The 144,179-nt window shown below is 43.2% G+C and overlaps 2 protein-coding genes and 1 long non-coding RNA gene across 4 annotated transcripts; 2 read left to right on the top strand and 1 right to left on the bottom strand.

Moving 5' to 3' along the window:
* Positions 1 to 49,154: 49,154 nt before the first annotated feature.
* Positions 49,155 to 88,073, bottom strand: LOC116970768. Its single transcript, XR_004411314.1, has 3 exons — positions 87,951 to 88,073; positions 85,403 to 85,499; positions 49,155 to 49,577 (listed from the first exon to the last, which is right to left on the bottom strand). It is a non-coding gene; the product is annotated as an uncharacterized LOC116970768 (long non-coding RNA).
* A 544-nt stretch (positions 88,074 to 88,617) lies between these two features.
* Positions 88,618 to 91,132, top strand: hmx1 (H6 family homeobox 1). The gene is made up of 2 exons (XM_033018955.1): positions 88,618 to 89,146; positions 90,199 to 91,132. Exons 1-2 carry the CDS (start codon positions 88,852 to 88,854, stop codon positions 90,807 to 90,809), a joined length of 906 nt encoding a protein of 301 aa, XP_032874846.1. The 5' UTR covers positions 88,618 to 88,851; the 3' UTR covers positions 90,810 to 91,132.
* A 13,756-nt stretch (positions 91,133 to 104,888) lies between these two features.
* LOC116971810 (homeobox protein HMX2-like) lies at positions 104,889 to 107,601 on the top strand. Of its 2 annotated transcripts, none has more exons than XM_033018935.1 (2): positions 104,889 to 105,553; positions 105,906 to 107,601. In XM_033018935.1, exons 1-2 carry the CDS (start codon positions 105,343 to 105,345, stop codon positions 106,445 to 106,447), a joined length of 753 nt encoding a protein of 250 aa, XP_032874826.1. In that variant the 5' UTR covers positions 104,889 to 105,342; the 3' UTR covers positions 106,448 to 107,601. The 2 variants fall into 2 exon arrangements, with proteins under 2 accessions (XP_032874826.1, XP_032874834.1); XM_033018943.1 differs by having other exon boundaries at positions 105,376 to 105,553; positions 105,866 to 107,601.
* The last annotated feature ends 36,578 nt before the right edge of the window (positions 107,602 to 144,179 follow it).

The raw sequence follows: 144,179 nt of genomic DNA, 5'->3' as shown, positions 1-144,179 counted from the left end.
TGTACGCATTTACTGTAATAAATTCTAAAGTATTATGCCGAAATACTTGAAAATTGCTGTGATTATACAAAATCTTATAAGGAAACCACTGTTATTTGGTCTTCGGAGTTGCACTAGGCTATGTTTACATTCATTACAAACATTCATTACAAACAGGTGATTCCTAGCCAAACCTACCGCTAGATAAATTTTGAGTCATCTAACGAAACCAAACCAAACCAAACCAAACCTAACCTGCGATTGCACTTTTCATAATATAACATTAATTTAGGCCACATGTCGCGGATCTACTTACCCGGGCGGAAGGATTTGGCGGCGCCGGGCTGAAGGATTTGCCGACGGTAATGCGGTGCGTTCCCCAAAAGTAAAAACTACCCTATATAAGTATCCATGGAACACGAAAAATAATAATTATATTCAGAATCAGCTATTCCACTCACAATCCATTTTTGATGCATTGTTTACATTCATGACAGCTGATCGTAGGCTAGACATATTTCCATTTCCATGGCTAATTTCGTACTGTTCTTATGTAGTCTTTCTCTATGATATCCCAAACACTCTCTAACACTGTCATATCATTATCATGCACTAAATATATATAAATATCCATGGAACACGATAAATAATCGGTATATTCTGAACCAGCTGATCACTCACCAACCATTATTTCGTCTTCGGAGACGCACAATATTCACACTGTCATATGTCATTTATATGGCTAATTAGCCCACTCTTTCTGTTTCATTTTTTTCTATACACTAATGTTTTGTAAAATTATGTTGTTACAGCACAATATATCCTTAAATACGTGACAAAACACGATATATCCAAAGAGCAATGATACTCACTTGAAGAAAACAGTCTTTACACAATATACAAGGAACTTAAAGTACGACACATAAAAAATGAGAGAAAACGTGTTTTTATCGTAGAGTAATCTAAGCACAGATGAACTCTATCTTTTGGTACCCTTTTGGTTGAAAGACATAACCTTTTGGTTGTTGATAGAAGTGACATGGCGACAATTTTCTGTTAATATAGTATGCATAATAAATTAATAATGTGAGGAATAAGAATTTCTCATTCTTCATTTCACGTTTTCAGTAGTGGTTTATTCCTCTTAGAATACAGAAAAGGCTTCAAACGGTAACTCTGTCGCCGCTGGCACGGGGCCCCCTTAAGGTGCGGGGCCCAATTTGATAAAATTGGTCAAATAGGCTTAAAACCGGCCCTGGCTGTGACCCCTTGTCCTGGACTTCCCCAACATCGGGAACAATCTTCCTGCATCTAGCCTGTCCAACTCCTTAAGAATTTTGTAAGTTTCTATAAGATCCCCTCTCAATCTCCTAAATTCTAGAGAGTATAAACCAAGTCTATCCAGTCTTTCTTCATAAGACAGTCCTGACATCCCAGGAATCAGTCTGGTGAACCTTCTCTGCACTCCCTCTATGGCAATAATGTCCTTCCTCAGATTTGGAGACCAAAACTGTACGCAATACTCCATGTGTGGTCTCACCAAGACCCTGTACAACTGCAGTAGAACCTCCCTGCTCCTATACTCAAATCCTTTTGCTATGAAAGCTAACATACCATTCGCTTTCTTCACTGCCTGCTGCACCTGCATGCCTACTTTCAATGACTGGTGTACCATGACACCCAGGTCTCGCTGCATCTCCCCTTTTCCTAATTGGCCACCATTTAGATAAAGTCTGCTTTCCTGTTTTTGCCACCAAAATGGATAACCTCACATTTATCCACATTATACTGTTATCTGCAAACTTACCAATTGAGCCTTGTACATTCTTATGCAAATCTTTATTACAGATGACAAATAGCAATGGGCCCAGCACCATTCCCTGAGAAACCACTCGGCCCTCAGTCTGAAAAAACAACCTTCAACTACCACCCTCTGCTTCCTACCATTAAGTCAATTCTTTATACAATGGACTAGCTATCGCTGGATCCCTTGGAATCCAACATTGAAGAGCATCCTACCACATTTGTGAAACATGACTCCATTGTGTTGCACTTAACACGGCTCCAGATATCTGCTCCAGTTCAGTTTGCCGTTGGTTGTTGAAATCCTCTGATGGATTCAGTCTGATACAAGAAGTCTGTCCATGAAGCAGAGGCAGACTGCACTGTATTTGTTACTGAGTCACAGGGTCATACGATACAATAGAACTTTAGTTATCCCAGGAGAGAAATTGGTCTGCCAACAATCATAAACCAGAACAAGATACATGAAACATCAAATTAAAGTTACGAGTAGAAAATCCTAGATTGGGGGTGTGCAAAGATTGGGGAGGGGTGGGTGGGAAGGGGTTGTGTGTGTGAGGGGGTGTAGTACAGTTTGATAGCCTCAGGGAAAAAGGATTTCCTGTGGCGTTCTGTGCTGCATCTTAGTGGAACCAGTCTGTCGCTGAAGGTGCTCCTCAGGTTGGCCAGTGTGTCATGGAGGGGGTGAGCTGTATTGTCCAAGATACTCCACAGTTTGAGGAGCTTCCGCCCCTTCAAGACCACCTCCAGTGAATCCAAAACCACCCCCAGGACGCAGCCTTCCTGATGAGCTTGTTAATTCTGTTGGCGTCCACGGCCTTCGCTCTCATATCCCAGCACACGACAGTGAAGAAGGCACTGATTACCACCGATTGAATGAACATCTGCAGCATCTTACTGCAGACATTGAAAGAGCGGAGCCTCCTCTGAAAGTACAGTCATGATAGAGGTATACTGCACAGACATAGGCCCTTCAGCCCACCTTGTCCATTTAGTTTAGTTTTATTGTCAGATGGGGCAAGGTATGGTGAAAAACTTTTTGCTGCGTGCTATCCAGTCAGCGTAAAGAATACAGATGATTATAATTGAGCCGTCCACCGTGTACAGACAGAGGTTTAAAAGAGTGGAGCAACCGTAATGAGTGATTGCAGATCCACTTCTGGGACCAGCACGCAGAGAGTCACCTGGCTGGGCGCCATCTTATGTTAAGTATGTTGACTAACATGGCATACTGGGCTAGTCCCATTTACCTTCATTTGGCCCATAGCCTCTAAACCATTCCTATTCATATATCTGCAAATGTTTTTTGAAGGTCAAAATTGTATCCGCTTTTATAGCTTTCTCTGACAGCTAATTCCAGATACAATTGACCCACTGCATGTAAATTTTACCCCTAACGCCCCTCTTAAATATTCCCCTCGCACCCCTGCCCATGCCCTCCAATTTTAGAATTCTCCGCCCTGGGAGAAAGAATGTGAGCCTTCACTTTATCTATGATCCTTATGATCTTGTACACCTCAATAAGGTCACCCCTTCTGCCTCCTACACTCCAAAGAAAAAAGTCCCAGCCTATCCGACCTCTCCATATAGCTCAAGTGCTCAAGCCCAAGTAGGATTCTGGTGAATCTCTTCTGTATCCTTTTCAACGTAATAACATCCTTCCTGTAGCTGGGTGACCAGAGCTGCACAAATTACTCCAAATATGATCTCGCCAATGACTTGTACAGCTGCATCATGATGTCCCAACTACTGCACTCAATACCGTAGTTCCCAATGACGCCAAGTGTTCCAAAGGCTTTCTTCACCACACTGTCCACCTGTCTCGCCACTTTCAAGGAACCATTCCTAAATTACTCTTTTCTGCATTACTCTCCAGGTTATTACCATTAACTGTGGAAGTTCCATCTTGGTTTGACATACCAAAATGCAACACCTCACACTTGTCAAAAGCTAAATTCAATTTGCTCTTCCTAGATCCACGTTCTAAACTGGTTGAGATCCTGTTGTAAACTTAGATATTCTTCCTCACTGTCCACCCAGTGAACGATGCTGTTCTAGGTGGAACAGAACAGAACTGTTCTTCTACACTTTGACTCCTTCCTCCATGCCAATTTTGGATATAATTAGCTCGCTTATCTTGGATTTCATGTGCTCTAACCTTTCGGACAAGTGTATCATGCATGGCTTTGTCAAAGGCCTTGCTAAAGTCGATGTATACAATGTCCACTGTCCAGCCCTCTTCAATCCTCTTGGTGACCTCTTCAAAACACTCAATTAGATTTGTGAGACTTGATTTCCCACACACAAAACCATGCTATCTCTAATCAGTCCATGCCTATCAAATGCTGGTAGATTCTGTCCCTAAGAATCCCCTGCGACAACATTCCCACCACTGAGGTCAGGCTCACCAGCCTGTATTTCCCTGTCTTTCCTGCCTTTCTTAAATGATGGTACAACATTAGCTGTCCTCGAATCCTCTGCAACTTCATCTATGGCTAAAGATTATGCAAATATCTCTGCAAGGGGTTTGCAATTTCCTCCCTCACTTCCCAGAGGGTCAAGGATGCACTTGGTCAGGCCCTGTGGATTTACCACTTACATTAACACTGCCAATACCGCCTCTTTCGTAATTTGAATCTGATCTAAGACATTAGATCAGATTCTTGCCTCAATTCCCATGCCTCAATTCCCTAGCTTGCCTGATCTTCTCAGTAAGAACAAATGAGAAGTATTCACTTACTATCCTCCCCATCTCTTGTGTCTCTAAACAAATATGGCTATACTGATTTTAAAGGTAACCTATTATTACCCTTACCGCCGTAAATCTCTTAATATACATAAAATCTCTTAAGATTTCCTTTTACCTTGTTGCCTGCCTGATTTATTTTCCTCTTTTTGCCTACATACATTTAACACACACTATTAAAACTCAAAGCAGGAAAGAACAGTCAGACTGTTGGTGAGGGTCTCGACCCGGAACGTCAGTCATTCTTTCTCTCCAGAGTTGTTGCTTGTCCCTCTGAGGTGCTCCAGCATTTTGTGTCAGACTTAGTTTCTTTGTTCCGTGGTTAAATTAGCTTAATTGTAAAGTTCCTATTTACCTATAGTTTATTTGGTCACGTTTTAAAAGTGAAGGCTTTTTTCTTATGGCGACATGATGAAATCACTAAGTTGTAATAAAAATCTAGACTTTTTGGGTAGATCTTAGAAACAGGAAGGTTAATGAGGATTTTGATGGGATTGTATTATAGGCCTCCCAATAGTCAGTGTGAATTAGATGAGCAGATTTGCAGTGATTGCAGTGAGGTGTAAAAATAATATGATGATGTTAGTGGGAAATTTAAACTTCCCTTATATTTACTTGGTCTTCCAGAGTGTGAAGAGCCTGGATGTGAGGGACTTTGTCCAAGAAAGCTTCCTTAATCGATACAGAGGACCTTACTAGAAACGGCACGCCACTGGACCTTCTCCTAGGGAGCTAGGTAGGGCAAATAACTAAAGTTTAGTTTAGTTTACTTTATTGTCAGGTGTACCGAAGTACAGTGAAAAGTTTTTGTTGCATGCTAACCAGTCAGCGGAAAGACAATACATGATAACCACAGTGAACAGATACATAATAAAGGGAATAACGTGAATAATGTTTAGTGCAAGATAAAGCTAATAAAGTCTAATCAAAGATAGTCCAAGGTCTTCCAGTGAGGTAGATAGTAGAGCAGAGTGGCTCTCTAGTTGTGATAGGATGGTTCAGTTGCCTGATACAGCTGGGAAGAAAATGTCCCTAAATCTGGAGGTGTGCGTTTTAACACTTCTTTACCTTTTGCTCGAAGGGAAAGGGGAAAAGAGGGCCACGGTGCAACTCATCCTTGATTATGCTGCTGGCCTTGCTGAGGCAGCGTGAGGTATAAATTGAGTAAATGGAAGGGAAGTTGGTTTGTGTGATGGTCTGGGCTGCATCCACAATTCTCTGCAATTTCTTGCGGTCTTGGTTGGATCTGTTCCCAAACCATGCTGTGATGCATTCCAATAAAATTGTTTCTACAGTGCATCTATAGAAGTTGGTGAGAGTTTTAGGGGACATGCCAAACATCTTAAGCCTTCAAAGGAAGTAGAGGCATTGGTGTGCTTTCTTGGTCATTGCTACAATATGGGTGGCCCAGTAGAAGATATTGGTGATATTTACAGCAAGAAATTTGAAGCTTTCAACCATCTCTATTTCAGCAAACTGGGGTATGTGTTCCCTTCCTGAAGTCAATCACTATCACCTTTGTCTTGCTGACATTGAAAGAAATGATGCTTTCATCGACATGCAGTCACAAGGTTCTCAATCTCCTTCCTCTACTCCGTCTCATCAATATTTGATAACCGGCCCACAATGGTGGTGTCTCCTGCAAATTTGTAAGTTGAGTTAGATTTGTACAAGGCTGCACAGTCGTGGGTGCACAAGGAGTAAAGAAAGGGGCTGACCTTGCAGTGAACCAGTGTTAAGGATTATTATAGAGGATAATTTGTCTGCTATCCTCACTGATTGGGGTTTGTTGGTCAGGAAGTAGAGGATCCAGATGAGTGCTGACTCCAAGTCCTGCAAGTTTGTTGATGAGCTCGGATGATATAATGGTGTTAAAGGCTGAACTGTAGTCTGATGTGTCTCTCTTATCCAGGTGTTCTAGCGATGAGTGTAGGGACAGGGAGATGGCAACATAGACCGGTTGTGTTGGTAGGCAAACTGCAGTGGGTCAAGTCTGCTTGATAGACTGGATTTAATGCGTTACATAACTAAAGCATTTTATGATGGTGGATGTCAAGGCCATTTAGTCGTTTAGGCGTGAGCTTTTGCTTTTCATCAGCACCTTCTTGAAGCAGGTGTGTACCTCAGAACGCAGTTGGGAGAGATTAAAAATGTTCGTGACTACTGCCAGTGGGGGGAGTTGTTTGGGATCAATGGCAATAATTCTTAATTTTAAAGCAGTTATGGAGGATAGGAATGGCCCACAAGTTAAGATCCTAAATTGGTGCAAGGCCAATTTTGGGGGAACTAAATAGAACTTGCAGTGGTTGATTGGGAGAGTCCTTTTGCACGTACGAGAATGGCTGGCAGGTGGATACGTAAAAAGGCAATCTGGGGTATGTGGGCAAAAAAGTTTTAATAGTGTGTGTTAAATGTATGTTTTTACTGTTCTTAAGACAATAGGTGCAGGAGTAGGCCATTCGGCCCTTCGAGCCAGCACTGCCAATCATTGTGATCATGGCTGATCATCCACAATCAGTACCCCGTTCCTGCCTTCTCCCCATATCCGCTGACTCCGCTATCTTTAAGAGTCCTATCTAGCTCTCTCTTGAAAGTAACCAGAGAACCGGCCTCCACCAGCCTCTGAGCTTTTTTTATGTGTGTGTGTGTGTGTGTGTGTGTGTGTGTGTGTGTGTGTGTGTGTGTGTGTGTGTGTGTGTGTGTGTGTGTGTGTGTGTGTGTGTGTGTGTGTGTGTGTGTGTGGGGGGGTGGGGGGGGGGGTTGGGGGAAACATTTTTCTAATCTCTTTCCTCGACAGAGATGCGATTTTCTTCTGTATCGTATCTCCGACTGCACTGCAGACTAACATCGAGGAGTTGGCGGCCTTTGCTGGAGACCGATTTCGATAATTCCGCCGCGTGCCTTTAACATCGCGGAGCCCACAATCCCTTTGCCAGGGAGCTTTGATCGCCCCGATGGTTGGTTCGACTGCTCTTAACACAGGAGAATAAAAAGGAAGATTGGACTTTTTTGCCTTCCATCACAGTGAGGAATGTGGGGAATCCACTGTGGTCGATGTTTATGTTAACTTTTATGTAGTTATGTGACTTGTTGCTTTTTTTTCCATATGGCTGTATGGTAATTTGCATATCGCTGTACCTCAATTGGTACACGTGACAATAAAAGACCTTTGCAACCTTTGACCCAAAACGTCACCCATTCCTTCTCTCCAGAGATGCTGCCTGCCCCGTTGATTTACTCCAGCATTTTGTGTCTATCTTCGGTTTAAACCAGCATCTGCAGTTCCTTACTACACAAAGAAACTAAGGCAGTCATTTCATTTTGTGCAAAAATTGCAACAATGGAAAATATATCATTTAAATTATCTGGAAATAGAAAGAAATACATAATTGTGATATTTGAAATATTCTTTATCTTTTATATATTACACAATGTTGTCAATGAATAATTGGTGTCAATCATCTTATATCATCAGAACAAACATTAAAAATAAACCAGATTCCTGTTTGCAATTTTTTGGAACATTAACAAGATTTAAATTTAGAAAATATTTTACAGTCACTGTAGCCTAAAATAGTTCAGAATATTTACACAACATAGATTTAAAATATATTTTTCATTTGTCTTTCTGTCACTCGAGGGTGTCTTCAATGGTATTATTTAGTGATCCAATAAAATATGAAATTATGTTAAAATATCCAAATGGACTCCATTTTCTGAATGAGGCTAAACGCAATTTGGAGGAACAGCATCTCATATTTCGCTTGGGCAGTTTACAACCCAGTGGTATGAATTTTTATTTCACTAACTTCAAGTAATCCTGCACTTATTCTCTCTCTATCCCTCCCCCACCCAAGTCACACCAGCTTCTCTTTCTCGCCTAGCAAACAACTAAGAATAGCCGGTTTCCTTTAACATTGTTATATTTTTGCATATCTTTCAGTAATTTGTTCTATATCTCTCCTACTTCACTGGCTATATCTCTCCTCTCCCTTTCCCCTGACTCTAGTCTGAAGGAGGGTCTCGACCCAAACGTCACCCATTCCTTCTCTCCAGAGATGCTGCCTGTCCCGCTGAGTTACTCCAGCATTTTGTGTCTATCTTATCCAAACAGAAAAGTCTATCACCAAGGCCCTAGATAACTGCAAACATTTAGTGATGCAGTTTGTAATTTATTTATTTCAAATCTACAACTTTTAACTAAAAAAGTGATTGCTCATATAATCATTGCCTCCTTTCCACACTGAACAATTAACAATCAACCCCATTGAATGCAGACGACACCTGGCAACTTGTGGAAAGAATGGAAATGAATCACAGTTTTGCTCTGCATAAATAAATGGATTTTTAGATTCAATAAAGGTAGATTTCACGTAATGCTCCGTGAACTGATGGTGAGTTTTTTAAATTATATACATCCAATATAAAAATATCGAATTATTACCATTTATGTAGACAAATCAACACCAAACTACAATTGCCATCGGCTATTTCTTTGAGTACAGGATTACAACGCCGTGCCTTCATGAGATTGGATAACACATTGGTTAAGACAACCTCCTTCACAATCAGCGAAGACTTCAAACAGATGTGACCTTTGGACAGACACAAAGTGTTGGAGTACTCAGCGAGTTCGGCAGCATCTCAGGCGAAAGGGACCTTTAGTTGTAGTTCGCATAGAGGTAATAGGTTTTACGATAAAGCATGAACAAATTGAGACATTTTCTTTGGGGGGAAAAAGACACAAAGTGCTGGAGTAACTCAGCGGGTCAGGCAGCATCTCTGGTCATTATGAACGGTCGGGGCTCTTTTTCAGTCTGAAGAAGGGTCTTGACCCGAAACCTCACCATGTTCTCCAGAGATGCTGCCTGGTCTGCTGAGTTACTCCAGCACTTTGTGTCTTCTTTTGTCAACTAATAACTGCGGTCCCTAGTTTCTACGTGTTTATGTTTTTGGATGCGAGGTAAGGATTGGAAAAGTTGGAGAGCAATTTATTTAATAACGAGATCTCTTACTAGTGCGTAGTAAGTGCGAACAAATGTATGTTTCGCACTACCGGATAAATGGACTACTGTTCTGCACTTTGACCTGCTACTAGTTAGGTTCGTTAGAATGAAATTACTTAATGTCATGGTTTTGTTTAATGTATTTAAAATATTAAATGTTGAGATTACCCAGAAAAAAAATGTAATCCCTTTGAAAAAGCCCAGTGGAAAAGCGATAGTGGATACTTTCATCGCCGACTTTAGAACAGCTCCAGGGGCAACATAACCACATTGAGATGTGTGATATACGATGTTAATCAACGGCAAAGACCAGGCAGCGAAAAATAACCCCTTTGAATGTTAAAGCTGAGCAACTAGGGACTTTCAGATCCTAAAATACGCTAAATTTCGTTGATTACATTATTCCATCTAATGTAGGAACTCCTCTCCTCCTTTTCATGTTAATATCTATTACATTTCAATATTGATTTGTAGCAGTTTTACTTAATCATGTTAAGCACCAACATTTGGCTTCGTAAACGTGGTACCAAAAGTTTAAGTACTATTTCGACAGTTTATTTCGCATTAAAAATAAGCAATGCGACAAAGCGTACAGACAAAGTATCGATCGTACCCCACTCCAGACTTAAAAAATAGAAAACCAAAATATTTCGTTCGCTTTGTTGTGGTGTCGTGGGATGATAAATGTTGGCAGAACACACATGCATGAAACTGCATCAATAAATCAAACGCACTTTAAAATGCCTTAAAATTCAGAGTTGTTTTTATTGCAGCAATAAAAAAAATCACTTTCACCTTGTCACAAAGAATAGATTCAGGTCACATGAGCAGATAGAGTACTTACTACTCTCCACACAATGAGAGGGAAATTGCGTGACAAAAACTAGCAAAGCTGGCCGCTCGGGATACCCAGCTATCCTCAAGGCACGCATTAAGACACGACTCTTTCATCTCTTATGTCGTTTTTGGTTAGCTTGCATATCCGCTCTTTTACAATGTACATTTAATCACATCAGATCAAATTCCGTCAAGTGTAAAACCTGCTGTATGACGAATGCTCTAGATATGGCGTTGTGCTTAAGATTTGGAAATAAATGAATGGCAGGAAAATAGTTTGGAATAATATACGTAAATCTGTATTCAATACAATTGTACGTATGAAGCATGATCATGAACTCCATGGAATATTTATCTCCAGCTATATATAATACACATACAATAAATCAGTATGTTGCGAGTTATCTATAGAGGTGTACAATAAGATATGATAATACGTTCCAGCTTGGTGTGAAATCTTGTTAACAGTGGCAGCAAGTAAACCAAAACATATTTTTCGCGCCAATAGTTCAGCAAAGATTTGTTTAGCTTAGTTTAGTGATAGCACTTGGAAACAGGCCCTTAGGTCGACCGAGTCCGCGTCGACCAGCGGTCCCCGCACACTAACACTGTCCGACACACACTTGTACCAAGCCACTTAAGCTACAAACCTGTAGTTTGGGAGGAAACCGGAGGTCCCGGAGAAAACCCACGCAAATCACAGGGAGAACGTACAAACCGCGTTGCCCATTTAAAAGCCATTGATCAACATATTGAGTTTCACATGTTACAGTAATCACGTCGATAACTGAAATTTATTTCCAATAATGAAATGAGTTGTAAAACTAGTTTTGGGAAATAAAACTTATGTTTAAAGTTTGGACATTTATTTGGGTAATTACTTGGATAACAGTCCGCGTTCAGTCATCCTCGCAAGTAAGTGATTTAGAACAAAAATGTTTCCAATTAAAATTACACCGAACGCAAACATTTCCAAAGACTGCGTTAATCATTCGCTTTAAACTGATTCGAATGATATTTCCCTCGTAACAAAACAATTCCTTAAAATATATCAGCGCTAAGAAACTCGAGAATCGATGTCTCGATTCAAAATCGTTTGAAATAATTGCAACTATTCTTAAATAAATCATTTAAAGGTTTGAAAAACAGAACCGTGCAACCAAATGAAATCAGGTTCCAGAATTGCTTTCTGCAATTTGCAGAACCATTTATGGTGGAGTCGTAAAACATCTGAAACTAATTAGGTTAAACACATTTTTGGCAGCCCTTAATAATTAATATTTGTCTTACATTACATTGACTCCAGATTCCTATATAATAAATCATTTTAAAGTGTCAACTGCATTCTTAAACGATGCAGTTGCGTTCGTTTCGGGAAAACTGCATCTGTAATGTTTTTAATATTTCTTATTGAAATCTGGTGTACTTACACATCGAGTTCTCTGTTGCTATTTCATACCTAAGGTCGTTAGAATAAAATCCATGTGTTGTCGCGCGGATAATTCAAATGCAATATCTTATCATCGAACAAGCCAACCCACTAGTAAGTCCTTTTCAAAACAATCTTCGCAGAACATGCTTTTTTTTAGAAAATATACAACACGAGAGTAACTCGTCGCATTTAGTCGTAAATGTTGTATTTTCCGAGTTTCGTATTTTGTTTAAACTATGCCCTAGTGCCCTTAAGTCGGCAGTCAGTTTAAGGTGCCGTCTTAACATGTAACCTGTAATAGGACATTTTGTATATTTAAAAGACTAGGCTCCAGTCTGAAATGGATTGAGGCGGTGTCCTATAATTATGATATTTTTTGTTATTGTTACTTAAAATTAGCGTGGAGCACAAAAAGATGGTTGTGATCAATTATTTGACAATTCCTCAACCAATTTCGACCAACTTAAAGTCTAGTGAATGTCCGATCTTTGTTAAGAAAAATGTAAATAAGCGCGAAAGTGTGTCTCTAACTATCCATGTCTATCTCGATCTATGAATTAAAACATAATGTATTGTTAACAATCTGGGATCTATCACTAAAAACAGCCAAATTACAGCTTTCATGGAAACAAATGCTGTTCCGGTTCGAGACATGGGGTGGAACATAAAAAGTGTTGAGTAGGAAGGAACTGCAGATGCTGGTTTGTACAGAAGATAGACATAGAATGCTGGCAGCGGGACAGGCAGCATCTCTGGAGAGAAGGAATGGGTGACGTTTCGGGTCGAGACCCTTCTTCAGACTGAGAGTCGGGGGAGAGGGAGACACAGAGATGTGGAAGGGCACAAAGAGAATGTAATGTGTAAAAAGGACAGATCAAAGCAGACGGTGTTCAAGGAAATGTACATTGGTTCATTTTTTTGCCGAGGAGAATCCAACAACGAGGCACACAAACAGTAATGTAAATCAGACAGGGAAACTTGTAGGAGAACTAGGGTGGGGGCAGGGACGGAGAGGGAGGGAAAGTAGGGATTTTACTAAAGAAGGAGAGAGAGGGAAATTAAGATTCACATAACTGGGTTGTGAGCTGCCCAAGCGAAATAAGAGGTGCTGTTCCCAGGCTCAACTGAGTGTTTAACACTTCACCATGTTGGTGAATCGGCTATACTGTTAAAGTTAAAACCAACAGAGCAATTCCAAACAACGCCCTTGACCAATAATGTAATTCAAATACATTGTGAACGACTCCCTGTGCGTTTTATTTTCGGTGTGTATCTCTAGTGAGTGAACTAAAGGTGGGATGATGCATATTTCTCATTTTGTTGGCAATCGAGCAACTCGCGAAATTGTTTCGAGTTTGAACGTAATTTATCGATGGATACTTTTTTTCTGTGCTGTTTCTGTGTCGTTCCTTTATAGTTCATTCACTTTTACACCCGACAAAAAACCCCTCTGTCTACAAAAAGAAACAAAAAAAAACAACCTACAAGGCTGTTGTTGAATGCCAACCCAGCAACTTCACAAATTGTATATCAATGGTTTGAAGAAATATCCATTTTTTTACCCAGTGTCTCCCTGCGGTCCAGGCTGAACCGCGCAAAGCGTTGTGCATATTTCATGAAGACCGCTGAACGTATATACGAAGGGACGAGGTGAATTGTGCAGATTGAGATGAGACCTGCTTTTGGAATGGAGCAGTGGCGAGCTGCTGGGGTCACTTCATCTGCCTCTTTCTCGATAAGCAGCATTTTGGGAGAACATCATCGGGTGCATCCACTCTCCGGGGATAGTGCAGAAGATACAACCAGACATCCGAAGAAGGCCCAGAAAAATCGCATCAAACCCAAGGATATTTTGCACACTGGTAAGGTAAAAACACCACCAGCACAGTTTCACTATTAACGCGTTTAGATTATTATTTTCGCTTCGGTGTTCATCAGCATTCTTTCCCACTGCTCGAGTAGCTTATTTAGATGCACACTGTCCGTATTCTTAACCGTATCTCTGCTAATTTCCCATTCTCTCCCTCCCTCTCCATTCAATTATCCGATGCAGCGATTATGCACCCCACCCCCCTGCCACTTGTTTCATGATTGGCTTCAAGCGACTTTAAAATTGAGTCGATTGAAATTGCAGTTGTAATGGACATTGCTTTCCTCCCCATTTCGACGAAGACCAGTATTGAACAGCGATCGTAGCGGCCTTTAATACCCCCGCCGCTCTGTCTGTTAACGTTCAGTTGCATAGTAATAGGCAGCGCATGCTTTGTGAATATTTCAACAGAGGAGGGGGATGAAGATGGAAGAAACGAGGCAGCCGGTGAATCTCGAAAACGGCGCAAAGAAGGGAGCGTGCAAGAGAGGAGGAAGAAAGTGAGGACTGTGTTCTCTCGAAATCAGGTTTTTCACCTGCAGTCCACGTTCGACCTGAAACCATACCTGAGCAGCGCGGAGCGGGCCGGCTTAGCCGCGGCTCTCCAACTCACAGAGACCCAGGTTAAGATCTGGTTTCAGAACCGGCGAAACAAGTGGAAGCGACAGCTTGCTACCGAACTCGAAATTGCACAGCTCGACGGCGTCGAGTCACAGGTCCTGGAACCCTTCGCGGTTTCTTCACACGAGCGCGATGGCTTTCTGCCTCTCCGGAGCGACTTAATACATTTCCCCGCCTCGCTATATGCACACACCTTTGTGCCTTACCACGGCGCGCTGTTCCCGCAGAACGGCCCTTTTCTATGCCTCGTTGGACAATTATAACAATAGGATTTTTTTGTGTCAATGGCCCGAATACGAATCTCACATTTGCGGTGATACACTTGGCAAGTTTTTTTTTCCTTCGCGCGTATTGTAAACACAAATCCGGCCCAAACTGTTCTGCTGTTATTCGGGTTTGCATTATCAACTGTATAGAGATTATCTTGTTTAGAATGCGTAGTTCCGAGTAACAATGATGGTGTTACTTTTTCACGAAATGTCTGCGATTGAAATGAAAGTGAATATATATATATACAGATATACATCATTGGACACCACCTATAATGCAGCCCAGATCTGGGCAGTACTGACATGATCATCAGTTACACTGAGATGAGGAAAAATGTCTTTAGTGAAACTCTTTGCCACAGAATACTGTGGAGGCCAAGTCAATAGATATATTTAAAGCAGGTATAGATAGATTTTTGATTACTACGGGTGTCAGGGTTTATGTGGAGAAGGCAGGAGAACGGGGTTGGGAAAGATAGATCAGTCATGATTGAATGGCAGAGTAGACTAGATGGGCCGAACTGCCTAATTTTTCTCCTATCACTTATGATCTTATGATACACGTCTGCTTCGAAATGAGTTCATTGGATATGTCCCTCTCGCCATAAAATCGGAAATACAGCAATTCCGCAAATGCCATATGAAACCCTAATCTTTCGTAAAATGTATCGGGATAAAGGAAGCCAACATTTCTGATTTTGTCAAGAAAATCGAAATGCAAAACTATCGAAATGTGTAATTAAAATATAACGTGAGATACCGAGCAAACCGGAAGCATTAATTAAGAGAAATTCAGACGCTTCCCCCAGCGACTGCGTGCAATTCATTTCCTGCATTTGTGTTTGCGAAATTCTATGGGGGGCCTGATGCAATCAGCAACCGTTGGCTATACCAATGTTAGGCACGGTGTGCCTTGCTTTGCGTGCTGCGTTTTTCTACGTCATGTTTTTCTTTAAGGGGTTGGACACGCTAGAGGGAGGAAACATGTTCCCGATGTTGGGGCAGTCCAGAACCAGGGGCCACAGTTTAAGAATAAGGAGTAAGCCATTTAGAACGGAGACGAGGACTTTTTCTCACAGAGAGTGGCGAGTGTGGAATTCTCTGCCTCAGAGGGCGGTGGAGGGTGGTTCTCTGGATGCTTTCAAGAGAGAGCTAGACAGGGCTCTTAAAAATAGCGGAGTCAGGGGATATGGGGAGAAGGCAGGAACGGGGTACTGATTGGGGATGATCAGCCATGATCACATTGAATGGCGGTGCTGACTCGAAGGGTCGAATGGCCTACTCCTGCTCCTATTGTCTTTTAATAAGCATTGCAATTAATGGAACATTTAAGAGGTGGTTCTATAAATACAATCTTCTACAGTACTAGCGACGTTTTAAATACTGCACTGTTCGTAAAGTATGTTCTGAAGGGAAGTGCAACACGCGTTATTTAACCCATCTGAATATGAGTTTAAAATAATAAAACAGGGTGTTTCGCTAAATCTTTATTCACGCTTAGTCGCGTACGAAATTCAAGACATTTCATCAGCTGACTGCAGTGGACATTTTATTTGTCAGTTCACTTTTGAAACACGTTTATTTTGCTCAAAAAAATCAATATCTTAATTCATTGCATCCGTCCGAAATACCGTCAGCAATGGTGGAACGCACTTGAAGGTCAAATGACACCGAACATTCTCAGCCAAGTTTTGTTTTTATTAAATTGCAATCCTAACACACACATGAATTGCCATATGTTGAAAGAATGGAGCGACTGGGCTTGTATACACTGGATGAGTGGGGGTCTTATTGAAACATATAAGATTATTAAGGTATTGGACACGCTAGAGGCAGGAAACATGTTCCCGCTGTTGGGGGAGTCCAGAACCAGGGGCCACAGTTTAAGAATAAGGGGTAGGCCATTTAGAACGGAGATGAGGAAAAACTTTTTCACCCAGAGAGTTGTGAATCTGTGGAATTCTCTGCCTCCGTATGCAGTGGAGGCCAATTCTCTGGGTGCTAAGTTTTAAACTGGAATTCAAATTTAGTAGAAAACTAAAATAATCTTATCATGTCATAAAGTATATCTTATCATACATTAATCCTATATTAAGTCATGTATGATGATGACACAAATGTTTTACATTTTCCTTAAGGTAGCATATGATGGCTTATTAAAACATGTACGTGTCAATATGGACACTATTCTTACAGGAGTGGATTTCGGGAATTATAACTGAACGACCCTGGCGTTCATCTCAATCAATGAATTTGCTCAAATTTGGAACGAAACATGTTGATATTTTAATGTACAATGGCATTCTTAATTGTTCTTTCTACTCATGTCCCAATTATCTTTCACTGATTGAATTACAGAAAGTACATTACAGGCGTGATTAAACACGGTAATTGTCTTTATTTAAGTAAAAATCAAGAACACCGTTCTTTCTAACGGACCAATACGATGGGACAAAGATAGACACAAAAAACTGGAGAAGCTCAGTGGAACAGGCAGCATCTCTGGAGGGAAGGAATGGGTGACTCTTGGGTCTCGACCCGAAACGACACCCATTCTTTCTCTCCAGAGATGCTGCCTGTCCCGCTGAATTACTCCAGCTTTTTGTGTCTGTCTTTCGTTTAAAATCAGCATCTGCAGTTCCTTCTCACACAATACGATGGGCCAATTCTGTTTTTGATAATTACCTTCTGCCAATAACTCTGAGGAATAACAAAGCAATAGTTGTAGGTGTCGAATAAAATTAGCACATTTCTTAAAATCGGAAGCCGTGGGATGTTCCAATTCAAATGTACTCAATGTTTTTCTTTAATTACAAAAAACAATAATGATGATGGATGAACAGCTGGGCATTCACGGCCGCATTGGCGTATACTAGGCAAACGTTTGCCACTAACTGGGCGACAAATGTGAACAATTGGGCAGCACAGAGATGCAGTGGTAGAGTTGCTGCCTTACAGCGCCAGAGATTGGGATTCGATCCTGCCTACGGGTGCTATTTACACCGAATGTGTACGTTCTCCCTGTGACCGCGTGGGTTCTCTCCGGGTGCTCAGATTTCCTCTCACCTTCCAAAGATATGCAGGTTTGTAGATTAATTGGATTTTGTAAATTGTCCCTAGTGTGTTGGACAGAACTAGTGTGCGGGTGATTGCAGGTCGTTTCCACGCTGTATTTCAAAACTAAGCTTGTTGAACTGATGCATTCAATAGACAATAGACAATGGGTTCAAGAGTAGGCCAACTGGCCCTTCGAGCCAGCACCGCCATTCACTGTGATCATGGCTGATCATCCAGAATCAGTACCCCGTTCCTGCCTTCTCCCCACATCCCTTGACTACGCTATCTTTAAGAGCTCCATCTTAGGTGATGTTGAAGCAAGCCATCAAAATCCTTTAATAAAATAAATACACAAAATAACTTTCGAAACAAACATCACTAAGACAATGAAATCCACACTTGGAAATGAATCAAATGACATTTGCATTGTTTTTATTTTTTTTAACGTCACAACGTAGGAGAATAATATTAAAGCATAAACCACAGCGTTTTGATAAACCCACATAACCTCTTGTAAAGACAATGAACATAAAGGACACCTGAACTTCTTTCAATAACATAAGCACGTCTAATGTGATAACGAGTACCATTGCATTAACCTTGGGACACTGCTGATCCAAGTCATTCTCCATTCTAGTGCACCAAACTTGCCCTCTCCTTTCTCACGCAATTGTGTTTTTATATATATACGTGCTCACACATGCATCTGAGAACCGAACACGCAAAATCCGGTTAATTGTCAATTCCAATAAATCGGATGTAAAGACGACTATATTTCAGAAGCAACTGCACAATACGAGAGAAAAACTGCAAATCTGCATCACCTTTTGACGAATATGAATTTCAACCAAGTGCTTTTTAAATATTTAAGTTAAGCAAGTTAATTAAAAATGGTAAATGTGAATAGTTTTGGCCAGGGTTTGATTCTAACGTTTAAAAAAATGAAGCTAAACGTATCGTTTTAAATGTTCACGTTTGTTCCATTTGTATATTATCGCGCTAATCTCTTCATGCAGAATGTTCTGCCTTCTTAACGGTATGGATTGGTCGCAGGGAGGAAATACTTCTTGAATTTTGAATTCTGTTCATTCGCTCAATCGAAATATTTAACAGATGGTGGTAATAAAAATAATAATATTTTTAGTCCGAATTCCTTTTATTTCGGTGTCACGCTGCAAAGAAAACTAGACATAAAAAATAAGGTCGCCATTCCTCTCGAATTTTCAACCAAGTGCTTTGAGTTTTGAACCGCGACTGAAGTAAAATATTGATCGCTGGTAATTATGCGATAGATGGACATCGTAGCAATAGTTCTACAGATCCGTGCAGCCATAAAAGTGAAACATGCTGAGAACTATAAAAAAATAGAGACGTGTAAATTCTTCCGGAAATTTAAAGCTGGCGAACGGCGGTGTGTAACCTGTCCTTCAAAATGAATAATCTTAATCACGTTGCTCCGTGTTAGTTAATTGTTTGCAAATTAAGTTGAAAGGAACTGCTGATATTGGTTTAAACCGAAGATAGACACAAAAAGCTGGAGTAACTCAGCGGTACAGTCCTCTCCAGAGATGCTGCCTGATCCGCCGAGTTACTCCAGCATTGTGTGTCTATCTATGAACAGTTAATGCAATGTTTCAATTTCCGATTCCCGTTCTATTTCATTTTACACGAAGCACTAAAACGGAAAGCGCCACACACACACACACACACACACACACACACACACACACACACACACACACACACACACACACACACACACACACACACACATATATATATATATGTACACACACACACACACTCACACACACACATATATATATATATACACACACACACATCCACAGTAGTATTTTGAATTTCAGCCTATCATCTAGCTTAATTCTGCGATTCCATTAAAATATTATGCTTAATATAATTAAATCATTGAAATAATTTCAGCCATTGAATAAAGTTGCACGTAAACGCTAAAATCGCATTATTAAACGACAAATATGAAAAAATAAAACGACATGAAAAGCAGATCGGTAAATATGCTAGTTCACATTTTTTTCTTCAATTGCAATAGCCTGGTTGTACTGCCAGTGGTAATTTGGCAGCTCATTCCGCGAGGCAATGATCTGTGAATTTCATTGAAACGGTTGCGTTTCGAAATTATCTTGACTTCTTCCGAGTAACAAGCAGTATCTGTCCAGCACAGGGATACGAAATACATACATATTATTTGTAAAGTCACACATGATCATATTCTAATTACGACACAAGGCGATGTGAGGGATTTTAAAATACGTTAATTGAGTCAAATGCTTTTGTTCCTCCAGCACTGATCACTTGTGTAAGATCAGCGGCCACGGTTGAATAGTGGTTGTGTTATCTAGAGGCGGTAGTTCAAATCCCGGCACAGCAGCAATGAAATAAATCAGGATTCAGTGCCGGCTTCGGTAATGATGACAACTGCACGGCTATGAGCATCAATGTTTCTTAGGGAAACGAATCTGTTGTTATCTGGAGATAGATCCAAAATGCTGGCGTAACTCAGCGAGACAGGCAGCATCCCTGGAGAGAAGGAATTGATGACGTTTTGGGTCGAGACCCTTCTTCAGACTGTTTTTAAAGACGAGGGAACCAGGGCCAGGAAAACAGAAGTCATTAAAGAGACTTAAGGGTGTGTGAGGTATCTTGGACATAGGTTGGGAGGGATTGAGGGATTGGGAGGGTTGGTATCTTGGACATAGGTTGGGGGGGGGGGGGGGGGGGGGGGGGGGGGAGAGTCGAGGTATGTGGAAATTAATTCCGTGGGACAGGTCAAATTTACATCCATTCCCTCAGTCGCAACAACTTATGGAGGGTTCTCGAAAACATTTTCTAAGCCTGTCATTTCGAGGGAAAGGGGCAGCAAATGCATCTCCGAGTTCCTTTCCAAGCCACATTATCTTAACCTAGAATTATATAATCTATCATATAAAAATATTTAATGTATATAATAGCCGCTATTGAAAAAAACAATTCAGTCCAGCTTAAGTACTATACTTCCTTTGCTTCTTATAGCAAAGTATATACCTTAACTTATTACTATTTCCTTTACTTCTTACAGTAAAGTTATAATTTCGTTTAGTTTTGAGATACAGCATGGAAACAGGCCCTTCGGATCACCAAGTCCACGCCGACAATTTAATGAATAATGAATTAAAAAATATATGTTAGCCAAATATGTAAACATACAAAGAATTTACCTTGATGCTTTGCTCGCAAAAGGATAAAAACACGATATACAGCAGACAATTAAAAATCAAATATTATAATTTAAACATGTGAAAATTAAGTACCAGAGTAAAAAGAGGCTACAGACTTTTGGCTGTTCTGTGGAACAACTGCTCGTGAAAAAAGCTGTTTTTATGCCTGAGACTTGTTCCCACTTTCTTATCCACTACCTCGACAGTCGGAGCAATTTTACAGAGGTCAATTAACCTTTACGTCTTTTGGGATGTGGGAGGAAACCGGGGCATCGTGAGGTAACCCACGCGGTCACTGGGAGAACGTGTAAACTCGCACAGACAGCACCCGAGGTCAGGATCGAACCCTACATCGCTGATGCTGTGAGGCGGCAGCTCTACCCGCTGCGCCACTGTACCGCCAGGAATAGGTGGAAAGAGTGATATTGAAAAAAAGTATACCCCTTTTACTTACAATTCGCGGGGAAAAAAACTAAGCTCGCAAATCGAGATGGATCAATTGTAAAGCTGGTCTCGTGATTCAAATTTCAGACTCCACCAAAGCACTTTCGGATCTGCTTTAACTTTAAGGCGTCAGAATAATTCACCTGCATCTCCTCAAAAGAGTTGGCAAAAAGTGGCATAAACGTAATATAACCTCTGGCGGTTATGGGGAGAAGGCATGAGATTGGGGTTAGGAGGGAGAGATAGATCTGCCATGATTACATGGTGGAGTAGACTTTAAGGGGCGAATGGCCTAATTCTGTTCCTGTCACTTATGATCTTACGTAAAGGGCACAAAGTACTGGAGTAACTCCGCGGGTCAAGCAGCATCTCTGGGGAACATGGAGAGATGACCTTTCGGGTCGGGTCCCTTCTATATTTCCATGTCAGACATCTTTAGTCCAGATCGGAAACGTAACCTATCCATCTTCTTCAGAGATGCTTCCTGACCCGCTGTGTTACTCCAGCACTTTGTGTCCTTTTGTGTAAACCAGCACATGCAGTTCCTTATTTCTGCATAATCTATCATCAAAACTACTCAACGCTTTTTTCACAAAATTGCATTTGCGATGCGCATTTCACAACGGCCCCGTTCCATACACCCACCCCCCTTTGTGCGAAAAATAATAACCCCCAGCTTCCCATTAAATCTTCCCCTTTCACCCTTGGTCCTTCTGCACCAGACTTCCCCGTTACCCTATATTCGAACTGACCTCTTCCACTATTTACCCCCCCCCCCCCCCCACCATCCCAAGTGTAAATTACAGTTAAAATTGCTCCCTTGCACTTAAAGCACTGTGGTCCCGTGTGAAGAAACTCTTCTCAGTACGGTCTGCTCCTGCCGTACTCCATCACCAACCCCCTTTAGTCAATTTGCCGAATTTACGAAATAAATTCCTCATCTTTCCTATGAAAACCCTTCAGAAGGACCACGACGCGATAGCGGGCCTCCGTTGTCCACACGTCGTCTTTCACCAGTTTGAGCGCAGTGGCTGCGGTGAAAAATACATATCGACCATCTATCTATCTGTATTTGACCACTGCAATCGCTTGATGTAAAGGCTATCTGCATTGGGCAACACCGTTGCAATGAGCTGTACCATGACAAGCACCAATGCAAAAAAATCACAGACGTGCATTATCAGAGAAAGTAATTTATTTTAACGGAAGGAAATGAGCATAATCGCTCCTCTCGGATCAGAAGCAAAACTATTCACTGCAGATTTTAAACGGAAGTCTTTTCGCTGCCCTGCAAATAGGCAGGTTAAAGTGAACTTACTCAAAACAGTTGGACAACAGGTATCAGGAAGTAGACCCAGATTCTTTGAAAGGACCAACAGATTTCAGTGTAATTGGTAATTCAGTCCCCGGGGTGGAACCAGGAAATTCAATCCATTCCGGGTCGATAGCAGAGGAAGGCGCTGACTTACAGAAATGCACAGAGTGAAAACCGCAAGTTTGGCCGCTTGACAGTTCAGACAAAATATATCACTTTATGGCGACAGGAATATGGTGGAAGACAGCTGGTGGAATTTCATTAAAAAATTGGCAACGCGTCCGTATAGAGTTTCGTACTTACATGAACGTTTTATGTGACGCTGGTCAATCAAAGGCTCAAGATGGAATCGCAAATCCTACGGTTGTCAAATGTGGGCGACTTTAATTTCGCGCTGCGTATTAAAAGTGGTTTGTTCGCTGTGACAGAGGTTAAGCTGCAGGGGAGAGGTTAAGTAAATGAACATCGTGAAGTCCCATTAGGACAATCTGGTCAGATGTCCGTGTGCTACCTGTCGAGTTTGGTTTATCCTGGAAAGAAAGGGAAGATTTTGTTTAAAAGAAAGAAACTTAGAAATATTGTCCAGCGTTGTAGCAGTAATACGAACAAGCACGGATTCGCAGATTCATTGGCGTTACAGTTTTATTGTGATAAACATTGCAATCGCTTGTGAATTCCTTTGAGATGGAAAGTCACAACAAGTTGTTTTATGTGTCCGGGCGAGTTATGTCAAACGTAGTCGTGAGCTGAAAGTTAAAAGTGCAAATAGTGATCGGGATTAGCACAGGATAGCGAGGGGGAAGTTTAAATTCAGGGTTTAATTCGCCATTGGACGGTTTAGCTACAAAGTGATTTGCTTTATCCATGGAATTTTGTCATAATGGGAAAACAGTGTACATGCAATGTCATACGAGGAAGGGAAACCCAAACTCTCAGTCTGAACTTCAGCTGCCCCTCGGTCTGTCTCGTTTAACATTCTGCGCAGAATGCAGGTCCTTTATCAGTCATTGAGATGCTGTCTGTAGGCGTTGAATTTTGATCCATGAATGAAGACGGAGAACAATGAACAATGAGAAGATGTGGAGATTCTAATTCATTTCTGTGGGCGACCATGTAACAGCAGCCCGGGCGACAACAATGGATTTGTAAACTGAAACTGTGAACAACGAGCTGGAAAGAGCGCGGAGAAGATTTAGGAGGGTGCTGCCAGGACTCGAGGGACTGGGCTAGAAGGGAAGAGGTTGGGCAGGCTTGGACTTTATTCCTTGGAGAGCTGGAGGCTGAGGGGCGATGAATAGAGGTGTATACAGCCATGAGGGTGGGGTGAATGCACAGAGTTTTTTTTAACAGGATCAGGGAATCAACAGCTAGAGGACAGCTGGAGGTTTAAGGTAAGAGGAGAAAGATTTAATAGGAAGCTGAGGGGCAATTTTCTTTACAGATAGACAGTGTTCGGTACATGAAACAAACAGCCAGATAAATTGTTGAGGCAAATACAATAATGACATTTAAAAGATATTTAGATTGGTACATTGATAGAAAATGTTTAGAGGGATATGGGACAAATGTGGGTAGTTGGGCCATCTTGGTTGCAATGGATGAGTTGTGTCGATGGGCCTGTTTCCATATTGTTTGATTCCATGACTCAAAAGTGATAAATACAAGCATGTTGGCACACTATGATAACTGTTACATAGAACATCAATTTCTCTTACAGAAACATTAATGTTACAAGTTCATAAGTTTATAAGCTCCAGGAGCAGAATAAGGCCATTTGGCCCATCAAGTCTGCTCCACCATTCAATGATGGTTAATCTATCTCTCCCTCTCAACCCCATTCTCCTGCCTTCGCCCCAGAGCCCCTGACACCCCATACTAATCAAGAATCTGTCAATCTCTGCCTTAAAAATGTCCATCGACATGGCCTCCACAGTAATCTGTGGCAATAAGTTCCACAGATTCACCACCCACTGACTAAAGAAAATCCTTCTCATCTCCATTCTAAAGGTATGTCATTTTATTCTGAGGCTATGGCCTCTGTTGCTAGATTCCCCCACTCGTGGAAACATCCTCTCTACATTGACTCTATCCAGGCCTTTTACTATTCGGTAAGTTTAAATGAGGTCCCCCCCTCATTCTTCTAAACTCCAGCAAGTACAGGCCCAAGTACCATCTAACACTCATCATAGGTTAGCCTACTCAATAAGAATTACTTTGAAAAGCAACGGAGGCATTGGCCAATATGTAACATAATTAACCTAGCAAAATTGGCAGCACACTCATCTCCATCTTAGTTGTTCAATCCTACCACAGTTCATTCTTGCATGAGCCAAATTATTGCTTGATCAAAACAAAGATCTGTTTCATGACTGTTCCAGTATTTGAAGTGGGCATGAGGAAGCATTTGCTGAATATGTAATGTTTTCCATTCTCGCTCATAATTTCTGATTACATGCCAGTGATCCAATTTGGGAAATACATAGAATGTCAAAACAAAGAACTACCAATGCTGGTTAATATACAAAAGGATACAAAGTGCTGGAGCAACTCAGCAAGCCAGGCAGCATGTCTGGAGAACATGGATAGGTGATGTTTTGGGTCTGACCCTTCTTCAGACTGATTGAACGGGTGAAAGGAAGTTTGAAAGGGGAGAGGCATGGCAAAGCAGGACAGGTAATAGGTGGGCATTGACAAGGAGGCTTTTGATAGCCAGATGGTTGGCACGAATGCCAGAGATAAGAGCAGAAGGAGTGAGACAGGTTTGACGAGTTATGGATTGTGAAACCTGCGAGAGGAAGGCAGCAGGGAGGGGCGAAGGTGCGGAGGGGAGAAATCGGTGGGAGTCCAGATAGGGCAAAGGAGAGAGAATGGGCAGGGAGGAAGAAAGACAGGATGAGGAAGAAGGGGTTTTGGAGACGGTTAGTTAACATTAAATTGGAGAATTCAATGTTCATATGGTCAGGTTGTAAAGTACCCAAGAGGAATATGGGGTGCTGTTTCTCCAGTTTGCATGTGGCTTCATCCTAGAAATGGACCGCCCCAACCCACCTGCCTTTCCTCCCCACACATCCCCCTTCCACCCCCCTCCACCTTCCCTCCCTTGTGCCCCACCTGTACCTCTACCTATTTTTCCCCTCCCCCCTCACTCCTGGAACTCTCCTCCCTCTGGCTTCACAATCTGGCCTTTATTCCACCAATCTGCCCATCCATGACCCCCTTCGCCTATGGCCACCATTACCTGCCTCAATTTGCCCTGCCTCTCCTCTTTTCCAGCCTTCTTATCCTCCCCTCCAATCAGTCTGAAGAATGGTCTCAACCCAAAACGTCACCTATCCATGTTCTCCATAGATACTGCCTGACCCGCTGAGTTACTCCAGCACTTTCTGGCCTCTTGGAAAATACTTCCTTCAATGTGGCAACAGTGAGAAGAAGTTTGACTTTTTTGTCCATGCTAGACTTGCATTTTACACCATTTTCACAAAGCTTCTCGCCATCCTCACCAATTGCGTTGTCAAATAAATTAGCAGAAAAATAGAAACAATGAACAATTCACACAAAGGGTGGTGGGTGTGTGGAACAAGCCGCCAGAGGAGGAGTTAAGGCAGGGACTATCCTAACATTTAAGAAACAGTTAGACAGGTACATGGATAGGGCAGGTTTGGAGGGATATGGACCAAACACGGGCAGATGAGACTAGTGTAGCTGGGACATGTTGGCCGGTGTGGGCAAGTTGGCCGAAGGGCCTGCTTCCACACTGTATCCCTCTATGACTATAATGACTGTGTCATTTCAAAGTTAGAAGAACCACCCCAGAAATGTCAATGCACAGTCCCCCAAATACAAAGCAAAACTGAAGGATACATCCCTTTCTTAGTTGGGACATTTCTGCAGTTCAATTCAATTCAATTCAACTTTAATGTCATTGCACAAATACTGAGTATGGGTACAACGAAATGCAGTTTTGCGTCAGTCCGTAGTAGTAGTGCAATATAGAAATTTAAAAAAAAAAGAGGATACATATATGTAACTGCTTGTCCTCCCCAGTTTACAAATGCCTGACATCTGAACAGCCCATACATGGGAATGATTGTTTGGGAGACCTGTAAGACTAGTTGGATGGATCTACTGTCTGCCATGGAGTTGCAGGCATTTTTTGCTGTTAAGGAACTCTCTTTCCAATTTGGGACCACATTTCAATTTGCAAACTTTCCGAGCAAGTGTACCTCGTACACTTGTCATGTACCGAGGTAGTAAAAAGAGTTATGAACTGCTCACAGGAATGGAAAGAAGCTGCTGCAAGCTGGAGAATGACCCATAGTAGAAGGGAAATCATTGTATGGATACACAATGAATTGTGCAAAATTCACATGATATCCTTGGAACAAGTACTGGGCCAGTCTGCTCGATATTCAATTCCTCAATCACAACCACAAATATGGATTCATAGATCGCAGAAGACAAATTTTGAAATGTTATGAATTCTAATGAAATACATTGAATCTGATATATCACTTTGTTTCTCTCACCACAAATACTGCTGAGCATTTTATGTTCTTTTTTCAGGTTACCCATACAACAGTACTGTGTTTTTGTTCTAGTTTATCATTTTTTTGGATGAGTTTGACATTCATCAGGTCTGTAACAGGTCAACAAATAACATTTTCTATTATCTTCTCATTAACTCAGAACCAACTCTGGTGACAAATTTGCTGTAGATGGGAGTTAAGAAGAATGCACACCTGGGATATGAGTGAACTGGGTAACATGCAGGATGAACTCGGATTCAATTAGGCAATTTCAAAATATATCAAGTGCTATGGAAAATTGCATTATCAATGGTGATAAGTAAATTTGTGCATGTTTCTGGGTGTCTTCAGCCTCATCACTAAGAGCATTTTATTTTTGGGGAGAATTTTGCATTTATTAAGTCAAGTTCAAGTTCAAGTGAATTTATTGTCATTTATCCCTGTATAGGACAATGAAATTCTTGCTTTGCTTCAGCACACAGAACATAGTAGGCATTTACTACAAAACAGATAAGTGTGTCCATATACCATGATATAAATATATACACACATGAATAAATAAACTGATAAAGTGCAAATAACAGAAAATGGATTATTAATAATCAGAGTTTTGTCCAAGCCACGTTTAATAGCCTGATGGCTGTGGGGAAGTAGCTATTCCTGAACCTGGTTGTTGCGGTCTTCAGGCTCCTGTACCTTCTACCTGAAGGTAGCAGGGAGATGAGTGTGTGGCCAGGATGGTGTGGGTCTTTGATGATACTGCCAGCCTTTTTGAGGCAGCGACTGCGATAAATCCCCTCGATGAAAGGAAGATCAGAGGCGATGATGGACTGGGCAGTGTTTACTACTTTTTGTAGTCTTTTCCTCTCCAGGGCGCTCAAATTGCCGAACCAAGCCACGATGCAACCGGTCAGCATGCACTCTACTGTGCACCTGTAGATGTTAGAGAGAGTCTTCCTTGACAAACCGACTCTCCGTAATCTTCTCAGGAAGTAGAGGCGCTGATGAGCTTTCTTGATAATTGCATTAGTGTTCTCGGACCAGGAAAGATCTTCAGAGATGTGCACGCCCAGGAATTTGAAGCTCTTGACCCTTTCAACCATCGACCCGTTGATATAAATGGGGCTGTGGGTCCCCCTCCTACGCGGTAAGCGAACTGCAGTGGGTCCTGGTTTTTGTCGAGGTAGGAGTTGATTTGCTCCATGATCAACCTCTCAAAACACTTCATCACCACTGGCGTTAGTGCCACTGGTCGATAGTCATTGAGGCACGTCACCTTACTCTTCTTGGGCACTGGTATAATTGATGCCCTTTTGAAGCAGGTGGGGACCTCAGACCTCAGAAGTGAGAGGTTGAAAATGTCCGTAAAAACTCCAGCCAGTTGGTCCGCATTTATTAGCATGTTTTCCAATATAAAATTCACTGAAACTAATTGTAATCAACGGCTAAAATTCAGTAAGCAATGCAATCTTATTTGTGTGAAAAATGACAGTCATTGTGCACATATTGAACAACCATTGCTTACAAAACCTGATAATTATTTGAAGGATCAATCACATTACTGTTGCATTCACCGGTGAACTACATGCTCAGAGGCTACTCTGCATACTGCCCACATTGTAAATGCACCTTTCCCTGCATGAGCTTTTGTCTACACATGACACCAATCTTGATGAATGACAGAGGATAACAACAGTTGCCTCACAAACACCCAAGTGGATCAGGTTGCAGGAAACATAAGTATTTAGCACCCAAGAGTTTAATCACTTGGGCTTTACAGGCAGCTTTGTGTTTGTTTCAACTTCTCTGACAAGCAGAGTCTATGCAGCCTGAAGAAGGATCTCGACCGGAAATATCACCTATCCATGTTCTCCAGAGATGCTGCCTGACTTGCTAAATTACTCCAGCACTTTGAATCCTTTTGTATATTAATCAGTATCTGCAATTTCTTCTTTCTACAGTGTTTATGCAGGTTATGTTTCCATAAGGTAGTTCTCTCTGACATCTGTACTTTCATAAAACCACGTACAAGCCCGCGTACATGTCAGGACTGTTCGTGTAGTAAAATCAAAATCACCTTCTCACCCTACCCACATTCTCATCTTATCAGCATCATTCCAGCCAGCAGCAGGTGATCACTATATCTTAGTACGCATGATAATAATAAATAGAACAAATTAATAAATATGCGCCATACCTCACTGTTTGACATTCACTTATCTGGAAGCCTGGACATTGACCTCTTCTCTCTCCACCTGCCAAGAGTAGAGGGCATAAATTACCTCTCTAATGCAGCACTGAGCAGCAGTTAGATCAGGCATGTGAATTTACTGCATTGCAATCTTCTTCAAAGCGCAGGCACTCAAAAACCACTTGATGTGGCTATTAGAGATCCCACACTCAAAACCGAAATATTATTTAGCAACAAATGACTACAAGTTCTTGAGATTTACTTGGTGATAGACCACCAGCGAATCTTTCCAGTGGCCAATTCCAGGGATGCCTGTAACCTGCATTTATTCATAGTTGGTCAGTGATGCCTCTCATCTTTCAAGGGCCACACTGAAGGATGGATTTGAGGAAATCAAGGACTATTCCCTGACCAAATGTCTACTCACTCTGCTCAGAGATCCAAAGTTACCAATCGCGCGTTTCTACAATTACAGCTACACAACAATGATGGGTATAGTGTAGACGGTAAATTGCTGAAAGTGATGACTCTGGTCTACACTACTATACAGTATTCAATAGTATGCAGCTGCATCTTTGATGTACATAACTAATCAGTGGTCTGCTCTGGACTACATTTTTTCCCCATCACATGAAATGAGCTACTGCCTGACAAGATGAAGCAAGAGAAGAGCAAGCAACCAAGCTTGTTGAAAAACCAGGCTGAAAAGGCACTGTAGGACAATCATGAAGAACTGGAGAAAGAATATGATGATGAGGAAACTCTCAATCTACGTACTTTGTAATCAGAACCCCAGACTAGCCCTTCTTGAATATAATGTATTTTTGGTTGTGGAATTCTACAATGTTTGTTCCTGTAATGTTTTTGTGACACCATAGCATGCGTCCCTCCCTGCACACTAATTTAAAAAGTTGGTCGCAAGGAAGGCAAATGCAATGTTGTTTAAATGGATTTTCAGAAGGCCTATGATAGGATGCCACATAAGGTAGACATGCATTTAGATGAAACAGGGCTGATTGGGGATAGTCAGCATGGTGTTTTACATGCGAGGTCATGTCTCACGAATCTGATTGTGACCAAAAGGGTTAATGAGGCCAGAGATGTTTTATATATGGATTTCAGCAAGGCATTCAACAAGGTCCCACATGCTAGGTTGCTCTGGAAGGTTAGATTGCATGGGATCCAAGGAAAGATAGCTGAATGGATAGAAAATTGACTTCATGGAAGGAAGCAAATGGTGATGGTGGGAGGTTGCGTTTTGGACTGGAGACCCATGGCTGATGGTGTGCATCAGGATTCAGTGCTGGGCCCATTGCTGTTTCTCATCTATATCAACGAACGAATATGGCAGGATGAGCAAGTTTTCAGATGACACAAAAGTGGGCGGTATTGTAGATAGTGAAGATGCTTGTCAAAAATTGCAGCAGGATCTTGTTTGGTTGGGCAGGCAGTCTGAGGTATGATAGATGGTATTTAATACAGAAAAATGTGAGGTGTTGCATTTTGGACAGTCTAACATGGACAGGATGAATGGTGGGGCAATGAATGGTAGTGCTCTGGGAAGTGTTGCAGAGCAGAGGGATTTAGGAATACAGGGACATAGTTCCTTGAAAGTGGTGTTAGGTAGATATGGTGGTCAAGAAGGCTTTCAGCACATTGGTCTTCGTCAGTCAGAGTACTGAGTATACAAGTTTGGAGTTCATGCTACAGTTACATAAAAGGCTGGGGAGGCCACATTTAGAGTATTGTGCTGGGTTTTAGTTACAGGAAAGATGTTGTCAAGTTGAAAAGGGTGCAGAGAAGATTTGCGAGAATGTCTGCAGGACTCGAGGGCCTGAGGTATAGGGAGAGGTTGAGCAGGCTAGGACTTTATTCCTTGGAGCACTGGAGGATGAGGGGTGATCTTATAGAGGTGTACACAATCATGAGAGGAATAGATTGGGTAAAAGCATAGTCTTTTGCCCAGTGCAATGGAATCAAGTGCATAGGTTTAAGGTGAGGGGGGAAAGATTTAATAGGAATCTGAGTGGTAGCATTTTTACATAAAGGTTGGTGCGTGTATGGAACGAGTTGTCGAGGCTGAGGCGGTGCTCCGGTGGCAGCGGCACGACTCGGGGCTGAGACGGTGCTCTGGTGAGGGCAGCCCGACTCGAGGCAGAGGCCGCGCTCCGGTGGCTGAGGCGGCGTTCCGGCGGCGGCGACCTGAATCCGGGGCTCGGCCGCAGGCCAGTGGACGACATCGTCGGGAGCTCGCAGGTCACAGGTTTGTGACCTGTTTTTACGGAGCTCCCGCGGCAACAGCTGCTCCCGCTGGACTGGAGGGCAACATCTGGGCTGCTTCGACCACCCCGGGCAGCGGAGCTCGGTTGAGCCGCGGGACTGACTTACCATCGCCTGGTGGGGTAACAACATCGGAGGCCTGGATCGCCTCAGCGCAGAGGGAAAATAAGGAGGGGAAGAGACAGTGACTTTAAGACTTTTGCCTCCATCACAGTGAGGAGGTGCCTGGTGAACTCACTGTGGTGGATGTTAATTTGTGTTTATTATGTGTTTTGTTGTGTATTATTATATGTATGACTGCAGGCAACGAAAGGTCTGAATGACAAATAAAGAAATCTATCTAATCTAAGGAAATAATTGAGGCAGGTACTATTGCAACATTTAAGAAGCATTTAGAAAGGAACACGGATCGGAGAGGTTTCAAGGGATATGGACCAAACGCAAGCAAGTGGGACTAGTGTAGTTGGGGCATGTTGGTCAACATGGGCAAGTTGGGCTGAAGGGAAGGGCCTATTTCCGCACTGTATGACTCTCGGACTCTAGTGGAGTTGGACAGCCATCTGATGTAAGCAAATATATCTATCATTATCTTTCTATGATACATATCCCAATATTTACTTTAGAATGACAAACACTTCTCTGATGGCAAGGCATGAAAGATGGCATCTTGTAATGTCTTTGTAAGACAGATATCATCATCCTTACATTTCCAAGAGTACCTTAACACACCGGTTACTTGCTTTTCCTGTGGGACTGGATTTTCCATGGCATTACTCTGCACTGTTACTGGATTTTTGATAAAAGCTAAGTCTTTATAGCAAGTCCGTACAATAAATCATCTGCATTAGTTCACTGTGTAGGAAGGAACTGCAGATGCTGGATTATATCAAAAATAGACACAAAAAGCAAGAGTAACTCAGCGGGACAGGCTCTGGAGAGGACTGGGTGACGTTTCCCATACAATGCATTCAGAAAGTATTTAGACCGCTTCACTTTTTCCACATTTTGTTACGTTACAGCCTTATTTTAAAATAGTTTAAATCAGCTTGACCAGGCGGCCAGATCTGTGAAGAGTCCTGCTGGTTCCAAAGTTTTAGATTTAAGAATGACGGAGGCCACTGTGCTCTTGGGACCTGTAATGCTGCAGAAATTGTTTTATACCCTTCCCCAGATCTGTGTCTCGACACAATCCTGTCTCGGAGGTCTACGGACAATTCCTTCATCTTCATGGCTTGGTTTTTGCTCTGACATGCACTGTCAACTGTGGGACCTTATATAGACAGGTGTGTGCCTTTCCAAATCATGTACAATCAATTTAATTTACCACTGGTGGACTCCAATCAAGTTGTAGAAACATCTCAAGGATAATCAATGGAAACAGGATGAACCTAAGCTCAATTTTGAGTGTCATAGCAAAGGGTCTGAATAGTTATGTAAATGTGATATTTCAGTTATTTATTTTTAATTACTTTGCAAAAATTTCTAAACACCTGTTTTTGCTTCTTCATTCTGGGGTATTGTGTGTAGATTGATGATTAAAAAAATTTATTTAATCAATTTTAAAATAAGGCTGTAACATAACAAAATGTGGAAAAAATGAAGGGGTCTGAATACTTTCTGAATGCACCGTATGTCATCCTGGGATGCTTCCTTTCCCGCTGAGTTACTCCAGCTTTTTGTGTCCATCTTTTGCATTAGTTCACTATTACCTATTGCTAAAAAATAATTATAATGCTCTGAGTGTGACTAATGATAGCTGGGGTGGACACAAAATGCTGGAGTAACTTAGCGGGTCAGGCAGCATCTCTCGAGAGAAGGAATGGGTGATGTTTGGGGTTGAGACCCTTCCTCTGGCAGCTCGTTCAATACACCCACCAACGTTTATGTAAAAATGCTACCATTCAGATTCCTATTAAATCTTTCCCCCCTCACCTCAAATCTATGTACTCTAGTTCTCGATTCCATTGCACTGGGCAAAAAACTATGCATTTACCCAATCTATTCCTCACATGATTTTGTACACCTCTATAAGATCACCCCTCATCCTCCAGTGCTCCAAGGAATAAAGTCCTAGCCTGCTCAACCTCTCCCTATAGCTCAGGCCCTCGAGTCCTGTAAACATTCTCGCAAATCTTCTCTGCACCCGTTTCAACTTAACAACATCCTTCCTAAAAAGTTAAAATCAAGCAGAATACTCTAAATGTGGCCTCACCAGCCTTTTATGTAACTGGGTCTCATCCCAAAACGTCACCCATTCCTTCTCTCCAGAGATGTTGCCTATCCCGCTGAATTACTCCAGCATTTTGTGTCTACCTTCGATTTAAACCAGCATCTGCAATTCTTTCCTACACATGATAGCTGGATATCTCTTCCAACATTAATTGCTCTCTAAGACCAGACCATGGCATAGTCTGGGAAGTGCTAGTCATATAGCATGGAATAGGCCTTCAGCCCACCAAGTCCCTGCCAATCCAATTTTTAAATTCTATCCATATTCAATTCAATTCCTCCTGATTCTACCAGTTAAATTGATTAGGCAATTTACAGTGGCTAATTGATTTACCAGTCCACATGTCTGGGGGAAACTGGAGTTCCTGAGCAAAACGTATGCAGTCACAAGGAAATATACGTAAGACTGTGCCAGAAGTCGTGATCGAACCCGGGTCTCTGGCGCTGAGAGGCAGCGGCTCTACCTGGTGTGCCACCAAGGTTCATGACATGGCACCCTTGATCACACTCATATAGTATTTGGCTTCTCCTTTGAATGATCCCATGGAGATTACCTGAGGAAGGGACAACCATCACATAATGAGATTTTATCTGAAAAGATTTAAACTTTATACTTCAGCAGCACATGACAATAGCATGCCAGTTGTTCATGTGATAGGAACAGAATTAGGCCATTCGGCCCATCAAGTCTACTCCGCCATTCGATCATGTCTGATCTAACATTCCCTCTTAACCCCATTCGCCTGCCTTCTCCCCATAACCCCTGACACCCGTACTAATCAACCATACAGACCACTTTGCACCTGTTGAAATAGGCACATAGCTTGTGCTTTGCAATAACTTCTGCACAAACATGACCGTGCCGTTTTCTGACTTACTCTTGAGGGGTGACAAGCAGGCGCTGAATGTATGGCTCGTCAAATAAGATAGATTCGCTTAGAAGGAGTGATACAATATATAACATCAACTTAAGAAAAAAGGGAAATTGCTAAATTAAAGAATCATAATCTCCAGATCACTATTGCCTCTTAGATTTTTAGTGAGTTTCATGTAGGCGTGGATCCACGATTGTAATATGTTGTGTGGGTGACCAGCTGCTGCGTGCTACCAAAAGGCTGGTTGTTGTTGCTTCCGAGTTACTGATGCCTACATTGGATACTGCCAGTATACTGATACCTACATAGGATGCTGCCACTTCACCGGGGCAAGATACCAACCAAGCAACCAGTTTGCTTGCAGCCTGGCAAAGAGTGCTTGAGAGCTAGAGGTCACACGAAAGATCATGACATTCTGAGAGAGGAGACTGACATATGATGAAAGAATGGATCGACTGGTCATATTCACTGAAATTTAGACGGATGAGAGGAGATCTTGTAGAAACATATACAATTCTTAAGGGATTGGACAGCCTAGATGCAGGAAAAATGTTCCCCATGTTGGGGGAGTCCAGAACCAGAGGTCACAGTTTAAGAATAAGGGGTAGGCAATTAAGGACTGAGATGAGGAAAAACTTTTTCACCCAAAGAGCTGTGAATCTGTGGAGTTTTCTGCCACAGAAGTCAGTAGCGGCCAATTCACTGGATATATTCAAGAGAGAGTTAGATTTAGCTCTTAGGGCCGATGGAATCAAGGGATATGGGGATATGGGGTACTGATTTTGGATGATCAGCCATGATCATTTTGAATGACAGCGCTGACTCGAAGGGCCGAATGGCCTATTCCTGCACCTATTTCCTATGTTTCTATGAGACAACCAACATGACTCAAAGAGTTGTGTGTAGATAATGGTGCGTTGGCGCTGCCGTTTCGGCGCCGCTGTTTATAATATCTGTACTCATCAGAACCCTAACCCTAATCCTAACTGTACTCATCAGAATCCTAACCTCTATAAATACCTCCAGATAAATAAAAGTGTTCCATGCATCACAATACTCCGGGATAGTGAATTCCAGAGATTCATCACCCTCTGCAAGAAGTTTCTATGTCAAGGATATTGCAAGTGAGATCAGCTTTATGTTAACAAGTTTGGAAATTGGTTTCCACTGGCACCCTGACCCTAACCCTAACCCTAACCCAAACCCTAACCCATACACTTACCCTAACTCTAACTCTAACACCCCGAAACGGAGGCGCCGAAACGGTGGCGCCGAATGGTACCATTTCCTTATAATGCTTTACAGATATAGACAGATTTTTAAAATTAGAATGGGTGTCAAAGGTTACGGGGAAAAGGCAGGAAAATGGGATTAGGAGGTAGAGATCAGGCATGATTGAATTGCAGAGTAGACCTGATGGGCCGAATGGCCTAATTCTACTCCTATAACTTGTGAAGAATTATAAACCTGAACCTATCATTCGGGATCAGACCTGGGAATCAGATTCAGATTGAGTAGAGTAATGATGGACTAAGGCATTGATCCAATAGAATAGAAACGTGTTCCCTCAGCTGCAGGGTTTCCTCGGCTACACTGCTGCGTTGGCAGAGAATGGTGAATCACATCCAATGTGTAAGTGTGTCTCTCCTGGCTCAGCACCACCTCCAAAGAAAATGTGGACATCGACTCCTTTGTGTTCCTCATGGAGTCAGTCTGAGAGGCTGGACACAGCATCAGGTATGGACGGCATCAGGAAGTGGGCAGCGGCCTCTGCAGTCTGTCTGTGTTTTTTTGTTTTTTTTGTCCCGTTGAGGGTATAGTTTGTTGTGGGCTTTTAAATGTGTATGTGTTGGGGAAACTTTTAAATCTCTTCCCTGCACGGAGACCCGACCTTTTTCTCTGTCGGGTCTCCGTTGTCGTCGGGGCCTAGTACCGTGGAGCGGCCTCCAACCGGAACGACCTGGGGGCTCAAGTCACGGAGCCTGCGGAGCTGCGAACCTACCATCGTGGAGCTGGCCAGCTTCGGAGCGTGGAGAGTTCGGAGAGCTGCGGTGGCACGCGGCTGCGACCCGATGGTGACACCGGGAGCTCGCGGGTCCCCGGTTGGAGACTGCTTTGCGGGGCACCGGCAACGGCGACTTCTCCTGCTCGAATTGCGGGGTTGAGAGTGACCTGGAGCGGGGCCTTACATCGCCCGGCGCGGCTTTAAATTGCCGCGGACTTGCTAGCGCCCGCCGGGGGCTCCAACATCAAGACCCGGAGCAGGGTCTTACATCGCCCGGCGTGGCTTTAAATGGCCGCGGACTTGCTAGCGCCCGCCGGGGGCTTTGACTTTGACATCGGGAGAAGAATGGAGAGCAGGGGAGAGACAAGACTTTGCCTTCCATCACAGTGAGGAGGAGATTCACTGTGATGGATGTTTGTGTAAATTGTGTTGGTGTGTGTCTTGGTTCTTTTCTTGTATGGCTGCAGAAACCAAATTTCGTTTGAACCTCATGTGTGGTTCAAATGACAAATAAATGGTATTGTATTGTATTGTATTGTATTTTAGAGTGCCTACTCAAAAGCTTTATCATGAATGCTGTCTATTTTGGAGTTCATTCTTGCCCTCCTCATCACCGCTGTCTGGAATCCACCTCATTGGTGCTAGGACAGTATCTAAGATGGACACAAAGTGCTGGAGTAACTCAGCAGGTCAGGCAATTCCTCTGGAGAGAAAGGATGGGCGACGTCTTGGGTCGGGACCCTTCCTCAGACTTCTTCAGACAGTATCTATCCATATTGTCCTGTAGGAATACTGCCCGCTACTGGTAGGTCTCACCCCTTCTGAAATGTTCACTTCTAATGTAATCTCTTACCTCATGCTGCTGATGTTCTGTGTGGACGGGCACACTGGCACAGTGGAGGTCTCTGCTCTGACGGGAGCTGTCCTCAGCAGCTCTTGTCCTCAAATAACTTACATGCCTCCTCTAGAGCAGCTGGCAATGGATCAAAGCTCTCTGCTTCATTGGAATATGTTACACAGTCCTGTAAAATATTCATCCATTAAATAACAAATGTCATTTTTTATAACTGCAGTAAGCATGTTTGCAGTCTATTGCAGCCTATATGCTTGTGCAAATATTGATTTATGGATATTTTGAAAGGGTTCCTATGTCAGGAAGATGGGTTTATGATGAAATTAGTGACCCAGTGTTGGATGTAAACTCTGGACACAATTGAAAGAGACAAAGGTTTTCAATGATGGTTGCAATGACACCTGAAGACCTAAAGTCAATCACACATATATGATTCAACCACCTCACAACGATGGAGTCTTATCTGCATGAGGCTTGGAGGACATGCCACAGGTGCCCCAAGACTCTGCTCCCTTGTCGGATTTGTATGGGAAATTTAACAGCGCATATGCATGGCAGCGCCTATTTTCAGTGTGTTTTTGTTGGATTTCATGCGTGTAAAGGTAAGTGTTGATCTAAAACCCAGAAGTATGCTGCTACCATTTGATAAGCTATGCTAGATTTCAAGGTACATACTGATTTGTGGACTTGCTACAATGGTGAAGTGAATTAGCTTTTGGTTCTGATAGATTCTATGTGTCCAAATACCGCTTAGTGATAATGTTTAAGAAGGAACTGCAGATGCTGGAAAATCGAAGGTAGACAAAAGTGCTGGAGAAAAGCAGCAGGTGCGGCAGCATCTATGGAGAGAAGGAAATAGGCAACGTTTCGGGTCGAAACCCTTCTGATGTAGGGTGGGGTGGGATGCAGGTGAACCTCTGTCGCCAAACAACAAATAGACCTCCATCATTTTCGCCACCTCCAACGTGACCCCACCACTCGCTACATCTTCCCACCTTCCCTCCCGTCCACTTTCCGCAAAGACCGCTCCCTCTGTAACTCCCTGGTCAATTCTTCCCTTCCCACCCGCACCACCCACTCCCCGAGCACTTTCCCTTGCAAACGCAAGAGATGCTACACTTGTTGCTTTACCTCCCTCCTCGACTCCATTCAAGGACCCAAGCAATCGTTCTAGGTGCGACAGAGGTTCACCTGCATCTCCTCCAACCTCATCTATTGCATCCGCTGCTCTAGATGTCAGCTGATCTACATCGGTGAGACCAAGCGTAGGCTTGGCGATCGTTTCGCCGAACACCTCCGCTCGGTCCGCATTAACCAATCTGATCTCCCGGTGGCTCAGCACTTCAACTCCCCCTCCCATTCCAAATCCGCCCTTTCTGTCCTGGGCCTCCTCCATGGCCAGATGAGCACCACCGGAAATTGGAGGAACAGCACCTCATAATCCGCTTGGGGAGTCTGCACCCCAGCGGCCTGAACATTGACTTCTCCAATTTCCGGTGGCCCTTATTGTCTCCTCCCCTTCTCAGCTCTCCCTCAGCCCTCTGGCTCCTCCTCTTCCTTTCTTCTCCCCCCCCCCCCCCCCCACTCTACATCAGTCTGAAGAAGGGTTTCGGCCCAAAATGTTGCCTATTTCCTTCGCTCTATAGATGCTGCCACACCCGCTGAGTTTCTCCAGCACTTTTGTCTACCACCGCTTACTGATACATGCGCTGTGAGACACGGTTTTATGTAACGATTCAATTTTCTGCTACCTGTAATGTTAGAGGGCTTCATTCATTAAGAGAGGCTGAAAAATGAACCCCATTTGTTGTACATGCGCTTCCTGTAAGGACTCCTGTTCCGATAAGCTGAGGTGAAAAGAGATCATGCCTGGCCGATCACAATCAGCTTCCCCCTGTTGCCTGAGGCTCATCCGCCCTTGCACACACAACTGGTTCCAGACTTCCTCCTCCAGAGGCATCACAATGATCTCCTGTGCCAGCTGATTGCATCTGATATCCTTTACCTGAAATAGAGAACAATTTCCAGGGGGTGATTGAGAAGCCTTGATTGTGCAACTCTTTGGACTGTGTGCGTAACAGTCAAGGAATATGTGCAAGATTATTGAGCAGAAGGCTCAATGGATTGATAGAGAAAGTATGATGCTGAGCCAGTGGCTGAATGTATATGTCAGTATATGGGAAATGCGGGTGTTTGAGACTGTATGAGTAGACATGGGTCGGAGCAGAAGTAGTTTGTGTGTGTGTGTTCATGTGTACACGTGTGTGTGTTTATACTTATTGCAGTATTGTCATTGTGTGCTTATATGTGTGCAAGTGTGCTTTTGTGTGTATATGCCTGCTTTGTTAGAGTGAGAGAGAGAGAGAGGGAGACTGACCAAAGAAGTGGCCGAAAGGGATAGCGAATGGGAGGAGATAGCTAGAGCGACACAGTTACTAAATTGAAGCTTGGACCATGAAATGCAATTATCTCAACTTTGGTAGGTTGCTTCAAGCCAAATGAGCCCACGTGTCAAACCTTTCACATTTATTGCCTAATGAAACTCAGGTCTGGTTTTTACAGTGCCCGCTCTCCCCCCACCCCCACATTTAAGTAGTGCAACCAGCCACCCACTTTCCTCATTTTTCTAAACGCCAAAGAGGTGCAGCCTGTCTCACCTCTTGTGATAAGACAACCCTCTCACCCCTGGCCTGGCCTGGTGATGCTCTTTTGGATTGCTTCCAATCCTACTGTATCTTTTCTGAGGTAAGGGACCAAATCTGTGCACAGCCCTCCAGTGTGGCCTCATCAACACCCTGGACAATTGCAACAAAACTATCCTATTCCTGAACTCGATAAAGGCCAATGTGCTATTTATCCTCTTAACTACTGGTTGTTCTTGCCTGCTGTGTTTTTTACGATTCCTGCGCAAGAATCCATAGACCTGTCTGCGCATCATTTACTAAAACATAAAATTCTGTCGCCGATTGTTATTGTACATACAAATACTGAGACTAAAATTCTGATGAAGGATGGTTTCCCTCATGCATGGACCCAGAACCGGTGGAATAGCTTGGAAATAAGGGGTTATTTAAGAAGGCAATGAGGAATTTTGCCTGGCAGAGGATCAGGGATATTAGGAATTCACATCATTCACTATGCATTTTTGTCAAAGCCGAGATGGATGGGTTTTTGGACCACGTGGGAGTTATATGGCGTTGGGTTTCAGATTGGGGAATGGATTGTGGCCAAATAACCTCCTCATGCTCCTATTCCTGATTACCTTATTTCCGCAAATTTGTTCCATCACTTTCCGCAGCAGAGATGGTTTTACAGCTATTGACACCAGACTGTTTCATTATCCCATCGTCTGTTGTTATTGCACTGGAGTTTTGAGTGGTTGCTATTTCTATTGGTAGATAGGCGTTGGATAAGTTCTCAACAGAATAGCTACATTTGAAAATCTCTGTGTCAGAGTTTAATTGGCACTATTTAATTAATGCACATCTGCATTGCCTTTCAATTGATATTGCAATCCCGAAATCAAATTAGCAACCCAATCTTAAAGTCAAAGTTTGAGTTCCCCTTGAGTATGCTGTGTCACACCACTGGGAGCTTTGACTGAATGCAGAAGAGCTGCAAGGTAAAGACATTGCATTTTAAAGATGAACTTTTGACCCACTGCACTTTTCCAAGATTACTTTTGCAATCTGGCAAGGTGGGTAAAAAATAGTGCTGAAAAATTGTTAAGACAGCTATAATAGTCTAATTTAATAGAGGAGATTGGCGTTTATGAAGAATTGGGACAGAGAAACAATAGAGCTGGATGCAGATTGTTTCCAGTGAATGAGGGCCAAGAGACAAAGAGGGGGGAAAGAGATACATAGAAACATAGAAACATAGAAAATAGGTGGAGGAGTAGGCCATTCGGCCCTTTGAGCCTGCACCACCATTCAATATGATCATGGCTGATCATCCAACTCAGTATCCTGTTCTCTCCATACCCCCTGATCCCTTTAGCCACAAGGGCCACATCTAACTCCCTCTTAAATATAGCCAATGAACTGGCCTCAACTACCTTCTGTGGCAGAGAATTCCAGAGATTCACCACTCTCTGTGTGAAAAATGTTTTCCTCATCTCGGTCCTAAAAGATTTCCCCCTTATCCTTAAACTGTGACCCCTTGTTTTGGACTTCCCCAACATCGGGAACAATCTTCCTGCATCTAGCCTGTCCAACCTCTTAAGAATTATGTAAGTTTCTATAAGATTCCCCCCTCAATCTTCTAAATTCTAGCGAGCACAAACCGAGTCTATCCAGTCTTTCTTCATATGAAAGTCCTGACATCCCAGGAATCAGTCTGGTGAACCTTCTCTGTACTCCCTCTATGGCAAGATTAGGAGACCAAAACTGTACGCAATACTCCAGGTGTAGTCTCACCAAGACCCTGTACAACTGCAGTAGAACCTCCCTGCTCCTATACTCAAATCCTTTTGCTATGAATGCTAACATACAAGGCAAACAGTGTGTTTAAGAAAGAACTGCAGATGCTGGAAAAATTAAAGGTAGACTAAAATGCTGGAGGAACTCAGCGGGTGAGTCAGCATCTATGGAGGGAAGGAATAGGTGACGTTTCGGGTCGAGACCCTTCTTCAGACTGATCTGAAGACCTTCTTAAGACAGTCTGAAGAAATGACTGGGCAGTGCCATCCACCTTATAGTCACTTTCGCTCCTGGGCATTTGTGGTGCTGAACCAGACCATGATGTAACTCATCATTATGATCTCCACCACAACCTGTCGAAGTCCAATTACTCATTGACTTACTGAATCTCTTCAATCTACGGAGGAAGCAGAGGTATTGATGAGCTTTATTTGTGATCGTACCAATGCTCTGGCCCAGGACAGATCTCAGAGATATGCATGCCCAGGAACTTGAAGCTGTTGACTCTCTCCACAAATGTCTCATTGATGAAGACAAGTTTGTTGATCCTCAGCTTCCCCCTCAACCAGTTCATGTTGCTTTGCTAACATTGAGAGCAAAATTGTTGTTCTAGCACCCTTCAATCAGATTTTCAATCTCTCTCCTGTACTCATCCTCACCCATTATTCGTCCAACAACGGTGGTATCATCAGTGAATTTAAAGATAGCATTTGAGCTGCTTCTGACTATACAGAGTGGGTATTTAGACTATATAGAGTGGGTATATAGACTACTAGACTAAGTGGGACCCGTTGGGTCCCATGTTCACACGGGAGGGCTGGTCCCCCGACACAATATTCAACCTCTCCACCTATTCCAATATTGGTGGCCAGTGGGGGGGCTTTCTGGAGTGCTGGTATGGGTTCTTGGGGTGGCAGCTCAGTCCCTCAAGCCTGATCTGCTGGCAGCTAACTCACGGCTGGTGGGCTGGCAGTTGACTCATGACTATTCCTTGAAATTCCATTTCAAGCAGGGTGCAAGGCCACCAAATTCAAATCCATGTTCCTACCATTTCAAGCAGGGTGCATGGCCACCAAATTCAAGTGCAGTTTCATACCACTTTCAGCAGGGTGCAAGGCCACCAAATTCAGTGCAGTTTCATACCACTTCAAGCAGGATGCAAGGCCGCCAAATTCAAATGCAGTTTTATTCCACTTCAAGCAGGGTCGAAGGCCACCAAATTCAAATGCAGCTTCATACCATTTCATGCAGGGTGAAACCACCATAAAACCACACAAAACACCAAACTCACAGTTCAGTAGACATTCAGTGTGTTCAGTTGATTCACAGCTCAGACAGTCATGACCTCTCCCTCCCCCATCATGCAGAGACTGAGTCACACCCACACTTCTGGGTTTTATAACCCTTCCCCTTTCCACCGGAAAAGGTGTGGCTTTCAGGGCGTGAGTGACAGGAGAGAGATTCTAAACAATTTTTAAAACACTAATAACACTTTTATTTTTCATTGATGGGAAGAATACTGTGCACCTGCTCAGCGGAGGGGGGACTGAGTAAGATGGCCAAAAATCACAGCCGTAAGTGGTAGCATTTTATCTTAAATCAATATACAGAGCAAACAGGAAGTAAATGCATTAGCAGTAGTATCTTTTAACTTCAAGCCAAAGCACACGCCGCCATTTGCAGTAAGTAGTGACTTTCAACTTCACGCCAAAGCACTCAAGCCACCATTTGCAGTAAGAAGTGTCTTTCAACTTCAAGTCAAAGCACCCAAGCCACTATTTGCAGTAAGTAGTGCCTTTCAACTTCAAGCCAAAGCACCCAAACAATCATTTGCAGGTAGTGCCTTTTACTTCAAACAAACCATATTTTCATTTTCAAACCACATTAAGGGTACTCACAGTTGTGTAGATATTTGTTCAGTGTTATTCAGAGCTCATAGAGACGTGACTCTTGGCTTCATCCATCTTGCAGAGACTGAGTGAGGCACACCACTTCCTGGTTTTATAGTCCCTCCCCCTCCCTCCAGGTGCAGCAGAGAGAATGGTGATTTTTTAAAACTTCAAGCCAAAGCTCCCAAGCCACCATTTGCAGTAAATAGTGTAATTCAACTTCAAGCCAAAGCACACAAGCCATCATTTGCAGTAAGTAGTGCCTATCAACTCCAAGCCAAAGCACCCAAGCCACCATTTGCAGTAAGTAGTGCCTTTCAACTTCAAGCCAAAGCACCCAAGTCACCATGTGCAGTAAATAGTGCCTTTCAACTTCAAGCCAAAGCTCCCAAGCCACCATTTGCAGTAAGTAGTGCCTTTCAACTTTAAACCAAAGCTCCCAAGCCACCATTTGCAGTAAGTAGTGCCTTTCAACTTCAAGCCAAAGCACCCAAGCCACCATTTGCAGTAAGATGTGCCTTTCAACCTCAAGCCAAATCACCCACCACCATTTGCAGTAATTAGTGCCTTTCAACTTCAAGCCAAATCACCTGCCACCATTTGCAGTAAGTAGTGCCTTTCAACTTCAAGCCAAAGCTCCCAAGCCACCATGTGCAGTAAGAGTGCCTTTCAACTTTAAATCAAAGCACCCAAACAACCATTTGCATGCAGTGCCTTTTTACTTCAAACAAACCATATTTTCATTTTCAAAACACATTAAGGGTACTCACAGATGTGTAGACATTTGTTCAGTTATTCAGAGCTAATAGAAATGTGACCCTTGGCTTCATCCATCTTGCAGAGACTGAGTGAGACACACCACTCTCACTCAGTCTCTGCAAGATGGATGAAGCCAAGGGTCACATTTCTATGAGCTCTGATGGTTTTATAGTCCCTCCCCCTCCTTCCAGCAGGTGCAGCAGATAGAATGGTGATTTTTTTAAACTTCAGGCCAAAGCTCCCTGGCCACCATTTGCAGTAAGTAGTGCCTTTCAACTTTAAAGCAAAGCTCCCAAGCCACCATTTGCAGTAAATAGTGCAATTCAACTTCAAGCCAAAGCACCCAAGCCACCATTTGCAGTAAGAAGTGCCTTTCAACTTCAAGCCAAACCACCCAAGCCATCATTTGCAGTAAGTAGTGCCTTTCAACTTCAAGCAAAGCACCCAAGCCACCATTTGCAGCAAGTAGTGCCTTTCAACCTCATGCCACCATTTGCAGTAAGTAGTGCCTTTCAACTTCAAGCCAAAGCACTCAAGCCACCATTTGCAGTAAGAAGTGCCTTTCAACTTCAAGCCAAATCACCCGCCACCATTTGCAGTAAGAAGTGCCTTTCAACTTCAAGTCAAAATACCCAAGCCACCATTTGCAGTAAGTAGTGCCTTTCAACTTCAATCCAAAGCTCCCAAGCCACCATTTGCAGAAATCAGTGCCTTTCAACTTCAAGCCAAAGCTCCCAAGCCACCATTTGCAGTAAGCAGTGCCTTTCAACTTCAAGCCAAAACACCCAAACAACTATTTGCAGGCAGTGCCTTTTTACTTCAAACAAACCATATTTTCATTTTCAAACCACATTAACGGTACTCATAGTTGTGTAGACATTTGTTCAGTGTTATTCAGAGCTCAGAGAGACATGACCCTTAGCTTCATCCATCTTGCAGAAACTAAGTGAGGCACACCACTTCCTGGTTTTATAGTCCCTCCCCCTCCCTCCAGCAGGGGCAGCAGAGGGAATGGTGATTTAAAAAACCCCATTAATATCTCTCTGATTTTTCATCGATGGGAAAAATCCTCCGCACCCGTAAGGCGGAGAGGGGCTCTGAGCGAGATGGCAAAAAATGACGGCCGTAGGTGGCCGCGTTCTGTCGGAAATCGCAGCAAAGTGGGCCAAAAGCGGTCAAGATCAGAGATTTAGTAATATAGATATAGATGGGTATAGAGAAAGTAGAGCAGGGGATTGAGCACACAGTCTCGTGGTGTTCCTTTGCTTGTTGAGGAGATAGGTTTCTCACCAATTCATAGTGGTTGTGGTCTACTGATGAGGAGCATTGTCACGTATACTATTACATAGCAATGAGCAAAGGTGCTCTGAGTTTTATGATAGGTTTGGAATGGATTCTTTAGTCAGAGGGTGGTGATTGTGGAATTTCTTTGCCATGGAAGGATGTGGAGGCCAAGTCCATGGATAATTTTAAGGCAGTGATAGATAGATTCTTGATTAGTAAGGGTGTCAGGGGTTAAGGGGAGAAGTCAGGAGAGTGGGGAAAGATAGATCAGCCACGATTGAATGGCAGAGTAGACCTGATGGGCCGAATGACCTAATTCTGCTCCTGTCACTTATGTCCTTAAGGTGGTATTGAGTGCCAAGCTACAGCCACAACCAGCAGGATGAGGTATACTTATTGCTCAAATAATCCAGTGCATAGTCAGTGAGATTGCATCCAATGTTGATCTATTGTGGTTGAAGTCGAATTGTAGTGGGTCCAGATCCATACCAAGGTAGTAGTTGGGATGTGTCATAACGAATCTCTCAAAGCATTTCATCACAATGGATGTACGTGCCACCAGTCGGTACTCACTGAGACAGACCACCTTACTCTTCTTGGACACCGGTATTATTGATATCCTTTTAAAGCAGGTGGGAACCTTAGACTTTAGTAACGAGAGGCTGAAGGTCTGCAAAAACTCCAGCCAGTTGATTGCACAGGTTTTAAGAATGTGGCTAGGTATACATTGGGGCCAGACACTTTCGGAGGGTTCACCTTCATGAAGGGGCTGTTGATATTGGCCTCAGTGACTGAGACATGCATTCCAGCACATTCCAGCAGGGTTTATTTTCCATTAAATTCAATGCAAAAATCAGTCAGCTGGAACTGGTTTGTTAAAAATATAATGCAAAATAGTAACCAGAATCTAACTGCACCAAGGTGTCTGTGGATTTGTTGAGAAACCAAAGTTAATCTCTCCATAACTTATTCCTTAAGTATTAGTTAATTCTCTTTCCAGATGCTGTGTGAGCATTTCCAGCATTTTCTGGTTTTACTTTATAAAAATAACTGACTTTATAAAGTCCTATCATATTAACATTAGTAGAGAAATAATATCTAACTACCTAATAAATACCTACCTAATTGTACCTATGTATATGAAGTAGGATTACACTATGGCAGCATGCTAAATGACTCAGTATTAGCTCCAGAATGTATTTGCAATTGCCAAAAGGATGTCTTTAGCTATGAAGCAATTAACAAATCTGTGAGTTTTGATAAGTACTATAGATAATTTCACTGTTAAAATGAAAGCCAAATTTAATATGAATGGAAGATAGACACAAAATGCTGGAGTAACTCAGTGGGACAGGCAACATCTCTGGAGAGAAGGAATGGGTGACGTTTCAGGTCGAGACCCTTCTTCAGACTATGAATGCATATCTTTTCTCTTAATACACGATGGCTAATGAAATAAACTTAACTATCTACTTTTCATAATGGAAAACATCAGCAGCTTTCAGAAATAGTTTAACACACATGAACTAGCATTTACAAAGCCTCAACATCACAACGTATGCCAACTAAGTACTTTTGAAGTGTATCATTGTTACACAAATGGTAGTTAATATGCACACAGCAAGGTTCTATAAACAGCAAAGAGGTACAGATAAGTGACCAGATAAACTTTATAATGATATTAGTTGAGGGACAAATGTTCACCAGGACACCAGTAAGTATTTTCCAGTGCCTCTTTGTAAAGTGCCATGGGATCTTTGAGCTTCCTCCAAGAGGGCAGTCTGAGCTGTTAGATTAAAGATAATTAAACTCTTTAATTGTTTTTTGCCAACATTGTTATCTGACTGATCTATCATTTCTCTTTCAGTACTGCATTAAAGTGTCAGCAAAGATTACACACACAGATCTCTAGGACGGCGATTGAATCTGCGACCTTCTGACACAGACGCGAGATTGGTACCAACTGAGCCATGAGTGACATCAAGCACATTTAATTAATAGGCACGTTCCCTGCTTCCCTCATTGGGAAATTCTCTCAGTAGACAATCTGCAACTCAAAATGGAAAATTGCTCAATCAACAGATTCTCGGTTTCTTTGGATAAATTGCAGGAACTTTGGCTTTCAGGGAGGAGTAGGAAAAAAAATGAAGGGGGAGAAAATACAAAGATATGTGACTATATTTGTTTTTTTTAACAATTAAGTAACATTTACCTAGGACACATTAGGCAGCTGCTTGCACCATGAGGCCTGAGAGCTAAAATCTGATGCTAAATATTTGGCCAAAGCTTATTTACTTGGGATTCTTCACTGCAGAAAGGTTTAATTGATCATGAAGTTTCTGTCCTATTATATATTTTTAGTATATCTTTTATATTGTCTTTTTTATTATAAAACATTATTTTGATTATATATTTTTTAAATCTTTTGTCTCATTCTTTGCTTCATTTACTATTTTATGTTTACTCTGCAGGTGCCCCTGTTTTTCTTTCAGCCTGCGCCCAATCAATTTTACTTCCTTGTTTGTATCTTTCTGCACTGCTTTAATCCACTTTTGTTTCCTTCCTCTGCTGTTTCTTGCCCAAGTCTGGATACTTTCAGTTTAATGGGTCTGCCCAACCTCTGAAAAGACGATAAGTCAATGAAGATGCATTGTGGAGTATTCTTTTCTCAGTTACACTCCTGTCACAACAAACAATCTGATGATGTCATTGAACTACACGTAACCTTAGCATTTATAGAAATGAACAGCGGCAATTATTTCACCAGTTTACCATCCATAAAATGTACTGCAGTCACTTACCTAAGTGTACTGACAGAACCTCTTAAACCCATGATATCTGCCACCACGAAGGACAAAGGCAGCAACTGAAGGTGCCCCTCAAAGTCACATATAATTCTCTCAACGTCATTCAGTAAGATCCACAAAATGCCCATTCAGTTGCATTCTGTGGCAGTACCTTCACCAAGGCAAACTGCTCGTTCCAGAAGGTGACATCGTCACTTTCTCAATGGCAATTAGCTCTGAGCAGTAAATGATGTTCGTCAACGCTGCCCACTTCCAGAAAATGTTATGAATTACTTTGACAGGACAGCAATTGGACTGACAGGAAGATTTTCATGCACAGCTAACCACTTGCCCAAGCCGCATAGCTTCAAACAATGACCAATTTCACCAAATATGTCAAGAAAATGAAGCTATGTCCTATTCATTTGCTAAAAAACGGCACTGAACCTCAAAATGTATTGCAACCAAAAATTAAAAAATAGGTCTTATGACACCAAAGAAAATGCAGAAAGATCATCTTTTGCAAACTATCTTATTCACTCCAATATCTACCTCACCAGCAGCTTAGTTCTAAACTGTGTGCAATGCACTTATATCCCACAAATATTAATCTACCAGAACACCAGGCATTTAGTACCTTTAGATAGATTTGCATAGGTTGGTCAGATGGAATGGAAACTAAATGGTTAATATTGATATTATGTACATACGTAGCTGTTGAATGCCTCTTCTTCTTGCGTATGGGCTGTTGAATGCATAATGACGGGACACCATTCATATATCCCCACTGCATGAGTGGGTCATAGGCCCAAGCTATTCAGGTTCCTAGGGCTGGTTCATTTCTCCTTCCTTCCGGGTGGAAGGCTGCAGTGAAAAATACATGCCACCTGTTAGTCCATTTTTTCCCCCCGGTTACTCTTCACAGCTGCAAAGTGGACAGTCTTCTGTAAATTCAAACAATTTTCACCCTTGATGCTTTAACTAAATGTCTGCTATTCCAAAATTTAAAATATATATTATTTAAAGATCTGAAGGCTGTTCACTCTTGCAAGAGGTTGTGGTCCCATTCTTGCAATTGGGAAAGGTGGAGCTCCTGGCTGCCAATGCATAAGCTGCTCACAGTGTTAGGAAAGGAGCAATCCTATGTTTAGAGTAATGTTCAAAAAGCAACAGAAGATAACTAAAAAGACAATACGGGGAGAAAAGATGAGGTACGAAGGTAAGCTAGCCAAGAATATAAAGCACGATAGTAAAAGCTTCTTTAGGTACTGTATGTGAAGAGAAAAAATTAGTTAAGACCAAAGTTGGACCCTTGAAGACCGAAAAAGGTGAATTTATTATGGGGAACAAGGAAATGGCAGATGAGTTGAACAGGTACTTTGGATCTGTCTTCACTAAGGAGGACACAAACAATCTTCCTGATATAGTAGTGGCAAGGGAATGGAGTTGAGAGGGAAAAATAGATCAGCCATTGCCAAATTAGAGTTATTATGAAATGGAGGAAATGCATCTGCAAGGCCTGCTTGGTCTTTTTTCTGTGTCAAACTACAAGCTGCAAGCCGGTGCCAGGAAGTCTTGTGAATGACTTTGGAGATGGAATGTTGGTGCAATGAATGTACACAGGTGTGCCAATGAAAATATTTAAATAAATCAACTTGAATTTGTCTATTAGGTTTGTTGTTTCTGGGTTTTTAGTACGGATTTGTAAAAAAAAAACATTCTACCTGTTAGCCCATTTCTTTTCCCAGTTACTCTTCACAGATGCAAAGTGGACAGCCTTCTGTAAATTCAAAACTTTTTTCACCCTGGATGCTTAAACTAAATATCTGCAATTCCAAAATTAAAAAAAAAAATTTTAAAAGGAAGTTAGCTTCTGTGTTAGGAGTGGGCTTTTATTTCTGCATACTGCAGGTTTCATATTTAATGATAACATGGAATCAGTTACATGTCTATGCAGCACAGAGGCACAGTTAGAAATGCTGCTGCCTCACAGTGCCAACACTCGGGTTTGAGCCGAACCTCAGGTGCTGTCTGTATGAAGTTTTGTTGCCCTACGACTGGGTGAGTTTTCCCCCTAGTGTGAAGAGAGTGGATGAGAAGGTGGGATAACATAGATCTAGTGTCAAAGGTGTGGTCAGTGTGGTCTTGGTGGGCTGAAGTGAACGTTCCCATGCTGCTCTAAAAAAATGTGTTGGAAGTTTGTTTCTTGAGTTTGCCAGTTCCTCCATGTTATCTTCAACTGACCACTTGAGACAGCTAAATCTAAGATACAAATTTATTTTGTGGACCTTACATTTGAAGACCTTACATTTGGAAAGAACTAGACTTGTCTTAATGGACAAACAAGAGCTTTTTGTCAGAATATGGTCTCCATTTATTGACTATTTGAAGGGGTAGAATGGCTCGGCACAGAAAACTGACTGAAGCTCGAACTCAGGATTAGATGAAAAGTTATACTTAATAATTTTCGAACCTATCTGCAATGTCGTATTATTAGTGAATTATTCCATTCTTCTTTATCATGCTTTTTTTTTCTCTCTCTTTATTATTTTCAATCTATAAAAAAAATAGATGCAGTCATTAAATAATTGATAATATTATCAATGTATGACTGAGATACATGAAATGTTCTTATTATGTACTTGCTTCTAATAAAAATATTATAAATAAATAAATAAATAAATAAATAGATAATAAAAAAAAGAATTTATTTTGTAAGAACGGTCTTGTGCAGAAGCACTGAACCAATTTCACAAACATTCACCATCCAGAATTGTCACATGGTCTTCAAATTAATATATTAATTTGTGCCACAGTTTTGATAATTTATATATTATTTGCATCTGTTAGAATTTATTAAATTCTCTCATAATATTTCTTCACTTTCTAATAATTTTCCTTTCAATATAGTTTTCTTGTTTTTAAAGCTGTTTTCAATATTTGTGCATCAAATGGAGCTGCTACATCTGTAAAATAAAGTTCAATTTAAAAACGATGGGGAATGCTCAACAGGAACAGCCGTGCGATGTCAAAACAGTGGCTGCAACATATGTTGAGCATATGTTGAATCTGTTGCTTGATACTGATTGTAGAGATAAAATCAAGGCATGGAATAGTGGTTAGAAAGGAAGAACAGAGAACAAAAAACATCATAATAACTTGTTTTTAACTTCATAAATTGTTTTTCCAATATAAGTAGAATATGAGAAAATAAGAACAACATGAAGAATTTTTTTTAAGGACTATGTTGTTCAGATCCGTTTACTTGTTAGGGTAGAACAGGCATTTTTTTTAAAGATGCAGTGTGGAAACGGGCTCTTTTATGTTTAATTTAATTTGAACAGTAACATTTCAATACAATATCATCTACTTTTCAATAAAGTCAAAATCTACAGTTATGGGCCTGTCCCACTCAGGCGATGTTAAGACGACTGCCATAGTCGTAGCAAGTCGCAAAATAACGACAACCTTAGGCGATCTTTTAGGCGACTGCCGGCGAATACAACAATGGAATTCACCGAAGTCAGCACCGGCGACAACCTACGTCACCTGGCGACAACCTACGACATCCTGGCAACAACCTACGTTAACCTGGCGACAACCTATGACAGCACCTACGTCAAGGTACGCTCATTGGCATCAAACCCCACGGTCGCCACTGTCGCCGAAAATGTTCAACATGTTGCAAATCCAGCGGAGACCAGAAAGACGCTATGACTCTTTGGACGACTGTGGAGACTACTCATGACCATACAGGCGTCACAGCGGCGCCCACCGGCGACCATGTGGTGACAGCCTAGTCGCCTGCAGTCGCCTAAAAAATCACCTAAGTGGGACATGCCCATAAGGAATACTCTGTTCTATATCAAGGAAACAGTAAATGTGCATATCCCATCACTGAGAGGCACAACGTTTTTCTTAATACCACGATGGGAGCACCTTCACCACAAGAAGACTGCAGTGCTTCAAGAAGATGCTGCGTTACCATCTTCTCAAGGTCTGTTCAGGATGGATAATCTCAGTAAGTACCAGCAAAGCAACAATAAAGAAATAAAGAACAAGCTAAAGAATGTGCTTTTCATTTTGAAAGCTGTACCTGATGATGCTGATTTAAAAATATATATATAATTAAAGAGAGATTAGCAATTTGGTACTTGCATCCATTGGTGCTACTGAAACCTACATTTTTCAGGTATGAGGAAGTTGATTGAACAAAGGAGGAAAGAACATGATTCTGCAATTATACAACTTTTTACACATACATGTGAACAATTATTTGTTGCTTCATTTGTCTATTTTAATATCAGGATAAAATTCAAATCAGTTTGTTTTCTTTAAAGAGAGAGGAGAGCAGGGCAGCTCTTCAATTCATATTTTCCAACTCTTCCTTTGCTGTTTAATTTTATCAGAATTATTGGCACTCCCATAATACAGGAGAGTGGTCAAACAATTATGTGCAACTATGTATACTATACAGTACATTGAAGTACAAACATTCTGGAAACCAACACTATATCATAACACGGTATATGATAATGTGTAGATAGACACAAAAAGCTTGAGTAACTCAACGGGTCAGACAGCATCTCTGGAGAATAGGAATGGGTGACGTTTCAGGTCGAGGCCCTTCTTCAGTCTGAAGAAGAGTCTCGACCCGAAACGTCACCTTTACCTTTTCTCCAGAGATGCTGTCTGACCCGCTGAGTTACTTCAGCTTTTTGTGTCTATCTTCGGTTTAAACCAGTACCTGCAGTTCCTTCCTACACATGTGATAATGAGTTATCTATGAATACGCTATTACTTTCAGGAGGGCTGTTTTAGTAAGTAAGTAAGTAAGTACATTTTATTTATATAACACGTTTAAATCAACTCCCGTTGAAACCAAAGTGCTTTGCATAAAAGAAATAATTAAGTTTCCGTGCATCCATAGAAAAATTAAAAGTAAAATGACACAACACATTATAGAATTTAACATGAACGTCCCCCCACAACAGTATCAACATTTTCCACTGTGGGGAAAGGCATCAAAAAGTTAAGTCCTCTTCCTCTGTGATCACCCAAGGTCGGGGCCTAATTGTGGCCTCCGCAGCCAGTCCGATGTTTTCAGGCCCTCTTGCCGGGAAGATGGAACTCCGGCGTCGGGTGAACACTCCTCGTAAATGTAGGTTTACAGTCATTGACTGTCTAGCTGTTATCATTAAGTTAGTTGGATTTTTACCACTCACCATTCTGATCGGGATTTAACACAAATTAATAAAGCGGAAGTGAAGTATGTAGATGAAGGGACTGAAGATGCTGGAATCTGGAGCAAAGGAAAAATACTAGAGGAACACAGCGGGTCAAGCAGCATCTTCGGAGGCGAAAGAATGGCTGGCGTTTCATGATGAGCCCCTGCATCACTGTGAATGTAGAGGGGACATAGATAGCATAAAGCAGTGAGTGGAAGGGGATGAGGCAGGAGTAATTGTGGCAATGAGATGAGGTGGGAGATAATGGGCAGAGCAGCCAGTTGAGGAGGGGAGGGGAGGAGGAAGATAGAGATAATGTTTAGAAGATGATTGCAGAACGACAAGATCCTGCCTGCTGACCTTGAAATCATGTGTTTAGGGTTTTTTCAAATATTATTTTTATTAATAGAAGCATGTTCAATTAATTTACGTTAGATTAATTATTTTTAGATGAGCATATTATTAAAATATTTTGTAAGGTTATTTTTGCTTTCCAAAACTTGGCTATATTGGGAACAAAAGCTCCCAAGGCTCCAAATATTATCTATCACCTGCGGAACACTGGATAGAACTGGTCTAGGATTATCTACCTGCTTTGTAGCTAATTTTGGTTGCCACACCTTACTATTAGTATCTCTTAGCTATTAACTATTATTCGCTTTGGAGATGGACTATAGGGGGGAACATTACCAGAATGGCACTTGAGATAAATCACCTTTATCACAGAGAGATTAGATTCTTTTTTTTTGTTTTCTACCCCAGAGCAGAGGAAATTAAGGGGATGTTTGAAAGATGTTCAATGCCTTTGAGCTCTGATACTGTAAATTCGGTGAAACAGCTCTGAGTGACAGAAGAGTCAGTAGCCAGGGGACACAGATGTAAGGTAATTGACAAGGAAACCAGAAACCACTTGCGGAAATAAAGTAAGCAGCAAGCCACTATTGTCTGGAAGGCACTGTCTGAAAGGGTGGTGGGAATGGAATGAATAATAGCTATGAACAGGAATTTAAAAAAATAACTTGAAGAGGAAGTAAGTTCCAAATGATGGGGAGTTAGCAAGGGAATGGCATTTTCTGATGCACTAATGCACTGGATTGTCCCCTTCTGGATATGATTCTATGATTATATAATACAGATTGTACCAGGGCTAGGAACGTCCGACTTATGGACACATTATATATATGAGTGAGCATTTGGGAGGCTTGTGCAATGGATAGGGATGGATTGGCCAGCTGCTGTGAGGCTAGGATTCCCAACTTTCTCACTCCCAAATAAGGGACAAAAGATCAAAATAAGGGACAAATTCCCGACGGCAATTCGTTGACTGACTCGGCCATGGCTGGGTGAATGATGAGTTGGCCCCGGTGCTGGACTGCACACAAAGCCCAGCCGGCGGGCCAGCTGAGGAGTTTTGGCACCCCAAAACTCCTCAGCTGGCACCCCATCCAACTCATGAACTGATGATTGGCCATGAGAAGGAGGGGTGGTGGTGTCAGCGGTAAGCAAAGGTCCAAATATCGGACAGCTGGCCGGGCCGCCGACCGACAGGGCCACGGGCGAGGCGTTGCTACTGCACACCTTGGGCTGCACTACATCAGGACAGGTGAGGCGGGGCCGGACGCGGTGCTCCAACCTGACAGTCCCCTCGACCCGAGTAGTAGCAGTTCAATACGGGACAAGGGTGGTCCCATATGGGATAAACCAATTTAGCCCAATATACGGGATGTCCCGGCCAATACGGAACAGTTGGCAACCTTATGTAAGGCATCTTCTGACTGGTGGGACATTCCAACACCCACCTTCCCATAAGCAGCACCAATCGGAGGCTGGGTTGAGCAGAGCTGGCAGTGTTGAGCACACTCACTTTTACACTCAGAGTCAGTGAGACCGACTGCCAGCAGCTCTTCCTGCATCTGCTTGCTATCCTAGTACATCTGTTTCAGTCTCACACACCGTATTCCTGTTCATTTCCAATTTACGAACAGTTTAGGTTACAAACAATTCTCTAGAAAAGTACCCTGCCATATCCCGGGGATTGCCCATGTGGGATATGATGATAAATCTCTAAAATCTGATAACGCCTGTTCTCCTATCCTTCTGATGAATTTGGATGATTGTGGAGACAATATTGGTGATATAGAACATAGAACTTTGAACAGTACAGAGCAGGAACAGGCTCCTGATCCGTCTTGTCAGCTGCCTCCTGTCCCACCTGCAGAATAATTTGTTCTTCCTACACTGGCTTCATAAGCCACCTCAGTAGCTATAAAATCACAATGGAAGCAAATAATTCTCAATCCTGAGGTAATGCCTCTGAACTGGTGAAGAACGACAAGATATGATAACTCCAGTGTGTATCTTTATTTTGGTGATAAATAAATTCCTCAGATCCAGTTGAGTATATTTTACTTTGTCCCAAAATATCATATCCATCTGGATACTTCTCTTCAAATGGCTTATTCATTCATTCAAGGTCAAAGTCTCATTGATATATGTAAACATGAACAATTTAGCTAACAAGCATTTATTCAGAAACATTTCCATGGTGTACAATTTTATTGGTATATGTTAGTTTAGTCTATTGTCACGTGTACCAAGGTGCAGTGAAAATCTTTTGTTGCATGCTAACCAGTTACCAGAAAGACAATACATGATTACAATCGACCCAGTCACAGTGTACAGATACACAATAAGGGAATAACATTTAGTGCAAGGTAAAGCCAGCAAAGTCCGATCAAGGATAGTCCAAGGGTAATCAAAGAGGTAGATAGTAGTTCAGCACTGCTCTCTGGTTGTGGCAGGATGATTCAGTTGCATGATAACAGCTGGGAAGAAACTGTCCCCGAATCTGGGGTGTGCTTTTTCACGCTTCTATACCTTTTTGCCTGAAAGGAGAGGGGAGAAGAGGGAGTGGCCAGGGTGGCTCGTCATTGATTATGCTACTGGTCTTGCCGAGGCAGCGTGAGGTATAAATGTTGTCAATAGAAGACTTTTTCACAATAAATTGCACTCTGAAGGGTTCCCTATCCAAAAGGTCACTAGCCATTTCCTTCTGAGATGTCTCCACATCACCGTCTATATCACTCATTTCCTTTATCCCTAACCAGTCTGCAGAAGGGTCTGGACACGAAACGTCACCATTCCTTCTCTCCAGAGATGCTGCCTGTCCCGCTGGGCTACACCAGCTTTTTGTGTCTATCTGCTGCTTGACCTGCTGTTACACCAGCTATTTTAATAATAATAAGAATGATAATATATTTTATTGTCATTGCACATATGCAGCTTCCATCCGATGTCATAACTTAAACAACTAATAAAATTTAGATTTAGATACCCCGAGAAACAGGATTTATATAAAGAAGAATAAAACAGTTAAACAGTCTAAAGTGCAAATGTGTCTGTGCCGGGTCGATGTGCGACGTGACCATCTGAGGGAGACAGTGCATGGGGATGGGGGGCACTCAGCAGGGCCGGTTCAGAGCAGCTATAGCTCTGGGGATGAAGCTGTTCCTGAGTGGAGGTGCGGGTGTAGAAGGCCTTGTAACGTCTGCCGGAAGGTAGGAGTTCGAACAGTCCATTACAAGGGTGTGAGGAGTCTTTGTGGATGCTTTCGTATTGTATTCAGCTTAAAATGTAATTATAGAATTTAATTATATAATGTAATTATAGAATTAATCAAAATGATCAAAAAATCATTTTTACTGATAAATCTACCATCTATTTATACAAACCAATCATCTAAATGTCCTACAACATTTTGCATCCTGGTCCAGATATAAATGACAATATTCTGCATTATCAAATAAGGAGTATTTATTTGCAACGTTTCAAACACGACGAAATGCAACGGGAGACGGCTAATTAATGTTGTCTCATGAGACTTTTAAACCTCTAATTTCTGTATCATTTTTGACAAGTTTGTGAAGATAACAACAATGTGAGACCTCTGGAGGGTGTACAGCTACATCATTCCGGAAAATGAGACCTCCCTTTTACTCCTCTCCAGGGACTCTTCTATTCCCCACTAAAATGTGTAATACCCTTCAACTATCCCCGTTTGAACATCTCTGCAAGTCTCCGCTGACATGTTTTTCTCAAATGCTACATTATTGAGAGAGATTGGGTTTCCAGCAGCCGTCTCGCGGTGTCGCGAGTGCTTTGCAAAACTGACTAGTTGGAGACCAACACGGAATTACCTCGTGTGTTCTTGGACACCCAACCCCAGCCGTGCTCAGGCGCCGCCCTGTCTGTCCACAGGCTTATCCTCTTGCTAATGTTAGTTAATGGAACCGGGCGCAAGGTGTTGCTCAGAATAGGATATTAAAAGCGGGAGATATCGGAGACTGCTTCAGATCTGCATTGTGTCACCACGGCTGACCTTTGATTGCAAGAAATAAACTCTATTGTATGTTGAGAATTACAAACACATGCTTTTAGACCAGACGGAAGTTCACAGAATCGTGGCAATTCTGATGCTTTACTCCTCATCATGACATAATAGAAAGAATCCCAGTGTTTTACAGAAACAGTAATTTGATAATTTTTAATTTTTTTCTGTGAAACTAAATGTTTATTGGTACTGCAACATTAGTGTAATGTATTCGTCTTCCAGACAGAAACCTAGAAGGGTAGAAACTTTACAATCCTGGAGGACATTCAATACAATACAATTTTATTGTCATTTGAGCCTCAGTGAGGCTCAAACGAAATTCTGTTTCCACAGCCATACAAACAAAGACAATTCCTAGACATAGACACAATTTAATTCACACAAACATCCATCACAGTGAACCCACTGTGATGGAAGGCAAAGTCTTTTCTCTCCCCTGTTCTCCATGTCTCTCCCGATGTCCAAGCCCCAGGCGGGCGATGATAAGTCCCACGGCCATTTTAGGCCGTGCCGGGCGATTTACTGCCCCGCTCCCGGTCTAAAAGTCTCGAAATTGGAGCCCCCGGCGGGCGCTGGCATGTCCCACGGCCATGAAGCCGTGCCGGGCGATGTATGACCCCGCTCCGGGTCGTTCCAACCCCGCGACACGGGCTGGAGAAGTCGCGTTGCGGGAGCTCCGGGAAGCGGTCTCTCTCTCCCCCCGGACCCGCGAGCTCCCGATGTCCCAGTCCACCGGACCAGCGGCTGCGTTGCTGGAGCCTCCGAGCCCCAGGAGTCGAGTCGCAGCAGCGAGTCACCACCGCTCTCCACGTTCCGAGGCCGGCCAGCCCCACGATGGTGAGTAGTCCGCAGCTCCGCAGTCTCCCGAGCCCCCGGGTCGTTCAGGTTGAAGGCCGCTCCACGGTGCTAGGCCCCAACGACAATGGAGACCCGACAGGGAAAAGGTCGGGTCTCCCAGACAGGGAAGAGATTTAAACAGTTTCCCTCTGCCCCCCCCCCCCCCCGCCCCCCACATATACACATTTAAAACCAGTATTAAAAAACACCAAACACTACATTTAACTAGACAAAAAAAAAAAAAAAAAAGACAGACAGGCTGTAGGGGCCGCTGCAACGGGTGAGTCGCGCCGCCAACCGCCGCCAGACCATTGTTTCTGTGTTGATCGGAAAAATAATTACCCAACCCATTGCCCAATTTCAGCACTAAATCTATATCCTTGCAGCTTACAGCTCTAAATAGAATAGAATAGAATAGAATAGAATACCTTTATTGTCATTCAGACCTTACGGTCTGAACGAAATTTCATGCCTGCAGTCATACATACAATCATACAATAATAAACAACAATAAACACAAATTAACACCACCACAGTGTATCCTCCAAGCACCTCCTCACTGTGGTGGAGGCAAAAATCTTAGGGTTACTGTCTCTTCCCTCCTCTTCTCCCTCTGCGCTGAGGAGATTCCCCACCGGGCGATGGTACCAACAGTCCCGCGGCTCACCGAACCCCGCAAACGGGCCGGTTCAAACACCGCGGCCCGGGGGTGGTCGAAGCTGCCGCCCTCCAGTCCAGCACACGCAGCCGCTGACCCGCGGCTCAACCCAGGACTCAGGTCACCGCCTCAGAACGCCGTCCCAGCCACCGGAGCACCGTTCCAGCCCCGAGCCGGATCGCCCTCACGTGAGTACCGTTCTCCCTCGGGCTGGGCCACTCCGACGTGAGTGCCGTTCTCCCTCGGGCTGGGCCACTCCGACGTGAGTGCCGTTCTCACTCGGGCTGGGCCACTCCGACGTGAGTGCCGTTCTCCCTCGGGCTGGGCCACTCCGACGGGCCACAGCCCCTCACGGGAAAGTTTCTCAGCCCCTCGCCAGGCCGCTCTCATGAGAGCGCAGTTCCAGCCCCGGGCTGGGCCACCCTCACGGGAGCTCAGGGCGAGTCCTGTCAGCTGCCTCCAGAGTCCCGAGGTCGCCAGCTCTGCCATTAGGCCTCAGCGTAGACGGAGGCAGAGAAGGGGGATACGACAAAAAGGTCGTATTCCCCCGTAGGGAGAGACAGCAAGCCCCGTTTCACCCCCCCACCCCCACCCCACATAAACACGACCTAAAAACCAAAAACGTAACTAGACAAAACGAAAAAAATACAACACAAAAAAGTAAAAGACAAACGGACTGCAGGCGAGCCGCAGCCGTTCCCGGCGCCGCCACTTCGAGCACTAAGGATCAGTCTGAAGAATGGTCTCGACCCGAAATGTCACCCATTCCTTCTCTCCAGAGATGCTGCCTATCCCGCTGAGTTACTCCAGCATTTTGTGTCTATCTTTGGTGTAAACCAGCATCTGCAGCTCCTTCCTACAATAAGAAGGCCTTCCTATAGTTATCAATGTGTTTAATAATGATACATCAAAGTAAATTTCAGTTAATTACAGGATTAACTATAACAATCTACCACAAGCACATCCCAATGCTGTGATCAAGTGCAAATTAATTGTGTGTGGTTTCATTATGAAATTGAAACTCCAAGGCCAAAAATAAGCTAACCAGTTAATACACTAATTAATTTCTTAGATACCTCTGATATTAAAAGGCCTGGCATTGGGGCATTAGAACAGAACATAGAATGGCCCACAATGTCTGTAACAAACATGATGCCAAAATATATTGATCTCAGTACAGAGTACAGAGAAGGTGCACCAGTCTGATTCCTGGGATGTCAGGACTTTCATATGAAGAAAGACTGGATAGACTCGGCTTGTACTCATTAGAATTTAGAAGATTGAGAGGGGATCTTATAGAAACTTACAAATTCTTAAGGGGTTGGACAGGCTAGATGCAGGAAGATTGTTCCCAATGTTGGGGAAGCACAGAACAAGGGGTCACAGTTTAAGGATAAAGGGGAAATCTTTTAGGACTGAGATGAGAAAAACATTTTTCACACAGAGAGTGGTGAATCTCTCGAATTCTCTGCCACAGAATGTAGTTGAGGTCAGTTCATTTTTAAGAGGGAGTTAGATGTGGCCCTTGTGGCTAAAGGGATCAGGGGGTATGGAGAGAAAGCTGGTACAGGATACTGAGTTGGATGATCAGCCATGATCATATTGAATGGCGGTGCACACTCGAAGGGCCGAATGGCCTACTCCTGCACCTATTTTCTATGTTTCTATGTTGCATCTGCCTGCTCGTGATCCTTACCATTTAATTACCTACATATCCATGTGCCTGCATAAAACCCTCTTAAATACCACTATCGCACCTGCCTCCACCACTACCCCTGGAGTTTGTTCAAGGCACCCACCATCCTCTGTATAAAAAACTTGCCCCGCACATCTCCTTTAAATATTACCCATCTAACCTTAAGGCAACGCCCTCCAGTCTTTGACATTTCCTCCCAATGAAAAAGGTTCTGATTATCCACCTTATCTAGGCCACCCATAATTTTATATATCTTTATCAAATCTCCCCTTAACCTCTGGTATTCTAGCGAGAACAACCTAAATTTGTCCAACCTTCCCTTGTAGCTAATTCATTGATCCCGCACAAAATAATATATCGTATACCAATGAGAAAAATACTTATATTTTATCTCTGCACGCTGTAGACTTATATATTCATTTATGAGTCAGCTTCTGAAATAACTTTGTATTTTCTCATCAATATGACACTGATAATTATTAAAATCCAGGTAGCCTGTTCCAACTTATTTGCACCATCACCATCTATATCCCTTGTTTCCCTTTCCCCAGACTCTCAGTCTGAAGAAGGGTCTCGACCCGAAACGTCACCTATTCCTTTTCTCCAGAAATGCTTTCTGACCCGCTGAGTTACTTGAGTTTTTGGTATCTATATCCAAATTGCTTAAAGTTTTAAATCGGAAAAATCCATTTAAATTATCTGGCACATGCAGAACTGAGATTCTAGCACATTACTGTGACTAAGGTTTCATTTGATATGATGCAATTCATTGAACATTTTTCAGATGCATTTAACACCAGTTTACATTGCAGTGCTGTATCGAGCAAGGGCTTCAGTTGAGCCAAAACCACATATCCTTGCGAATTAACAGACACATTCTTGATTAGAATGGGTGTCAAGGGTTATGGGGAGAAGGCAGGAAAATGGGATTAGGAGGCATAGATCAGCCATGATTAAATGGCGCAGTGGACTCCCATGGGCCAAATGGCCTAATTCTATTCCTATAACATGTGAACTTGTGAACAAGGCTCCCACCCAGAAGACAGCGTTGCAGGTAGGCATTTGTGCCATCTTTCTTTTCCAGCTGTTCTCATATACCTGGTTCATTGGTACTTCATTCATCACTATATCCAGATGCTATTTCTTCTAACAGTAACACATCATTCCCCTCTGAGATGAGGTCAGGCCTTCACTCTGGTTTTACACAGCGATCTTATCATTATTGTAGAGTCTCTCGGGCCTCCCTAAGCAGCAATACCTCCTGGGTGATGTTAAATTGAGGTTTAAAAGGTGCCTCGGGGTTCCCTCTAATACCCAGGATGATTATTATGCTTACAAGATTTCACGGCCTTCGTTTGCGGTAAATATTAATGGTGTAGACTTTCTTGGTGCTTCAGTTCCTGTAGCGCAACAGAAATGACATTCACTTGTGCAAACAGAGTTTCTGCTCTACATATTATAGTACCCAATTGAAATTATACGTGAAATTGCTGGCTTTACATCTAACTGTTGGGTTAAAGATGTTGAGATGAATTCACAGAGTTCTCTCGCAGTCAACAGATTTGCAAGACAATTTAAGTTTATTAACAGTAAACACCAATCGTAGAATGTAGAAACAAGAAACTGCAGTTGCTGGTTTACAAAAGAGAAGACACAAGGTCAGCGGGTCAGGCAGCATCTCAGGAGAACATGCATCGGCAGCGTTTCGGATGAGGACCCTTCTTCAGACTGATTGCAGCGGGGGGGGGGGGGGGGGGGGGGGGGGGGGGGGTGGTGCCATATTTCTTCTCCAGCCTAGAAACGTTGCATCTGATTTGTGGTTTAATCCCAAGAATTTCTTTTTTTTAATTTTCTGAGTTTAGTTTAAACACTGACAAATGCAACAACTTCCAAGAACATCCACGGAAGCACAAACCTCTTGGTAGGATGTTAGTGTTCAGAGAAGCAGCAGCCAATGCTAGGTAAACATTACTGCCTGGTAGAATCTAAACTGCAGCTGTCATTTTGGGTGTTAATGTAACTATGATGTACTACAATAGCAAAAATGCAGCACAATTATATTGTTTGAAATCTTGCACACTATGCCACAAGGTGTCACGGGTGGCATGGTGGCACAGGTAGGGCGGCACGGTGGTGCAACAGTAGGATTGCTGCCTTACAGCTCCAGAGACCCGGTTTCGATCCCAAACAAGGGTGCTATGTGTATGGAGTTTGTACGTTCTCCCCATGACTGCGTGGGTTTTCTCCAAGATCTTCAGTTTCCTCCCACACTCCAAAGATGTATAGGTTTGTAGGTTAATTGGCTTAGTATAAGTGTAAAAATTGTCCCTAATGTGTGTACCATAGTGTTAATGTGCGGGGATCAGAGGTCGGTGCGGTCTCGGTGGGCCGAATGGCCTGTTACCACGCTGTATCTCTAACCTAAACTAGAATGGGGCCCTTTGGTCCATCGGGTACATGCTACATCTTAGTTGGGCAACGCCATGCACCTCATTCCCTTTCTCTTCATTTACTCCCTGCGACTTTTTCTTTCACATGCCCACCAACTTCCCTTTGGTTCTTTATGCCACTAACCAACACCAAGTGGCAATTTACAAGATCTTCGGTTTCCTCCCACACTCCAAAGACTTAATGGGTTTGTAGGTTCATTGGATTGGTATAAGCGTGAAGAAATTGTCACTAGTGTGTGTAGGGGAGTGTAAATGTGCAGGGATCGCTGGTCGGCGTGGACTCAGTGGGCTATGGGGCCTGTTTCTGCGCTCTATCTCTAAACTAAACTAAAAAAAATGAACTACCAGTAAATCTTTGGAACCCGGAAGAAATCTGAGCACTTGGACTGTAATCCATCTGGTCACCAGCAACCTCCACATAAACTGTACCCAATGTCAGGACCCGTAATGTGGCAGCACTAATTGTGGCACCACTGTGCCACCATAGAACTTGCCAGAGTAAACAGTGCCAATAAACAGCTCAATACCAGAGAATGTTTTCAGTTACAAGTGAAAATAAGACTACAAGGAACATTAAGTTTTGAGAATGTATGTGAATTGGAGAAGATAAAATTGTGAGGTAACAGAGTGAGACAGAAGGAAATTGAGCAACCAGTGGTGAATAAGAGATTTCCATTTGAAATCAAGTTTAAAATGTCCAGATAAAATAATGGTGAATAACTCGTGGACTAAAAGATGCATTTATTGCAGCCGATCAGTATGAAGTAGGAAAAAAGGTACTACAACCGGTCTCAATCCAAAGTCTGGGCTGAGGCAAGGAGCTTTTGAAAGGAAGGACCATGAAACCAAAGCCACAAGGGAGCTTGTAATTGTCTAGAAGGGAAATCATTCATTTGAATCAGTTCTTTGATAGAATAGAAATCTCAACATTTTTATCATTTATTATTTAGTAATTTTAGTACTATTTATTTATAGTAAATTTTGTACTATTCATTTAGTAATTATTCTGACTGTATTTTTTTTTAAATTCTAGAAGACTAAGAAGTATTTAGTGTTCAAGAGGAATGTCTGTATTAGTACCCGTGACCTGGGTCAATTCTAACGAATGCATGCCACTGAGGTCGAGAAAGTCACCTCAGTGGGGAGTTGGCTACGTAGTACTATTTCCTAGTAGGTGAAGACATCCATACTCTGATTCCCTCTGACTTGTTTTTCTTGTTTGTTCTTGTTTGTACAGGTTTTGTGACTCACTTTCATTTTCCAAGACTCCTGTTTTTCGCACCTGCGACCATTAATCATGGTAGTGTTGCATAGTTTTCAGAAGCATCAACAGCGACTGGAGCCAAAAAAACACAGACATCCAGATGTTTGCAGGCTATTTATGTGTACCATTAAGTCTCATCAATTCTTGGAAATTTCCAGAGGAATTTTCTTGTTAGTCCAATGGTTAATGGTACTTTATTGTCATGTGCACCTAAGTACAGTGAGATTCTTTTTTTTGCACACAGTTCAGTGAAAATCCCATGACATAGTAACTACGATATAGTTGATATTTGATACTAAGTATAAGAGTGTAAGATAGTAGTTCACACTGAGTCGCCGTGTTTTAGACGCCATCTTCTACCCTTTGTCCCAAGTTTAAAAAAAATAACAGAGGGTTAACTCAAGGCTCGTTGTCCTGGTGACAGCACTGGGTCAGAGTAGCAGGGGTTAGTCTGACCTTTCTGTGCTGGGCCTCCTCCACTGCAAGAGTGAGACCACGTGCACATTATAGGAACAGTGCCTCATATTTCTCTTGGCTAGCTTACAATCTAATGGTATGAACATTGAAATCTCTCATTTTAACGAATTGCATCTCACACTCCTCTCCCTCCTTTCCCCGTTCCTCCCCAACAGTGGTTTTAAGGGCCTGTCCCACGAGCATGCGACTGCATGCGGCTAGCGCGACCTAACGTGGTTGCTTGTGCAGTACGGCCTCGCGGGGCCGGTCCCACTTCGATCGCCGGAGCTGTATGGAGTTGTGCGGTGCTGGTCCCGACATCGCGCGGGGCTCTGAAAACCTGACACTCTCCAAAAATTCCGCGCGGCAACAGCCTGTCGGCCTGCAGCCGCATTGAGGCCGTACGCAGCGCCTCGACGGCCGTACGCACCGTCTCGATGCCGTACGCACCGTCTTGACGCCGCACGCAGCCTCAATGCCGTACGCAGCGTCTTGATGCTGTCAGCCTAGCGTGTGGCATTGCGCGATGATGTCACCGCCCGGCGTGCCTTTGCGCGATGAGGTAAACGCCCAACGCCGTGCGACGTCCAAATTCAGTCGGCCCACCTCCTGCCCAGCTGATTGGTGAATATGATGTCGGGACCAGCCCCGCACAACTCCAGACGGCTCCGCGCTTGGAAGTGGGACAAGCCCCGCGAGGCCGTACGCCTCAAGCCACCACGTTTGGTCGCGCTTGACGCATGCAATCGCATGCTAGTGAGACAGGCCCTTTACCAGTTCCACAGTTCTCCAGGAAAGACACAAAATGCTAGAGTAACTCAGCGGGACAGGCAACATCTCTGGAAAGAAGGAATGGGTGATGCTTGGGGTAGAGACCCTTCTTCAGGCTCAGGTTTAAGACGTGGTCGTAGAGTCGTTGGGAAGGAAGAATCGCAGAGGGGGAGCAGTGAGAGAGGATGTTGCTGAACTCTCATCGGAGAACTTCTTCAAAGTAGACGTACCTTGAGGAGATTTCATAGTGGAGCAGACAAAATGTGTAGGAAAGAAATGCAGATGCTGGGTTAAATCAAAGGTAAACACAAAATGCTGGAGTAACTCAGCAGGACAGGCAGCATTTCTGGAGGGAAGGAATGGGTGGCATTTTGGGTCGAGACTGAAGAAGAGTCTCGACCCGAAATGTTACCCATTCCTTCTCTCCAGAGATACAACCTGTCGCACAGTTATCCACATTGTTTCTCTTGAGATCACACCTTCCCTAGCCAACAATGGACCTACCAGGCACCACCCTGCCTGAGGCCACTTGTAGCTGGCCCTGATTGGGCCTAGTTTTGTCTCGCCTCCAGCTCTACACCTCACTCCACCCCCCCGCCCCCCCCACCCCACCATCACCCTCTACTTTCAGTCTGAAGGGTCCTGACCCGAAATGTCACGCATCCTTTTTCTCCAGAGAAGTTGCCTGAACCGATGATTTACTCCAGCACGATGTGCATATCTTTATTCAAAGGTTCAAAGGTTATTTAATTGGTCACATACACCTAGGTGTAGTGAAATGCTTCTTGCCAATGCAGCACATAAAGGATACAGACATAACAGTAATAAAGAAATTTAAACATAAAAACATCCCCCCACAATGGTTCCCATTATGAGGGAAGGCACAATGTCCAGTCCCCATCCCATGTCCACCCATAGTCGGGCCTATTGAGGCCTCCGCAGTTGCCTTTACTGAGGCCCGATGTTCCAGGCCGTTCTCGCCGGATGATGGTGCTCCGGCGTAGGGAGAATCCTCTCAGCAGCATGGGACACCTGGAACGGCCGCTTCCCTTAATGGAGACCGCGGCTGCCGAAGCCAACAAGGCCGCGCCGGATGGAGCTCAACCACTGGCGATCTCATCGAGAGATCCCAGGCTCTTTATCCAGCAATCTAAGGCTGATTGGATGAGTGATAATACTAAGGAAGGTAGAGTGTCACATGATGAATGAATTGTGACAATTGACAGATATCTTGACCACAATTGGAGAATGGTCTTCTTGTGGTGCACAAGTGATAGAATGAAGCCATTCTGATATTGGGTACACTGGGGATGCTTCGATAGCCTCATAAATCCAGTCTGACACATGGCTTGAAGCTGGGGTAGAGACTTCATCTACAGGAATCTGAGAGCTTGTTCATTCTGACTGACCTCTTGATGGCAAAGTGGATGCAGCTTGTAAATAAAGCTCCTGCACCCACCAGATGGGTTTATGAGTAGCCGTCCTCCTTTGTGTCAATCCCGAGGTGCTGAAGTTGAGGCTGTCAAGACTTTCACAAGACATTGGCCATGCTTGTCTTCAGGCCCAGCAGGCAGTAGGTCATCTGCTCGGAGGCCGCAAGGATGTGTCATCCCCTTAAATGAGCTTGCTCAGATGCACCATTCTGTGGAGTACTGACACCAGGAAGACTACTGTTGTTCCAGAAGAAGGCTCAACGGTTCCTTGATGGCAGTTAGAGATGCGTTTATCAGTAACCCACAGGCCCCAACAAAACGTATTCAAAGCAAAGCTGTTCAATATGTCCAGGAAATACCCTGTGTGCAGAGTATAGTCTCCTGAAATCTGCATGAATTTCATGATACCATTCGACATGTCCAACAGCAGCTCAGTCAGAACTGGCAACTACTATTTAGATTTCAGAGATACAGTATGGAAACAGGCCCTTTGGTCCACCAAGTCTACGCCGACCAGCGGTCATCCCATACACCAGCACTATCCAACACACTGGGGTCCTTTCATAATTTACAGAAGCCAATTAGCCCACAAACCTGCACACCTTTGTAGTGTGGGAGGAAACCGGAACATCCGGAGTAAACCCACGCAGTCATAGGAGAATGTACAAACTCCATACAGACAGCACCCATAGTCAGGATCGAATCCGGGAGGATGGCGCTGTAAGGCAGCAACTCTACTGCTGTGCTACTTTGATGCCAGAGGCTCTTGTGGTCATCCATTCCACGCTAGAACAGGAACAATACACATTGAGGTAGAGCCCACCAAGTTAAATGCCAAGGTAAACAGATAGTTACTGAAGCGTTTATATTGAGTGGACCAGGTCACCATGTTTGTACAAATCTTCTCAAACCTTTCTCTGAAGGTTTCCTAAGGCCCAACGCATTATTTGTGAAGAAACCCTTTTACCGAATCTCTCAAGGGATATTTCAGAGGCTTCAATTGCTCCCAGACTTTTCTCTCTGCTCCTCCACCTCCATCCAAGGTTACCATGCTCATGTATAGGAAGGAAGTGCAGATGCTGGTTTAAACCGAAGATAGACACAAAATGCTGGAGTAACTCAGCGGGACAGGTAGCATCCCTGGAGAGAAGGTATGCGCGATGTTTCGGGTCGAGGCCCTTCTTTAGACTGTTGATCATATGAGCAGACTCCATGCTCAATACAATACAAATTTATTGTCATTTGAGTCCCAGTGAGACTCAAACGAAATTTTGTTTCCACAGCCATACAAACAAAGACAATGTCCTACAGACATACACACAATTAAGTTCACACAAACATCCATCACAGTGAACCCACTGTGATGGAAGGCAAAGTCTTTTCTCTCCCCTGCTCTCCATGTCTCTCCCGATGTCCAAGCCCCAGGCGGGTGATGATAAGTCCCACGGCCATTTTAGGCCGCGCGGGGCGATTTACGGCCCCGCTCCCGGTCTGAAAGTACAAGGTCGGAGCCCCAGCGTGCGATGGTGAGTCCCACGGCCATGAAGCTCATAACAGGTTTCGGTGACATTTTGCAATGGAAAGTTGCAGCCTGTTTGTGTACAGCCTGGATCTCTTAAAAACTGACAATCACCAGGTAAAATGGGAGCAGAGTATGTTGTGCGGAATTGAGTGTTTCAGGGATATTCAAGATGTACACATCAAGTTAAATTCAACAACTGCTGTTAAAGTTATTCTCAGTGAATGAATAAGATATGAAAATTGTTCTCATGTCTCTCTGGAGGGTTTTCTCATCCCTGATTCACTTGGGATGGAACTGTGATGGGCTAGAAATATTTTGAACTACAGATTTAAATCTCCAACAACATCAAAATCCCCCTTCATAGGATTTAAAGTCAATCCTTCCCTTTACCTGCTTTTTCTCTCTGTAAAGATGCTTGGCTTCCCCTCAGTTTATGCACAATATTCTCTCTTCTCGTTTCACCAGTAACGCACCATCTGGTGATTGTCACCACTTTAAAGGCACCCAGGCTGCACCCAAACAGGATGCTCCTATCCATTAGAAATGTCAGTTCAGTTTAGTATATTGTCACATGTACCGAGGTACAGTGAAAAGCTTTTGTGGCATGCTAACCACTCAGGGGAATGACAATACATGATTGCAATCGAGTCATTCACAGTGTACAGATACATGATAAGGGAATAGCGTTTAGTGCTAGGTAAAGCCAGTAAAGTCCAACCAAAGATGTTCCCAGGGTCACCGTCACCAATGAGGTAGATAGTAGTTCAGGACTGCTCTCCAGTTGTGATAGGACGATTCAGTTGCCTAACACCTGGGTAGAATTTTGTCCCTGAATCTGGAGATGTGCGTTTTCACACTTCTATACCTTTTGTCTCATGGGAGACGGAAGACGAGGGAGTGGTTAGGGTGTGACTGGACCTTGATTATGCTGCTGGCCTTGCCGAGGTAGCGTGAGGTATAAATTGAGTCAATAGAAGGGAGGTTGGTTTGTGTGATGGTCTGGGCTGCTCCATAATTCGCCGCAATTTTTTGTCTGTTATTCAAATGTATTTTCTTGGATATAAAACACCGCTTTTCGTCCAGAACTTATGAAGGGCGTCATAAACCTATAACGTAGGTTATTTCTTGTTTGTCTAGGTACGCGTTTGCCAATGGACGCACTGTGCACACGAGGCAGGTGGTGCTCCTTCCGACGGCTCTGCAGCGAAAGTCATCCTCATCGGGAGAGAAGAGAAAAATATCGTGGACCACAAGGAACTGCAGATACTGCTTTACAAAATAAAAGTCACAAAGTGCGGAGTAACTCAGCGGGTCAGGCAGCATCTCCGGAGAACATGAATACAATTATCTATCCCGTGTTATCCAGGGATGCTGCCTGACCCCCGAAGTTCCACAGCCGCTGCTGCTGTCCTTCTACCGGTGCGCTGTGGAAAGTATCCTCTCCTATGGCATCCTGGTGTGGTTTGCTAGCTGCACTGTGGCTGAAAGGAAGGCACTACAGTGAGTTATTAAAACAGCACAGAGCATCACAAACGCTCAACTACCCTCCCTGGATGACATTTACAGGGCCCGATGTTTACGCCGGGCCACAAACATCAAACAGGACTCATCCCACCCTGTCAAACACCTTTTCACTCTGCTGCCCTCTGGGAGGCGAAACAGGTCTCTGAAGGCTAGCACCGGTAGACTAATTAACAGTTTCTACCCACGTTCCATAAAAGATATTGCCGGTATATGAGTCAATGGTTGTTTGTGTTTTTGTTATTTTAATCTTTTATCCCGTATCTTCTATGTATACCACTGAAGGAGATGCAATGAAATTTCGTTGTACAGTTGTTGTGCAATGACAATAAACGTATTAGATTAGATTTGATTTGATTTGAAGTTACTCCAGAACTTGGTGTGTCTTTTACAGAAAAATATTGGATGGTTTACCACTAAAGTAACGCCGCGCATCGGCCAGGCGAGGTCGCTGCTCCACCTGTGAAGGGTTTCCATAGAGAACGGCATCCTAACTTTGAATGCGTGCGCGGTTACTCAATATGATTTCCTCTTTCTGCTGATCATCACAATAACAAATTAGACCAAGCTCTCAGTTTCCTGGTTCGAATATAAGAGAGGGGAAAAAAATCAGCGTTCGTGTGAGTGTTTCTCACAGAAGACTCAGGTTGCCCCACTTCCATGGGCAGGAGCCTGGACGTCTGCTCCATTCTCAAGGGAAAGCACATTAGCGCACATTTCTTAACCCAGTACAAAAATCAATGGCACAAAAATAAAAAAAAACAAGCCATCCCGAATGAGAGGCAGGCGATTTTCACTGACAGTCTGAAATGCAAAAGTATCTGCAATCATTTTTTTTTCTGCACCAAGCGATTGTCATTAATCGCAATGTGTACAGTACTGATGTAAATAAACAGGTGCGCATCGTCGCGCATATTTTCATGTGTGTAACATCATATATCAATGGCGCAATGCTAGCGCCAATCATGCAGAAGCAGATGGATGCAGATAGTTTTCTTTTGCAAAGAATCCCCGATCAGACATTGACTGGTAACCACAGCTATGCAGACAATTAACAAAAATGCAAAGCTTTTCCTCAACGACCAGTTGGTCCCATCATCAAATTTCAATCCTAAAATTCCGGTTTCTTGCAGGGGTACCTTGACACAACACCCCCCACTCTCTCTCTCTCTCCCATCCTGCCGTTTATTTCCACTGAGATTTGTCTTTTACCCTGGCGTGTGCAATGGTAATCGAAGCGATGGTGACAAATCCGCCACATCTCTTAAGGTCTCGCGAAGCCAAGTGACTTAAAAGATGCAGTAATTGCTTTCTGTAAAAGTTCAGATCAGCTGTGCTTAATGGAAGAAAAATACTTCTATCGCCTCACATTTCCACAGTGCAAGCGTTGTAGTCTGTGACACGCGTGCACTAAATATGGAAATGATAGATCTGCTGTGCTATTTGATCCACCTGGTCATGGCTCTGTTTCCCAGCACTGCCAGCATCAATACCAGCAGTTCAGCAAGGCAGCCAGTGATCTGAATTTGAGATTAGTTCTTCACTTTGAAAAAAATATTTACAGTTGAAATGCTTACCGAGCAAAGCGAATGTGTTCCCCGTGACTAGGGAGAACAGATGTTGTTAACTGAGATACAAACACGCCGATGGTTTCATGACAACGTTTGATGACATCTATGATACTGACACTATAATCAATTTTGCCTATTTAAGAGAAGATGGCTCCGAGGTTTGCCATCCTATTGCAGATTATTTTCACTCAGAGGACGTTTTGCACAGTTTTGCAATACAAGTACTGCACAGAATTTCACTGGCGATTATTTATAATGGTTATTAAGATAGAAAAAAAATGGCTATGCTAAAACATACATTATTCGGATGGTTTTAAGCATTTTGTGTTATCATTGACCAGTTTGATTTTATGTCAACAGGAAACATGATAACGTTTTCAGAAAAAAAGTGTTATTGTCATTGGCATTGGGTTGCATTTGACCAATGTGTACAAATTCGTGCAGCTAATGAATTATGTTAATAATTTAATCTCATAAAAGCAATAGGGGTCACGGAGAGCCTTCATCATATCAGTAAAGTGAGACAAAAATTTGTTGCCAGTAATATTTTCATGCATTGTAACCGGGAAAGGTAGATAGAATGAAATGTCAAAGATATTTGCAAACATCGTTAGCAAAAAAATGTTAATAAAACATTAAAGAGGAAACTAGTTGAATATTAGAAAATGGTCACAATAACGGGCTCATATCCAGCGGATGGGGTGGGTATTGGATAAAGTTGAGAATAAATGCAATCGGGGAAAACAATGCAATGATTATGTCACGAATACCGGTTTCGTTTGGATTTATTGTTTTCTTATTGTTCGTCCTGTTTTAAATTTCATATTTAAGATGATTACTCATTTGAAGGGGCAAATTCAATGAAACGTGTTGTCAAGACTTTTGGACTGGGCTCCAGCAACCTTCCAGGTCGGCCAAACACACAGATTAGTACTCAGGCACGACTACTTTAAGAAGCAGCGGCCTAGAGGAGAGCCCCGACCCGAAACGTCGCCTATCCATTCCCTCCACTTATTCTCCCTTACCCACCGAGTCACTCCAGCGCTTTGTGCTTTGCTCTGAAGATAGACACAAAATGCTGGTGTAACTCGGCGGGACAGGCAGCAACGCTGGAGTGACATTTTCGGGTCGAGACCCTTCTTCGGATTTTAGTTTGTTCTGTCGGTCTAACGAAGATAAAGATTATGTTTGGAGAAACAAGGAACTGCAGATGCTGGATTTACAAAGAAAAATACACAAACTGCTGGAGTAACTGACTGGGCCAGGCAACATCTCTGGAGAACATGGATAAGTAATGTTTCGGGTCGGGATCCTTTTTCAGATTGTCTGAAGAAGGGTCGAAGACGGAACCATCACCTATTCATTTTCTCCAGAGATGCTGCCTGACCCGTCCAATTACTACAACGATTAGTATATTTTGTAAGGTCATTTTTCTTCCCTTAGCTAGGGCTGTTTCCCCTCTGTTTTGTGTTTCAGTATCTGACAATGTATCAATTGAGCCTTCATATTGCTATTCATTTACAACCTTGCTCTGGGCAATCAGTAATGTTGCTCATCCCTTCCAGCCACGATTTATCCGGTTAATATCACAAAGTGTGTCATCTAAGATCTTACCTACGAATGATCTTATTTACGGTTGGAAACCGTCATTCGGTTGATCAAATAGGCAGAACAAAGTGGAAACTGAAACGAGACGATCTCTCGAGTTCAATGACACCACATACTACGTATTGGCATATTTTGTTTCCAAAGTTCAGTGTAAGACTTGGGAAAACGATATGATGATCCCAGTGCGCGTCTCTGTAGGACTGCGCCCGCAAGATTAAGTATTTCACTTTGATCAGAAGGGCTTTTTTTTTTTCAATTTCGGATATGCGATCCCGGACGAATGCAAGCGCTTTGCTCGCAGTGACAGTTACAATATCTGAAGACGTGCTCAGGAAGTGACAGTGGTTGAGTGAAATGCTGAAATGTCATCAAAGCTGACGTTGCCGCCTCTGCCTTGAAACACCAACATGTCGACAGATCTATTCTTTGAGCAACACGGAGCTTATCTTTCGGTCACATAGGTTGCAAATTTGATTAATTTTGTTAAACTGTAAACGTTGCCAGCGGCAGGACTTTAATCCGGAAATTCTACGATTACAGAGTTTGCACAGAGTTGTAAATCAATGCTCGGCGCAGTTACGGCGCTGCAGCGGCTGCAGGTAATTTGAGAAATGCAGAAAATATTCAGCAATTCACGGGGAATAGTAGGAATAAACAACATTTATAATACCGGGCATGTGAACATCCTGCTCGCATTAAAACATGCTTAAAGTCAATGTCCATGTGCAAGTATGGTTCTTTGCGATGGACATAGGCATCGCTATTGCTCGCGATTCTCAAGTAAATTGTATGTTTCAAGTTGTGAAGGAAGGAACTGCAGATGCTGGTTGAAACCGAAGATAGACGCAAAATCGCTGGAGTAACTCAGCGGGAGAGGCAACATCTCTGGAGAGAAAGAATAGGTGACGTTTCGGGAAGCAGGGTCTCGACCCGAAACGCCACGTTATATGTTTCTTATAAAAACATATAAAATTATAAAAGGACTGGACAAGCTAGATGCAGGAAAAATGTTCCCAGTGTTGGGCGAGTCCAGAACCAGGGGGCAACAGCCTTAGAATAAAGACTGAGGTGAGAAAAAAAAATCCCCCAGAGAGTTCTGAATTTGTGGCATTCCCTGCCACAGAGGGCAGTGGAGGCCAAGTCACTGGATGGATTTAAGAGAGAGTTAGATAGACCTGTAGGGGCTAGTGAAATCAATGGATATGGGGAGAAGGCAGGCACGGGTTATTGATTGGGGACGATCAGCCATGATCACAATGAATGGCGGTGCTGACTCGAAGGGCCGAATGGCCTCCTCCTGCACGTATTTTCTATGTTTCTATGCCACCTATTCCCTCTCTCTAGAAATGCTGCCTGACCCGCTGAGTTACTCCAGCATTTTGTATCTATCTTCTGTATATTTCAAGTTCATTACTTCAGTTGGTTGTCGAAAATGGGATGCCAAAACACAATCAGTATTCTATTGAAAACAATGTTTCCAAACCATTCGGGCTAGGCCAAAAGGAGAAAATGAATGACTCGTATGTAGGAAAAATTTGATGGCGCGAAGTTTCCTTGTTTAGGTTTAGACACAAAATGCTGGAGTAACTCAGCGGGACAGACAGCCTCCCTGGAGAGAAGTTTCGGATCGAACCCCTTCTTAGGTAGGGCGGAGAGAAATATACAGATCGCAGGATGTTGTTCTCAGCGCTGTAGTTTAACAATTACAGAGACAGTCCGCAAAAGTCCAAAGTCGGCAATGTGGTGAAGGGTCGTTCAGAATACCGATAACAGCCCGATAAAAGTATTGAATTGCAACATTGTCCACGTATTTTTGTGGGGATTTTCCCCGCTGGTGTGGGTTATCTTATTTTGAAAAGGATCAATGATGTATTGCAAAAAAAATAAAAAATCCTCTTCACCGATCAAGGCTGAAATAAAATCTGTCGCCTTTAATAATCAACCCCATTCTAGATGGGCCACCGCCAGTTAAACGGACAAGGGGACACACAAGGAACAAGGGACTGCGCAAACTGCACGACACATTGGCAACTGTATAGATGCGTGAGAAGAAAACCGAGAACGGAAAACAAGAATACTAATTATTGTTTGTGGGAATATTTTTTTATGAGAACCACGCCTCTCTTTACTCGGATAACTTTAAAAACACGCTTGCTTAGACAACTAGGCACGCGACATTTCTGGCTTCGCGCCCGACCGAGAAATAATATTTTGAAAAGCACAACATTCAATTCAATAGAAACGGGTGGGGGAGATAGTCTCGGTGGTTTAATCGAAGTATGCGGTAGTACAGCAGTTGCCAAATATTCTCCCGCTTCAGAAATTCAGTTATAATTATCCAAACTGGCCGAGCACGATTTTTAAGGTCCATTTATTATTTTCTTTTTGTACAATCAGTGGACACCAGCGGAATTGAAATTGTTGATGGCGGGCCTTTCACCGTACTTTCACCGTGTCAAGCTGCAGGGTTGTGGGATAAATTAAAACGATTTGAAAACAATGCATGGAATTGGCAAACCAATGTCCATCGACGAAGGCTGGAACTTTACAAAGTTTCGGCAAAGTCTATCCACATTTTCAGAGAGATACATATTCAGTCAGGGCATACACTCATAGATAAGATGCACCTTTCAGTATTCAGAGAGGTGATTTAAATGTGCACTCGCCCGACTGCGGCACATTAAGAATTTAAAAACATGCGCATATTTGAATTAAGAGTAATCCTACCACAGATTCCTCCCGCTTTCAGTGAGGTTGCAAATTAAAATTCTGTTTGGAATGATCGGATCCTGTCTGGAACCTCGGTGCTTAAGAGAGAGCTCAACACAATTTACAAAAGTCAAAAGAGAACATCCGAAATGTCGCCTACCCATCTCCCGAGATGCTGCCTGGCCCGCTGAGCTACTCCAACACGCTGTGTTGGGTCAGGCAGCATCTCTGGAGAGAAGGAATGGGCAACGTTTCGGGACGAGACACCTCTTCAGCCAGACTGTCTCGACCCGAAACATCGCCGATTCCTTCTCTCCAGAGATGCTGCCTGTCCCGCTGAGTTACTCCAGCTTTTTGTGTCTATCTTCGGTTTAAACCAGCATCTGCAGTTCCTTCCTACACATAATGCAGTCTATTGGTTCTCTTATCTAAAGTTTTGAAGCCGTGTCCAATAATTTTCCATGGCCAACCTTTCCCAATTTGCAGAATTGATTTAGCCAATCACTAATTTGACCCCATCTCAAATCTAACTGGCGTGTGTTACTCCCGTTTGAAGGAATCTCGCCGGCCTTTAATCCGGATTTAATTTGAACCGCAGATTCCAATTGTAAACTGCACCTTTTGTGCAGATGCGTGCTGTTTCAATTTGACACAAAAGTCAACCTTGCAAAGTAAATACATCGAACTGCAAATCGATTTAGTGAAAATACTTAGCTGATATGATTAAATATAATTTGATTTGTTGTGGAGTGCTTTGTAAGCATGATATTTGTTTGCATTTCAGTGACATGTTCGTTCAGTTTCAAGCCACAAACTCATGGATGTACACGAAAGAATCCAACTAATAACGGCGGTGAGGGTTTTCAAATGTTGCCATTCCTGGACTCTGAGGAATTCAAAAGAGTCCACGAGGTAATGGGATTTCTGTCCTTCCGTCATTCGATATCTAACCCGGTGTTGTTGTTCGTGAGCTTGTTTATTATTTAGGAAGTTCTTTACAAATAAAAGCTGATTGCGACATTGGTAGTGCGAGTGCCTTTGAATAACTGATGCTGCCCTTTAAGACAACTGATCCTCGGTGAATTTATCTTTGAAACTACCCCCGCCAAAACGTGTTGACGGCGCGACGCAGCGAAAACATCTATAACAATTGTTCAGTGCAGTTGTTGGATAGTTTCGGAATAGTGAACAAATTAGATCATTATAAGTTTAATCACAACAAGTAATACATTCTTATAAGCGACATAAAATATACACCAACCATCTGGACTTTAAAATCACAGGCCGGGTTGGAGCTGTCAGTACCATAAGAGTTCGATGATCAATCATTTTATTTCCTCTGCGGTCATTATTGTTTAATATGGTAATTCCCGACCTGCTAATATCAGATAACCTTCAACCACCGTGCCATTTACAAGCCATATATGTAGAAATATGCCTTTCATTGGGAGACTCGCTGTAATTTATCATCCCATGAATTAACCGTGCTAATTGCTTATGGAGTGTTACTTGTATCGTAATCCTATATATCTTGAATCTGGCACAGGATTTTTGATGCAAGCCAGCTGTTTTGGTAAGCGGGGTTCTTATGGACAAACTTAAATATATCTAATTATACGTTCGAAAAAGTAAGCCTGAAATATCAATAGGCTAGCTGAGATGTTCGATTTTTATGCAACGTTTATACCACCGTCCCATCTAAAGCATTTCTATCAGTCCAGGTTGTAAATTACACCATGAAAGTTAATAACAGCACTGATGTCGGTGTAGGAAGGAATCGCAGATGCTGGTTTAAACCGCAGATGGATGCTACATGCTGGAGTAACTCTGCGGGACAGGCAGCATCTCTGGAGAGAAGGAATGGGTGACGTTTCGGGTCGAGACCCTTCTTCAGACCTAATCTATTTGCCTTTGAGCATAACTTGCAGGTAAATGAATACAGTTACTGATGAATCATAGAAGAGTTTGCAAAATGAAGTCTTCAAGCATCAGACCGTTCCTAAAATATAGTTAAATAAGATGACCACATATGGATTTGCTTGTTGATTACCGTATGATATGACCAAGGCCAGTGTCGCAAATCCCTCTGAGCTTCCGCGTGGTTATCTGTAACCACCAGTATCCGCAGATGCTGAAATCTTGAGCAAAGCACAGTGATGGAGAAACTCAGCGGCTCAGGCAGCATCTGTGGAGGGAATGGGTAGACGATGTTTCTGAAGAATGACCCGTAAGTTTAGGAGAGTTGCGGGATAGTGACTAGAGATTCAACACGTTTATTTCAGTCATGACTTCTTCTCTTTTTGCGCAGTGATGAATCATCTATATTAAACTAATACTAATTCATATTTTGTCAATTGCATTTACTTTCATAGATGTTGATACTTTGAGAGTGGTTAATTCAAACAAATGTTCGACGGAAATGTCGATGGGTTTGAGACGCAGACCACTTAAAATCTATTAGAATGGCAGTACTGTGCATGTATGATGGGCGAGTGGTCACTCTTGTTCCCGTGCTCATGAATAAGAACAGCACATCCAGGTTCTGAAGAAGGATCTCGACCCGAAACGTCACCCATTCCTTCTCTCCAGCGATGCTGCCTGACCCACTGAGCTCCTGCATTTTGTGTCTATCTTCGGTGTAAACCAGCATCTGCAGTTTCTTTCTACACGGGCGGCCACGGTGGCGCGGCGGTAGAGTCGCTGCCTTACAGCGCAGGAGACTACGGATGCTGTCTGTACGGAGTTTGTATCTTCTCCCCAGGACCGCGTTGGTTTTCTCCGAGATCTTCTGTTTCCTCCCACACTCCAAAGGCGTACAGGTTTGTAGGTTAATTGGCTTGGTGTATGTGTAAAATTGTCCCTAGTGTGTGCAGGATAGTGTTAGTGTGCGGGGATCGCTGGTCGTTGCGGACTCGGTGGGCCGAAGGGCCTGTTTACGCGCTGTATCTCCAAACGAAACTAAAACAGCCGAACTGCAGAACCTTCCGATTCTCAAACCAGGTGGTTCATTTTCACACCAGAAAGAGACGTGCAAATGTTATGGTAAAAGGATAGCGATTGGGCCATTGCAAGAAGCCATTAATGCGCTCAACACGGTTTTCATTGGCAATGTTTAAAGATGGCGTGACGGTCCGTTTCCGCAAATTATTCACAGTATTGACATCGGGGAGTGAGACAGAATACAGATAATAGCACGGTTACCGCCGATCACCCATTAGCGGGGATTAACTCTCGGTTACTAGAGGGAGATACACAGCTATTTTTGAAGTTGTCGAAGTAATAGTCCAATAACAGGAGACACTTACTCACCACACTTATTGTGTGGTGTCAATCCATTTATGCTTGTTCCCGGAATGGGCTTCAATAAGTCAATCATTAACAGAACTTCGGAAACATAGACAGAATACAACGGAGGGTGAAGATAATGCTATTATTGAGCCAAGAAACAGCAGATGCTGGAATCTTAAGAACAACACAAAGTGCTGGAGCGACTCGGCGGGTCAGGCAGCATCTGTGGGGTGAATGGATAGGCGAGGTCTCGGCTTGGGATCCTTCTTCGGGCTGTAAGGGTCATGACCCGAAACCTCGGCTGTCCATTTTCACTCCCCAGATGCTGTTTATCCAGCTGAGTTGTTCCAGCATGTGTGCTTTTTATTTTATTCTTCTTCTCCGTTTCAGGTAGTGTGGTGGGAGGGAGTGAGGTATGGCTTGTCCTCTTCTCTATTGTGTGGGTTCTAAGGAGCAGCGGAATGCGGCACGGAGAGACAGGAGGTGCGGGATGGAGCGGGGATGTGCTGGCGGTCTATAAACTAATGCGCTCCTTTCATCCTTTCGCTGGGGTGGATGATTGCGACATTCACGTGGTCCGCCCTGTTTCGACGAATGCAATCAACCCGGCGTGCACAATCAAATAAGATCAAATAGAACAAGTTGTCCGACAACTTTAGGCTGTGCACGCCACACGCAAGAAGAAGAAGTTCCTTCCGCTAGGATTAAGCGAACTCCCAACAAATGTCTTCAGTAGTCAAGTGCCAAGTGACATGTTTAATGAAACGGGACAATTAAATGTTTAAACCTAAAAACAAAGAACTAATACCGGTTAAGGCCGAGCAGTACTGGAGTAACTCAGTGGGTCAGGCAGCATTTCTGGAGAACATGGATATGTGACGATCCGGGTAGAGATCCCTCCTCAGATTGGCGCGCATATTTGCAACAGAATAATAAAGGTTGTTCGAGGTTGTTATTCGAGGTTGTCAATGCCATTCTGAATGATTCTTTTAAAAACATTGAGTGGCTTTTGACCAGGAATTTGTTGCAGTCGTCGGTAAAGTTATATATGTTCATACCAAGGAGGCTTTGCAAACATCCTTGCATCTTTCTCGCATTTCATCCTGTAATCTCTCCCCGTAACTGAGTGAAGAGTGGAGTGTCTGTTTCGGGTGTCCGCACGCAGATAGGGTCAAATGCGTAAAGTGAGTTCAACTGGTGCCGGGAATGTTAGCTTGGGAGAGGGCCACAGACATTAGTCTGCTCAATCTGCCAATATATTTGAATAATTTTGCAGCGAGGGAGTTGCCATTTTTCCCTTGCAATAACTCGCCTGCAATAGGTAGCTTCGCGTTTTCTATGTGTTGCCCAGTTGACCAAGAACCTTACATCCCCAGGTGTCTCAGGGCCGTGCGAACGCTCTGAGGCAGATAGTGAATGAACACCGCGCGTACTTGCCTTCGTTGAAAGATCGTTCCCAAGATGTGAGAATATGAGAGGTGAACATTTTTCACAGTCTCGATCGGATCTTTATAAATGGGGGTTGCTGCTGTGTCGCAAGGACAGGTCAGCGAAGGACCCCTTTTGTAGCTGTCATGTGAAAGGCTAGTTCTCTTGTATTTTGGGGGTAATTCCTTCTGGAATGGATTCAACGTGGGCTTCAAAGTTACCCCATTCATTTTGCTGATTAGCCATTCTAGTCAAAATGTTCCCAGTGGTGAGTTTCAACACCGCGCAAGAAAATAAATAGAAGAGGTTTGGTCAAGCACCAAGCCTTGCCTCAAACCAGTCTGCATTTATATTACATTCCTCGCGGACCTATTCATTAAGGTGACCACATATATTCCATCAGAAAGCAGAGATAAGATAGAGATGGTAGACAAAATGCTGGAGTAACTCAGCGGGGCAGGCAGCATCTCTGGAGAGAAGGAATGGGTGACGTTTCGGGTCGAGACCTTTCTTCAGACTGTCTGGAGGAGGTGATGGAGAAGGACCAAGTTGGCACTCTGACAAAACAGGTGGACCACACTATGGTTACCTCGCTTGAAGATGATCGAATTTCGGAGACCTCCAGGATCATATGCAAAGCCACAATAGTGTAGTAGGGTGCCCATACTACAGTCCCTATACACGCACGATTGGACAACTACTGTTCTAAGACCATTTAAAGTTTGCAAATAATACCGCCATCATGAGCCCTATCACGAACAATGATGAAACAGTATATGAAGCGACATACAGCAGAGTAAAAGAGTGTCAAAACAATCGGCGCCTCTCCACTGTCAGCAAGATGAAGGAGCAAGTTATATTGTCTCAAGGTAACGAGGTGGTATAAAAGTCCCGATCGCCATCTATAATTTTGAAGTGGAGATGGTCGAGAGCTTCGAGTTCTTCGATGTAAATATCACCAGCAATCTGTCATAGACCACCATATTGATGCTATGATCAAGACAGTACACACATGCCTCTACCTCCTCTGAAGACTGAGGAAGTTTGGCATGTCGTCTTAACAGCTTCTACAGTTGCATCGTAGAAAGCATCATATTGTGATGCATCATTGCCTGGTTTGGGAGCAACTTTGCCCAAGAGCGCAATATTAATTACAGAGAGTTGCAAATGTGGTGCAGTCTATTACACGGGCCAGATATGAATCTGTGCCTGTAGTTTTTCTCTGCCAAGTTGTGAAACTCCAGCAGGGATACCGTCGTCTCCGGGTTCGTGATCATACCAATAATATTATGAGGTCGACATATTGTTCGCAATCGCAATATTACTGGCTTATCACTAATCTATTATCATCTCAGAATTTGAGTAACAATATTTCATGTTCCCCGGGAACATTTGCACTTTAAAACGGCACTTTGAGTTCTTATTTTCCATCTGGTTAGATTGTGATTATGGCCATGTTAAGAATTAAAAGTCCTAAATTCAAAGTGTGAAATGTGATTCTTATTTTTCAAAGTCTTTCATAGGAAACAATGAACATGTAATGGGAGTCGCTGGCTCTGAACGCACTGCCTGAAAAAATGATGGTAACAAGCTTCGTTCCTGTTTTTCAAAAAATAACTGGACAACATTACCCAAACGGGAAAGTTATTTCCTAAGTGGCAAAAATGAACTAACTAAATTGTAATTTAAAAACAGGATAGCGATTTAATGAGGCTTCTGGCTTCCCACTGCGATGCTACAATTGCATAATTCTCAACATGTTGTTCACACACCAACAAGAGCCCAGGTGTGTGAAATAGAATTCTTCATTTGCTAATAGACATGCTCTGACTGGACGGAAAAATGAAATGCCACCCGTTGATTGATGGCTGGTTATTTACCGTGACAGGTAGAACTGGAATAAACGCAAAATGAACAATACACTCCACGTGATTACTTCAGGGAACTGATGCGGAGGAATTGACAAGAACACTTCCTCTCTGAAGAGAACATATACGCGATAACAATTCAAGTGCGAACAACGCAATGAAAAAGTCTTTACATAATTTGCATTTGTTTTTAATTGGTGTGTGTGTGTGTGTGTGTGTGTGTGTGTGTGTGTGTGTGTGTGTGTGTGTGTGTGTGTGTGTGTGCGTGCGTGTGTGTGTGACGTGGCGCAAATAAATATTCACGATGTCCTACATGGTCCCTTTTATGAACAAAATGTTTTTTTTTGTGTTACACGAAATATAAAATTGCCACACAAAAATGTTCGATTTCTCTGGGTGATCGTGGCGGGGCGGGGTGGACAGCTCCAGCAACATTGGGTAACATTTGGAAAGTCAATGAATTAATATTACTCCAGAACAAGTAAATGAACCGAACATGAAGTTAGAAACAAGGAACTGCAGATGCTTGTTTACAAAAAAAAAGCTGGAGTAACTCAGCGGGTCGGACAGAATCTCTGGAGAGCATGGATAGGCGACATTTCGGTACGAAAAATGTGATTCTGAAGAAGGGTCTCGACCCGAAACTTCACAAATCCATATTCTCCAGAGATACCACCTGATCTGCTGAGTTACTCCAACATTTTGTGTCGTTTATTAAAAAAAATAAAGTTATTAAAAATAAACCGGAGAGGAATAAAAGTTGAATGATGGCAGAATCATTAGACGGCTTTTACCGCCACAAGCGTCTGCAGCACTCGCTCCTATATCCAAAATGATGAAATTCACCACACTTTTAAACAAATGAATAGACTAACGAGATTAAGTTGGTTATTGGTTAGGAGGACGAAGATCAAATGAATAATTGATACATGTTTCCGTAGTTGGTGGGAATTGACATAAGAGACAGATGCTGCAGGCATATTTAAGAGATATGGATGTTTGGATATAAACATCGAAACGATGCTATCCATTAGCTAGACAGTCATGCAGCACGGAAACGGTCCCTTCAGCCCCACTCACCCTTGTCGACCAAGATGCCCATCTAAGCTAGGCCCATTTATTCAGTCAACGAGTCGTTACTAAATTTGTTACCAGATTGACTTTGACCCCAATCGCGAGTGAAGCAAATACCAATTCATTAAATTTTCTAAAACAAGAATAATTAACAACAATATTCGTTATTGTATTATTTGTGGCTAAACTCGAAGGTCCCAAACTGCAATTAAAACGAAGTAATAATAAATGCAGAATAAAATTTAAAAAACGTTTTAAAAAAAGGATTGGAGTGAAGGAAATACTGCACAGGGAAATATTCTTCCTCGAATTTATTTTCGTATTTTTTAAAGAACAATCCTAACAGTGGAAACTATGGCAGCGTAGGGATTTGAATGAGGAACTATTAAAACACTGACAACCACAGACTGAGCAGTTAATTGGATTGCTTATTAACAGATATATGATGTAAAAGGGGAGCAAATGAAATAATTCCACATTCAAATTTGTAGAACTCCGGGATTTAAAAAAAAAGGCACGATCGCCATTGCTGATTCGGGCAACTGAAATGGAATTGAAATAAAATAAAATACGATGTATATTTACAAGTTTTCGAGGAGTGGTGGCAGATAATTCTTATAACGCCCAAAATGATAGGCTGATGGCTGGCTTGGACTCGGTTCCCCCCCAAGGCCTGTTTCCGTGCCGTATCTATCCATGATTCCATGACTCTAATTAATCTCTACAATATGCACCCAAATTAACTTTATTTCCAAATTAGGTTATTAGTTCAATTGCAAGTTAAGCTGCATAGCTCATCTTACAATTGGAGAGTTTGTCATATATTTCCCATTGGTTAATCAAGTGTAGTGAGTGTCATTTCGATTATTGCTCAAGTTAACACCAGTAGAAATGTGCACAAGTGATTTTGTTTTTACCTGGGAGGTCCAAATAATGATTCAACTTTGAATGGACGGAGAACGAGCTTCACTTCCACTAAGTTATCGGCTCCAGCTGAAACACCAATTATCCAGCCTAAAAACAACACAAAATATTTCACTATTTGAACAACATGTACAAATATCCCTTAAAAAATGTTATACATATTGGCCAATGTATATATCAGAGAGAATATTTCCCGGTCATCCTACCGAAGTGTCACCCGTTCGACTGAAATGTGAAAATGCCAGGCATTACATAAAAGATGGAACAACAGTAGTTAGGGTGATTTCGTTGTGGTGTATAAACGGTAGAGACTATGTCTTTGTTTGCTGCCTGGGTTACAACCTAGCGACTGTGCGTAAATAAATAAATAATGTTAGATGTCACTGCTCTAGAAAGAAGCAGATTGCGTGGTTGATATTCCAGTCATCTCGTCAATTCCTGCTTCTGCCATGTTATATGAGTATGGACTCCGTTGAAAGGATATGGTGGAGAGGAGGAAATCAAACTCAACTATTGAAAAACAGACACTGCTTTATTTGTCCATGTTCAAATTAATATTTCCAAATCTTTGCCTCTACGTTACTGCAATATTGTACTGATGACAAAACATGGCTTTCCTCTCCGGGACATTTAAGAAAACCAGATACATTGCTCAATTGGAGGATGACTGTCTCCAGGTACCATATTGATCACAAATATTTTACTTTCAACTGATGCATTGCATTTAGGGTTTAATATTACATTGACCATATGTCTGAGCAATCGGATTTTTTCTTTCATTTCACAATCTGGAAAAAATATTGTTTAGATATTTTTGTAATATGTAAATATGTTTTGTGTAACTAAGATACGAAAACTCATATACATTGTAATTGACGTTCTTCTCGCTATAATATAAATATTGTGTACTTTTGATGCTGAAATAACATATTATCGATTTTACCAGCGGCTATAATTACTAATTGCTCTTGGGAAGGCGACCGCGCATTTCAAATTCAGGAAAGACTTCTTCTGTTCGCCGTTTATCATTTCAGTCCTGCGTCTGAACCCTATTCCCCTCATACTTTCCTGCTGATACACACAAGGTATCAAAAAACGAATAAAAGATGATATAAAAATCTTACATGTAGTGCAATCGTCTCCATTTTCATTAGCTCTATTTCTTCCCAGAGATCTAAATCATTGTAATACTCCAGAATAAAGGGAAGAATGTGGCCATACGATTATTTTGCAACTTCTGCCTGGATACAAATAATTTAATGTGTAAGAAGAAACTGCAGATGCTGGTTTAAACTGAAGATAGACACAAAAAGCTGGAGTAAATCAGCGGGACAGGTAGCATCTCTGGAGAGAAGGAATGGGTAACGTTTCGGGTCGAGACCCTTCTTCAGAAATAATTTAATGTGCCGCTTAATAATTAATGAAAGCAACTTTAAAGGTGAAATCACGTGCAGTTGTATCTGTCTATCTGAGCGGTGTCTATCTACAGTTTTAAACACATGCTTATGGACTATGAAAAATCGTTGTTCTTCAACAGTGATAATACAGCAATATCGAAAAGCACAGCGATTTATTGCAAATATCTCGTTCCATTCTCATTCCTTAGCCAAGAATGACGCCACTTCAGCAGATATACGATTGTGAAGTGTTCTCCGTATTACAATCTACATGAACATGTTCCCAAGATTGACATTTAAACCCAGTGTATGTATTCAAGTGGTCAGGCTTACGACAAATTGCGAGCTGCCAACTCAATTGCACAATAAATAAACAAACATATAAACACAACTAGTAACAATTTGATACAGTCATATTATTCTCACGGTTTTCTTTAGATACTGTTCTGGTTATTTTATTTATCAATGGATCCACGTTATATCCTGTTACAATTTGAACATTCAGAGTGTTTTATTCAATTTAACTTTTTTGATTGGTCATTAACCAACATACAATAAAAAAGAGTCGGTGCCTGGTTCAGAGAATCGGCACCATATATTGAATTGTCATGAACCCGGGTGAATATAAAACACAATCCACAAGGACGCCGAGTTAAGCTGACATTTGCAGTAACTGGCCGGCCTTTGAACCGAGCATGATCGGGCTTAAAACTACAAGGCAACAACAATGAAAGGGAGTTTAAAACCGATTACTGGATAGAATGCTCAGTAAGAGGCGACTTCACGGTAAATGTACAGCCAAGTTCAACTTACTTTATGCAAGGTTGCGCAATTACCCCTCAGTAAATTATTCTGCACATATTTTAAATTGGATGGCGCTGCTGAAAAGACAATGTGGAGACGCTTCATTCAACATTTTTTAACGCCACCGTGACTCCAAAGGAAAGGAAAGTCTTTCGATTCGCCGGCGGCGGAGTGCAAAAATCACATTTAATTTCGCTGGAATAATGAAGATCTCGAGCCGTTAAAGCGAACTAATGGTAAATCGAAAATAACGATTACAAACCGACTTTGTAAATGAATGATCATGTTAGATAAAGCTGCCTGGTAACGGCACAGAGAAAACATCACTGAATCCACTCACAGTGTAAACCAGTCAACGCACAACGTCTTGCTTTTCATCTCAGCATTGCTTTATAAAGTTTGCAATAGCCAAGAGATAAAATGCCGAAGCTAGCAAAACAAAAACACCCGCGAAAGCTTTCAACTTTCTGCGTATGGCTGTCGCGTTGCAATTGACAATTTTTCTTGCTTTATTTGGGCGTAAGCGTGTGTTTGTGTGAGAGTGGGGAGGATCCTTGATGCCGAGGCGGAGGGTGGAGGTGGGGAGAGAGAGCGGAGGGAGGGGTGGTGGCGACGAACAGCAAGTTTAATGCTCGTTGTTACCCAATAGTAAATGGTATCGGGTCAAATGAAGTCTCCCCCCCCCCCCTCCCTCCCCACGGTCCCTCTCTCACCGTGCGCAATGCCTGAGCATTCTGATTTGTGATTTGTTTCCTAATTGACCTAAATAAAGCCCCTGACTGACAAGCTGCTGTGGCCTCGGGCACACGGTACCAAACAGTGCAATGAAATCATTGCAAGCAATTCCTTTATTTTCTTGAGTAATCCCATTTGCCATTGTGTCCGTCCAATCCGTGGTATATTCTTTGCATGTTAAGCATTTAACTCGTCTGACATTTTAATTTCATCATTACCATTCACAAGCTAACACCCCCCCCCCCCCCCACACACCCTACTCCACCCTCCCCCCTTTCCACTTTCTCCTCGCTGTCTGGCGCCGAGAGAACGATGTGTTCGTGCTTATGTTTTTCGGAGGGAGAGCAGTTCGGTCGGCGTTGCTTTTAGGCGCAGGTTTGCTATGATCTCTCGAAGAATCGCCCTCCAGCCAGAAGGAAGGTCCGTCCCCGTCGACTAATCAAAGAACACAATTCAAAAGACGATTGCTCTGATCTCCACTACCTCCATTCACTTACGAGGGTATCATGCCGGATAAAGTGACGGAGGGTCAAAGCACGCCGCCCGCCAAGGTGTCCTCGTTTTTTATCGAGAATCTACTGCGGAGCAATGGGAAAGGAAAGCAGACGGGCGGACGGGAGAAGAACGCGGAAGACGTCGGCCCCAGACCAAACTGTTTCCACAACGGGGCTCCTGACAACCATTACAACCAAGGCTGCTGTCAGATATCCGTTCAGGACCTCTGTGTGCACACCTACCCACTCCGAGGAAGCACGTTACAGTGGTATACACAAGCACGGCCGGCATGTCCCAGCCCAGACTGTAAGTCAACCCTTTTATTGCGGCGGTCATGAACAGCACGAAACCGGCAGTCAATCGGTGTCACACCGGGCCCATCCGCCGACGCCCTCGCTCTTCATTGAGCAGAGTTGAGCGCCTGGCAGAAATAAGAAGGTTTTAAGCTTTGTTTCCCCCACCTCCGCTCTTCGCTTAGCGCTTCCTTCAAGTGTCTTGACAGAATGAGCAGAAAATGTTAGCAATAGCCGGAGGCTGAGAAGCAGATTGCGCCGCGGATCCCTTCCATTTCTAGCTCAGTGTAACAAACCTAGCAGCAGATCGCATCGGGCGACAGGACTGCAGAATCAGCCCTGTCAGAGTCTTCTGCGTCCATTTGTTGATCGCGGGCAATCAAATACAACGTAGCAACCACGTCCAGCCCAATTGTCTGCACCGGTTCCCTTTATAAAATGAGTCAATCTGTGAAAATCCGACACTAACGCCTTGCGATTGTCGATAATTATCTATAATGCAAAGGCACTCTGCCATTTCACAGAGTATCCGACGTCACTTTCAGCGCTGTGTAAACCTTGCGGGAAATCGGTGCGGATTTGCTGAGGGAACACGTCGAAGAACAGCGTGTTCTTTTGGTGTTTTGTGTTTTTTTAATCCTCCCATATTTTATATGTACTGCACTGCATCAAGGAATTAGAGTCTAAATTGTGTTTCTGCTACAAAATGGCAAATCTTATTTCAGTTTATTTTACATTAAACCCGCTTAATAATATCAAAACAGATTCCCATTGGCGGTATACGCCAACAGTTGGGCATATTGTTCGGAAGGAATAGGAATTGAAATGCATCATTTTTTCTGCATTTATCTGTAGATGTTTAAATTGCAAATTAAACCAAAGCTCAGCTTTCAAAATTACTGACGGAAAAGCTTATGCAACCTTCGCGATGACACATAGAACGACATTCAATCAGTTTAAACAAAATTGGAGAGTAGAAATATTAGTATTCATTGGTGGGGAGTTAATGTTACTACAATGCAAAACACAACAGCTTACACCCACCTATCTCTATTTGTCCCATAGGTCCGAAACAGAGATGTCCAAGTTCCGAGGAAGAACATTGTTTTTCTCTCACACCCAGTGATCTGGACTCGCCGTCAGTACTGAATAAAGGAAACGGCCCTAAGGAGATCTGCAGACAAGAGGATGGCGAGTTGCGGGAGGAAAAGAGATCAGAGGCGGAGAGCAACGAGGCGGCGAAAAGCCAAGCGGACGCTGACCAGAAATCCAGTCGTAAAAAGAAAACGCGCACAGTCTTCAGCAGGAGTCAGGTTTTCCAGCTCGAGTCCACATTTGACATGAAACGCTACCTAAGCAGTTCCGAAAGGGCAGGCCTGGCCGCGACGCTTCACCTGACCGAAACTCAGGTCAAAATATGGTTTCAAAACCGGAGAAATAAGTGGAAAAGGCAGTTGGCCGCAGACCTGGACGCGGTCAATCTTTCTCACAGTGCACAGAGAATCGTGAGAGTTCCCATTTTATATCACGAAAACTCACCACCTGGCGCCTTAAACTTCAGTATGCCGCAAGTGTCGCCTCCTCTGATAAGCTTTTCCAACTCAGTAAGTTATCCGCTCGCAACATTCCCTTCTCCTCTGCCTTTCCTAAGATCACAGATGAGTGGACTTGTTTAATACTTCCCTTCGATCGGAAAACCCGACATCAAAGCTAAAGACAGTTGCACGATACAACAACAAAATAAGCAAAAGACTTGGTCAGCTCCACAGCTTTTTGATTGCCTCTCACATTTTTTTATTGGTACAGATGTGCAATAAGTGACTTTTGAGGTGCTATTACTGCAGGATCGAAGAGGAAATTTGTTTTGTACACACACCCGAAGTTATGACTATTCGGTGGTTTCCGCATTCACTGATTGTATGGGGTAATATTCCACCATGGCCATTGAGGCCAACACACACACACACACACACACACACACACACACACACACACACACACACACACACACACACACACACACACACACACACACACACACACACACACACACACACACACACACACACACACACACACACACACACACACACACACACACACACACACACACACACACACACACAAAGTAAACTTTATATGCAACTCGATGAAATTCATTTGCTTATTCAATATATTGCTGTGCTATATCGTTAGATATTTTATACTCATAGGTCTTATTAGAATGAGCATAAGAGGATAGCAGTGCAAGTTCAAAGTGCTCAATGGGATTTTAGTATCAATAATCATTAGTTACTGGGGACTCTTGTTGATTTTATTCCTTTAATTATTTGTAGCTAACCATCCTTGCATTATCAGAGTATACAATTGATGCAATAAACCCTGTTTAACCGCTACACAACCCAAATAATCCTGTGTTTGAGTCCGAGTGTTACTGCGTTTAATTTTTATATAAATACATACATTGTTTGATTTGCTACAGAACCAATTATCAGGCGCACTAACTACCGAGCAGCAGTCTGTCACCCTACCCACCCCACCCCCTCGTTTTGTTTTACATTATAATTTTCAATTAACCCTTCACCTTTAAACATAACACTCTTTCGGAAAAAAATACAAGTTATTATTAACTGGTAACTTATTAACTCTTCAATATTTTCAGCATATAATGCATTAAGCAAAAATAATCTAACTTTCTAGACACATTCTTAACATAATTTCTGACAAACCACTGCCGAGATTCGACTGTGTGACATGTTTTGATATTTGCTATCCAACCCTGGATCTTGTCTTTGCATTTGAGTCTGAAGATAATCAAATTATGCTTTATTTTGCCAAATAATTTTTAATTGGAACAGGATAATCTCAATTGGATAATCTACATTGACACCTAACAGGGAAAAATGTCACAAACAATGTCTTAGGGTTTTTCTGTTCCTGATTTTAATTGTTAAAATGTAAAACGCCACGGGTTTTATGCAAAATACATACTTAACAGGTGATATAGGTATTTTCAGTAAACAACGTTGATGCCTGATGTAATAAATCGTATCAATTGCAGTTGGTTTATAGTGTCCTTGGTTTATAATGGTTAATGACTGTTGCTTTTGAATCACAAAATATTTTCGATTTATTCAAAGCTCATGAAAAGCTGTTACTTGTTCGACTTCTTTCGTTTGTAAATTACAATCGAAACTTTAGCGGAGTTTACGCGTTGACACGATTTTCCAGAAATAAGCACGTTAAACTAACCAGCTCTCTTTAATCCGTGTCTTATCCTGGATGACAGTTAGAATTTTCTCACGTGCTTCGATCCCTACTGATTTTGAAAACGTTATTAATATATCAGCAATTTTGTGCATCTAAAACATGAAACTACTATTCGGCACGACATGAATGGCTATGCCTGCAACACTTTAATTGTGGGGTCCAAATTATGTCTGATACAAAATATCCCGTGGTGATTGGAGTATGTTTGAAACTTATTTCTGCTGTATATGAAGTAGAAATAAAAATGAACCAAATCTACTATTTCTAGTAATTAAAACATTCGGGGACTCATGGAAATATGTTGATGATTTTGTACCACCAATGCAAGTTTTATTTCCCTGACAAAGAGCCTGTAAGTGACCTACTCCTTCAGTGCATGATATATTAAAGACAACTGGAGGTTAGACATATATAAGTAGAACGGTAATATTAGGTAAACCATCCCAACGCATCCCAAAACTTCAATAAAGTAACACAAAACGCGTTTTATGTCACCAAACCCATTTTCAAATTACGATGTAACAAAACGTTTGTTCTGTTTCAATGAAGTTAGGTCTTCTTCGTATGATTCTCGAGCAAACCAGACATTTTAATTTGCATTCATGCCTGTTCAGAGGTAAACTAGTGTTGAATGTTCGTAGGTCGAATGTGCGCTGTCAACAAATCCAAGACTAGATATAAAGATGCCATAACGGGTGTACAGACAGGATGGTTGCTTTCCAAGCTTGCATCTGCTGACTTACAATTGAATATTAGGCAGAGGGGTTTAACTGAAAGGGTTTGTGATTCATGTTGTAAAATGAAAATAGTCCAGCAGTGATCCAGAAACCAATAATCAAGCGGCATACAGGTCTAACGATCACCCAGAACACATTACTTGTTAAAGATTTGTCCTGTGTAAGGTTTAAGTACATGATCTTTATTTAGTGATACGGTCGGTAATGAGAATCTGTAAATAAAAGGCAAAATGCCATCATTGCTGGAAATAAAACAAGAACACGGAAGGATAGGGCAGATTAGTTAGCTGCATTTGGGGAAGGCAAACTAGGGGGGTCTTGGTAATGGGAAGAAATACGAAACACATTATTAAAGAATAAAAATGCTCTCTCTCTCTCTCTCTCTCTCTCTCTCTCTCTCTCTCTCTCTCTCTCTCTCTCTCTCTCTCTGCGAAGGCTGAGTCGTGGAAACTGTGGCTAAACGTGGGGAAGTTCGGTAGGATACGTATTCCATATTCTTAACTATTTACGACTACAGATGCAGGTAACAAGTTATTAGAAGCTGTCTTCCAAAAAAAACGTATAACTCTTCTACATTTAAATAGAAAGGAGCGCAACAATTGATCTGACACCATCTAGTTTAAAACGGTAATCATTTAAATATTTCCCAATCTCACCTCCGCAATACAGAATGGTAACCAAATACATGATAAAGGCCCTAATACGTGTATGAAAGTGGAAAAAACAGAAATGTTCGCTGTTAAATGCCAAAACAGTGCCACATATCCGATGTGAGGATTGATTAGAGGGAAAATATTTGCAGCACCAAATGAATGGCAAATATTGAGAAGAACCTTTTTATTCACAATGACCTGGACCTGCACTGGCATTTACAGCGGGGTTTGAAATGCATCAAGTGGGCAGATCTGCGCAACTGTTTGGAAGATTATTTATATAAACGTCTGAAATTACCGATTCATAAGATGTGTCCAGACCTTTTGTCTGGATTACAGCGAGTAATCGAGAATGTCATTTTCACCTCCGGATGGTCAACTATTTAACCCCGTAAATCAAACCTGTTTTACCAAGTAAGTGCACAATTAAACACACCTGATCAAAGTTAGCTTTGGGTAGAATACGCGAGTACAGAAAACCAGCTAAAATCCAAGTCTTCAGGTTCTGCATTAAACTGATTTAATACCGACAATATGCCAAAATAACTTGATATTCGAGCATTATTCTGACTGGCCTTCTCGCTTCATCTCCTCCCACCCAACCTCCATTGGCACGAAATGAATGAAAAAAAAGTTTTGACCATGAACAAAAAAAATGGATAAGATTTGTGCATCGTTCCATTTATGTGCACCAAAACTAGATGATGGAATATGTTATTCAAATTTTGGGCACTGTGGAAAATTTACGTGACAGCCAATTAAAACGCCAAAGCTTCTGCTAAAACGCCAAGCTTCTGCTAAATCCGGAAGAGTTTTTAAACAAAAATAATTCCGGAACCTGGTTGGATCATTTCACCGTTTCTTGCCTGCCTTAGCTCAGGAATAGCACTCTCACACCTACTCAAAAGGAGATAGATTTACGTCTCTGGATCTCACTCCAGAGACTCGAATAATAAGTGTGTAGGAAGCCAATGCAGATGCTGGTTTACACCGATGATAGACACAAAATGCTGAAGTAAACCAGTTGGATACGTAACATATCTGGAGAGAAGGAATGAATGGGTGACGTTTCGGGTCGAGTCTGAAGAAGGGTCTCGACCCGAAACGTCACCCATTTCTTCTATCCAGAGATGCCCCCTGTCTCGCTGAGTTACTCCAGCTTTTTGTGTCTAGACTCGACTACAGACCACTGTGCGCCACCGAGGAAGTGCTGCGCTGTCCCACTGTAGTCTTCTGGATATGGCGTTTGACCAAGTCCGCCTGTCCTTCAAATAGACGCAAACAAATCCCTTAAAATTATTATTACAAGCAGGGCTGTTTTCCTGCTACCTTGACACACGTCCATTACTCTGCTAGTACTACTAATGCAGATGATTCGATGATATTTAATTACTGTAAATAAAAAAATTACCATGTTCAGGTTGGTTATTGCATTTTACCAAGTTAAATCAATAACACTTCATAAAGGGCGCCCCGAATTCATGAAAGGTGTTATATCGACGGAGATGATTCATTTCCTTTCATACAACAAGGAACATTTTTAACTTGTGTCGATTGAAATCCATCTTTTACTAAAAAAAACACAAGGTCTCGTCCACTCTTGCCTGGATCTGAGACGGTTTTTATCGTTTATTATTGCTTTCCGGGGTTGCCACACGGCACTAAAACGGGTCCTCCGGTCCACATGTCCACAATGACCTTCATAGGCTAATTTACACAAGCCCACTTAATCCCACACACATTCCCGCCAGCCTGTCCGGACTCCACCATTAACATATGTGCAATTTGCACTGGGCAATTAACGTTCCGCCTGCACGTCTATTTGGAGGAGGGGGGGGGGGGGGGGGGGGGGGGCATGGAATTGGAGCACCCGGAGGAGACCCAGGCAATCTCACGAGCACCGAGGATCAAGTACAAAACTGAACCTTTCCTTGCGCTGCTGCAGACCGCCCGCTCCAATTGCTTGAACCAGTGCCCCGCCCTTAATATTCTATTAACATCAAACCTGCACACTGTTTTACCTAATTTTAACTACTAAACGCAGACAGGTGGTTCAATTATTCATGAAAATGTTTAATTTGAACATAGTACTTTACAGCACAGAAACAGTCCATGCGGCCCAGAAAGTCCAGCAGGACACGATGTCACGTTAAACTAAAGATAGACACGAAATGCTGGAGTAACTCAGCGGGACAGGCAGCATCTCTGGATAGAAGGAATTGGTGACGTTTCGGGTCGAGACCCTTCTTCAGACTCGTTACGTGAATCACGTCACACACTCCACGTTAAACTAATCCCCTCTGCCTGAACATTATCCATATCTCTTCATTCCCTGCATACTACGTGGCCATCCAGAAGCCCATTAAGTGCCACTAATATACCTGCCTCCACCATCACCCAACGCCGCGCGTCCCACGCACCCACATTCCTTGCAATAAACACGCAGTCATTGCCATACCCTCGCTGGGGGAACAAAATATTTTCTCCCAAAAAAATGTGTCCATTCTATCTATGCCCATCATTATATATTGAATGCTTCTATCTGGTCTCTCCTCAACATCCGCTGTTCAAGAGAAAACAGTCCATTTAGGTTGAAGGAATGTCATGCATTTGTTGAGAAACGTGTGTATTTATCTGGGAACACGAGAGCGAAAAAGAGAGAGAATAGCAACCGTTTTCTTGATGCAAAATATAAACTGGGTTTAGCGCGTTTCTCCGCTTACATTTCGTGTAGTTAAGTAAACACTCTTCTTTGGCCTCTCAAGTCGGACATATCATGCTTCGTTTACAAAAAAAGTTACAAATTTCCACCAATTTGGACATATCATCGGTAGATAAAATGCATTAAATAGAGTGCAGTAAAAAAGTGTTTCCAGATTGGCTTCGTTGTGGTATCTGAAACATGTCCAGGAAAATCAAGCTCAGAGGCAGGAATAAAACTGTCGATAGTCCTCACCACAGTCTCTTTTAGAATATAAAAATAGATCGGCGGACATCGGGAAATGGCAAGGATGCAGAGCGATTGGTCTATTTTACAATATTTTATACATGGAATATTTGTGGAACACTGCGCCATGAAGCTCTAATATCAGTCATCTGCTTAAAGGAATATGCTGCCGCCATAACATAGAAGGTGCGAGGCAATAAGAAAATAAAAATAAAACAATGGCCAATACCGTGAACACATTTGTAGAAACAAAGAACTGCAAATGCTAGTTAATACACAAAATGACAGAATGGTAAAGCCCTTCTTCAGACTGAAGAGGGGTCTCGACCCGAAACGTCACCTATCCGTGTTCTCCAGGGATGCTGCCTGACCTGCTGAGTTACTCCAGCACTTTAAGTCCTTCTGTGAATACATATATTCCGTTACAATTTAGCCACATTTACTAATGGAACAGATGTGTTCATTGAGTTGCGTGGGGATCACGAAATTTGGAGAGAGATGGGAATCTATTTAGAGTCACTGAGCCACACAACACAGAAATAGGCACTTGCGCCCTAACTCGTCAATGCCGAGGAAGATGTCCCATTGCCGGCATTTGGCCAATCTCTTTCTAATCCTTTCCTTTGCATGAATCGGTCTAGCACCAGTCTGAAGAAGGGTCTCGATCCGAAACGTCACCCATTCCTTCTCTCCAGACATGCTGCCTGGCCCGCTGAGTTATTCCAATTTTTTGTGTCTAGCTTCGATGCCTTTTAAATATTGTTCCAGTAACTCTCAACTAATTCCTCTGGCAGCTAGTTCCATATAGCCATCAAGCACTCTGCGAAAAAAACTTGCCCGTCAGGTTCCTATTAAATCTGCCCCCTCAAGTCTCAAATATCCTAGTTCTTGATTCCCCACCATGGTAAAAAACTCTCGGCGTTTACCTTATATTTTCCCTCATGGTTTTATACACCTCCATAATATCACCCATCAACCTCCTACACCACAAAGAATAAAGTCACGGTCTGCCCAACCTCCCAAGATACTGTAGCTCTGGGTCTTGAGTCCTGACTAAATCGTAGTAAATCTTCTTTACACAATCTCCAGCTTAGAATATAGAAAATAGGACAGCAAAAAATATTATCTCCCTAAAATAATTGGCCATTCTATCTATGCCCATCATAAAACCTGGTCTCCCCTCAACATCCGCTGTTCAAGAGAAGACAATCCATTTAGGTTGAAGGAATGTCATGCATTTGTTGGCGGGGCTTAACATCGGCCGCGGGATTTACCATCACTCGGCGGGGGCTTCAACTTCGAGAGCCTCGATCGCCTGACGCAGCGGGAGAACAAGCAAGGAAGAGAAAATACTTTTTACCTTCCATCACAGTGAGGAGGTGCCTGGAGATTCACCGTAATGAATGTTTGTGTTAAATTGTGTTCATTGTGTTTTTGTTGCTTTTTTGACTGCAAGGCACGTAATTTCGTTCGAACTTAATGTTTGAATGACAATAAAGGAAATTCAATTCAATTCAATTCAATTCAATTCATAGGATCATTTCCTTCTGCCTACGATGTCTGGGCCGAACATGATGCCAAAGCCAGCGCTACTCCACCCGAACATAATCCGTATCCCTCCATTCTGTGCATAATCATGTGCCAATCCAAAAGTCTCTTAAAGGCCACTATGGTATATGTATGCACCACCACCCAGGCAACGTGTTCCAGGCACTCAGCACACAGTGTACAAAACTTGCTCCGCACACCTCCTTTAAACTCCGCCTCTCTCAGCTTTAAACTATGCCATGTGGTATTTGATATTTTCATCCTGGGGAAAAGGTTCTGACTGTCTACCCAATCGATGCCTCTCATAATTTGTATATACTTCTATCAGATCTCCCTCAACTTCCCGATAAATCAATTCAAGTCTGTCCACCCTCTCCCCGCAGCGAAGGCCCCTTATTCTGGTAAACCTCGGCTGAGTGGTTTCTAAGCCCTCCACATCCTTCCGTTATTGGGGGTGACCAGAACTCCCAATACGTCCTAACCAAAATCCGATGCAGCTGACCTAAGTCATATAAAGCCTAATGAAATCTTTCCCATAGCAGGGTTACAATCTTATTTATTAAAGCATTATATGTGATTGAAATTTCAACTTGTATTTTTCTGTTTTACATAAATTCACACTGACGGTGACTACAAACTTTGACTATGTATTAAAGTATATTTTAGTTTAAATTAGCCTGGTTTTTATATTGTCACATGTACCGAGGTACAGTGAAAAGCTTTTGTTGCGTGCTGTCCAGTCAAGAAAAGAAGACATGATTACTATCAAGCCGTCCATATGCATTTAATTAACAATTGTACACGGTCTTGTTCAACTTGCCATGGTAACACGCAACCGGCATATGCTCGAGCAAAGCATAAAGTGCTGGAGGAACTTAGCGGATCAGGCTGCATCTATAGAAGGACTTTGTGTTTTACTCACGATTAAAGTATCTGCAGTTTGTTCTGTCCCCACAGGCAGATGCTTATTTATTTGACTTTCACAAATGTACATTCAGGCCCAGTTGACATGCGGACATTGGAAGAATTGTTTTCTGTTCGGACAAACGTGAGTGAATGTAATTAAAAAGGCACACAAGATGCTCTTATTAGCCAAGGCACCAGGAACGTCGCAAATACATTCCCTCCACAGATGCTACCTGAACTGCTGTGGGTAAAATTACCATCATTATATTAAAATAAAGATGTGATTGCATTGGAGAAATGCGGAGGATATTTAGTAACATGTTGTCAAGACTACAGTTGGAAAGATTGGATATGTTAGGGTTGTTTCCTTGGAAGAGAGAAGGCCGAAGGAAAACTTAACTGAGATACGTTAAATTATCAAGGACCCAAACACACACGAATATATTTGTATAGACAGAGTCAAATATCAGCGACTATACGTACAAAGTAATTGGCGCAAATAGTCGCGAGGAGATAAGAGGAAAACATGTCAGGATATGGTAGATATCTGGAGCTGATTGCTTGAAAGAATGATAAAAACTTAAACATTGCCTGGATGTGTATCTGAAAAACCGTGGTTTTAAGAGAAATAAATGAGTAAGATTTCAAGAAGCTGGGTATCTTTTTTTTCCAATGAACGGACGTAATGGGCCCAGCGACCTTTCTCGCACACAATTCCGTGGATTATCCAGGATCTTCTGTGATTCTTTCATCAGACCACAGTTTCAGAGCGGTCACCTCAGTGACTTTGACCCACCCACCAACCCCTAACCCCCCCCCCCCCCCCCCCCAACCCCTAAACCCCCCCCCCCCCCCCCCCCCCCCCCCCTTCTCCACTGCTATCAGTCTGAAGAAGGGTTCTGACCCTTCTGATAGATTCAAATACCTGGGAGTCCACATCACAGAGGATCTGACATGGACAACACCCACTGCCGCACTGGTGAGAAAGGCAAGGTAGCGCCTTTACCACCCCAGGCAGCTGAGGAAATTCAGAGTCTCTCTGAGGATCCTTCAATCCTGCTACTCTGGTGCTGTAGAAAGCATCCTGTCCGGAAACATCTCGATCTGGTTTGGCAACAGCTCTGCCCAGGACAGGAAGGCTCTGCAGAGAATAGTGCGTTCAACCGAACACACCATGGGAACAACACTCTCCCCCCTGCAGAACCTATACACTAGGAGATGCAGATTCAGAGCCAACAAGATCACGAAGGACCCCTACCACCCCAGCAACGGACTGTTCCCGCTACTACGGTCAGGCAAGCGCCTCCGCTGTCACGCTGCGAAAGCAGAGAAGATGAGATGGAGTTTCTTCCCACAAGCCATCAGGACTGTAAACTCTGATCTCACCAGGGCGGAAATATTGTTGTATCTTTTTTGATTTAAATCTTTTTATTTGAATTTCACAGCAATTTGCATACATACAATGATAACAGACAGTGACAGTCAAGTCATAATTGTGCAACAGTATGTAAGCGACCCTCAAAGCCCTTACCCACCTTCAACCCACCCGAATCAGGTCGGAACCAAACGGGGACAAACAACACTCACATACATACACATCCACACAAATATGGTAAGATAAACGAAACAAAAAGTACTAAAAAAAATAAAAAAAATAAAATTTAAAAAGGGGGTCACTAATAACAGTAAATAAGTAAGTAATTAAATAAATAAGTGTGTGTGTGGGGGGGGGGGGGGGGGGGGGGTTAAGGGGAGAGCAGCTGCAGTAGAGCAGAACAATGGTGGAGAGCACTCAGTCCTCTTCCGAGTCCGGGGACAAGTTGAGAGAGTTAACAAGTTCCAAGAAAGGGTTCCATGTATCTAGGAATGTCTTGGTAGAGCCTATGAGAGAGAACCTAAGTTTTTCAAGCTTTAAATTGTAAAGCACCTCCTTAATCCAGCGGGTGTGTGTCGGGGGACAGGTGAGCCTCCAGTTAAGCAAGATCAGTCTCCGGGCTAACAAGGTTGTAAAAGCTAGAACCCGTTTCACCGCAACAGAGAGGTTGGTGTTGGGAGGGGTACCGAAAATGGCTGACAGTGGGTTTGGAGGAATAGTCTGGCCGTAGGCTCTGCTTATCAAGTCGAAAGCACTCCTCCAAAAGGCTGCTAGCTTAGGGCAAGACCAAAACATATGGCTATGGTTGGCAGGAGATTGATTACATCTGTTGCAGGTGTCCCTAACAGCGGGGTAAATTCTAGATAATCTTGCATTTGTGTAGTGGACTTTGTGAAGGACTTTGCATTGGATTAGGCCATGACGGGCACATACGGAGGAAGAATGGGTCAAGTCCAAGGCAGAGTCCCATTGCTGGTTTGTTAGTTTCGTATTCAGCTCACCCTCCCACGCAGCTTTTAATGAGGTATGAGGTTTCAATATAACCGACCCTAACAAGTTATACAAAGCAGAGATGCATTTCTTCCGGTTGGGATCTAGAGCTAAGATGGTATCGGTCAGGGTTTCAGGGGGGCGATTTGGGAAATGGGGGAATGTCTTCTTTTTTTAATGTAAATACTGGTTCTGTTCTATTCTGTTCTGTTGTTTTGCACAATCCCGCGGGCATTGCCACTTTCATTTCACTGTACATCTTGTATGTGCATGTGACAAATAAAGTTGACTTGACTTGATCCGAAACATCGTCTGTCCATTTCCTCCACAGATGTTGCTTGATCGAATGAGTTCCTCCAGCACTTTGTTGAGAGATACCGCGTGGAAACGGGCCCTTCGGTCCACCAAGCAGCGATTCCTCCTGTATACTAGCACTATCCCACACAGTGGGGATAATTTATAATTTTACCGAAGCCAATTGACAAAACCTTCACGTCTTTGGAGTGTGGGAGGAAACCGGAGCACCCGGTGAAAACCCACGCGGTCACAGGGAGAACGTAGAAACACCGGACAGCCAACACCCGTAGCAGGATCGAACCCGGGTCTCTGGCTCTGGAAGGCAGTATCTTCACCGCTGCGCCACTGTGCCACCCAAGATTTTTGCTTTGCAATGATCTCTAGATTAGGTAAGATAGACACAAAGTGTTAGAGTGACTCAGCGTGTCAGTCAACACTTCTGGAGAAAAGGAATAGGTGACGTTTCGGGTCGATACCTTACTTTAGAATCAGGTTTGCTGTATTTCTGAATGTGAAATTGGTACGTCAAATAAAATGAATACAATATAGATGGACTCTATAATTGTGAGAAAAAATGACTAATTCGTTTATTAATTTACTTTCAAGTTATCCTGAAAGATATTACAATAATAAGGATATGAGATAATGGATTGACATTCTAATGATAGAAACATAAATAGAATCCTACAAAATGAACGCGCCTTAATTTTAAAGGGAAGATGAAATGAAATGAGACGAAAAGATGACATTTCCCATCTATCAGAACACAAGCTAATGATATAATACACATCGCACCAAATAGAAACAGCCGATGTGAAATAAAAGCAGAGAACGCTGGAATCACACCACAGGTCAGGTTGCATCTGATCAAAGGGTGAGCAATCCATAAAACGCTGGGGTAACTCCGCGGGTCAGGCAGCATCTGGGAGGGAAGAGTGGCGACGTTTTGTGTCGGGACCCTTCTTCAGACTCCTACGTCTTCTATCTGAAGAAGGGTCTATATATATATACACACACACACATTAAGGTGAAGTGACGATGCGGTGGCGAACAGGTGGAGATGCTTATCCGTTGCTCGTGTGGTTAAGATAACAATCTGCGATTCTAATGTCTACTTTAAGACTAATATTTTGAACTATCTGCAACATACGTCGCCATTGAATGTTGTCAATGTAGAAAGCGACCTTACTTTACTAATCTCGTAAATCGCACGTGTGACGATTGTTGGTCCAAATAACTCTACTACAACTAGTACGAGATAACACGGAATATATTCCATCCCTTTAAACCACATTAAATCACAAATACTAAATTTCAATTTCATTATATTCGTACATTCTTCTCTGCATTGATAAAGACACTGGACTGTCACGGTCAAAACATGCTTCGATACAACGATACAGATGTTCTGATTTTACGAAGGCATTGCAGACCCTTGCACTGCACTTGTGTATGTGAGAACTCCTGTGTCGGACGTTTACGTGGACTGTATGTTGTAAATAAACTAAAGGATGTGGTTTGCGGGAAATTTATTTTTGCGTTTTGTGATCGCGCCTCTTTCACTGAGCAATGGAATGTAAAATGGTGGAACGCGGAGGACAGTGCCGATGGCGAAAACATAGTGTCGTCTGTTGCATGGTGGCTGAAGCGAGAAGTCATCCACCTTTCGTGAGAGAACACACAGTCCCTGTCCTCTTTCGCGGAATCCCTGTAGTAAAGCCGAATGAATGTAGTTGAGGGGGGGGGATACAAATGAGGAATTATCACGGTGCATTAATGGTTAAAGATTGCTGATATTTTTTTTAAATCGCATAACAACATTATGACCCCACCATTTAAAAAGAACTCCGATTAGCACTTGATCTGCCCTAGTCAGTAATAAGGATACGGCCCAAGGACTGGGAAGAGGCATTGGTACTGGTAGCTGTTTGCGGCCGGTGGCCCTTTCTGTGCGGTGTAAACTCTTCTTTAAACGCTGAGCAATGAATGTCCTGGAGCAAAGCAGAATACAGTCACAACACATACATGACGCTTGCCTTTTGAATACACACACGCACACAGACACGTGGAAACATATTCTGGGGATGCATTTACTGTAAGATGAAGGGTGATCATTTCCTTGACAATATACTAGCGGCCACTGGAAAATATGTACCATTGAAACAGAAGTCACAGAGAATAGCGTTGTCCTCTTGGTACTCAGCATCCTCGAATACTCCTGACGGCGTGTTTGTAGGCAGTGATTCCCCATGCTGAAATGATTGTCGGGCAGCAGGCTATTGGGGCTTGTGTTGATTGTACTGACAGTTGCAGCGTGTACAAGCTATAGCTGATGTGCCATTAAACTGCTTTTCGCATTTGAATTGTCACTGCAGCAAGTCGGGAGGTGGGGGAGGGGGGGGGGGGGGGGCGACGACGAATCAACAGATCAGGTGCCCCACTGCATTCATCAATAAAACAGATAAACCCGGAGGCAGAGACCCAACCAGGCAGGAGGTGGGTGGTGGTGGGGAGCGGTGTTTATGTGTGGGGGTGGGGTGGGGGTGGTTCGCCTGTTTAAACTAATGAAAATTGTGAGTTTTCATTGAAAAAAAAGTCATCAATTGTTACAATATCTGAGCTTTCCAGCCATTTGTTTCGTTTCGCACGGCAGCAAACCAGGTCATTGTGTAAGTAAGTTGAGTGCGTGAAAGTGTGGCGGAATGGGGAACAGGTGTGAAAGGGGTGGGTGGGAGGAGGGTAGGGATGGGGGGAGGGTGGTGGAATCTGAAAGTCATTCGAAAACCACAATTCCAAGGCTGGCTGTACAAGTCCAACCATAACCTGCCTTTCTATAGCAATGTGTAATAGGGAATAACTGCAGATGCAGGTTTACAACGAAGATAGGCACAAAATGCTGGATTAACTCAGCGGGATAGGCCGTGTCTCTGGATGGAAGGAATAGGTGACGTTTCGGGTCGAGACCCAGTGAGAGAGCAATGTTCCCGGGCGCTTCCGAGAAACGTTGCCAAGTAGAGCATCGACAATTAAATAAAGTTCCAGCTTCAAGAAATACCAGGCAAGTGAAAGTGTAGCAGCTCACAGGCGAAAATATTTCTGGATTTTCGGGTCAGGCAGCAGTTAAACTATGCATTAATCAGTATTTAAAAGAAGGTGTCTTGAGAATTGCACTGTCAAGCAATGGGCAGACTGGGTGCCAGTCAGAGCGCCGGGGAGTGAGGCAGATAGATGCCGCCCAGTGGTACAGACCCGCCTCTCAGAAACCATTGGATCAGGCTGGCCGGCCACAGTTTGACCAATAAGAGCTCCCAGCAGCCGCCATCTTCGAGCTGAATGAATAACCTTGCCTGAACCGAGCGAGTGCGGCTCTGATCGGGCAGGAATGGTGTTGGCGGGAGGAAGATCATCGCTGAAACCTCCGGGACAATTAAGTGACACGATTACCGAACGCTGTGCATCAACTGGAGCCGATCACACCGGGAAGCGATGGACAAGGAAGACACCCTTCAGTGTCAGCCACTGTCGCTGAAATTCACCATAGACAGTATTTTGAAACCCAGTCCAAAATGCAAAGAGCATAATAAGCATGACCGTGCAAAGCAGCTAGTCGCAACTGCGGTAGAATTGAAATCATCTCGGAATGAAGCCACAAGATCAGAGTTTAGGCTGGTTAAGGACTACAGGAAAACAATTCAAGGTATGGCGAGGGCTGGACAGATGCAGCATCATCAGTTCAGTCATTACGGTTCCGCGGATATGCCATTATCTTAATATTTAAAAATATCTAATGCACGCATTTACATGAACATTTGAAGGAGATAACATTAGACATTGAAAGGGCATTGTTGATGACGGGTTAGGAAGAGGCAGGGTGAATGATTTTCTTTGCATGCAAGCTGTTAAGCAGGTAGTCGTTCGCGAATCTTTATCTCAGGTTTGAGATTAATGTTTTAACGTTCTACGTGTTCAGTAATAGAGTTATAATACTGCAATGTTTATGCACTGATAGCGGCAGGAAAATCTGACTTTGCTGGGTTTTTGTGATGCAGAGACAACGAATACCGGCTATCTCACAACCTCTTCACTCGAATTCACCGTGGAGCCCAAACACCCAGTAAAAAGCCCCGAGTCATACCGGTCGCTAGGAACGGCGGATCACAGCGACGATTCGGCCAAAGTCAAACACAACAAGAAAAACAAAATTCTCGCAAAAAAGAAGACGCGCACGATATTTTCTAAAAGCCAAATCTTCCAGCTGGAGTCGACGTTTGACATGAAGAGATATCTGAGCAGCGCCGAGCGTGCTTGCCTGGCGAACTCGCTTCAGCTCACGGAAACCCAGGTCAAAATTTGGTTCCAAAACCGCAGAAATAAACTGAAAAGGCAGCTGTCCGCAGAACTGGAGGTCACAAACACGACCGAACCTGCCCCCAAGATAGTCCAGATGCCAGCAATGTACAAAGAGAGCAGTTTTCTGCGGAGATGCCTGTTGCCAGTATCTTTCCCCGTGCTTTATTCAGGAAGCAGCACGCCTTACCTCTGCTTTCCCGAGGCCAGCAGATATCTCCATGTTCTGGACGGAGACCTATAACCGAATAAAGGAGCGCGTAACTGTATCGGAAGAACTTCTGGTGGTTGTTTAGTCACTTTTATACCGTATAACAGGGAAAAGATGTATAGTACGACATTTGTTAAATGCCTCCCTTTTGTTTACTTTCCACCCTTCGTTGCATTTTTCCACCATTTGTTTTTTTGAGTTTACACTGACCACGCACTGCCGTTATATATATATTATATCTCATGTTATGCTTCAATTGTCTAATTCTCAATTCTAGCAATTTACGTTGTCTTTCAAATCCCTGAATTAATTCAGGTATTATTTTCAGAGGACAATTGATTCGCTTAAAATGGCAACATCCATGTTAAGTGCAGTCTTTGTGTTCTTAAGGTGCACATTTTAAACAATGCGGATGTTGTAGATATGTAGGTCAGATCAACACAGATTTCAATTTGTCTTTATTAACCATTGTCCATCGAAAGTCGTTTCTTTGAAAGATCGATGTGAGCTTATAATGAGATAAATAATGATGCCAATTCGTACAAATGACCCAGTTTCGCTCCGTTGAAAAAAAATGCATGTTACAGAATGGTTATGCTGCAAATCTAAAGCTTCACTAAACAGCCCCCCAACCCCCCCCCCCATCCACCGCCTTGTTATATAATCTGGGGTCTCACAAACCATGTCCCCCAACCCCCAATCCCACAACTTCCTACTGGTCCGTTTTTATTCTCTTTTTTCCCCCTTAACATGTGTCTCTCCTGTTCCATGTGCCCCCCTTCTCCTTTTGACAACTCATTAAAAAAATGCTGGCAAATACTTTATCGACACTAGCCCTAATATCGTATTTTACAATTTTGGTAGATAATGGTATGACTTTCCCCAAGATAGCTTCAAACACAAACACATATGCACACGCAAAACACACATGTCCTTTTTTGAAATATTCTTCCGCTGACCGTTTGGACTGAAATTATCATTGATCAACTGATTTAGGTTAAGGCAATTATTCAGCTTTCTCTGCGTGGACTCAATTAGACCAGAAATAATCCAATTTCCTTGCTGGGATTGTTTGTAAATATTGTGCAACATCTGTTTCAAGGAGAAAACGTAATATCACGTCATATTTATATATCTTTATATGTTACTGGTTTGATATTAAATGTGAATTAAAAAATTAAAATGCAGTTTATTGTTCAGATGCATGCGCATTATAAATGGCGAGCATTCAATTCGACATCCATTTAGATGGATTATTCCATATTTCATCTCATTGGCAATTGCGAGACAAATCCACACTGAAAATTACTCACGTTTCACGCACAACCAGTCTCCAGTTGCCATCTTCATTGTCGTGTTTATAATATTTGAAATATGCAGTTAATGCCAAATGAGAATTTTAAAAAGCCCCAGGACCTAAATTACATCACTAGTTGGATTAATTTTACACTTTAAACTCGCAGTTAACAAACTGGGTCAGTTAATTGATGTGGTGAATGGTGCGTCGTTTACCAGAACAATGCACTAAGGTTTATGTTACATTCATGTTCTACATTAGAGTTCGGGCGCGGCCCAGAATATTCAGTGTACATGTACTATTCACACATTCTAAACATTTTGCATAAATTTGCGTCAACAGCCCATTCCGACATTTAAAAAGCTGTTAGTTGTTTCCCAAAAAAGACACCCGCGTATAGACCAAAGTAATTTAGTGGGCCAGAAATTGTTGTCACTGAAGAAGCGATGGCTCTAATAAGCAAACTCATTGGACAATCGAGTTCATAACATTTCATTTTAAAACGTTCATTTCAAAACCATTCTAGTTCCGTGCTGTTTGTGTGATACACTAGACTGATAAGGTATTTTCAGTTTTATCCATTCAACCAGAAGACATGATAAATAAAAATTCGAATCAAGTTTCGATAATATAATTTGTAGATGCAGCTATGATAATCAAAATGGGTATTCCGATGGGCCAGCCATTCAGCAGCTGATTTTATTCCCTGTTATTTTCTACGTATTCTCAACCAGGTTGCAATCCCGCTAATCTTTGTAGTTGTTGATCAGTCATTATTTTGATGTAGTTATTATTTTAATCTGCACATACTACCCCCATTCTGAACAGGGGCAACTCATCACAGTTATCCAATGCGAGTCTACACAAGTAAATACAATCAATGGCAAAGTTCTTGTTAATTTTGAGCAGCGAGATATTTGTCCACGTGTAAATAAATCCAGAATTTTGGAATGTTAATTACTTTCTCGTTCTAGCCAAGAATTGGAAACGTCCCGTTGAAGCCCCAATTATGTGATTTGTTAACAGCCTGTGCTCAAGCACGTTTTACCACTTTGAAAAAGAATGGTTATTCTCGAGAGTGAAATAGAAGCACACAATACACCAGGATCTTGCACTTTCATTCAGAATCACAACATAAATCTCATACATTTCAGCGTGCTTCCGTGTTTATAGCAATCCGTCTCTAACACATGAACATTTCTATCCTCTAATCACCCCACCCCCTCCCGTTAGCCTCCCATCAGAGAGCCACTCATGTGCAAGGTTTATTTATTCACGGCACCTACTGCGATGAATCTTTTCATTGTTCATATTTATAGCGGGTTTATATATACTCTCGACATGCATGGGCTTATACTTCGGCAATAACTGACTGCAGCTGTTATATAGTACCGTTACTAGCGTGATACCAAATGGCCCTTTCACGTTTCAAATTGAAATGCATTATCATTGTTAAATATTCCTCTTTTAAAATCAAAACAGATGTTGAGTACAGAAATATAAATTAAAATCGCGATTGAGAAGTATTAATGGCGATTATTTGAGAACATTTTCAAAGTTTGTGTTGCTTGGTTCATCAAAATGTTTGAGCCATGCCCAGACTTTAAAAAACAATACTACAGGTACTAGAAAAACAAACAACTGTTTCACGATTCGTGGTCCAATCAGCAGCTGATTTCCCTAATCATCTGCGAAGCAAGATATGTAAACAAATATCCAGATACAGTTGCTGCACTAACTGTTGATCTCGGCACACTATGACATGTTCGCGGGGTTGGTGTTTTAAGCTGTTGAGGCACACCAAGTACACTCACATACGTATGTAGTGTCAGATATAGTCATAATTTTTATTGCACGAAAGATAGATTTCAAATCATTTCGGAATGATGGAGCATTTAGTTTTACCAGATAATTAATGCATTGTGCAATACAGATCGCACGAAGCCAATTAGCAAATCGATTAAACCAAAGTTACAATACGACAATGATTGCGAGGACATATTTTGGATTAAAGTTTTTTCCTCGTCTTACTAATATGCTCATGAACATATACTTTACAAAAAAATTAGTGTGACGACATTAAAACAAACCAAAACAAGAAACTCATTGCCTCATGTGATACCATATTGAAATGACCCCTGGCCTTTCAAAGTCACAACAGCGAGTGTTGGCCGATGAGATTCTCATTGTATTTGCTTGATTGAAGCTAAGCAGCAGGTGGGGGCCAACAACATTGATTGTTTTTCTTCACTGAAGTTAAATATCACTCTTCAGATTTCAGAAGTAAATCATGACGCCGGCGAATTCAGTTTTCGAAATCAATTTTACTTCGTTCACTTATATTAATAATAATAATAATAAATTTTATTTATGGGCGCCTTTCAAGAGTCTCAAGGACACCTTACAAAAATTTAGCAGGTAGAGGAAAAGCATGTAAGGGGAGATGAGGAATGTTCAATATATCATTGATTTCAATGAAGGGGTATAGAATGTGTGATTTGTTCGTAAGTGCCTTCCGTTTTGATAACACAAAACATTTTATTTGTTTTTGCAGGAAAATCATAATTCTCTATTGGCTAGTGTCGCTAAATAATTCCAACTTCCGTTTCTACATAACCGCACATACCGAACATATTTAACAGTTCCATCTTGGTTTCTAAACGTTGTAGCACTTAGAACTATAGGCAGAAGTATTCAAAGTACTTGACCTTACCTTGGTCACCTAATGAACGAAGGAATGTAATGGGCACGTAAGATTAACAAGGTTTTCTCACAGAATCTGGCATTTGGTTATTTACCATTCATGCATCAGTTAAAACTAAGCGGACTTTGAAATAACGGATAACAGCGTGATTTAATCTCCTGGTTCTATAAATATAAATGCAAAGTTGTGACACGCCAACGTATAAATATAGTTACTCAAGTATAACATATTTTCAATAACATCAATAGATTCACTGTATTTTTCCGAAAACAGTGTACGAATTTCTTTATTCTGTATCTGGAAACAATCTACACGCGAGTTTTTAAACCGTTATTTGGTTGTAATTTCAACACATTGACTAAGTGTCATGAGTGTAAGGCGCGACAAATTGGGGAAATGGGAGACGAAACAACTAAACGTACACTCATACGTCGCAAGAAAGGTCTCAATGTGGTTCATTGGCTCCAAACCATAATGAGAGGTGGCGAGGAATACGAGTTTAAAAGATTTCCTACAGTGGTCGCAGCTCGTGTCCAGAACTCCGTGTTCGAGTGCCAGCTGACGGGCCAGGTCCTTTTCCGAGGCCAAACGAGCAGGGTGCATCGGAATTACCATGAATTTTACCTGTGTTATGAGCTGATAGATAGCATGTTTTGTTGTTGTTGTTGTTGTTGTTGTTGTTGTTGTTGTTGTTGTTGTTGTTGTTGTTATAGCTGTTGGTTAATTTCTCGTAATGCGATGAGATACACCGGAGTGGTTAATTTCGTTCATTTAGGGGCGGTTAACCTTGTGCTTCGACATTCTATGGACATTGTATTGCAGGTGGAGAGAAACCGAACGCAGAAGAACGTTTAGATGCCTCGATTGTTTAATCCAGACAATTTTAAGAACATGTAGGATGACCAAAATTTGTTGGTAAAAAAAATCAATGTATCCCTTTCACTACAAAAAATTGACCATGTCTGGAGCTGTTTATGTAACTATAACATTGTCTCAACGTTTGATTTATTTTTGATATCGCGGTTACTTTGCTTAAAAATATCTGAATCTCACGCGAAGTGCTAATCTGGTTTTAAATGTTTTGGGCATACTTCTAGCATGTGCTTGGAAACATACCGGCAGGAAATAGGCCAAAACAGAATCAGATTCTGAGCTCATTATGCTTTTTTTTTAACCAACTACACGAATCATAATTCGCTGTTCAAGTTGTTGATGCATTACAAGTAACTCGAAGGAGGCCTTGGATTACACGTTTTTTCAATTAAATATAAATGAAAACGGCTTGAGTTCAAGGGTAGCCCGGCTATTACCTTTTTGACTAATAATAATGCTCTAGAAATAAAATGAGTTAATAGATCAGAACAAGGTCCAATAAAAAATGGTACAGATCATCGCCCTTTGAAAAAAATAAACATAAGCTTATGATGAAGTTAAGTATTCTGGTTTCATTTAAGAAAAATAATTTGACTTTCAAAGTACATGTCCTTCCCTAAATAATACTACAAGTGGCAATTAATTGGAACTGAAAATATCTTAGTTTGCATCTTGTAGTGGAGGCACTGAAAATAAGCCAAACAAAATGCAATAGCAACCAGACAGTTCTAGCACAAAAACTATATATTTCTCGATTGTTAACAGGATATAACAACATAAAACATATTCTTTGCACATTTTAGGTTGGTGTATTAGTAATAATATTTTTATAATAGAATATTAAGATTATTAAATATAACAACAGAAAATTTGTTTTATATGTATATTGATATTCTGTCTATTTTACCTCATTTGCAGATTACAGTCGTTGGCTGCAAAGTCAGCAGTTTTTCCCATTCTTAAATACTCCTGAGAGGGGATGACTAGCCACCCTCTTGAGACAGTGCAATCCCTGTAGTTATTCCCATATTGCTATTTGACTAGGAGGAGAACTTGGGAGAGTTGATGTTTCCTTTAGTCCACAGCCCTTGCGTATTTGTTTGTTACAGGTCTGGAAGAACACTTGGTAAGTTTCTATGGTGTAAGTTGTTGACAGTCAGTAGTGTAGCCACAATGCCCTGGTAATGAGGCGCGGGGAAAAATGTCCGTGAATGGGCTATTTTGTCCGAAGCAGTTGATTGTCTTAATTTTCATTGGAGTCACGCTAAAGCAAGCAAATTAAAAATATTCAATTGCGTTTCCTTGTAGACAGTGATAAACTGTGGTGAGTCGATGTGATGCCCAGTCCCCCACCTCCTGTGCCCAAAGTCATCAATGCAGCTAATTCATTACGTTTCTGGCGAATGATAAATTCCAATATGTTGATATTTGAAGATATGACAATGTTAATGTTGATGTCTAAATGGAGGAGAGTAGACTCTCTCTTTTCTTGGAGATGGTCAATGCCTTGCACTAAGTTGGAAAATGTAACTTGCCACTTACCAAGTTAAGTGTACAGGTTTCTCAAATTTACTTTAAGTGAGTGCAGAGATTACTTCATTATTTATGGAAACCCTGCTGAAACTCAACATTGTACAAGCATCAGCAAGCATTCCCAAGGTAATATATGTGAGCAACGAAGCAAGGGGTATTTAGAGATGGAAAAATCCAGATATTTCAAGCACTGGCTTGGTAATTTTTGCCCTTAGCCTGAGGTGATTGTCCTATAACAACTTCCTCTTGAATATATGACTATAACCAATGGAAAAAAAACTTCCACATCACGCCTATTGACTCCAATCTTTGCCAGTGTTTCCGGATGCTGCATTTCAGCAAATACCGCCTCGCTGTCAAAGACAATCACTCGCACTTTACTTCTGAAATCCAGCTATTTTATCCATGTTGTGACCTCGGCTGCAACTCAATCTGATCTCAAATGATCTGAGCTATACCCAAATTGAATGCGAGTGAAAAGTTGCCGGTAACTGCCACGTGCTAGCATTTGTAGGAACTCCTCACATTGTTTTGATGGGGCAGTAATGAGCTGCATTGGATTTGCATCACAATTTGTGGACAGTCCATCCCTCCGTAATGTCCTGTTTTGTTGCACCCGTCTGCTTTGTAGTTGTGTGGAACAGCTTGATTGCCGGCATAGCTAGTTCTGAAGCAGAAATAAATCCACTCTGCTCGCATGGATGTTGCTGGATCCCAATGCCTCTGTTATATTTGGTTCAAGCAATTTATTTGAGCGAATGAAATTGGTTGAATGCTTACTTTTGGAAGAAGATTGAAACGACTCATTCACAGCACTTCCGCCTGCAGCAATATTCTCTTACTCAAACGTGAATAAATAAATTATTGTTCGTACAAACCACAAAGAGCTGTTATTCTTATGTTTGAATTGAATTTCTGCAAAGGCTGAAACTAGTCATGAGACTGAATTTTCAGACATCATTTCATGTCTCTTAAACCTGAAGCGGTGGAATTATTAGAGATAGTTTATGTAACGATCCCTCTTCTGAACAGAATACGTGATATGGTTAACTACGGCTGAATATATCGGCATGTTTTTACGAAATCCGAAGCTTTATTTGTGGATGTTCTATTTTGGGCATTTAGGTGTTTACTTTCACTGTTTTATTGATTATTAGTGGGGTTGCCCACAAAATGCCAATCCCGTGCATCCAATCATTCATTTATTGATCCTATTTTTTATTGCAGAGGAGCTTGTTAAATATAAAATGTACCAACATGTTATAAATGTTGAACGACCATAAGCCGAGTGCAAATTCAGTTTTCATTTTCAGCTCTAACGGTGACTCGGATCTGTCGTGAATTTCCGTTTGTGTGATATAGCTTAGTTTAGATGTACAGCATGTAAACAGGACCCTTCGGCCCACCAAGTCTACGCCGACCAGCGATCACCCTCGTTCTACGATAGTGCACTGTCGCATCCACTCCCTACGCAAACCCGCCCGCCTGTGGGATTTCAGAGGAAGCTGGTACACCTGGAGGAAACCCGCACGGTCACAGGGAGAACGAACACACGTGTAACAACTGGCCTTGATCAAACAGGAACCCCCACAATTCATTCATGCTTGTACAGTCATTATGCCATTTACAACTGCAGTGAGCGCCATTGATTTTCCAGTTAGTTTAGAGATGCAGCGCGGAAACAGGACCTTCGGGGCACCGAGTCCGGGGTGACCAGCGACCCCCCGCGCTATCCTACACACACTCGGAACATTTTTACATTGATAGCAACCCAATTAACTTACAAACCTGTACGTGTTTTTGGAGTGTGCGGAGAAACCCCACGCAGGTCATGGGAGGAACGTACAAACTCCGTACAGACAGCACCCGTTCATGGGAGGAACGTACAGACAGCACCCGTAGACAGGATCAAACCCGTGTCTCTGGCGCTGTGAGGCAGCAACTCTACCGTTGCGCCACCGTGCCGCCCTATACTGATGTTATACTGAATACTGATACAAAGTTGCCCATCGAAAGTATGTGAGTTTTGACAATGTAATTGAAATCACATTTTGAAGATCCGAAAAACCACGATCACTGAGAATCAAAGAAAATACAACATTGTTCTTGACGACGGATTCACAATTCCAATTTTTGTCAACTACGCCAAACCTGGCATAGCAACGGTATCAGTAGTATCAAAAACCTATACAAGGATGGCATATTTTCGTCTTTTGCGGAGCTCTCGTCCAACTATAGCCTCCCAAACTCCCACCTTTTTCGTTTTTTCCAGATTAGGGATTTTGTGAAGAAGACATTCCCCCATTTCCCAAATCGCCCCCCTGAAACCCTGACCGATACCATCTTAGCACTAGATCCCAACCGGAATAAATGCATCTCTGTTTTGTATAACTTGTTAGGGTCGGTTATATCGAAACCTCATACCTCATTAAAAGCTGCGTGGGAGGGTGAGCTGAATACAAAACTAACAGACCAGCAATGGGACTCTGCCTTGGATTTGATCCATTCTTCCTCCATATGTGCCCGTCATGGCCTAATCCAATACAAAGTCCTTCACAAAGTCCACTACACAAATGCAAGATTATCTAGAATTTACCCCGCTGTTAGGGACACCTGCAACAGATGTAATCATTCTCCTGCCAACCATAGCCATATGTTTTGGTCTTGCCCTAAGCTAGCAGCCTTTTGGAGGAGTGCTTTCGACTTGATAAGCAGAGCCTACGGCCAGACTATTCCTCCAAACCCACTGTCAGCCATTTTCGGTACCCCTCCCAACACCAACCTCTCTGTTGCGGTGAAACGGGTTCTAGCTTTTACAACCTTGTTAGCCCAGAGACTGATCTTGCTTAACTGGAGGCTCTGTAACGGGTATAGCTTGGACCCAATAGCAGCACAGAATCAGGCAGGTATAGTTGGTAACGAACTTTATTACGATACTGTAACACAGAGTAGTAACACAGGAATGGGTACACCATACTCACACAGAGGCTCAGGATTGAGCGAGGGTTCCGAAGAGGGGCAGGCAGGAGACGTAGTCGGGGTAGCGGAAGGTCCGGTAACCAGGAGATCCAACACACGATGCAAACAAACCAGCGAGGGACAGACGAAAGGAGAGTCGAAGCCGGGCAGGAAGTCGTGAAATCGCTAGAGAGTCTTGCATGAATGCTGAGAACAATCTGGCACTGTGTGCCCGGTGAGGAGAGTCTACATACCGGGTTAATAGGTGATCAGAGACAACTGAGTGCAACAGGTGAGGAGAGTTGGACTGATGAGAGGGGAGTGGCAGGCAGGCAGGTGAGGTGAGGAGAAGGAGGGACCGATGGAAAAGTACTGGGAGGTGAAGTGGATGAGAATGAGGAGAGGGCAGACTGTGACAGAACCCCCCCCTCAAGGGACGGCTCCTGACGTCCCAAAACAAAAAAAGAAAAAACAATAAATAAAATAAACCCAATCCCACGCAGAGTCGGGTGGGAGGAGGGGGACCGGAGGAGGGCTAATATTCGTCTGAGACATCCATGTCCACATCCTCCTCCATAGCATCAGAGGAAAGCTCCGTCTCGTCGTCACTGGGCGCCTCAGACAGAAGAGGGGATAGAGTCTCAGGGGCGGCGAGCCCTCTAGGAGTGGCGGACTTGGACGGCTGGTTGGGATGACACCGGTGAAACTCCCTGATGAGGGAGGCGTCCAGGATGTGTCGAGCAGGAACCCAGGACCTCTCCTCTGGACCGTAACCCTCCCAATCGACCAGGTATTGGAGACCCCTCCCGCGACGGCGGGAGCGCAGGAGGCGGTGCACCGTAAAGGCGGGGCCTCCGTCGATGAGACGAGGAGGTGGAGGAGGAGGGACTGCGGGGACCAAGGAGCTCTCCCAGACGGGCTTTACTCTGGACACGTGGAACGTAGGATGGACCCGCATGGAACGAGGCAACTTGAGCCTCACAGCCGCTGGGTTGATGACCTTCTGGATCTCAAAGGGACCGATGAACTTGGGTGCCAACTTCTTGGACTCCACCCTCAAGGGAAGGTCCAGGGTCGACAGCCAGACCTTCTGGCCCGCGAGGTAGGTGGGGGCCTGGGTGCGGCGACGGTTGGCAGCCGTGGCGTAACGGTCCACGGAGCGGAGAAGAGCCGCCCTGGCTTGGGTCCACGTCCTGCGGCAGCGACGAATGAAGGCCTGGACGGACGGGCAGGAAACCTCTTTCTCCAGCGCCGGGAACAGTGGAGGCTGGAACCCGTAGGCACACTGGAAAGGGGAGAGCCCAGTGGCCGAGCTTGTCAGGGTGTTGTGGGCGTACTCCACCCACAACAACTGCTGGGACCAGGAGGAGGGATGCTTGGACACCATACACCGCAGCGCCGTCTCCATCTCCTGATTCTTCCTTTCAGTTTGGCCGTTGGACTGGGGATGAAATCCGGACGTCAGACTCACAGTGGCCCCCACAAGCGTGCAGAACTCCCTCCAGAACACAGAGGCAAACTGGGGTCCCCGGTCGGAGACCACATCGACGGGGAGACCATGGAGCCTGAAGATGTGGAGTAACACGAGCTCGGCAGTTTCCTTGGCTGACGGAAGCGTGGGCAGGGGCACGAAGTGAGCCATCTTGCTAAATCTATCGACCACGGTCAGGATGGTGGTGTGACCACTGGATGGGGGCAGGCCGGTAACAAAGTCCAGGGAGATGTGGGACCATGGTCGATGGGGTACAGGCAGTGGAAGCAGATGACCCGCAGCAGCTTGGTGTGAGACCTTGTGCTGGTTGCAAACGGGACAGGCGTTGACAAACTCCCGAGTGTCCCCCTCCAGCGATGCCCACCAGAACCTCGGTAGCACCATCTCCTTGGTCCGCTGAATGCCGGGATGACAGGTGAGTCGAGAGCTGTGGGCCCACTGAAGGACGTCGGACCGCAGGGCAGAAACCACAAACAGGCGATCAGGAGGGCATGCGCTGGGTCCCGGCTGGTTCTCCAAGGCCGCCTTGACCCTCTCCTCCACTTCCCAGGTGAGGGAGGCAACCCTGTGCGAGGACGGGAGGATGGTGTTGGGGCCAGAGGCAGGCTCCTCCTTCGCCAAGAACTGTCGAGAGAGGTCATCGGGCTTCACGTTGCGGGACCCAGGTCGGTAGGAGAGGGAGAAGTTGAAGCGGGTGAGGAAGAGAGACCAGCGGGCCTGACGAGAGTTGAGCCTCTTGGCTGACTGGAGGTATTCAAGGTTCTTGTGGTCAGTCCAAACCAAGAAAGGCTGCTCGGTTCCCTCCAGCCAGTGACGCCATTCCTCCAACGCCAACTTAACCGCCAACAGTTCTCGGTTGCCAATGTCATAATTCCTCTCAGCAGGGGTCAGGCGTTGGGAGAAGAAGGCGCATGGATGGAGCTTCTGGTCCCCGGCAGCCCGCTGGGACAGAACAGCTCCCACCCCCACGTCGGAGGCGTCCACCTCCACCACGAACTGTCTCTGAGTCCGGAACTTGGAGGATGGGGGCCGATGTAAACCGTGTCTTGAGTGCCTGAAAAGCTTCGTCGGCCGCGGCAGACCACCGGAACGGAACCTTGGAGGAGGCGAGTGCCGTGAGGGGTGCGGCCACAGTACTGTAGCCACGGATGAACCGTCGGTAAAAATTGGCGAACCTCAGGAACCTTTGGAGCTGCTTGCGGGAGTCAGGAACAGGCCAGGTGGTGACAGCAGAAACCTTGGCGGGGTCCATCTTGATGTTCCCTTGGCCAACTATGTATCCTAGGAAGGAGACTGACGGGGAGTGAAACTCGCACTTCTCAGCTTTAACGAAGAGCGAGTTCTCCAGGAGCCGATGTAGAACTACCTGGACGTGGTGTACGTGTTCCTCCTTGGTCCGTAAAAAGATGAGGATGTCATCAATATAGACGAACACGTACTTGTTCAACATGTCTCTGAGAACGTCATTGACCAAAGCCTGGAAGACGGCCGGGGCGTTGGTGAGGCCAAAGGGCATCACCAGGAATTCATAATGTCCCGTGGGAGTGTTGAAGGCGGTCTTCCACTCATCTCCCTCTTTGATGCGGACCAAGTGGTAGGCGTTGCGTAGATCCAACTTCGAAAAGATGGTGGCCCCCTCCAGGAGCTCGAAAGCAGAGGAGATGAGTGGGAGAGGGTAGCGATTCTTCACCGTGATGCCGTTGAGCCCCCGGTAATCTATGCAGGGATGCAGAGATTTGTCCTTCTTCTCCACGAAGAAGAACCCAGCCCCAGAGGAGACGAGGAGGGACGGATGAGACCAGCAGCCAAGGAGTCGTTTATGTATTTCTCCATGGCGTCTCTCTCAGGGGCGGACAGGGAGTAAAGGCAACCCCTAGGAGGAGCAGAACCAGGCAGGAGGTCTATGGCGCAGTCATAGGGCCGATGAGGAGGAAGGGAGGTGGCCCTAGACTTGCTAAAAACCTCCCCAAAGTCATGGTACTCGGCTGGGACCCCCGTCAGATCTGGAGCAGAACTGGAGCAGGTGGCCGGTTGAGGAGCTGAGGCTTGCTTCAGGCACACTTGGTGGCAGGAAGGGCTCCAACCCAAGATGACCCCCGTCCTCCAGTCGATGTTGGGGTTGTGTCGCCGAAGCCAGGGGTAACCCAGGATGAGGGGAAGACGGGGAGACTGCAGGATGTGGAACTGGATGGTCTCATGGTGATTACCAGACAGGAGCATGCGCACTGGGACCGTCTGGTGAGAAACAGTCCCCAGGAGATGGCCGTCGAGGGCGTTGGCGGGAACAGGTTCAGGCAGGGGAACACAACTGATGCCAAGCTGGCGGGCTAGTTCCTTATCCATAAGATTAATGTCACAACCAGAGTCTATGAAGGTGGCGAGGGTGTGAGAACCATCAGACAACAGCAGACGGGCATGACAAAGAGGGCGTCGGGCAGAGGAAAGTTCAGAGGTTTGACTCACCAGTAATTCCTCCGCTACTGGTGAGTCTGGCCTTTTAGAAACATAGAAACATAGAAATTAGGTGCAGGAGTAGGCCATTCGGCCCTTTGAGCCTGCACCGCCATTCAATATGATCATGGCTGATCATCCAACTCAGTATCCCGTACCTGCCTTCTCTCCATACCCTCTGATCCCCTTAGCCACAAGGGCCACATCTAACTCCCTCTTAAATATAGCCAATGAACTGGCCTCGACTACCCTCTGTGGCAGAGAGTTCCAGAGATTCACCACTCTCTGTGTGAAAAAAGTTCTTCTCATCTCGGTTTTAAAGGATTTCCCCCTTATCCTTAAGCTGTGACCCCTTGTCCTGGAATTCCCCAACATCGGGAGCAATCTTCCTGCATCTAGCCTGTCCAACCCCTTAAGAATTTTGTAAGTTTCTATAAGATCCCCTCTCAATCTCCTAAATTCTAGAGAGTATAAACCAAGTCTATCCAGTCTTTCTTCATAAGACAGTCCTGACATCCCAGGAATCAGTCTGGTGAACCTTCTCTGCACTCACTCTATGGCAATAATGTCCTTCCTCAGATTTGGAGACCAAAACTGTACGCAATACTCCAGGTGTGGTCTCACCAAGACCCTGTACAACTGCAGTAGAACCTCCCTTTTACTGGACACTTGGAGATGTAATGACCCGCCAGGCCACAGTAGAGACAGAGGTTCCCCCGACGCCGACGTTCCCCGGGGGTGAGACTGGTGCGACCCACCTGCATGGGTTCGGGTTGCCTCGACGGTTGCCCCTACGAGGGTAGTCCAGTCTCCGGAGGAAAACGAGCTTGGGTGGATAGCTGGCGGTCCACCTGTCCCTGTCGCCTTTCCCGACGTCTCGCCAGGATGCGTCGGTCCAGACGGGTCGTTAGCTCGATAAGCCCATCCAGAGAAGAAGGAAGGTCGTAGGACACCAACTCATCCTTGATATAGTCATTCAAGCCCAGCAAGAAAGCGTCACACTGGGCCGGGGCGTTCCAATCACTCTGATGGGCCCTGGTGCGAAAGTCGATGGCGAAGTCAGCGACGCTCTGGTTACCCTGGCTCAACCCCAGCAGACCTCCCGCAGCGTCCGGACCCATCGAAACCTCACCGAACACCTTGCGAAGCTCCGCGGCGAAGGCCTGGAAAGAGGAGCAAGCTGGCGTACGTCGCTCCCATTCAGCCGTACCCCACAGCCGAGCTCTGCCGGTCAGGTGATTAATGGTAAACGCCACTCTCGCCGCTTCCTGAGCGAAGGTGTAGGGCGAAGAGAATGGAACAGTTCGTGATGAATGGGTTGCAGCCCTCCGGGTCTCCAGCGTAGCGCTCCGGGGTTCCCACCCGGAGCTCAGGTGATGGTCCTGGCGGACCGGGAGCTGGTGCTGTCGGAGCCGGAGGCGAAGCATGGGGTGTAGCCTGGGTGAGGGTGGTCGTCAGATGTTGGACCTGGGTGGCTAGTGCAACCAATGCTTGCTCCTGGTTTGACACAGCCTGTCGAACCTCGGAGTTGCAGGCAGTGAGCATAGCTTCGTGCTGCAGGAGCGTGTGCTCAATCCTCTCGAAGCAGTTTGACGGAGACGTTGTGTGCGCTGAGTCCATTGTTGGCCAGATTGTACTGTAACGGGTATAGCTTGGACCCAATAGCAGCACAGAATCAGGCAGGTATAGTTGGTAACGAACTTTATTACGATACTGTAACACAGAGTAGTAACACAGGAATGGGTACACCGTACTCACACAGAGGCTCAGGATTGAGCGAGGGTTCCGAAGAGGGGCAGGCAGGAGACGTAGTCGGGGTAGCGGAAGGTCCGGCAACCAGGAGATCCAACACACGATGCAAACAAACCAGCGAGGGACAGACGAATGGAGAGTCGAAGCCAGGCAGGAAATCGCTAGAGAGTCTTGCATGAATGCTGAGAACAATCTGGCACTGTGTGCCCGGTGAGGAGAGTCTACATACCGGGTTAATAGGTGATCAGAGACAACTGAGTGCAACAGGTGAGGAGAGTTGGGCTGATGAGAGGGGAGTGGCAGGCAGGCAGGTGAGGAGAAGGAGGGACCGGTGGAAAAGTACTGGGAGGTGAAGTGGATGAGAATGAGGAGAGGGCAGACTGTGACAGGCTCACCTGTCCCCCGACACACACCGCTGGATTAAGGAGCTGCTTTACAATTTAAAGCTTGAAAAACTTAGGTTCTCTCTCAAAGGCTCTACCAAGACATTCCTAGATACATGGAACCCTTTCTTGGAACTTGTTAACTCTCTCAACTTGTCCCCGGACTCGGAAGAGGACTGAGTGCTCTCCACCATTGGTCCAGCTCTACTGCAGCTGCTCTCCCCTTAACCCCCCTCCCCCTCCCCACCTTTATTTATTTAATTACTTACTTATTTACTGTTATTAGTGACCCCCTTTTTTTTTTTTTTTTTTTTTCTTTTTTTTCCCGTTTATCTTACCATATTAGTGTGGATGTGTATGTATGTGAGTGTTGTTTGTCCCCGTTTGGTTCCGACCTGATTCGGGTGGGTTGAAGGTGGGTAAGGGTAAGGGCTTTGAGGGTCGCCTACATACTGTTGCACAATTATGCCTTGACTGTCACTGTCTGTTATCATTGTATGTATGCAAATTGCTGTGAAATTCAAATAAAAAGATTTAAATCAACTATGCCAAGGGGAAAAAATCATCGAGTTCCTGAAGCTTGAAAATAAAAACACAACACACCAAGGCAGTTACTCCAGCACTTTGTCTTTAAAACCCCCCCAAAACAGCAGCTGAAGTTGCCTGTGTCTATTAGACAGTGAACTTTTACACTAGGACCCATGAACTTACAAGTAAAATCAAAACTCTCCAGTCTGTAGGTGCTTTGTCAAATGATCAGCCCTGTGCTCATTTAATTTTGTATGACGAACCATTATTAACAATTTCACAGCAGAGAGAAACGAGCAAATGAGCAAATATTTTTTATATGAAGAAATCTGTAGGGCCTCGACCCGAAACGTCACACGTCAGAGATGCTGCCTGCCCTGCTGAGCTACTCCAGCATTTTGTGCCTATCTTCGGTTTAAACCAGCATCTGCAGTTCCTGCCTCCCCAAATACATTTGTATTACTTGTTCAGCGACCACAGTTTGACGAGATTTATTTTATTTTTCATCTAGTCTGAAGAAGGGTCCCGACTAGAAACGTCGTCCGTGGCCTCCACTGATGCTGCTTGACCCGTTGAGTTCCTCCAGCACATTGTATTGTGCTCAAGAGATCCGGCATCTGCAGCTCCCTATGCCTCTATTATTGATTTTTTTTTAAAAATCTGCCACGCACGCGATCAAATGTGAGCCTGAACTCAGAGAAATCCAGGCTGGGCGTTTGATGAGTTGCTAAATGCTCGTGTTAGGGTCTGAAGAAGGGTCCAGACCCGAACCGTCACCCATTCCTTCTATCCAGAGATATTGTATGTCCCGCGGAGTTACTCCAGCATTTTGTGTTTATTCTCGGTGTAAACCAGCATCCCCAATTCCTTCCTACGCAGTGTTGATAAATGGTTACTTCTGAATTGTTTAGTTTAGCTTAAAGATGCAGCATTGAAACAGACCCTTCGGTCCACCGAGTCCGCACAGACCAGCGATCACCCGGACTCTAGTCCTATCCTGAACACTAGGGACACTTTATAGAAGCCGATTAACCTACCAACCAAAGGCACGTCTTTGGAATGTGTGAGGAAACCAGAGCCCCCGGAGAAAGCCCACGCGGTCAAAGGGAGAACGTGCAAACTCCACACAGATAGGTCAGGATCGAACCCGAGCCTGGTGCTGTAAGGCAGCAACTCCAACCCTGCGCCAGTGTAGAGCAGAAATCGAAGCAGCTACTCTGGTCATTGAAAATATGATGTAGGGCCACGTTCCCGAAGTTAAATAAAATGGAAATTCAATTTAATATGTAGGGCAGACAAGAAGGCTGCAGGGCAACCCCCCCACCCCCCCGTGCAATAATAACATGTTATGAACCCGCGCGATTATCTAGGCACAAATACTTAATACTTCTTTTCAAAAGAGCCAACAATTAAACCCCTTGGCACACCCTGCTGCAGATATTTGACGCGTGTAAGTAAATGGTCGGATTCCGGTTGTGCGGACTAAATCGGATCGAAAGACAATAATACAATCACTTAAGTAAGCTTTTTCCAAGATTGCTGTAATTCTCCACGACTTTTGTGGCTATACCTCAGACCAAAGCTGTAATTTGCGACGTGGTAAACCTAGTGAGGTCACCGTGCTTCTCCCTGCCTGTCCCGCCACTGTGGACGGTATCCAGTTTTATTTGGGACCACTGCATGGAGAGCACTGGAAGTGTTTTAATTTCTGAATTGTTTACATAAAGACACCAAAGGAGGCAATTTGAGCCATCGAGACTAGGCTAGATTCCTGGGAAGCATTCGATGTAGAAGGCATGTGTGGGAAGGGACTGAAGATGCTGGTTTACCAACGAAGACAGACACAAAAAGCTGGAGTAACTCAGCGGGACAGGCAGCATCTCTGGAGAGAAGGAATGGGTGTTGTCTGAAGAAGGGTCTCGAGCCGAAACATCACCCATTCCTTCTCTTCAGAGATGCTGCCTTACCCACTGAGTTACTCCAGCACTTTGTGTCTATCTTAGGACATAGAAGACTACAGCATAAGAGCGAGCCCTTAAATATACAATATCCATGCCGAACATGATGCCAATGTAAATTAATCTCCTTCGACTGCACCTGATCCATATCCCTTCATCCCTTGCATTTCTACATGCCTATCTGAAGCCTGTTGAGCACCACTAAACCCATCTGCCTCCACCAGCCACCCCCTTTTCCCCCACAGTTACTTCCAGCCACCCAACAACATCTGTATTAAAAGACACACCTTATATCTCTTTTAAAGTTTGCTCCACATTACCCACCACCATCTTTGTGAAAAAGTTGCTCTTTAGGTTCCTTTGAAATCTTTCCCTTCTCACCTTAAACTTATGTCCTCTGATCTTGATTCTCCGAATCTGGGTAAAAGACTGTGAATTCCCCCTACCCATTCCCCTCATGAATTTATTCACCTCTGCAAGATCGCCCCTAGTCTCCTGCGCTCCAAGGAGAAAAGTCCTAGCCTGTCAACCTCTTCTTAATACTCAGGCCCTCAAATCCAGGAAACATCTTTCTAAATCTTCTCTGCACCCTTTGCAGCTCATTGGCATCCTTCCTATAGCAGGGTGACCAAACCTGAAAACAATACTCCAATTATAGCCTCACCAGCATCTTGTACAACAGTAACATAGCACCCCAAATTCTATACTCAGTACCCTGATTGATGAAGGTCCATGTATCAAATGTTCTCTTGACCACCCTGTGTGTGATGCCATTTTCAGGGATCTATGTTCAATGGTCAATACTTCATTGTTAGATTTACTAAGTACAGTGAAATTCATTTTCTGCACACCGTTCAGTACAAATCTTACTAGACATAGGCTCAATCATACGTAAGTACAAGTCTGTATGAATAGTAGATTACACTGAGGCAGTACACAAGATTACCTGCATTTCTAGATCCCTCTACTCTACACCACTCCCTAGAGCCCAGCTGTTCACCTGGCCTTTGATCCTGGCCTGGTTAGACTTCCCAAAATGTAACACGTTGCACTTATTTGCGTTAAGTTCAACTAATCATTCTTCAGCCCCCATTTTAAAGGCAGAGAAAGGTAGAGGGGAGTTAGAAAAGTTTAGGAAATAAATTCTGGTGTATGTTGTTAAGGCAGCTGAAGAAACAGGAAGTGCCTGAGGCTAGAACTGGGATTCCAAACATCTTCTCCCCACTGCTAAATTTGATAATGTGGAATTTATATCAAAGGTCTTCAGCAAACAATCTGCTACGTCAACTCTGCCACCCGATGTTTATTCACCAACGAGCCATCACATCAAGTTAAAATTAAAAAAAAAGAAAAGACCATATCTTTTTTGGGGGACTAAGTATGACAAGCTCCACTTATTTTTTCTAAAATAAATAAAATGACACATATCCGATTGAGTGTGAAGATTTATTGCTATATTGTTAAGATTATTCCTTTTGCTGATTGCTGGTGGTTCACAATTTTAAACGATGTAACAAAGTCCACAATTTCACGTCCCCCTTGTCCTCACCTTCCACCCCATCAGCTGTCGCATACAGCATATATTTCTTCCACTATTTCAAGTAAAGCACCAGACATGGATACTTGACATTTGCTCTTGTAACTCTGGTAAATGATTCTTTCTGTAGCTTTATATATAATTTGTTTTAATAAACCTCTGTGAAGCACTTTGTCATGAGATTCAGCAAAAAAAACGTAAACTTGTATTGAATGTACTCTCAATGTGATATTGTACTTTTGATGTCTTTGTTTTGAACACTGCCTTGGGCACCTCAACTATCCTTGACAGTCTATCATTACATACATCTAGATAAATTACAATCCAATTTTCTTCTCAGGATCATCTATCTTTTCAAAATTATTTCTGTCTTTATTGCAACTGATGCTCTAGACTAATTCCATTGCATTACTTCATTTTCCTTGATGAGCTTGGCCAGTTTTCTTTTCTCCACATAATCGTTCATCTCCACTCATAGTTTAATAACATTTTATTATACACTATTTATTCTACTATGCTTTTATCAGGTTTAGATCTTCAATGCACAGTGGTCCTTTTTATTTCATATGACCTGTTGCAGAATATGAAATGGAGGAGTGATGTCTAGTATGTGTAGTCCATGTAGATTTAAGGAGCCAAATGAAAACATAAGGAACTTCAGATGCTCGAATCTTAATGAAAACACAAAGTGCTGGAGCAAGTCATCGGGCCATGCAACATTTGTAGAGGGAATGAATAGGTGACATTTCAGGTTGGGACCCTTCATTGGACTGATTGTAGTATTGGGAGAAAGCTGGGAAGGAGATCTGGTTGGGACAAAGCCCGGTGATACATGGATACAGGTGATCTATGTGTGGTTGGCAGATTATCAAGCTTTGTCCTTTCCCTAACTCTTTATCAGATTTGTCAACCATATTATAGTCAGTTTGAAGAAGCTGAGTTACTATGGCACTTTGTGTTTGTTTAAGCAACCAAAATGTTTTCAATAGGACTTTAAAGATTGCGGGGAAGATGGAGAGACCATTCAAGACATGGCCTTGGCAGCAGTGGAGATCATTGCAGGGTGCACAAGGTGCTACAGTTAGAGATGTGCAGGTAACTCAGTTGTTTCTTCAACTGGAGGAGATTACAGAGAAAAATAGGGGGAAAGCACTGGTGGGATTTGAAAACAATCGTTAACATTTTAATATTGTGACAATTCTCAGATTATGAGATTGTTATCATATTGTTGTCACTCCAGTGGCACAGTGGCACAATGGTAGAGTTGCTGCTTTACAGCACCTGCAGTGCCGGAGACCCGGGTTCAATCCCAACGAAGGTGCTTGTCTGAACAGAGTTTGTACGTTCTCCTGCGTGGGTTTCTCTCAGTGAGATCGTTGGTTTCCTCCCACACTCCAAAGACGTACAGGTTTGTAGCTTAATTGGCTTGGTATAAATGTAAATTGTCCAGAGTGTGTGTAGGTAAGATGGTATTAATGTACGGGGATCACTGTTTAGCGTCTAATGAAATCAAGGGATATGGGGAGAAGGCAGGCACGGGTTATTGATTGGGGATGATCAGCCATGAACACAATGAATGGCGGTGCTGGCTCGAAGGACCGAATGGCCTCCTCCTGCACCTATTTTCTATGTTTCTATGTTTCTATGCTGTTGGTGCAAGTTTTCTGTGCACTAATTAGGTCCTGCATTGCCTACATGTCAAAAAATACTTACTTGGCTGAAGTGATTTTCAAATATAAATACTACATACACTGGAAATACTCAGCAGGGTCAACAGTGTTTAATTTAGTTTGATTTAGTTTAGAGATACAACATGGAAACAGGCCCTTCGGCCCACCGATTCACCGATCCCCGCACATTAACACATCCTACACACACTAGGCACAATTTAGCATTTATACCAAGCAAATTAACCTACAAACCTGTACGTCTTTGGAGTGTGGGAGGGCACTGGAGCATCCGGAGAAAACCTACGCGGTCACGAGGAGAATTTACAAACCCCGTACGGATAGCACCCATAGTCGGGATCGAACCCGGGTCTCTGAAGCCGTAAGCACTGTAAGGCAGCAACTCTACTGCTGCGCCACCGTGCCGCCTAACAGTGTCTGTGGAGAGAGAAATTAGTTAATGTTTGACATCAATAACCGTCAAATGGATGTTTATTTAAAAAATCATTTTGATGACTTTAAGGCATCCTGAAGTGACAAAAAAGTTCTATATAAATATAATCTTCATAATATCTTAGCGCAAAATTAATCTCTATTTTTGCGTGCTTATCTTTAACCAGGTAGACTTGCTTTAACTCTTCAATGGATTTGTTCTCCTTCCAGTCTCCAAATGTCCAGTTCCATTTATCTCCTTCCAGTCCCTTCATTTAAAATGGCACAGTAGCTCAGAGGGGGGATAGAAGGGGAATATATATATATACTGTATATACGAAGCCTCTCAGGTGCCCGCCGTGGCAGACGCTTCCCAGGAGGCCGCAGAGAACTGGGCGGTAGAGCCTTATGGGTCAGTGGAGCCTCGTGGGTCGGCAGAGCCTGGGGCGGTGGAGCCCGCGGCTGGGGCCTGGGTCGGCCCCACGTAGGCGTCAGGAGGGGACCCGCGGCAATCGTGGAGGAGGTCAGTGCGGTGGTCGATGAGGGTGTTGACGGTTGAGGACGGTCCACGTGGGAACCGGAGGACACTCCACTAGGAAGAAAGGGGGACCCGGCGTGGGGGGACCACCATGAAGGGGAGGAGGGGAAGAACAAAGGAGGACCTGGCATGGATGATTTGTAACTTTTTCAGCGTCCTTTATGTGGTGCCTATTTGCATACATTGGGTATGCAAGCAAAGAATTTCACTGTGACTTGTCACATGTGACAACAAAATATTAATTCATAAGGTATTCATTAATTCATATATATATATATATATATATATATATCATAAACAGAGTCCCCAGCACTGATACCTGTGGAATGCCATAGATCACGGATCTCCAGCCAGAATGACATTCTTCCAGAACTTCCCTTTGTCTTCAATGGAGAATTATGAAACAAAAAAAGTCCTAATTGCAATTAACAGATGTAATAATGCAGGTAGGATTTCCATTTTAGGTAAACAATTTTTTAAACTCAGAATAAAAAGATGTACCCACAGAATAAAAGGATGTAACTTTAGAAAAGAGATGAGGAGGAATTTCTTTAGTCCAAGGTTGGTGAATCTGTGGAATTCATTGCCACAGATGGCTGTGGAGGTCAAGTCATTGGGTATTTTTAAAATGGAGATTGACAGATTCTTGATTAGAACTGATGTCAAAGGTTTTGGGGAGAAGATAGATCAGGCATGATTGAATGGTGGAGTAGACTCGATGGGCCAAATGGCAGCTCCTATGACGTATGAACCTATTAGCCATGCTCACATCATCAAGCTTACAATATTACAATCCTCCTCTGATTATAATCTTCTTGGACAGTCACCCTTTTATTTATCTTTCAACTGCCGACTGTCTTGCAACAAGTTCCTGCAACCTAAACTTAATCTCATATCGATCTGTTAGGTCGTGATTCCTTTCCAGCAAAAGTTGGAGCCTTAAGACACTTAACCTGCCCGTTCCCTCTCCATCAAGCCCATTGCATCGTTTTACTTGTCAGGAAAATTTGCTTAATTTTATTTTTTTGTTCCAGGTCGTTCAAAGAGCTTTAAAACTGTCTTTCTAGCATGGATATTACACCACTGAAGAGCAATTCAGACTTCTGCACCAATTCCAGTTCTACGTGAAGAAGCGCTAATATGAATACCCTGCCACTTTCTGCCTCCATTTAGGTCTGCCTCTTTGCTTACTTATTCAATTCCTTTTAACTAATGCTGCACACACACATGGCCACACGCATCTCCCTGCTACCTTCAGGTAGAAGGTACAGGAGCCTGAAGACTGCAACGACCAGGTTCAGGAATAGCTACTCCCCCACAGCCATCAGGCTATTAAACTCGGCTCAGGCAAAACTCTGAACATTATAGCCCATTCTCTGTTTATTTGCACTTTATCAGTTTATTTATTCATGTGTGTATATATTTATATAATGGTATATGGACACACTGATCTGTTCTGTATTCATGCCTACTATGTTCTGTTGTGCTGAAGCAAAGCAAGAATTTTATTGTCCTATCATCTGGGACACATGACAATAAACTCTCTTGACTCTTGACTTGACTTGACATCTCTCTCACAACATATACATGTTAAAATTCTCCATGAATCGGATGCTCTCAGCCTGTTTAAAACCTTCAGTGATCCAACTCTGATGCACTGATTTCCCTTTCTTTGTCTAACCTCCAATGGCTCAAATTCTTCACTCATTGAGAACTGGACACCATATCCTTCTTGGTCGAATTGTATTATCTATTGTGCTCCTGAAACACTCAAATGTATAGTTCATCATATTGTATGATTTCCTGCCTAGCTGGGTAGCAGGATGTTCTAGTCTACAGACAATGACTCATTTATTTCCACAGAAGCTTTTACTGAACTACATGTTTTCCCTAAATGTATTACAACACAACTTCCATGTTGCTGCACCGCATTAATTCGGACTGAAAAGCACAAGCTGTTCTTCTGTTCCTTAATGATACAGTACTAACCTCATTAGTTTTGGCGCTGACTGCCTCTTTATCCATTTTGTACACATTTGAAATACGGCAATAATGGCTGCAAGTTTGAACTTGACTCCAAGAAAATAATTTCACCAGGAAAATTCTCTGGAGTCTTCCTCAACCGACCAATAGAAGTTATAACTAAGAAACTCAGTTTTGGTATTTAATATGAAAAAAAATGTCTTATCTTCCTTTATTCAGGGTCACAAAGCATTAATTTTGCAGGAGGGAGGGGGGATTGGGAGGATTTATTCAGAAGGATATCAAGACAAATGAATTTTTGTTGAAACAAAACCAGAGCAGAGCTTCTGGCATGGAAATGTGTTGGTTTGTTTCCTGCAGTGTGTCCTAGACCAGTGGTTCCCAACCTTTTTTAGCTCATGGCCCCCTTGGGATCTTATAATTTTCCTGTGCCCCCCCCCCCCTGACATTATTAGTGGAAAAAAAGTACTTCAATATTATAATACCTTCCATAAAAATATCAGTGTCTATTAATTGCACATATATTCTCTTTTATTCTATTCCACAAACATCAAAAATATTTTAACTACATAGATTTAAATTTATTAGAACTGAAATTTAGGAGGAAACAGGGTGGTAGCTCTGTGGCCCCCTTCATTGAACCTGTGGCCCCCTAAATCCCAATTTTTTTCTGTGGCCCCCCCTGAAATTTACCATATGGCCCCAGGTTGGGAATCACTGTCCTAGACGATATTTTGAGGGGGTGCTACTCATTTTGAATGGCAGCCAATCTCATTTTCTGGTGAGACCTAGCTTTTACGGTGGCACAGTGGCACATTACCAGAGACCTCGGATACTATCTGTGTGGAATTCGCACATTGTCCCTATGACCATGTGGGTTTCCTCCATGTGCTTCGGTTTCCTCCCACATCCCAAAGACCTGCAAATTTGTAGCCTAATTGGCCTCTGTAAAAAAACAAAATGCTTGTAATGTGTAGGAAGTGGATGAGAAAGAGGGATGATATAGAACTAGTATCAATGGGTGATGGACAGTCAGTGTGGATTCGGTGGGCTGAAGGGCCTGATCCAAGCTATATCTCTAAACTAAACTGGTCCTTCTGTTTATAACTAACCAGACTCCTAGCTCATCATGAGTGTTGAACTCTGCAAAAAATAGGGTGATATCAATAACAGCCTCCTCACCAATATCTTTGGATTCACTCCCCCACTACAGGTTTAAAAGCAATCCCTCTTTCTATTTCACGACAGTGTTGATTGGGCACTGGTGGTAAAAGTATCTTAAAGAGTACGATGATCAGTAATTCCTTTCTAATCACTGTTAAACATAGAAACATAGAAAGTAGGTGCGAGAGTAGACCACCAGGTCCGTCGAGCCCGCAACGCCATTCGCTCATGGCTGAACACTAAACAGACACACTTACCCACAAACAGTAGACACAAGACACAGAACACAAGACACTACCCTCCCCTTCATACCGCTATCACCCCTCTCCACCCCAAGAACCGCGTGATCTCCTGGGGGAGGCAAAAAACCGGATAAAAACCCAGGTCCAATTCGGGAAAAAAAATCCGGGAAATTCCTCTCCGACCCCAATCCAGGCGATCGACACTTGTCCAGGAGATCACTCAGGTCTCACTATACTAACCATACCTAGGTCCATATCCCTGCCCTCTCCCCGTAGCCCCTTATCCCCTCGGCAGCTAAAAAAACATCTATTCTAGACTTAAATATATTTAACGTTTCTGCTTCCACTGCTCCCTGGGGCAGTGAATTCCATAAATTAACCACCCTCTTGGTGAAGAAGTTCTTCCTCATCTCAGTTTTAAAAGAGCCCCCCCTTATTCTGCAACTATGTCCCCTAGTTCTAGTTTCCCCGATCATTGGGAACATCCTCGGTGCATCCACCCGATCAAGGCCCCTCACGATCTTATATGTTTCAATGAGATCGCCTCTCATTCTCCTAAACTCCAAAGAGTAGAGCTCCAGCTTACTTAACCTTTCCTCATATGTCAATCCCCTCATTGCAGGAATTAATCTTGTAAACCTTCGCTGCACTGCCTCCAGGGCTAGTACATCCTTCCTTAAGTATGGACCCCAGAACTGTACACAGTATTCCAAATGTGGTCTCACTAATACTGTGTACAGCTGCAGCAAGACCTCCGTGTTTTTATACTCAATCCCCCTAGCAATAAAGGCCAAAACTCCATTGGCCTTCCTGATTGCTTGCTGCACCTGCATACTGACCTTTAGTGATTCATGTACTAATACCCCTAGATCCCTTTGCGTTGCATTACAACGCAGCTCCTCCTCATTTAGAAAATAACTTGCCCTATCATTTTTTTTCCCAAAGTGAATGACTTCACATTTATTAGTATTAAATTTCATCTGCCAAGTTGTTGCCCACTCACCTAGCTTATCTATATCCATTTGCAGACTCTTCCTATCCTCCTCATCCCCAACTTTTCCTCCCATTTTTGTATCGTCCGCAAATTTTGATATATTACACTTGGTTCCCTCCTCCAAATCATTTATATAAATTGTGAACAACTGGGGTCCCAGCACCGACCCTTGCGGAACCCCGCTAGTTACCGGTTGCCATCCCGAGTATGAACCATTTATCCCCACTCTCTGCTTCCTATTTGTCAGCCAATCCTCTACCCATGCTAATATATTACCCCCAATCCCATAATTTTTTATTTTTAGCAATAGTCTCTTATGTGGCACCTTGTCAAAAGCCTTTTGGAAGTCCAAGTATACCACATCCACCGGTTCCCCTTTATCCACCCGGGTTGTTACTTCCTCAAAGAATTCGAGCAGATTCGTTAAACAGGATTTCCCCTTCACAAAACCATGCTGGTTCTGTCCGATGAAGTCATGTTTATCCAAGTGCCCCGTTAGTGTTTCTTTAATAATTGTCTCTAACATTTTACCCACTACCGATGTTAGACTAACCGGTCTATAGTTACCCGCCTTCTGTCTACTTCCTTTTTTAAATATAGGTGTTACATTGGCCATTTTCCAATCCACTGGGACCGTTCCTGCCTCCAGGGAGTTTTGGAAAATTATCACCAATGCATCCACAATCCCCACCGCTATCTCCCTCAAGACCCTTGGATGTAATCCATCAGGCCCAGGGGATTTATCCTCCTTCAGTCTCATTAATTTCCCTAATACCACCTCCTTGGTGATCTTAATAGTATTTAGCTCCTCCATTCCTACCGCCCCCTGTTTATCCAGCGTTGGAATATTTTTTGTGTCTTCTATGGTGAAGACTGATACAAAATACTCGTTTAATGCCTTGTTGTTGTTTTGTGGGCAAATACAGCAACCAATTTGGAGATAGCAGGATTTTATGAGGTTCATGAAAGTGTTTTGATGTGGCCGAGGGTAATGCTGCCGAACATACCGTAAACAGCTCGTTCCCTCAACGGTATTGGAGGGCAATTCACATTTTCCTGAACAAACAGACGGAGCATCTCAGTTGACGGATGATGGGGACAACTTTAGCACTGGCACAGGTGAAGTCTAGTGGTTGTGTACGCTTATATCCCACCCTTCTCCCTCATGGTTGATCCATCTCAAGTGAAAATTAACTCATCTATATTAAATCAAGTCCTGGATTGGAAATGGAAATCAAACCATCATACTTAAAAGTGAGTGTGCTACCAACCTGGCCGATCTCAAATCTGCAGTACCATAATAGTTGTGGAATAGTTAGCAGAACTAGTTGAAATAGCATAATAGTTGTGGAATAGTTAACTAGAACTAGTTAGGGACTACCTGAAATAAGAGAAGTCAATGTTCATACCGCTTGGGGGGAAAACTGCTCAAGCGACATATGAGGTGCTGCTCCTCCAATTCTGGTCCTCATTCTGGCCCTGGAGGAGGCCCAGGACAGAAAGGTCAGATTCAAAATGGGAGGGCGAGTTGAAGTGCTGAGCCACCGGGTGGTCAGGTTGGTTAATGCAAACTGAGCGGAAGTGTTCGGCAAAGCGAACGCCAAGCCTACGCTTGGTCTCACCGATGTAGAGCACCGGATGCAATAGATGAGGTTGGAGGAGGTGCAGGTGAACTTCTGCCGCACCTGGAAAGACTGCTTGGGTCCTTGAATGGAGTCAAGGGGGGAGGTAAAGCAACAAGTGTAGCATTTCCTGTGGTTGCAAGGGAAAGTGCCCGGAGAGGGGGTGGTTCGGGTGGGAAGGGACAAATTGACCAGGGAGTTACGGAGGGAGCGGTCTCTGCGGAAAGCAGACAGGGAAGGAGATGGGAAGATGTGGCAAGTGGTGGGATCACGCTGGAGGTGGCGAAAATGTCGGAGGATTATTTGTTGTATGTGACGGCTGGTAGGGTGGAAGGTGAGGACAAGAGGGACTCTGCCCTTGTTGCGAGTGGGGGGATGGGGAGTGAGAGCAGAGTCACGGGGTATAGAAGAGACCCTGGTGAGAGCTTCAACCCCCGTTCCCTGAAGAATGAGGACATCTCCGATGCCCTGGCGTGGAACACATCATCCTGGGAGCAGATGCGGCGTAGACGGAGGAATTGGGAGTAGGGAATGGAGTCCTTACAGGAAGCAAGGTGGGAAGAAGTGTAGTCCAGATAGCCATGGGAGTCAGTGGGTTCATAGTGGATGTCGATCAGTAGTCTATCACCTGCGATGGAGATAGTGAGATCAAGAAATGGGCCACATCTAACTCCATCTTAAATATAGCCAATGAACTGGCCTCAACTACATTCCGTGGCAGAGAATTCCACAGATTCACCACTCTCTGTGTAAAAAATGTTTTTCTCATCTCAGTCCTAAAAGATTTCCCCTTTATCCTTAAACTGTGACCCCTTTTTATGGACTCCCCAACATCGGGAACAATCTTCCTGCATCTAGCCTGTCCAACCCCTTAAGAATTTTGTAAGTTTCTATAAGAACTAGGGTGATATTTGTGCTCATTGCTAAACAATGTGTTGATATTTGTCTTCATTGTGCTGAAAAACCAAACTTGAGATTATTGTTTGCATTATCAGTTCAACCAGTGATTTCCACCTTATTTGGACTTTATTTGTCCTCTGCCTATTCTCCTACTGCACTTATTCCACAATTAATTAGATTTTCTACCACATTGCACTTTGATGGAATCCATACTTTCATATACCTTCTTTTTACAGTTCTCTTGTCAAATCATTTGTCTTGTCACCTACTCCCCTGTATTAAACACTATAATAATTATTTCGCACTGAACAGGTCTTCAATAACCATCACCTAAATTGGTTCTTGTTTAATTCCTACCTAATATCCATCTTTTCTAAATAGTCATGCTTTCTTCTATGTGGGAAGCCCACAAAACATATGTTGTTCTTCGGTCCTTGTTGTTGCCATTAACCTGGGTCCCTTGTAGAGGAGGAATGATCCAATGTATCACCGTAGATCCTGAGGCCCAATTAAGGTTGCCAACAAAATCAATGTTGTTGCTTCTTCCATTAAACTACTCATGAAGTTTATATTAAAACACAGTTGCATTATTGTCCTCATATTCCACTGGGGCAGCTTATAACCCAACAGGATGAACATTGAATTCTCTAATTTTGGGTTAAACCCCCTCTCCTCTTTATGCCTCCTTTCTTTCCTATGCTCCACCCAGGAGCGAACATATTTATCCCACTATCCCCAATATTTATTCCACTATCAACTGATCTCACTACCCTGCCCCTCTTTCCCTCTTTCCCTCTTTCCTCTCCTCCTCCTCCTCCTCCTCCTCCTCCTCCTCCTCCTCCTCCTCCTCCTCCTCCTCCTCCTCCTCCTCCTCCTCCTCCTCCTCCTCCTCCTCCTCCTCCTCCTCCTCCTTCTCCTCCTCCCCCTCCTCCCCTTCCTCCTCTTCCTCCTCCCCCTCCTCCTTCCTCCTTCCTCCTCCTCCTCCCCCTCCTCCTCCCCCCTCCTCTTCCTCCTCCCCCCTCCCTCCCCCTTCTCCCTCCTCCTCCTCCTCCTCCTCCTCCTCCTCCTCCTCCTCCTCCTCCTCCTCCTCCTCCTCCTCCCTCCCCCTCCTCCTCCCTCCCCCTCCTCTTCCTCCCCCTCCCCCTCCTTCTCCTCCTTCTCCTCCTTCTCCTCCTCCCTCCATTCCTTCCTCCCTCCCTTCCTCCCTCCTCCTCCTCCTCCCCTTTCCCTCCCTGTATTCCTTGCTCTGGCATCACCTTTCCGCTTCCCTTCCCTTACATTATTTTGCCTCCTTTTTATCTCTGGCCTTTGTCATCTATTTGCTGATCAAACCTCCCTTTACCTATATCTACCTATCACTTGCCAGACTTAGTCAACTCTCTTTTCCAGCTTTCTTCCCCTACCACGAACAGTCTGAAGAAGGGTCACAACCAAAAACATCATCTATCACTGTTCTCCAGAGATGCTGCCTGACCTGCTGAGTTACTCTAGCACTTTAAAAAATATTATTATCCACTTGGCCAGACCCACAGTAAGGTATTGTTACCTTCAATTTTCATTGTGAATTGTTACTACACATAACTGTCCCCTCAAAAAATATTATTTTTGACATTGGGTTTATTGGATTTATATTGAACTTATAATACTGGTAACATTCAGCACAGTGTTTATACTCTGCATGAGCCTCCACTTAACTTCCTTCAATCCAGTTTATCACCATGTCATTCAGTATGTGTAATAAAAGTCTAATAGCATTGGGTTTAATTGGGATATTATAGAATTTCACAAGACCACAGCTGGCTTACTCTGAGCATTATCAGACTTCTTGTTTTCTTTCATTTTGGAAGTATATTGAAATACAATATAGTCACGTTGTCAAAAACACATGATTAGAATGAACATTCTGTCAACTTCTGGCAGTGAAATTAGTGAAACCTAATCTATCTACAGAGCCTACTGACTAAACGTCCTCGCTGTCTTCTGAGCTTGTCTGTTCTTTCCTTTGAAATTCATTACAGTAAACAGATGATAGTCATAAATGTAATATCTTCGCAATGTGCTTGAAAAAAAAAACAGATTTACTGTGGAGCACTTCTATTCCCCTTCATGTACTGTAAAACATTTTGACTAGCTATTGTTTCTGTGGTCATTATGTGTAAAGTCTAATTAGTGTCAAGGAGAAGGATAATCCTTCCAATCTAGACCTTGCAGTGCCTCTGATTGACCTCGTTAGTAAGGGAGGTGAGATAGATCAAAACAAATTAATTCCTGCCTTGTGTTTTTTTCCCGTAGACATTACTCAATGGGGGAGGGGTGAGGAAACCTTTGGTGAGAGATTGGGTCGACATTGTAAATTAAGTACGCACATCTTTTATAATTTCTGACACAAATATAAACTATGCTGGTGGAATGAACATAACTCAAAGTGTTGGAGGAAGCCAGTGGACCAGGCATCATCTGGGGAGAGAATGGGACCAGGCAATGTTTCGGGTTGGGATCCTTCTTCAGGCTAATTGCTCAGGAAGGCCATGTGGTTGCAGTAACAGGTCTGGGTCAGGACATGGTGGAAGAGCAGGAGAGGCACATGTGTCATAGGGTATGGGGGCAGTGACAGTCTCACAGGAACAGCATCTTCAAAGTTGCTATGCTGTGGAACAATAAAATAAAGGCACAAGAGACTGTAGATGCTGGAATCTTGAGCAAAGCATAAAGTGCTGGAGTAATTAATGGATTAAACCTCAGGAAGGGTCCAGACCTGAAATGTCACCTGACTATTCTCTGCTCAGCTGCTGCCTGACCTGCTGAGTTCTTCCAGCACTCTGTGTTTTTCTCAAGTTTCCAGCATCTGCAGTCTCTTGTTTCAAAATGAACCTTCTTTTGCTGAGTTTAGTCTATCGTTTACTTGAATGTGCAGCACAAATCAAACGATAACCTGATAGCATATATTGGAGTTACCATAATTGAAAAGCCAAAAATAATATACTACAGATGTTGGCTAGCTGAAATAAAAGTATTGAAATGTCATAAATACTCTGCAGGTCAGCAACATCTGTGGAGAAAGAAATAGTGTTAATGTTAAATGTTAACAAGCTTCCAGCAGAATCAAGCAAACACAATACTATGTTGTAAAGAAAGTTGGAAGGGGAATGGGAGAAGAGAGGAGGTGGGAATTTTTATGATAGGGTGGAGACCGAATGATGGAAGTGCTCGATGAGAAAATGTGGTGAACATATATTAATTGCAGATGATTTGTTTGGAGGAGGTGAAAATATGAGGAAAGAATTTGTAAGCACAAGTTCATCAGTTCTAAGTGCAGAATTAGGCCATTCAGCCCATCAAGTCTACTCCACCATTCAATCATATCTTTCCCTCACAATTCTCTTGCGCCCACTCCATAACCCTTGATATCCGTACTAATCAAGAATCTGGCAATCTCCGCCATAAAAATCTCCATTGACTTGCCTCCACAGACGTCTGTGGCAATGAGTTCCACAGATTCACCACCCTTTCATCTCTTTTCTCACATCTTTTTATTCTGAGGCTATGGCCTTTGGTCCTAGCCACTTCGACCAGTGGAAACATCCTCCCAACATTCAATCTAGCGAGGCCATTCAGTTTCAATGGGGTTCCCCCTCATCTTTCTAAACCCCAACGTGTAGAGGCTGCGGAGAAGAGAAAAAAATAACAAATGAGTGCTGGATATGGGAAATACAAATTGGAGAAGCAAAACACTGGAGATTTTGGATACAAAGTAAAAACATAGATTGTTAAATGTAGCCAAAAGGCATCTTAGAAGTAAGAAAGGGAGTTACCCTTTTCAAGGGATTTTTCATCAGACTTGGCCAGCTGGAAATAAGCCTAGCCATCTGAACTCAAAGTTATGTCCTGAGAGGTTTAATAGGTCTGGTTGGAAAATGTTTCTCGAGCTTACACTGGGCTTTGTCAAAATAATGTAAGAGGGACAAAGACGGAGAGGTCAGGGTGGGAGTGGAAAGGAGAATTAAAATGATAGGCAACTGGAAACATAGGGGGCTCAGTCTGGCAATGACCTGCTCGATCTCCCGGTTGCTAACCATTTTAACTCGCCTTCCCATTCCATACTGACCTTTCTGCCCTTGGCCTCCTCCACTGCCAGAGTGAGGCCACATGCAAACTGGAAGAACAGCACCTCATTTTTGCTTGGGTATGAACATTGAATTTTTATGAACATTTTTAGATACCCCCTCCTCTTTTTGATGTACACACCTCCCTCCCACTATTTCCCAGCCTCCAGTCACCCTGTTAATTTCTCATCCTTTAAACAATAATTTCCCATCATTGTGTCCTCCATTTCCATTTTATTCCCCCTCTCCACCCACCTCCATGTGCACTTACACCCATATCCCCCCCTCCCTCCGTCTTTACATTCCTCTCCTTATCTGTCAGCCTTTTGTGTCTTTTTCACCTACAGCTTTTTTGTCACTTATTTTACCCAAATGTCAATGAACTGTTCCATCATCTCCCCCCCCCCCCCCCATTCCCCACCAACATGTATCCATATATACACATGTATCCACTTTGGCCGAAAGGCCTGTTTCCGTGTTGTGTGTCTCCATCACGTTTCAGGCTTTTTCTTGGCCCCCATCTCTCTTTTTCAGCTTTCTCGCCTCAACTCCAATCAGTCTGAAGAAGATCCCAAGTGAAACCTCACCTGTCCATTTCCTCCACACATTGTGCCTGACCCGCTGAGTTCATGAGGCACTCCAACACTTTTGGTTTTGGTCATTTGCTGAAAAATTGCAAATTGATTTCAACATTGAGCAATCTTCGATGTGCACCATTTATAAAGGAAGGAAGTTTGTTGATGAAGATGCTGAAGGTAGTGGAGCCTTGGATGTTGCCCTGATTGGATCTCCTACATTAATATCTGTGGTTGGTTGATTGACCTCTGACAACCACAACCATCTTCCTTTGTGAGGGATATAAGGGCGGCACATTGGTGTAGAAATGACAGCATAGTGGCATAACATTAGAGCTGCTGCATTACAGTGATGGGTTAGATCCTGACTACCGGTGCTGTTTATTTATTGAGTTTATATGTTTACACTGTGACTGCATGGGCTTTCTCTGGGTGCTCCAGTGTCCTTCAACATTCCAAAGACGTGAAGGTTTGTAGGTTAATTGGCTTCGGTAAAATTGTAAATTGTCCCATGTGTGTAGGTGAGTGTTCGTGTATGTGGTGATCGCTGGTTGGCGCAGACTAGGTGGACCATAAGGGCCGGTTTCTGCACTGTATCTCTAAAGTAATAGAGATATTACTACCAACTCCTTGGTTCATTCATCCCTTCCCCGCCAAACCAACCCTCCCTGGATACATTCCTCTACAACGGTAGGAGATATAAACCGGTCCCTATACCTCCTCCCTCACATCTATCCAGGGACCCCAGCAGTCCTTCAAGTGAGGCAGAAGTTCACATAACTATATAACCATATAACCATATAACAATTACAGCACGGAAACAGGCCATCTCGGCCCTACAAGTCCGTGCTGAACAATTATTTTCCCCTAGTCCCATATACCTGCACTCAGACTATAACCCTCCATTCCTTTCCTATCCATATACCTATCCAATTTATTTTTAAATGATAAAATCGAACCTGCCTCCACCACTTCCACTGGAAGCTCATTCCACACCGCTACCACTCTCTGAGTAAAGAAGTTCCCCCTCATGTTATCCCTAAACTTCTGTCCCTTAATTCTGAAGTCATGTCCTCTTGTTTGAATCCTCCCTCCTCTCAATGGGAAAAGCTTGTCCACGCCAACTCTGTCTATCCCTCTCATTATTTTAAAGACCTCTATCAAGTCCCCCCTTAACCTTCTGCGCTCCAGAGAATAAAGACCTAACTTATTCAACCTTTCTCTGTAACTTAGTTGCTGAAACCCAGGCAACATTCTAGTAAATCTCCTCTGTACTCTCTCTATTTTGTTGACATCCTTCCTATAATTAGGCGACCAAAATTGTACACCATACTCCAGAATTGGTCTCACCAATGCCTTGTACAATTTTAACATTACATCCCAACTTCTATACTTGTTGACATGCACCATCTCTCAACTCATCTACTCAATCCTGTGTTTCAGATGTGCCTCCTTTACATTGATGAGATCAAGTGTAGAGCCGGTGCCTGTTTTGTTGAACACTTGCGAACGGTCCGCTGAGACCTACTGGATCTCCCATTTACTAACCATTTGCTAACTCCTCGTATCATGCCCACACTGACCTTTCTGTCCAGGGCTTTTATGGAAGAGTGATAAACTTACCTCAAAGTTGAAAATAAAAACTTTTATTTTGCATCTTCTTATTTGACTGCTGATTGCTTTACTGATATGTAATTCAATATACGCGGTAGCGTGCAAGACTTCAAACTGTCTTGAAAACCTGAAGTGACATTTGTGTTTATGGAGCCCAGTGGATGCATTTTTCTAATTTCATTAATGATGGTGACGAAGATGATGCCTATTATTAACAGCATAATCTGTGTAAAATCTAGACATATATGATCATAAAAAGGCATGTTTGTAATAGCTCATGTAAATATTGGTGATTTAAATGATTTAGGAACAGGACTGTATTACCATTGTACAGGTTTTATTTCACTGGATCTCACGACCTCTGTCTATTTCAGGATCTCTTGAAAATCTACAGACTACATGACACTTACACCACAGATGTGAAGGTCAGAGTTGTCTGGGCTCTGAATCAAATAATTGTGGGTTCAATTTCCCCTTCCAGTTTACGAACAGTTGAGACAGGTACATAGTAAGGTTGCGTACACTCTCCTCTCCTCTCTCTACACCAACGACTGCACCTCCACAGCCACCTCTGTCAAGCTTCTCAAGTTTGCGGATGACACAACCCTGATTGGACTGATTCAGGGTGGAGAGGAATCTGCCTACAGACAGGAAGTGTTGCAGCTGGTGTCCTGGTGCCGTAGCAACAACCTAGAGCTCAATGGAACAATCTTCCTGCATCTAGCTTGTCCAACCCCTTAAGAATTTTGTAAGTTTCTATAAGATCCCCCCTCAATCTTCTACATTCTAGCGAGTAGAAGCCGAGTCTAACCAGTCTTTCTTCACATGAAAGTCATGAAATTAAATAATTTGATTAAATTCTGGAAAACACTTCCGATGTCCTTAATAGGCAGAATAAACGCTATAAAAATGATTTTCTTACCACAAATTCTATACCTATTTCAATCAATACCTATATATCTCCCAAAAAAGTTTTTCAAAAAATTGGACTCAGACATTACAAATTTCATATGGGATTATAAATCCCATAGAATACAAAGAACACACCTTAATAAACGAAAAGAGTGGGGGGGTCTAGCGCTCCCTAACTTTATGTATTATAATTGGGCAGTAAATATTAAAAATATGATTCACCTGCTGGACAATTCTGCCAGCAGGCGGACTGGATTGTAATGGAAAAAGGGGACTGCTCCCCGAGTAATATAGGAGCGATTATCCTCTCACCAATAAATTTGAATAATAAAAACTATAATAAAAACCCAATTATACATAGCACAATTAGAACATGGAAACAAATAAAACAGAATCTAAAATTAAGAAACCTATCTCTCTCAATACCAATAGTCAATAACCCATCGTTTAAACCATCAATCATAGACAAATCATTTATACAATGGGAAAGAATGGGAATCAAAACGCTCGAAGATCTGTATGAAGTGGGAAAATTACTATCATTTCAACAACTACAACTGAAATATAATTTGAAAAATAACCAATATTTTAAATATCTTCAAATTCGTGATTATTTGAAAAAATACACAAAAGACTATCATAATATGCCTTCCGACTTACTGGATGAAGCAATGAAGACAAAGGCGGAATCAGCTAATCTAATATCGTACTTATATAATATCATTTTAAACATAGAAATACCCACCACAGATGGAATTAGAAGGGACTGGGAACAAGAATTAGCTATAAAAATTTCAAAAGAGAGCTGGGATAATCATTTACTACAGGTGCATAAATGCTCGATCAATGTACGACATACGCTTATCCAATTCAAAACATTACATAGACTATATTATTCAAAAACTAAATTAAATAAAATCTTTCCTAATGTTTCACCAATCTGTGATAAATGTCTGTGTCAAGAAGCTACCATAGCGCATTCTTTTGTTTTTTGTACAAAAATCCAAAAATTCTGGCATGGAATATTTGATATTTTTTCAAAATTAATTAAAATAAAACTGGTACCAAAACCAGAATGGATCATTTTTGGGATATCGGAAGGTATCCCTGAATTAAACGTGTATCAAAAGAATTTACTCAATTACGGGCTAATAATGGGAAAAAAGCTCATACTTAAATTCTGGAAAAATGCGCCCACACCAACAATAAAAATGTGGACATCAAATATGCTTGAAACATTACATCTGGAAGAGATGAGATTCCTCTTAGCAGGTAAAGCAAACCAATTCCAAAAGACGTGGTCTACGTTTATGGACCTATTACAAGCATGAGGTGCAATAGTAATTTAAAAAATAAATAAATAAATAAAGGGTATCAGGACCTGGCAATGGGAGGTAAAACACCAAAAACAGACTTGGTTGGTAGTCTTTCTGCGGAGTTTATTGTTATAATAGAGCGATTGTCCTTATTTTCTTTTTCTTTCTTTTCTAGGGTCTACTTTCTTACTTCACTTCCTTCTCTAACTTCTTTTCTAAGGGGCTTTCTTTTCCCAA

The sequence above is a fragment of the Amblyraja radiata genome, chromosome 1, assembly GCF_010909765.2.
Source record: "Amblyraja radiata isolate CabotCenter1 chromosome 1, sAmbRad1.1.pri, whole genome shotgun sequence".
Classification (NCBI taxonomy): domain Eukaryota; kingdom Metazoa; phylum Chordata; class Chondrichthyes; order Rajiformes; family Rajidae; genus Amblyraja; species Amblyraja radiata.
The sequence above is the reverse complement of the archived record's forward strand: the minus strand, read 5'-3'. Positions and strand labels throughout refer to the sequence as shown.

Coding starts and splice junctions, on each gene's coding strand:
- LOC116971810 (XM_033018935.1), top strand. CDS start 105,343: ATGGACAAGGAAGACACCCTTCAGTGTCAGCCACTGTCGCTGAAATTC. Junction 105,554..105,905: donor CTACAGGAAAACAATTCAAG/GTATGGCGAGGG, acceptor TTTGTGATGCAG/AGACAACGAATACCGGCTAT.
- hmx1 (XM_033018955.1), top strand. CDS start 88,852: ATGCCGGATAAAGTGACGGAGGGTCAAAGCACGCCGCCCGCCAAGGTG. Junction 89,147..90,198: donor GGCATGTCCCAGCCCAGACT/GTAAGTCAACCC, acceptor TTTGTCCCATAG/GTCCGAAACAGAGATGTCCA.